This window comes from Stenella coeruleoalba (assembly GCF_951394435.1).
Source record: "Stenella coeruleoalba genome assembly, chromosome: 14".
NCBI lineage: Eukaryota > Metazoa > Chordata > Mammalia > Artiodactyla > Delphinidae > Stenella > Stenella coeruleoalba.
Window position 1 is genome coordinate 80,227,648 of NC_137160.1, and position 131,713 is coordinate 80,359,360.

General features: G+C 43.7%; 2 protein-coding genes and 1 long non-coding RNA gene across 6 annotated transcripts; 1 reads left to right on the top strand and 2 right to left on the bottom strand.

Annotated features, from left to right (window-relative positions):
- Nucleotides 1-15,671: 15,671 nt before the first annotated feature.
- On the bottom strand, nucleotides 15,672-65,245 carry ACAD10 (acyl-CoA dehydrogenase family member 10). Of its 3 annotated transcripts, XM_079942854.1 has the most exons (21): nucleotides 65,163-65,245; nucleotides 60,480-60,679; nucleotides 56,449-56,597; nucleotides 54,850-55,044; nucleotides 50,482-50,640; nucleotides 49,611-49,770; nucleotides 47,960-48,101; nucleotides 42,712-42,780; nucleotides 41,029-41,210; nucleotides 36,880-37,030; nucleotides 35,639-35,784; nucleotides 34,705-34,878; nucleotides 26,453-26,853; nucleotides 22,838-22,978; nucleotides 22,205-22,342; nucleotides 21,991-22,081; nucleotides 20,940-21,098; nucleotides 20,065-20,237; nucleotides 18,168-18,311; nucleotides 17,091-17,168; nucleotides 15,672-16,474 (listed from the first exon to the last, which is right to left on the bottom strand). In XM_079942854.1, the coding sequence occupies exons 2-21, from the start codon at nucleotides 60,664-60,666 to the stop codon at nucleotides 16,334-16,336; spliced, it is 3,180 nt and encodes a 1,059-aa protein (XP_079798980.1). In that variant the 5' UTR covers nucleotides 60,667-60,679; nucleotides 65,163-65,245; the 3' UTR covers nucleotides 15,672-16,333. The 3 variants fall into 3 exon arrangements, with proteins under 3 accessions (XP_079798980.1, XP_079798978.1, XP_079798979.1); XM_079942852.1 differs by having other exon boundaries at nucleotides 16,457-17,168; XM_079942853.1 differs by lacking the exon at nucleotides 65,163-65,245 and adding an exon at nucleotides 64,930-64,977 and having other exon boundaries at nucleotides 16,457-17,168.
- Nucleotides 65,246-65,316: 71 nt separating this feature from the next.
- On the top strand, nucleotides 65,317-104,614 carry BRAP (BRCA1 associated protein). Of its 2 annotated transcripts, XM_079942860.1 has the most exons (12): nucleotides 65,317-65,619; nucleotides 67,629-67,790; nucleotides 68,452-68,650; nucleotides 69,815-70,004; nucleotides 76,155-76,268; nucleotides 77,920-78,068; nucleotides 82,687-82,762; nucleotides 83,224-83,362; nucleotides 83,730-83,839; nucleotides 92,305-92,394; nucleotides 98,128-98,231; nucleotides 100,468-104,614. In XM_079942860.1, exons 1-12 carry the CDS (start codon nucleotides 65,538-65,540, stop codon nucleotides 100,829-100,831), a joined length of 1,779 nt encoding a protein of 592 aa, XP_079798986.1. In that variant the 5' UTR covers nucleotides 65,317-65,537; the 3' UTR covers nucleotides 100,832-104,614. The 2 variants fall into 2 exon arrangements, with proteins under 2 accessions (XP_079798986.1, XP_079798987.1); XM_079942861.1 differs by lacking the exon at nucleotides 92,305-92,394.
- Nucleotides 104,615-104,962: 348 nt separating this feature from the next.
- LOC307197150 lies at nucleotides 104,963-115,802 on the bottom strand. Its single transcript, XR_013831333.1, has 3 exons — nucleotides 115,680-115,802; nucleotides 114,430-114,659; nucleotides 104,963-105,462 (listed from the first exon to the last, which is right to left on the bottom strand). It is a non-coding gene; the product is annotated as an uncharacterized lncRNA (long non-coding RNA).
- Nucleotides 115,803-131,713: the final 15,911 nt, after the last annotated feature.

Consider the following 131,713-nt stretch of genomic DNA (forward strand, 5'->3'; position numbering starts at 1 on the left):
CCCTCTCCAGCATTTGTTGTTTGTAGATTTTCTGATGAAGCCCATTCTAACTGGTGTGAGGTGATACCTCACTGTAGTTTTGATTTGCATTTCTCTAATAACTAGCCATGTTGAGCAGCTTTTCGTGTGCTTCTTCGCCATTGTACATCTTCTTTGGAGAAATGTCTATTTAGGTCTTCTGCCCATTTTTGGATTGGGTTGTTTGTTTTTTTAATATCGAGCTGCATGAGCTGTTTATATATTTTGGAGATTAATCCTTTGTCCGTTGAGTCATTTGCAAATATTTTCTCCCATTCTGAGGGTTGTCTTTTTGTCTTGTTTATGGTTTCCTTTGCTGTGCAAAAGCTTTTAAGTTTCATTAGGTCCCATTTGTTTATTTTTGTTTTTATTTCCATTACTCTAGGAGGTGGATCAAAAAAGATCTTGCTATGATTTATGTCAAAGAGTGTTCTTCCTATGTTTTCCTCTAAGAGTTTTATAGTGTCCAGTCTTACCTTTAGGTCTCGAATCCATTTTGAGTTTATTTTTGTGTATGGTGTTAGGGAGTGTTCTAATTTCATTCTTTTACATGTAGCTGTCCAGTTTTCCCAGCACCATTTATTGAAGAGACTGTCTTTTCTCCATTGTATATCCTTGCCTCCTTTGTCATAGGTTAGTTGACCATAGGTGCGTGGGTTTACCTCTGGGCTTTCTATCTTGTTCCATTGATCTATGTTTCTGTTTTTGTCCCAGTATCATATTGTCTTGATTACTGTAGCTTTGTAGTATAGTCTGAAGTCAGGGAGTCTGATTCCTCCAGCACCATTTTTTTCCTCAAGACTGCTTTACTATTCGGGGTCTTTTGTGTTTCCATACAAATTTTAAGATTTTTTTGTTCTAGTTCTGTAAAAAATGCCATTGGTAATTTGATATGGATTGCATTGAATCTGTAGATTGCTTTGAGTAGTATGGACATTTAAACAGTATAGTTCTTCCAATCTACAATTATGAAATATCTTTCTGTTTATTTGTGTCTTCTTCAGTTTCTTTCATTAATATCTTATAGTTTTCAATGTACAGGTTTTTCACCTCCTTGGTTAAATTTATTCCTAGCTATTTTAGTCTTTTTTATGTAATCATAAATGGGATTGTTTGTTAAGTTTCTCTTTCTGATAATTCATTATTAGTATATAGAAATGCAACACATTTTTATATATTGATTTTATATCCTTCAATTTTACAGAACTAGTTTATTCTAATGGTTTTTTGGTGGAGTCTTTAGGGTTTTCTATATATAATATCATGTCATCTGCAAATAGTGACAGTACAACCGCCTTCTTCCAGAGGAACCACTATCCAGACTTTTATGGTAATCATTCCTTTCTTTTGCTTTCTAGTGAGTTTTACTTGCTAAGTATGTATCTGTAAATAATACTGTTTTTTGGCCTGTTTTGGAATTTTGCATCAATGGAATCATACAGTGTGAATTATTTTGTCTCACTTCTTTTGCTTAACATTTTGTTTTTATAGTTCATCCATGTTGATATTTGTAGCTTAGGTAATTCATTTGCTTTGGTGTATTGTATTCCATTGTGTGAATATATAACTTACCTATTTTTCTGGTAATGGTTGTTTATAGGTTTTAGCTATTAACAAATCATGCTGTTATAAACAATCTTGGACATCTATTCTGATAGACCTGAACACACATTTCTGTAGGATATACACATAGGGAATTGCTAGGTACATAAAGTTTTGACAGCTTCTCTGATGATTATTCCTAAAGATAGATTCCTAGCAGTAAAATTAATGGATCAGAAGGTCTAAGCATGGAAGATGATTCAGGACTTCTATGAATTTACTCCATAATCAGCATCATAGCCTTTATTCTAGTTTAACTTTTCTACAGTGTAAACTAGCTACACGTTGTTCAGTGTGGGAACAAACTATAGAATCAGTAAGCAATTTCCTTGTTTTTTTCTGAAGTTCGTCTGGAAATGTATTTCTTTCATGCTGCCTAATACCTATTCATGTGGGTTTATATAGTGATTATGGCCCATTGGCTGGAAAGCTTAGAAATGTTGAATCTCTTTGTATAGAAATATCAATTAAACATGATCAAATTAATAAATAAAGACATTGTTTCAGTATGCTTTATTTGAAGATTCACTTTCCAGAACTTAAATTCTGTCAACTGAATGTTTTAAAATATGTGCGCCTATGTTGTTGTTTTCACTTTAGCAAATGTGAAATCTGTTTGTTCATTTACCTGTTTCATGTCCTTCCTTGAATGCAGGGCTGCATCCTAATCAATGCCTAAAATCTTGCCTTGCCTGTGATGGATGTTCAGTAACTGTGTGTTGAAACAGTATTGGATTACCACATTATTTGGAATTGTTGCCTTTTTGCATTTTTGCTCTTCCTTAGTATGTTAGGTGTATTAATGAATGATCATTTTGACTTACACAGCACCTTCTTTTCCACCTAGGAGCTCTGAGGTGACAGGTTATTTGGATTCTTTTTGATTTGGAATAATTATTCTAAGATTTAAATTAGGCTCTGTCTGGATGTGCCCAAACTTTCATTTCTATCTTGTTAAGCTTCCCTGCTCCCGTGAATTTTCAGGCTTATAAGACTGCAGTTAATTAATAATCTCCATCATTGCATCCCAGATAGACATGGGGGTTGACAGAAAGGAAGCAGAAACAAGTTTAAATAGAATAGCGCTTAACAGTGAGATAACACTGTATACCTGAAATCCTTGGCAGACCTTAATCGATTTTCCAACCCACTGGAGAAGTAGGAAATGGGTTTTTATTACGTATTTAATGGCTGAGAAGGCGAGATATGTTTTTAATATCTTAACTCTTCCTGAGAAGTGGACATTCACTTGGAAACAACTTACTTTGTTTAAAATCATGAAGACATTTTTTGTTGCCAGGCTTACATAATAAATTTCTATTTTTTTAATCTGAATTTTTTAAGAGACTCATCCCTTGACCTTTCATTTTTCTCAGAAGGCGGAAACTGAGTCAGCTTCAAAATTTATGGGTTTTACTTTCACGAAGCCAACACACTAGACAGTTTCCAGAAGCAGTAAGCGCCTCTTGCTCCCTCGCCATCCTTGGAGAAACAGGAAAATAGAACAGATGCCAACTCAGAACACAAAGTAACGTCTGATTGCCCCTGAAGGGTGGTCTCGCCGTGGGTAGGGTTAGTTTGTCCCATGTGTTTGAAGCTTGAGGAGACAGAGGCCAGATTGCTTACATGAATTGCTTATGTTCACCCAGTTAGGAATGGAGTCCGGTGACAGGTTATCCCTGTCCCAATATTTTTTGGTAGTTAATCTTTTTTTTCATCGAGATACATGTTTAGTTTGCCCAGCGGGCTAGCTCTAACTATAATACAATACCTTTTCTCTTCTCGTCAAGAAAATATAGTGAGTGAACATCCTGAGTTTGTTACATTGAAATTTTTTGAAGAAATGAAATATTTATTAATACTTCATTACTTTATTAGTAATAACAAATGACTTGCCAGCATATCTCACAACTGATCATGAGCAAACAGTATGTTCATAGTTAAAGCTTTACATAAGATTTAATTAATTTTTTCCAAAATAGTAAATGGCCATTGTTACGTCTTTCAGTGCATTTGATTTCTTAAACAAAAACAAAACAAACAAAAACCCCAGCAGGCTCTGCCTCCCTGTCTGCTTATATCAAGTATAGTTCTTTTTATTTTTTTCACTGTTGGTTTTCTTTAAGTCATGTTTTTGTCAATTGATTGCCTGTTGTGAGCCAAGCCCTTTCTGAATCCTGGAGAAGTGGCAGAAGGCGAGCCACCCTTTCCTCCAGGAGCCTACAGTCAAACACCTGTGATTGCTTTGAGGAAACATTTAAGTTATTGTACTGGGAAAGTAACTTAACCTCTCCAACGTTCAATTTCCTCATCTAAATAGTGGGTTCATAATACCTGCCTAACAGGTATCATTATGAGGACTTCAGGGAATAATTCACGTGACAGCACTTAGCACCGGTGCCTGGTGCAGGGTAGGCACTCAAGGACTGTTCATTCAGTTTGCATCTGGAGAGCCGTGCAAGACACTATCATTAGATAATTAAAGTATGATATGAAGGCCATTTAAAAAATATGAATTGAGAGACAGAAGCAGGAACTGAGAGCTAGGGTTTATTAGGAAAGGCTCTGTGGAGGATGTAGGGTTTAAAGAGGCTCAGAACTTAGATGATGAAGCTGTAGGTATTATCAGGGTAAAGAATGGATCGCCTCTGATTTGGAGGAAGAGTTTGGGGTCCACTACTTAAGTCTCACCAGCTTTTTATCCCCACATAGTATCTGTATTGCTTCCCCAGTGACTTCACAGAAAATAATTCTGTACCCAGTGGTAAAACCCTATGGGGCTAACCCTTGTTAGCATTACTGCTATTTCCATGGCAACCATCAGATGATATAAAATCTTAGTGAGGCAAGACATGAGAAGTATTTTCATCAACAAATGCCCCAATTCTTGTTTTTTTAAACAAATGCCCAAATTTACTGGTAGAATGTCCCATGGGAGATTACCCGATCACTTAGCTGCTGTCACCAAAATCTAAACCCTGCTCTTCCACATTTCTGTGTTTGAACATTTAGTGGGAGATATTTTTTGAGAAAAAAAAGTCTTGGATGTAACCAGTAAGGTAAATTTGAGAGGGGAAAAAGTCTTTATATATCTCATTTATAGATATTTTTGTGACTATTGATAGAGTTTTGTGACTACTGATAAGTAATTAGGTACAAAGGTAAAACTGGCTTGACTCACCTTTTGTCAGTTTTACTCAAATGAAAGGAAAGATTTAAAAATAAAATTCTTAATATTTAAAAATAAAATTTTCCTGCTGAAAACTGAACTCATTCTGTAATACGGGGGATTTTATAGAATTTGTTTCATTCTCTGTGACATTTTAGGAATATGTTACAGACAACCGTAAGTTGAAAATGAGTGAATATATACATGTTTCCCCTGTATTCAACAAATTTGTCTACTGTGTGCCTGGCATAGTTCTGAGTACTGGGGTTATAGCGACAAATGAAACAAAGGCCCTGCCCTTTTAGAACTGACATCAGGGGCAGAGAGAGAAGCAATAGCTCAATTAACAAAGAGCTAAGTGTCAAGTGTGATAAGTGCTCTAGATTAAAATTAAACAGGGCGGTACTAGAGATTGACACATGTAAGGGTCGGGTGAACAAAGGAGGCCTCTCTGATGAGACGACATTTGGGAAGAAACCTGAGTGAGTGAGGGAGCAGGCCTTGTGAATATCTAAGGGAAGAGTGTTCCAGACAGCGGGATAGCAAATGCACAGATGGTGATGAAGAGTATGCTCGACAGGGCTGAGGACAGCAGGGAGTCCAGGATGAGTGGAACAGAGAGAACACAGTGGATAAAAGAGCAGATCAGAGGTGAGGGCAGGTGGGGGCAGGAATCTTGTAGATTAGCTATCAAGGCTATAAGCCGTGATAAGGACTTTGTTATATTTTATTCTGAGTAAGATGGAAAACTTCTGGACGGTTTAGAGCAGTGACACGATATGTCTTGGGTTTTGAAAGGATTGCTCTGCTGCTTGGAGAGTAGGCTCTAGGAGGATGAGGCTGGAAGCAGGGAGACCACTTAGGTGATGACTTACTGCAGTCAGTAGTCTAGGTGAGCGATGATGCTGGCCGGACCTGGGATGGGAGAGTGGGGACAGAGAGTAGCACTAGTATGCTGGATGTTCCTTTTGCTCAATAAATACTCATAGTGCTCATTATATATGCCAAACACTGTTCTAACAACTTTATAAACATCAACTCATTCCTGCTCATAACAACCCTCTGAGGTAAACTTCAAAGGTACAGCCCATGGGATTTGTAGATGGATTGGATGTGGGTAGAAGAGAGAAAAGAAGGAGTCTGGGATAATTCCTTTGTGTGGACCTAAAATTCCTAAGAATGGACTTGCCATCTCCTGAAAAAGGAAAGATGCAGGAGAAGCATGTTTGGGTGGAAGTCCAGAATCAGAAGTTTGGTTTTCATGCGCGTTGAGTTTGAGATGCACAGCAGCTAGCCAACTGGACGTGTTGAGTAGGCAGTTAGATAGAGGAGAGCCTGAAGTCAGGGAAGAGGTCAGGGCTGGAGATAACTTACAAAAGCGGTCTGAAAGCATTCAGGAAGAAGTGCCCACTGGAGGTCTGGTTGTTGCTGGTAGACCAAACCAGAGGTAGGTAGGAGGAGTCTTTTCCCGTGGGTGTGGTTGTAGAGTGGCATTTTCATTGGATTTGGATCAGATCTGCATTTGAATACTAGCTGTATCGTTTACTAATTAAGTGACCTCAACCATGTGATTTAATCTCATTTAGCTTCACTTTCTTCATCTATAAAACGGGTTAACAGGACACATCCCATAGCATTGTTAAGATAAAATGAAATAACGTATGTTACCTACAGCAGTGCTTGGACGTGGAAAGTGCTTAATAAATATTCATTATCTTCCTTTTCCTCAGATTTGGTTTGCTGCATTCGCCCCATACTAACAAAACATGAGCTTCTCTTCCAGGATAAAATAAATCTGAATTTAAAGCCTACTCCCACATATACTTTCGGGGGTGCCTACTTAATGACAAGCTCCAGAAAGGATTTCATTCAAATCTATTTCCTGTCAAACAGTAATGACCTTATAAAAGAAGGCACTTTTGTGAGGTTTATAGAAGGCACAGGGGAGGAAGTTGTGGCTTCTGAGTATTAAAATATTCCACACGCCAAAGCAGAGTGAAGGTATAGGTAGAAGCAGCAAGCAGCAAATCCGAAGATCAGTCATGGGTAGTTTACATGAAAGCGTAAGTAAATCCACCTGAGTCACGGTGATGACCTCTAGGAGAAAATAGTGGCCCTTCCTAGTGATGGGCTGTTTAAATCAAAGGGAATTTTATCTTATTAATTACCTGATGATCCTGCTGGAAATTTGCTAAAGGGACACTCCTGGGGTTAAACTTAATCCCACTTCTATTTTCTACAGTCTTAGCTTGAGAATCAGTACTCACTTAAGGTGCTCAGATTTTAGCTCATACAAATGTTTACATTTATGCACCTACTAGGTGCTGTGTACATTTTTAGGCAAATGATTCCTGTCCTTAGGTCCTTCACAGTGTACAAGAGAAAACAGACGTGTAAACAAATACACAGAACAGACTGTGGTAAACAAACAAAATAGAGTATATGATACTCAAAATAGAGTATTACTACAGGACTGCAAATAAGGTAGTCATTTTACCCTAGGAGATTATAAAAACAGTATAGTGGTCACCTCTGAACTGGGCTGTTAAGGTTAAGAATGTATCAGGTAAAAATTTTCAGGGAAAGATATTCTAAAAAAGGAGCACACCATAAGCAAAATCATAGAGTCATGTTCAGGGAAAAAAGAAAAAGGCACAATAGTTTGTTTTTAGGGTGGTGGGAAGAACAAAGTGTGACCACCGGTTTGGAAAGCAATTTTTCCTTAACCCTTCTTCAGCTCCAAACAGGAACATTTGAACTTTCTAACCTTCTTTTAAGGTCTAGATGAGTCCCCTGGTGAACTATATGACCAAGAGAAATTAAAAGCATTAAAAATACTAGAATTTTCTTTCTTTATTGGGATTAGACATGACAATTATTTTCTGAGGGAATCCTGAGTGTGTCCCTAGGACACCATTCGTCTTCCTGTGAAGGACTCCTAAGTGTTTACTTACCCCAGCCCATTCCCATCACTGACCTAAATTAAAATTTGTTAAGTAGAATGTCATTTCCCCCTTAGCCTTCCTGTTTTTTATGAAAAGGTTCTCAGTTTTCTTTTCTAAGTATCTCCGTGTAATCTTTTGAAAATATAAACATTTTCTGGGAAGTCTGCAGTGTTCATGGTATTTTCAACCCTGAGGGAACAGGGAGGCCTGTTCCAAGACAGACACGTTCTTGCAGACAATGCAGTTCCTCAGCTTAGCTGGATAGTAATTCTTTTAGCTTGGCGCTAATTCCATGTCCACTCCCCTTTTTACCCCTGAGACCTTCCAAGGTTCCTCTATGATCACCACACCACATCCACGGATAAAAGAGAGTGCCTAGATTCTCTGCAGCTCGGCCTCAGTGAGGGCTGTCATTCTCTCCAATCAATCTCTATACCAAATTTTCTTAGGCTCTTTAAGATCTGCCCTCTTTTGTATTTAATCTTTAGACTTTCTGTGCCAATGACTTGAACATCAGATCTTCAATCCAGTTAATCTTTGAGGTTATTAGAGCATTAATAGTGGCAGAGACAACAGTAGCAACAGACAGCTCACACAGTACTTACCAGATGCTCTTCTCAGCACTTTACATAGATTAATTTATTTCATCCTCACAGCGGCCTTTTGGGGTAGCTACCACTTTATCCTCATTTTACAAGTGAGGAAACTAAGGCACACAGAGTCTCGCAGTTTTGCCTGAGGTTACACAATGCTGTAACTGGTAGAGAAGAAAGACTGTTCTTTTCAGAGCTTGAGTTTGGAAGACAGTTTTCCCACAAGAGTTTTATTTACCTCTGTATTCTCAATTAAAAGCATACAAAGCAAGTGTTCCACCCATGTTGGAGTTAGTGCAGAGTGCCAGGCCATCAAGTGTACACAGAGGATTGTGTCATTGTGGTTTAAAAAAAAAAAAGGAAAAATAAAAGACTAAGTGAATCAAAAGCTCTGACTGTGAATACAGTATATTGGCAATATCTGGGGCCTATTTTATTATATGAGTCCTCATAGGACATTTAAAAATAAAAGTTTAAAAAATCTATTCTCTCTGACTTCTTCGGAAATATTTTTTTATTTAACTATTAGTAGGGATCTGACACTGAATAATGGCCCTCCTCCAGAAACAAAAACGGATTAACATTTGTCCTTTTTTCTTTTTCAGTTAAAAGCCTGTGCTGCCAGAGTTGCTGGTCTTTGATGCTGAGGGATTACGATTGGGACAATAATTTAAAAGATGATAATAAAACTGTTATTGTGCTCTGATTTTAAAGTTAGTTCAAATGAAACAAAATTAGACATGGCCCTTAAGAGCAGCTTTTCACATATCCCATATAAGCAGGCATTCCCAGGGGCTTCCCTGGTGGTGCAGTGGTTAAGAATCCACCTGCCAATGCAGTGGACATGGGTTCGAGCCCTGGTCTGGGAAGATCCCACATGCCACGGAGCAACTAAGCCCGTGCACCACAACTACTGAGCCTGCGCTCTAGAGCCAGCATGCCACAACTACTGAGCCCGCGTGCAACAACTAATGAAGCCCACATCCCTAGAGCCCGTGCTCCGCAACAACAGAAGCCACCACAATGAGAAGCCCGTACACCGCAATGAAGAGTAGCCCCCACTCGCAGCAACCAGAGAAAGCCCGCAATGAAGACCCAACACAGCCAAAAATAAATAAATAAATTTATTTAAAAAAAAAAAAAAAAAGCAGGCATTACCTTCCATGAGTAATAAGCATTGTTGGTGGCATCAGACTTTCCTCATTCCAGAGTATGAGTTTTTAGCATCCCTGAAAATCATCTAATATGTGGCTATTTGATTTTGTCTAAAAGAAGAAAAGTAGTATTAAAATGGAAAGAAACTGAAAATGGGAATCAAGTGCTAACCAGCCGTGTGATCTTAGGCAGGACCCTTACTTTCACTCACTCAAGTCATATCACAGGCTTGTGTGGCAACGTGCTTGGGTCCCCACTTGTGTGCACAGTTGTGTGTATCTGTTTAGCACACGTGTTGGTTCACAGGTTCATTTATTCTGGTTTGTTCATCTGTGGTGCTCACCATACCTCACCAGCAGCTTTCTCACCCCTGGTCCCCTAGTTTTGGGGGCCCCTCTTCCCCATGCCCATCCTACTGACTCTGCTTAAAGAAATCTTACCTACCAAGATTCAGCCCAAATTCCATCTTCTGGGGAAGTCTTCTGTAACCACACTAGCTTTCTTTAGCTGCTTTCACACAATTTTCAGTTCAAGGTCAACCAAACACTGCAGCACAAGATTAACTGCATGTGCTGAAATCCTAATATATTTGTGGCTCCACGTGGCTCAGTCTGCCCAAGGCATTAAGCACAATTTAACTCTCAACCTAGATTTCTCCCTGACAATCTGTATTGGCTCTTTCTTCCACATTTCTTTCAATCTGTTTTCTTGTTCTTATGTAAATCTTTGTTCTGATTTTTTTTTGTTGTTGTTTAATCTCTTTTTCTCTAGGTCCAACTTTCTCTCTTATTCTCTCCATTGCCCCTTGTCTGTGGACTCAGTGCCAGGAATGGAACTGACAAAAGCAAAGTATCCTTAGATGGAAGAAGAATGAAGCTGGGAGAGGAACTAAGCAAGCAAAATGTAATGTCTTTTCAGGATGCTGCAGAGGGAAGAGATGTGAACACTTCGACATGAATAAACATTGTCCTCCCACTGTGCTGAGATCATTGGGAGAAGCACCGAATTGGGTAAGAAACAGCCATTCACTTCCTCTAAGAAGTTATACAAAGTCTTAGCCTTGAAATATTCCAAAGCATTTCATTGTTAGGGCCCAACAGTGTGTTTTCGGGTCGAAAAAAATCTAGTTCCACCTGCTCTCTAAAAACAGTGGTAACTGAGGTGTCCTTTAGGGTCCCCAAACTGTGAGATTTTAAATATTTGGTTGTTTAGTCCCAGTGCTGGGACACTGACACTATCAAATGAAAGGTGTTTTTTGGTTTGTTTTTGCAAACAGTGTGTGGGGGTGGGGGGGTGTAATTCAAAGCAACATTTAAACGGAAAGACATTCTCTCTCAGAAGCAGGAGGGAAAAGTGCGGTCCAGCAAGGGCTGCCCTCCTTATTTGCACATGCAAAGAAACTCGTGACAGGCTCACCACGCCCCACCTGCAGCCTGGCCCCCTAAGGCAGTGAGTAGGTACCCTGGAGATTCCCCGGCTTTGGAAACACACTCACATACTTTCTTCATGGCAGGACATGCCTCTCCTTGGCTAGCTGGGACTTCTTTTTCTTCTTCCTCCTTTTCCAGGTGAGGCAGCCAGCACCTCTCAGGAAGCCCCTCAGAGATGGTAAAAATCCATGCTTCCGAGTGGAAAGAGCTCTACAGTCTCGTAGTTTAGGTCTGAATTCACTGACTAGCTGTGTGATCTTAGGCAAGTCATGAAACCTCTTTGAACCTCCGTCTCCTCACCTCTAAAATAGCTAGAAAAACTATCTGCCAGTTGTTTTAAGGGTTCAGAATAATACATGTGCAGTTCTTGGCACCTGGTAGGTACTAAATATCTAGGAGCTATTACTCCATCCAGGTGACGAAGTGAGGGGAGTCTAGCCATTCTCCTCACCCTCACTTCTCCAGATGGGGTCCCCAAACCAGCAGCATTAACTGTGAGCGCGTTAGGAAGGCAGACCTGCTGAGTCACGCTTGGCAGTGTAACCAGATCCCTGGGTTCATTCCTCTGCACGTCAGCCTGTGAGAGGCTGCAGCCTCAGCTGTGCCAGGCCCTGGTGGGGCCCCCGCAGGACTGTATCCCAACTGGAACACAGCCTCCTCTTTAGCCCCCTCCGGACTCCAGCCACGTGAAACACTGGCATGTACCGCAGGCTTCGTATTTAATCTTCGCGGGTCAGCTCATTTAATCTTCAAACAATCCTCGGAGGGAATGCTGTTCTCTCCATTTTCCAAATGAGAAAACTAACCCTACATGATGAAAAATCGCTTCCCTGTCGTCACCCAGCTCATCTGTCACAGAGGCAGGTTGAAACCCAGGGTCATTTGAATCCAGAAGTGTGGCTGACAAAGCCTCTCCTTGACTAGACCCTTGCTGGGCTCCTCTAAGCTCTCTTCCCGACTGGGCCTCAACCTCAGCCTATAAAAACAGCAGACTCTCAGCACGAATGACTTAGGGTCTCTGTGAGAGGCTAGGAGCCTCACTTCCTTAAGCGCCTTAAGTTAGATAACCCAGATAAGTTTCATGTGGAGCCCTCCACCTTCCCGCTTTTTGTACATTTAGCAGGAATTTCCACGTGTAAACCCCACCATCGCCCCTCCCTGCTCTCTCATTCTCCCTTTAAAATGCCCTCTGTACAAATGGAAGTTGAGGTCAGTTCATGCTGGGCCCTCTTTCCTACTGCAATAGCATATTACTGATTAATATTTGTCCTTAACACTTTAGTGTCTGTCTGTGTTTATCTGTGACACCTCTTTACCACTAGGTTATCTATCTAATGCTGATAAGATGGAGAATTCCCTGAAATCATTTCTCCATTCAGCCAACTCGATTAAAAGAACTCTGCTCCCAGAGTACTTGTCCAATAGGTGATCACAGGTTTGGACCCCGGGTCCAAACCTCTGTCTTTCCTCCGTCTTTCTGCTCTGACGCTTACACACATTAGTGAGGTCGATGGAGGGGAGAGGGCTGTAGCCGCAGGGCACCATGGAGGGCAGTATAAATACTGATCCAGATGTCCCAGAGATGCTCAACCAGTGCTTCGGCCCTGGACTTGCATCCAGTTTCCCTGTGACTGCAAAGAGGTGAGCTGCAGCACAGCCCTGGCATCCCCAAGGCATCCCTGGGGAACTCTAAGTCCCGGGCGGTGACAGACAGGAGCCGTCTCTTAGATGACCACTGGGGACTCTAGAAGGGGAATGCTGGTGGAGAACACTGGAGCCTGTTCTTTCAACATCACCGCCAGTGATGTCCTGAAGGCACCCCACCCAGGTGAATTACCTGGAATCCAGTCTCTTTCTTACAGCCTCTCTGGGATTATTCTGGAATGATCTGACAATATCTGAAATCAGGGCTTGGAGGAGCACAGGCAGCTGTGGATGCCAAGACCCCAAGTCGCTACAGGGAGCATGAGGTGGGGGAGAATGGGAAGGGAGGGCTGGAACCCTGAGGCCCAGGGACTGTCACGGGACCGCTGGGGAGGACTCAGCCCTACGGGAATCTAGCCCCTGATGTCAAGAGATGAGCAGAGGAATGTGTGTTCAATTGCTTTGGGATAGCAAATTACTGTGAGAAAAAACAATCACTAGTATGTTATGAGGACATTTTGTTCCCATTCCCAAGGCAGGCTGATAGGAAGGCAGGCCCAGCCACACAGGGCTGGTGGCAAGATGTTAAGTGTGCCACAGATAAAACTGGTCAGGCACGCTCATCACCATGCCAGGCCTGTCCACGCCCAGCGGGCACCCACACCACACGCTGACCCCACTCCAGAGGAGCACGGTGCTGGGCGTCACCACACTAGCTACTGCGTCGGCCCACCAGAAATGCCAACTGTCTGCTGAAGGTGGGGAAAAGCCGGATAAGGACCAGGTTCAACTTCCTTTATCCTTTGGATTTTTTGCTCATATCTTGTTAAGGCCCTGCCCCTCATCCCCCTGCCTTTCCTCCTCTTTTTTTTCTTTAATTTTAATTTTGTGGGTGGTTCTTTTGGAGCCCTCTACAGCTTTAGGGAACTTTGAACCCGCTCTAGTCTTCCTTTATTCCTTCTTCATCCTGGTGAACTCTGGAGGGCAGAAGGAGCTTTTAGAAACTCAAATCAAAGCATATCGCGCTGCCACCTAAACTCACCGTTTTGTCACATTTAGAACCAACACCAAACTCCTCACCAAGGCCCCTGAGGCCTAATATGATCCACCACCTCCTACTCTCTCTGCTCTGTACCCAGACATACTGGGCTGCCCCACAGGGCCTCTGCATCTGCTGCTCCTTCTTCTGAAGCACCCTTGCCCATTCTTGTCGTGCAGGTCTGGCTCAAATGCCTCTTCTGGAACAAGTCCTCCCTCCTGAGCCCCCAGCTCCGCACTCCCAGCAGTGCCTATCACATCACCCACCACAGCACTCACCACAGCACCCTCGTCACTCATCAGTCACCCAGCACAGCACCCACATCACTCATGAGTCACCCAGCACAGCATCCTCATCAATCACCCAGCACAGCACCCTCGTCACTCATCAATCATCCACCACAGCACCCTCGTCACTCATCAATCACCCAGCACAGCACCCTTGTCACTCATCAATCACCCAGCACAGCACCCTTGTCACTCATCACCCATCCCAACACCAATGTCATTCATCAGTCACCCAGCATAGTACCCACGTCACTCATCACCCAGCACAGCACCCACGTCACTCATCAGTCACCCACCACAGCCCCCTCGTCACTCAGCAGTCACCCAGCACAGCCCCCTTGTCACCCAGCAGTCGCCCAGCACAGCACCCTCGTCACTCATCAATCACCCAGCACAGCACCCTCATCACTCATCAGTGACCCAGCACAGCACCCATGTCACTCATCAGTCACCCAGCACAGCACCCACGTCACTCATCAGTCACCCAGCACAGCCCCCTCGTCACTCTTCAGTCACCCAGCACAGCACCCTCGTCACTCATCAGTCAGCCACCACAGCCCCCTCGTCACTCAGCAGTCACCCAGCACAGCACCCTCGTCACTCATCAGTCAGCCACCACAGCACCCTCGTCACTCATCAGTCACCCTCCACAGTCCCCTTGTCACTCATCAGTCACCCACCACAGCACCCACGTTACTCACCAATCACCCAGCACAGCACCCAAGTCACTCACCACGGTCTCAGACACTCACCACCATCCCCCACTTGAGATGTGGGCCCCTTTATAATGGCAACTTGACCTGTTTTTTTGCACATTCCCCAAGGCCGAGACCAGTGCCTGGCCCAGAATTCGGGTGCAGTTGACAGTGGGGAGTGGAATTATTTCACCGAATGGGAGACCCTGGATGAGGGGCTGCTGGAGGCCACATCTCTATGACTCGCATCCTTCAGGCAGTGTCCACTCTGCCGCCCCAGGGCCTCCCCACTTTGCAGCACAGTATCTGAGGGAGACGTGGGGTTGCTCCACTGCATGGCTTCTATTTTCATCCCTGCCGCTGCACTACTTAACAAGCAAGGTTGACAAAGCTGAGGGCCACGTGATACAGCAGGCCACCAGCCGAGCACTTCCTTTTTCAAACCTCCTCCTTCCTAAGGCTTGAAACAAGTCAGGATGCTAGAACCCTGCCCGAGTTTGCAAAAAGTTGTTTGCCCGTGTAGTTGGTGTGACAGCAATTCACTGGGGGGGTCTGAATTTAATGGGCGCTCTCTCCATTAAAGCAGTCCCCTCAAGGGGGTCAAGTCTGCAGTGCAGCAGACGCTGGGACGACGGTCCCTGCCCATCTGGTCTGACCTGAAATGGGCAGCTGACGGCCACATCATCCCAGATCATGACATTAGCAGTCCAGGTCCTAACAGCCAGTGGCTTATCTCTGACTGCCACCTGGGCTCATGGGACACCCATTCCTTGAAGAGCTCAGACCTCAAGTGAGTATGTCCACCTTTCTCTGCAGGGAGAGTACTGCCCTCTGAATTGTAATTGCATGTTGCCCACCACCTCCCCTCCCCGCAAACATTCTGACTATAGAGCAGAGGGAGGAGTGGGCCTCACACACCAGAAAGCCGTCGTCCTTTGCTGACCTTTACATGAGCAGCTGTGAGGTGGCTGATTCGGGACCGACCGGGGTCACCGTGTCTGTGTCCCCCATGCATTTGGGTGGGCCGATGCACTGGGCAGGATCTTGTGTAAACTCAAGTATGAGGAGGCACCTGACGTACTGAGACAGGGGAGCTAAGGTGTGAGCCTTCATTCTCCATTCTCTTTGTATGACATAGAACATTTGTGATGTCTCTGAGGTATATTTTCTTGTTCTTTCATGTTTCCAAAGTCCCTTTCCAAAATAACACCTCAGTGTTCTGTGTTTTGGACATTCAAAGGAAGAAAATCAGATGGCAGTGGCTTCATGGCTGGGGTTTCATTCCTTTTTCCCAGGAGCACTCCCGCCCTGGGTCTGTTGGCTGCAGCCATCAGCTGGGAGCGGGGGTACGGAGGCACAGAGCAGCGAGCGAGCACGGGCACCCCCCCCCCCCAGCAGGACTCCTAACGTTCGTGCGGAGTCCCACAGCCCTTATGCGCCACAGCCAGAGAGAAGGGGGCCTGGCTGCCCAGCCGGGTGCCTGGACTGAAGACCAGCTCTCCACCCTCTATCCTGAAACCCACTCAGCTCTCAGCTAATCCCCTCCCTCCTTGTCTGAAACAGGCAACTCCAGGCTTCTTACAGAAGTGTCTTCTGTGGGGACCCACCGAGGCTGAGTTCACAATAAGGATGGAAGGACAGAGCTGCCGGGCAGGGTGCAAGAATCACACATACCAGGTCTTTCAAAGCACATCATTTAAAGTTTTGGGCACCACAGGCCTGACAGGGATGATCTGGCTCCTGCAGTCCCACAGGTCTAACTGCAGCGCTTCAGCTCCATCTTGGCCACTGCCGCCCTGTGCACCTCATCAGGGCCGTCGGCAAAGCGCAGGGCTCGAGCCCTGGTGAAGAACTGAGCCAGCGGGTAGTCGCTGCTCGGCCCTGCTGCTCCGAAGGCCTGGCAGACACAGAGCGGGAGGGGAGGGAGCCCTGGGTGAGCCCTTGTCTCTGAGAGCCCCAGGAACAAGTGCCTGCTCCTAAGATCTCAGAACGGCTCATAACAGCCTCCTTCCCAAGCTTGTCCCCTGACACCTGTGTGATAACAAGGTTCTGGAAGACTTCAGGTGGGGCCATCCCAGGGATGCCAGACTTGCCATCCCAGGGATGCCAGACTCCCAGGTCTGCTCTGCTAGGTGACTTCTGCCATCGGGAAATCCCTCTGTTGGGGCCAGGGATTGAGATTTGGGAAGGAGGCATCCCTGCATGGTTAGGAGGCTGGGCCTGCTGAAAGAAGGACCTAGGTTCCCCAAATCTGAGCTCAGCTCCTTTCAAGCTGAGTGACCCTGGACAAGTCACTTCACTTCCCTCTGCTTCTGTTTCCACATATTCAAAATGAAGGTAGGAATAGAACCCCTCATAGGGTTGTTCTGAGGAGGAAAAGGAAAGTCACATGTGGTGAGTGTGCGACAAAGGGCGGCTATTAGTTTACAGAAGGTTGGGCAGCTGAAGGAGAGGGAGTTTTGCATCTGTTGTAAATGATTCAGACGAATCAGTGATCCATCATCTGTGCTCACCTGAATAGCACGATCAGTCACTCGGTAGGCCATGGGCGGGGCCCCCATTTTAATCATGGCAATATCCAAAGCTGCAGCCTGCAAGGAAGACGAGGTGTGGTTAGGAGGGCAGACCCGAGGGCTGAACACTTGGAAGGACGATCAGTTTCACAGGGAGGAGTAGAAACAATAGCTCAGAACAGAGAGCTGAGGTCCCGCTGGACCACAGGCCTTGCCTGGTGCGTGGTCCCTGCCCAGCACTGACGGGGGTGGAGGGGGCAGCGGGGTGACTAGGAAGGGCCTCGGGATGTTGTGCGGTGTGAGTGGCTGTCTGGTCAAGGAAAGACTCAGGGCGTCTTCCCAGGTGACGGGCAGCATCGCCAGCACACACACAGGGCAGGGTAGTGAGTGGCTTGTGCCTCATTCAGGGTCACGGCCAGCTCTGTTTCCAAAGGGTAAGTGGAACAAGGCCAGCCAGGACTCTGGGGAATTGAGCAGCAACGATCTGCCCTCGGTCTGGGATTTTAATCGAAGCCCCCGAGAGCCCTCATACCTGGCACTAGATTGCCAAGAAACAGGGAACTTGAGCCTGGGTCAACCCACTGCTACCGAGGCCTCTCGGCTAAGGGGTGGAGGCCCCATGGAGAGATGGAGAAGGCAGGGGTCAGCATGGCATTGTACCTGGCTGTTAGAGGCCCTCAAAAAGAGCCATTTAAAGAATGTCACACTTGAAAATAAAGCTGCTCCTCTGGCTAACTCCATGGCTTACTCTTAGTTTGCTGGATGCCCGGAAGTCCGGGTGGGGCCGTAGCTCAGGCTGGGGCCCTGGGGCCCTGTCAGGTCCACTGTCTTGAACCCAGAAGGTCACTGGGTCAGTAAGACAGAAAGTTCAGTCCTCTTTTATTGTACGTTTTCCATTTTTGAAAAGCTGCCCAAGTAGTCCCAAGGAGAGTTGAAGCAAACTTATTTATGTCAAGGAGCCAAGTGCTTTCTCCATGGTTTGCTGAGTGGGGAGGGAAGAGTCAGCATCTAGAGATTCCCGGGCCTGCGTCCCTCACTGCGACCTCAGGACCTCTGTGAGGCCCCTCGGACCTCTACCTTACTTCCCGCCACGTCCATGACATGGGCAGCTTTCAGCACCAGCAGCTGGGCCTGCTCGATCTCCACTTGGGACTGGGCAATGTCTGCCAGGACCGTGCCCTGCTCTACCAGGGGCTTCCCGAAGGCCATGCGGGACTTCGCCTGTGGACACAGGAGACAGGATGGGAGGCACGGGGCTGTGCCCTGCAGAAGAGGTGGGTGGAAGCACACAGGAGTGGGCTGGAGGGGAAGGGGGGCAGAAGCGGGACTGTGCAGTTCAGGTGCCACTTTGCCAGCTCTCCAGCCACTGGAAACTCCCAGGGAGAAAAGCCAGAAGCAGACAACGTTCGTGGGCACCGTGGAGCTAGTCAACGTGGTGGCTGCACAAATTACCTCCAGGAACCCCTTTACTCCATCCATTCCGCTCCTTCTGGGCAGGCTCGGCTGCCAGGCAGGGACAGTGCTTGATCTGAGCTGCCTCTGGCCCAGGGCTACTCTGGGAACTAGGCAGTGACTGTGGGCACCTCACACAGGCAGGGGAGGGCGCCCTCTGCTGACAGCAGGGCCTGCTTCATGTCCTGGGGTGTCCTCAGGAGCAAAGTCTGGGTGCCAGAACCCCCCTCAGGCAACTGTTATTGCAGTGGGGATTCTACAGTCTTTGAAAGTTACAAGCAATCAGAAAAACTTATAAGGTACCTATCCCCCACCCCCCCTTTTTTTTAACTAAAAACAGTTAATGACACAAATAATATTACTCATGGCAGAAAATGTATCCATTTTCAGACACACAAAAAAAAGAAAAAACATAAACACCTGGTATTCCATCATCTAGTCACACTTAATATTTGGTGGATACCTTTTTGTATGCATAAACATACATATGCAGTTTTTAAAAATATGGAGTCATACTCTTTATAATGCTTTGTAGCCTGCCTTTTTTTTTTTTCATTAAGAGTATCTCTCTATATATCAAGAAATAGATTTCTACAGCATCATTTTGGAATTTCACTGCATGCCCATAACCAGGATTATCTGACCAGGCCCCAGCTGTTAGCCTTATAGGTTGTTTCCAACGTATTATAGTCATGGCTGTGGTGAATCTCCTAGTATTAAATCTAATTACTCTCTTGAGACCAAGTCCTATGAGTGGAATGGCCACGTCAATACTATGGTACCTTCTAAGACTTCTGACACGTACAGTCAAACTGCTCTGCAGGATGGGACTGGAGACTATACCTGAGCTCTTAAGAAAGGAGCATTTTCTTTAAAAAAAAAAAAAAAAAAAACCCAAAACCCAAAAAACTAGTCAGTCTCAACTAAAAAGCTTGAATCTCAGGTTTGCTCAGTAATCTGTGCACACCGGACCATCTCTGTTCTTTGGACAGTGTTTTGTGAGATATTTTGGAGGCTTGGGTTTGCTTCATCTTTGTGAAATTGATATCACCAATCTGAATTACCACTGCCAGCAACAGCTTTCTTTTGTGTGGGCTTGCAACCCTTGAGGGGGTCAAAGAAGAATAAAGTTTTGGATGTGCTTGGGGAGGAGGATGGCGCAAGGCTGAACGCTAGAACCCTAGGTTCTCCCTGGTATCTGATTTTTAAAGATGACCTGGTAGCAGGAATGGTCATCAGTAGACCATGACCCTGTGGACCTTGGAACCTTGCCCACTGCTGCTACAGAGCCTGGCCTTTTCCTTCTGGTCACCTCGACAGAGTGAGGCCCATTCTGCTCTGAATTTGAAACTTTAGCAAAGTAGCAGATGCAAAGCAAAGACAGGGACACAGCTTCTTGTAAAGAATATCACCTTGCTTCACCTGCTAAGTCTGCTCTCAGAAAACAGTTAGGATTTGAAGTTTGATAGGAAAACAGATGGGTCGTTCTGGTACAGAGACAGTCGCAAAGGGAAGTACTCACTCGGGCCTTCGTGAGTGCCAGCGCTCTCTCGGAGTACCCGATCAGCCACATGCAGTGATGGATCCTGCCAGGACCCAGTCGGCCCTGGGCGATCTCGAAGCCCCTGCCAGGGCCCAGGACCATGTTCTCCTTGGGCACGCACACCTGCTCAAACAGGACTTCGCCGTGGCCACCTGAAAGACCCAAAGGGTACCCCCGAGCCATCTGCCTAACTTGTTTTCCTCAGATGTGTTTATCTCATCTGCTGGCAATGAGTTTATCTCATCTCCTGCCCTTTTGTAGCCTTCTAACTGGAACGTGGTTGAACATGTTGAACAGGGAGGGAAGGAAGGAGTCTATTAAAGATGGGAAATAAATCACTGATTTATAATATCAAATGAATAGTCTGGCATTCCTTTTATAAAACATGACTCTAACTGAAGCTGAATCTCCTTAGCGGTATGTGACTCTAACAATGTAGTGATCCTACAGAAACACCCAAGGCAGAACGTGAACATCATCAGCAGAGGGAAAGAGTCCCTGTGAGAGGACTTCCAGGCCTGGAGGTCGGCTGTCCACCCTGGGGTCTAGAAGAGAAGGTCTGGAGGGCACTTCCTGCCTCCTGCTCTGTCCTCTGTGGCCTCCTTACCTCACAGAGTCTGGCTTATCTTCTAAGGATGGAAGAGAAAAAAAATAAAGGGATAAATGCCTGTCTGAAATTTGCCTGCATGGTTGATACTCATGGATGGAATTGAAATGCAGGAGCACGTGGCCTTCCAAATGTCATCATACCCTTACAGGTGTTACTTCCTGCAGTGGAAGTGCTGCCCAAAGCCTTCTCCTCAGGCCCAGACCCAGACCCACACGGAGAGGCGAGCTGCTCCTGGGGGGCCAACCTGGTGCGTCCTCCAGCCCATATACCGTCAGAGGCCGGATGATTTTTATCCCCGGAGTATCCATGGGAACCGAGAGCATGGACTGCTGCTGGTGGCGTGGGGCATGTGGGTCTGTTTTTCCCATAAACACGCAGAGTTGGCAGCGAGGATCCAGGATGCCTGCCAGGAAAAGAGAGAGACCCCATCATCTGGCGCGAGGGCCATCAGATTTCCTTACACACGCAGTCCTGGCCCAGGGAAGCTGAAGCCAGTGAAGAGAGAGGGCCCTTTAAGACTTCACATGATCAGATGAGGACGTGCAGGCCCTTGACCAGCAGTAAAAGCAATTGGTTTCTGTCCCAGTGAGGAAGGAATCCAACATCCTAAGAGCGGTTTTTTTTTTAAAGCACCAAGTCAAGTTGAAAATATAGTTTGGAGACAAGAAGCTGAAAACTGCTACTTTATTACTGGCAGCCTGTTCTGCTTTGTTCCCACAGGCAGTGGAAACATGATGGCTTTGGACACAGGCTTCAGAATCAGGCCAGCCTTCCCTACTTGCTAGTGGGGGGCAAGTACCTTAGGCAAGTGACTCAAGTCACTTCTCCGTCCTAGTTTCCTTCTCTGTAACATGGGGATAATAACACGGACCTTCCGGGGAGGGGTGCGGACTCAGCACGTATGGAGAGCCCTGCAGAGTTAACGCCTGGTGAACAACAGGATTATGACCAGCCCTTCTGCTGAGGCACACCTGACCTCACAGCACGGAGAAGCCACCAAGGAAGTGACCTCCTGCCTTTCCAAAGGGAGATGCCCACAGCAGAACCAAGAGAGGGGAGTGAAGCAGAGGTTCCTGGAACTGTCACGTGGGGTCACCTGGTAACCCACGTAGAACCTCTGGTTCCCCCAGGGTTTGCTGCCTTTTCTGAGAACAGACACAGAATCTCCTTTGCATCAAATGGAAATGAAGCTAGTCCCTCCCACAGTTTCTCAGACAACAGCCAGGCAGAGAAGACATGCTTATCAATGCAGACCCACATAAGTGTGATTGAAAAATGAATTTCAGGCCAAATACCTGAGATCCACCACTTGTGACCATTTATGACATAGGAGCCATCCTCCTCTTGGATGGAAGACTCAATGTTGGTGGTATCTGAGGAGGCAACCTGAACGACAGCACATTCTGATTACAGCTGGTCCTGCAGTCCCTGATGGCAGAGTGCAGATGGGCTCGGGCGAGGGTCTGGCCTGATGAGAAGGGGTACCTGTGGGTGACCCAAGCAAGGTACCTGGGGCTCGGTCATAGCAAAACAGGAGCGGGCCTTTCCCTCCAGCAACGGAATCAGCCAGCGGGCCTTCTGCTCCTCGGTGCCGTATCGCACCAGAAGCTCCACGTTCCCTGTGTCTGGAGCAGAACAGTTAAAGATCTGGAAAGGAGAAAAAGCAGAAGGGTGACTCCCACATCCATATTCAAAACTTCAAACACCCCAGAAGCATGGACCCGGGCTCCTTCCAAGTCACAGGCCCTCTGACACCCTCGTGAAAGTCCTTCCTCTCCCCAAGGAAATGCAAAGACCCACGACATTCTGAATATAGTAGCTCAGAGCCCCTGAAGCTCAACCACGGAGCTCCTTGGGGGAGAGAAAGGAGACTGGAGCTGGTGGGCTGGGGCCCATGGAAGCCAGCCAGGCCGTGCTCACCTGGGCCCTAACTTCCCGGGTAGATGCCCACCCCAAGCTGCTTTCTTGCTGTGGCTCCAGCCACCTGCTCACAGTGTCCTCCCCCATAAGAAGTCTGAGTTTGCATCAGTGCTCCTGGGTCCAGTACAGCTGCAGGGAACCCCATCGGCCCAGGAGGGTGGCTGAACTCGTGTGGAAGATGAGGATTTCCTCCCACACTGAGAAGGACATTAAAGAAGGTACCTCAGGAGCATACAGAGATGTGCCCATGACCTCACACAAATGTGCGTACTCTACGTTGGTCAGCCCTGCTCCGTATTTTTTCTCGGGATCAGTCTCCACCGGTAGAAAAACGTTCCAAAGTCCTTCGGCCTTGGCTTTCTCCTATCACAGGAAAAAGAAGTCAGGGATCCACAGACGGTGATTTCATTTTATTTTGTCCCGCGGAAAATAACGAGGCCAGTCCAAACCATCGGGCTGGATACAAACCCTGCAGATCTGTGGGAGGAGAATATGAGGGCGCCTGGAGACAGCCCAGTCCTAACAGTGACCGTGGCAATCAGTTCACTTCCCTGGTACCCGCATCCCAGGCGCCCTACGTACACCACCTCCATCACTGTTAGCATCACTACTGTCGCCACGACGCAGCTTAGAACTCACTCCATGAGCACAAGAGAGTGAAGGGTCCTTTAGTGAGCCTGCGGGGAACCAGCCTAGGACAGTTGGCGGCAGCCTCAGCTGCTTTGATGAGGTGCCTAAGGACATCCCCTGATCCAGCTTCCTTTATGAGGCACAACTTTGTTCCTGGGAAAGTAACTCTGGGTTTCTGAACGTAGCTCCCAACATGGAAACTAGGAAGTCTAGCTTGGGGGTCGGGAGCCCAGGCCCTGAGTCATACTGCTTGGTTGAGACCCTGCCCCACCACAGCTGCTGGGAGACCTTGGGCAAGATACTGGAGAGCTCCACGTGGCAGTTTCCTCACCCGTGAAACGGGATGTCACCACCCTCGCTATCAGTCACGGCTACTGAGTGAGCAGTAGGAGTGGATGGTGACTAACTGATGGGAAAAAGGAACCGCATGGGAAGGTTATCAGGAGCTCAGATTAGAGGAGGCTCAGAAATGGACAGTAGCCCAGGCAGCACAGCTTAGGACAGACACTCTGCACTCCTGCTGTGCAATGAGTGAGGCCAGCTGTTTTCTCTCTTGAAAACACCGTTTACTCTTTCAGTTGCAGGAAGGGCCAGCCGGCTGGCCTAGCTGGCTCAACATGCCCACTTCCTGGCCGGCGGGGTTGGGTTGGCACCTGGACTGACAGCTCTGCCAGACTGTGTCCAAAGGTGGGGAGGGAGGCCCCCAAATGAAACTGGGGTGCTGCTACCCAAAGAAAGGGGAAGAGTCTCTAGGCAGCCAACCAGTGCCCACAACACCCACCTCACTAGGTGGCTGGGGAGATGAAATGAGGTAACACACATAATATAAAGTGCTGGACTCAGAAGCTGGGGGCTGTACTGAATATTAGTGATGATGGATAGTCTTCGCACTGGGAGGTGACCAGCTGGCTGACTTTTCCATTACATTGGGCCTGGGCTCTAGGACATGTACTTCTAGAATCAGCACATACACTCATTGCTGTGTTAAGCTAATTAGCTCAGAGTGCAGCAACCAAGGAGAAAAGAAGGACAGATTAACTGGAACAAATGAATCAGGAAGGGAAGGGAAAAGTAGGAAGGGAAGCAAGGGAGTTCTGAGAGGAGGAAGAATAAGGGAATAAATATAATCATCTCCTTGTGGGAGGGGAAAAACCCACAGATTTGGGCCCAGAAGATCTGGATTGAGTCCAGGTGCTATTATTTCTAGCTGTGTCCCTGGACAAATTCAATTCCTTATCTTTAAATTGAGGTTCTTAATGCTTACCTCACAGGATTTGTGAGGTGCTGAGTAAAAGTCAAATACTTCTCATTTATGGGTAGTAATGACACTTTGGATAAAAGCCACGAGACATAATTTCACCACACTCCCCCAAAATCTTAGTTGTCCTTATGATTCCCATTTAGGTACGACCACAAGTAGAATGTACCCTAATCTAGGTTTTTCCTATGCATTCATTTTAGAGACTAGAGATGTTTGCGACATGAGCGTCTGCTTTTCCGATGCTTCTGTGCACTCCATAGGTACATCATACAGGCGAGGATTAAGTGTGCAGGCCGGTAGGTGGGGGATAGGGCATTTCACGCAGTAACAATGGGAGCACAGATCGGTAAGCACCTTTCTGATGAAAATTTGGCAATATTTATTGAAACTCAAAATGGCCTCATTCTTAGACCAGTATTTTTACTTCAAATAAATGATGCTGTAGAAACAGTAAATGGACACAGAAGCATGTAAGAGCATTCAATGTACCTTCCTTGCACAGGATCCAAACCACTTTCTTTTTTTTTTTTTTTAAGATTTTTTTGATGTGGACCATTCTTAAAGTCTTTATTGAATTTGTTACAATATTGCTTCTGGTGTTTTCTTTATGTTTTGGTTTTTGGTCAGGAGGCATGTTGGATCCTAGCTCCCCGACCAGGGATCGAACTCACACCCCCTGCATTGGAAGGCAAAGTCTTAACCACTGGACCGCCAGGGAAGTCCCCCAACACCTTCTTATTCTGGGGTGCTCTCTCACTGTATAAATTTCGGTGGCATCAAGGCATGAGCATGGGACCTACACCCGACTGGCTGAAAATTCCCACCTCAATCCTGGAGTCCTGAGGAAGCATCCAGCAGAGACCTCCCGGTTGCTGCCCTAGTGACAGCCTTGGCCACGCTCCCTGCAGCCAGCCTTCCCTTGGCTTCTACTGTCTCCTTCAGGTGGCTCTTCAGCCTCCCTGTCCATGTTAGCAGCTAGCTGCTAACTCTGCTGCTTAAGTGACCCAGAGTGACCTAGACTGAGATCCCCACAGTGTCCTTCAGCCAGGGGCAGGGTAGACAAATTATGGTGCACCTGCAGTGTGGTCCTCTCGGGGGTCCATCTCCAGGAGCTGATGTGGGAAGGTGATACATCATCAAATAACATAAGCAAGTCGGAGATTCAAATGTATAAAACAATTTCATTACAATAGGAATAATAATAATATATATTAATATGTTATAGGAGAACAGAGCTGGGAGGCTAATAAACCAAATTGTTGACATTGATTAGCTCAGAGGGCAGGGAATTCTAGAGAACTCTTTCTATGTCATGAACTCTTTCTACTCTTGCCATGTTTGAGCTCTGGTTACTTTGCGATAGGTTTGTAACTAGGAAAAAAGAGATAACGCTATTTCTTTTTAAAGTAGGTGATGGTTGCATCACAGGCAGAATATGTGCTCCTGAAGACCTCAAATAACTTAAGAACTAACGCAAGCCAAGACTAATCCTGAAAAAGAACAGCAGGTATTTCCGTTATCAGCTAAAGTGGTGTCACTGTGTGTCAAGAGCATAAACACAGTTTATACTGGCCCTTTAACTTTGATGTTAGGGACTCTTTAAAGAGAGCCTTATTTAATTGATGCAATTTATATCATTTTGTTTCAAATTTACGAGATTCAGATATGCATAAAATGAGCCCACCTGCCTCAGAGTTATAAACCACAGACACGGCATTCCTCTGCCTGGCTGAGTATGAGGCCGAGACGCGGTCACACAGAAAGAGAAATGAAGTGAAACTGAGTGATCTAGAGCTGGCTCTTTCTAATGATGGTGGAAAGCAGAGATCATTCAACTCGGCCCCCCCATCTCTTCACTGACTGGGAGGGAACAGATGTGGCCGGCGTACGAGCTGAGGTTGGGCCTTGCTAACGAGGTCTCCCCACATCTCGAAACGCTGCTTTACCTTGAGATCTTCGAGCAGTGGGGAAGGGGTCCACTTCTCGGCTGAGGTCTGGTGAGGCTGCAGCTCTGGCTCAGCGGGGTACACGTGCGGCTCCATAACCTGCTTCAGCCATTGATACAGCTCCCTGACTGGTGGGGAAAGGCCTTCTGGAGAGAAGACCAGAGCTCCCTTTGAGATATGAGCTGGGGAAGAGTCTGTCGAGGTGACATAACTCCTCATGCCTGGGGTCCTCGGCAGGGACTGTGGCCTGGCCCGTGTGTGTTGGGACCTTGTTAACGGTTTGGTGGCTGGCATCTCCTTGAAAACCCGGAACCCTTCTTTGATTGCAAAATCCCACGCCAGGTTAGACGTAAATTCAGTCAGCTTTCCAGTTTGTTCCCCAGTAGCCGAGCTTGCATGCCCTAAGCAGAGGCAAAGAAAACCAGTGAGTACCCCCCAAATAACCCTTAATAGTGATGCTAACATGTGACAGTATTGTTCCATCAGCCGCTACTACCACTTGCGGAGCACTTGACCTGCACCAGACTCAGCGCTAAGTGCTTGACATGCATTATTATAGCTAATTGAATTCCTGGAGCTACACAACTGTTTTAATCCCCACTTTACAGACAAGGATCCAGGTTTTAAGGAGGAGACATGCCCAAGCTTACATCAGTGGGCTGGGAGCAGAAGTTGGACTCAGTTGGCCTGCTCCCTGCTCTTTATCTCTTCTTTTCCTACAGAAGCGAAATTAAATTGGGAATTCCCCAAATCACTTCTGCTGTCACCTTGGGCTATAGGAAGCCATGAAATTCATAATAATAGTCACAGGGGACTGGATTAATGGCTAGTTCCTGGGCACCATTTTGTCTAGATCAACACTGTCATCAGCATCACAGAAGTCACTCTACTCATGCTCTGTTTTTTTCTTTGCTTAATACACATATCAAGACTTTTTTAAGAAAAGATTTTTGAAAAAATTTAAATTAAGATGTAGCGTACATACATCCTCTTTAGAAAGTGTACAGTTCCGTGAGCTTAGCCAGGCAACCACTGCCACCATCAAGGTCAGTACACATATTCCTATCATCCCCAAACTTCCATGGGGTCCCTCTGTAGTCAGACCTTTCCCCTTGCCCCTGGGGAACAACACTGATCTATGTTCCTGTAGTTTGTCTTTTCCAGAACGTCACACAAATACATATGTCATATTCTTTTCAGTGTGGCTTCTTTCACTCAGTATATCTGGGATCCATCCATGTGTCTCCTTAGGCAATGTGAACATTGCCTTTTTATAGTGGGATTTTTCAGTCAGCTCACCTGGATTGTTTTTAGCATTTCCATGTTCTAAAGAGACTGTTTTCCTCATTTGCTTTGTATCAATAAATGGATCTTTGCCGAGGCCTATTTTACTTCTGGCTCCTGCCAATGGTCAAGGGCTAGTCCTCAAAAGAACCATTCTCATGCAGCTTTGGTTTTAAAGATATTATGCTATTCCTTACAAGTTGGGAACCAGATCCATCTGCTACACAGCAGAGAATGCAGCCCACTGGACTTCAGCAAGTCTTTGCTTGGCACCTTCTGGGTACTGGCTATGGACCCAGGCCCTGGGGGACCAGTTGGGAATCAGGTAACCCCCTTCCCTGAGTCACAGACTTACAGCGAGGGCCACTGAGCATGAGTGGGCTAGGCTACATTTTCCCCTCCTAACTCAGACTGTACAGGTCTCATCGAAGGGAAAGATATCCCCTCCTTAACATTCATTGTTATTCATAATGATTTTTTTCTATTGTTTTGTTTCCATTTCATTTATTTCTGCTCTCATCTTTATGATTTCTTTCCTTCTACTAACTTTGGGTTTTGTTTGTTCTTCTTTCTCTAGTTCCTTTAGGTGTAAGATTAGATTATTTGACATTTTTCTTGTTTCTTGAGGTAGGATTTTATTGCTATAAAATTCCCTCTTAGAACTGCTTTTGCTGCATCCCACAGGATTTGGATTGTCATCTTTTCATTGTCATTTGTCTCTAGGTATTTTTTTATTTCCCCTTTGATTTCTTCAGTGATCTCTTGGTTATTTAGTAACATACTGTTCAGCCTCCATGTGTTTGTGTTTTCTACGTTTTTCCCCCTGTAATTGATTTTTAATCTCATAGCATTGTAGTCAGAAAAGGTGCTTGATATGATTTCAATTTTCTTAAATTTACCAAGGCTTGATTTGTGACCCAAGATGTGATCTATCCTGGAGAATGTTCCGTGTGCACTTGAGAAGAAAGTGTATTCTGCCACTTTTAGGTGGAATGTTCTATAAATATCAATTAAATCTATCTGGTCTTTGTGTCATTTAAAGCTTGTGTTTCCTTATTAATTTTCTGTCTGGATGATCTGTCCATTGGTGTAAGTGAGGTGTTAAAGTCCCCTACTATTATTGTGTTACTGTCCATTTCCTCTTTTATAGCTGTTAGCATTTGCCTTATGAATTAAGGTGCTCCTATGTTGGGTGCATATGTATTTATAATTGTTATATCTTCTTGGATTGATCCCTTGATCATTATGTAGTGTCCTTCCTTGTCTCTTGTAACATTCTTTATTTTAAAGTCTATTTTGTCTGATATGAGTATTGCTACTCCAGCTTTCTTTTCATTTCCATTTGCATGGAATATCTTTTTCCATTCCCTCACTTTCAGTCTGTATGTGTCCCTAGGTCTGAAGTGGGTCTCTTATAGACAGCATAGATATTGGTCTTGTTTTTGTATCCATTCAGTGAGCCTGTGTCTTTTAGTTGGAGCATTTAATCCATTCACATTTAAGGTAATTATCGATATGTATGTTCCTGTTACCATTCTCTTAATTGTTTTGGGTTTGTTTTTGTAGGTCCTTTTCTTCTCTTATGTTTCCCACTTAGAGAAGTTCCTTTAGCATTTGTTGTAGAGCTGGTTTGGTGGTGCTGAATTCTCTTAGCTTTTGCTTGTCTGTAAAGCTTTTGATTTCTCCATCGAATCTGAATGAGATCCTTGCCAGGTAGAGTAACCTTGGTTGTAGGTTCTTCCCTTTCATCACTTTAAATATATTGTGTCACTCCCTTCTGGCTTGTAGAGTTTCTGCTGAGAAATCAATGGTTAACCTAATGGGAGTTCCCTTGTATGTTATTTGTCATTTTTCTCTTGTTGCTTTCAATAATTTTTCTTTGTCTTTAATTTTTGTCAATTTGATTACTATGTGTCTTGGTGTGTTTCTCCTTGGGTTTATCCTGCCTGGGACTCTCTGTGCTTCCTGGACTTGGTGGCTATTTCCTTTCCCATGTTAGGAAGGTTTTGACTATAATCTCTTCAAATATTTTCTAGGGTCCTTTCTCCCTCTCTTCTCCTTCTGGGACCCCTATAATGTGAATGTTGGTGTTTAATGTTGTTCCAGAGGTCTCTTAGGCTGCCTTCATTTCTTTGCATTCTTTTTTCTTTATTCTGTTCCATGACAGTGAATTCCACCATTCCATCTTCCAGATCACTTAACTGTTCTTCTGCCTCAGTTATTCTGCTATTGATCCCTTCTAGTGTATTTTTCATTTCAGTTATTGTATTGTTCATCTCTGTTTGTTTGTTCTTTAATTCTTCTGGGTCTTTGTTGAACATTTCTCACATCTTCTTGCTCTTTGCCTCCATTCTTTTTCCAAGGTCCTGTATCATCTTCACTATCATTATTCTGAATTCTTTTTCTGGAAGGTTGCCTATCTCCACTTCATTTAGTTGTTTTTCTGGGGTTTTATCTTATTCCTTCACCTGGTACATAGTCCTCTGCCTTTTCACTTTGTCTATTTTTCTGTGAATGTGGTTTTCGTTCCACAGGCTGCAGAATTATAGTTCTTGCTTCTGCTGTCTGCCCTCTGGTGGATGAGGCTATCGAAGAGGCTTGTGCCAGCTTCCTGATGGGAGAGAGTGGTGGTGGGTAGAGCTGGGTGTTGCTCTAGTGGGCAGAGCTCAGTAAAACTTTAATCCTGTTGTCTGCTGATGGGTGGGGCTGAGTTCCTTCCCTGTTGGTTGTTTGGCCTGAGGTGACCCAGCACTGGCGCCTACAGGCACTTTGGTGGGGCTAAGGGTGGACTCGGGGAGGGCTCAGCCAAGGAGTATTTCCCAGAACTTCTGCTGCCAGTGTCCTTGTCCCCATGGTGAGCCACAGCCGCCCCCCGCCTCTGCAGGGGACCCTCCAACCCTAGCAGGTAGATCTGGTTCAGTCTCCTATGGGGTCACTGCTCCTTCCCCTGGGTCCTGAGGCGCACACTACTTTGTGTGTGCCCTCCAAGAGTGCAGTCTCTGTTTCCCTCAGTCCTGTTGAAGTCCTGCAATCAAATCCCGCTAGCCTTCAAAGTCTGACTCTCTGGGAATTCCTCCTTCCGTTGCCAGACCCCCAGGTTGGGAAGCCTGACGTGGGGCTCAGAACCTTCACTCCAGTGGGTGGACTTCTGTGGTATAAATGTTCTCCGGTTTGTGAGTCACCCACCCAGCAGTTATGGGATTTGATTTTTTTGTGATTGCACCCCTCCTACCATCTCACTTCAGCTTCTCCTTTGTCTTTGGATGTGGGGTATCTTTTTTGGTGAGTTCCAATGTCTTCCAATCGATGATTGTTCAGCAGTTAGTTGTGATTTCGGTGCTCTCACAAGAGGGAGTGAGCGCGCGTCCTTCTCCGCCACCTTGAACCAATCCTCGATTTTTTTTTCTAACAGAGGGTACAAAGTGTTTCCTTAATTTTCATTTCCTTAGTAGGATCTTGCTCTCAGAGTACTGCTTTGTCTCTTTGAAGGTCACTTGTATGAGCTTGGGTTGATTTAAAACTATCACTTCCGATATATTTTCCCAAATGTAATCCCAGCAGAAAAGACCACATCCATGACTGACGTCTTCCTAAATTGCAGCCACCAGCACTTTTTCCTTTCTAGAATTTCAGCAGCCATCTACAAGAAACCGAAACTTCAGTAACCACTTCTTAATGAAGGAAAGTGATACTTGGGGTCAGCTGGTACAGACAGTAAATCAGCCCCCAGGCTCTGGTCACTGTTGTCCCTCTGCCAACCTAAGGATGAGCCCAAATCTCCTGTGATGACATCACAGAGAGAATGCCTTTGAAACACATTGTTCTTCTCCAAAACCCCCTTTCCCAGGGTGATACCAAGTATCTCAACTGTTTAAAAAAAAAAAAAAGACTTTAACAGCTAATTAAGAAGACAAATGCGCAGAAATAATACTTGTGTTCAGAGAGTTGAGTTTTTTGTTTCCCTAATCAAATGATTTTATCCTATTCTTTAAAAAAACTGACTTCACTGTTTTTACGTAAGAAAACTAAGGCACTTCCTCAGAATGTCTGCTGGCTTTCCAGGTAGGAGGGAAGGGAGAGCACAACCAAGATCAGAGGAACAGGCCTGAAAGGACAGCACATCTGTTTTTCCATGTGGTGGCAAACACTGGCGTGTTTTGCCTCTGAGGCCAAGACAAGCTTGAGGCCAAGCCAGCGGCTCAGAGGATCTTGGAAACTGTCAAAGGGCTTCCTGATAGGCAACTTGAGGACAACCTGGCGAAGTTTATTGGTGTAGAGATTCTAGAATGAATAATTCTGTTTTAAAAACTGAGAATATAATTGACATAATGGGCAAAATCTATCCAGCTATCCCCAGTCACTGGAGCAGAACCCAGTGAGAACTTGGCTGCCCACTAGAAAATGCCCACAGGCAATCAGGCCTACACATCACTGTTTGGACTTAGCAGCCATTCTGTTTAATTAAATGTTTCTGGTTACCTTTCACTGTAAAACCAAAACAAAAATTGGGAAATACTGGCTTAGAGCTGAGACTCTCCAAAAGAAGAGAAAATACCATTTCCAGGGATTACTGCTTGAGGTCACGGAGGGTTAAACTAGAAATTCTCTGGATGCTGATCCTTCTCTGGAAAAATCACAACCTTCTATTGCCACTAACACCTGGCACAGTACCTGGCCTAGGAGAGGCTCTTGTGAGTGAATGGATGACCAATTCCCCTATTGCAACTGCCTTTCTCGGAAGATTCTGGCACCCTGGCTGAGAGCGACATGCTGCCAGAAAGCCTCGGGTATTGATGACCACGAAGCTAAGGTGTCCCCACAGTACTAGCAAACCCACTGCTGGGCTTCCTTCTACGTGCCTTTTAAGTTTTCATCTCGGAAAATTTCAAAGACAAACAAAACTAGACAGAAGAATATAACGAACCTACAGGTTTCTACCACTCAGCTTCAACAATTGTCAAAGCATGGCCAATCCTATTTCACCCTCTGCCCTCCCCACCCCCACTGCCCTGGATTTTGCTAAAGTAAATCCCAAACACCACATCATTTTATTTATAAACATTTCATTTATGTCTAAAAACAAAGACTTAAAAACACCCACAACAATACCATTATCACACTTAAACAACAGTTAACTATGATGCCTTAATATCATCAACTCTCCAGTCAGAATTCATTTTTCACTGACTGTCTCAAATATTTTTTTTCAGAAAATTTCTTTTTTCAAACAGGGATCTGAATAAGGTCCAAATACTATTTTTGGCTAATGCATCTTTTAAGTCCCGTTCACTCTATAGGTTCCCTTTTCAACATCTGTTCCCCTTTTTTATCTGCTGAAGAAACTAAATTGTTTGCTCTGTGAAGTTTCCCAGAATCTGGATTTTTGTGAATGGCTCTGCCTCAACGGTGCTGTTGAATGTGCTCCGCTGAACCCTCTGTTCCCTGTAAGTTGGTGGTTGGCACTCGAGGCTTGGTCAGATCCAGGTTCGACTTTTGAGGGCAGCATCAGGAGGTATGTAATGTCTGGCTGCCTCTCTCGAGTTCAGCACCATTAATGCTTATTTTCCAGATGCATTCATGTAGTAGGGGTGGCAAATTGGTGACACGCTAATTCTATCATTGGGTCCAGGATGCTTCTCTAAAGAGAAACTTTCTCTCATCAATCATTTGGTTAGCCTGATACGTAATTTGTATAGGAAAGGCAGGATAAATGTTTGACTCTCTTCCCTTTATTTACCAATTTTCAGAGTAATGGGTTGCTTTCCTGCCAACCTCCAAAGTCACCAGTGAGACACTGTGTCTTTGTTTCAGTATCATTCTTTACTCATGGATTTAAATATATTTGATGTGTTTCATCCATTTCAGCTATCATCATACTGGTGCTCAAAGTTTCCTGTCATTAGCAAGTGGGAGCCTATTCAGGTTGACTCCTGAGACCTTTAGATATGACCCTCTTAATTTTCAACAACCTCCTTGCTTTCTGGTACGGCAAGATGTTCCAGGTTCATCTTGTGGATATTCTGCCCTAGACCTGAAATCAGCCACTTTCTCCAAGGAGTCCTGGTTCCTTTTGGTGAGAATGGAATTTATAGATTATAATGTGGGTAATTAGGGGTACTTAATGCTATTGGCTTAGTCACTACTTCTAGGTCTTTTGGGTAGATTCTAACTGCTTGCTTTCTACTTGCCTTCCTTCTACATAGGAAACAAACTTTAATCTGTCTTTCTACTTTCTTAAATAATTTAGGGTATAGATTATTTCCATTTCTACCCTGTAGAATTTAGAATTAAAACTAATAACATTGTGCCATCCTCGCATATATATATGAACACTCCATAGGTGACATATGTATATATCAAACCATCAGTTCTAAGTAGCCATACTTAACTTTTCTTCTCAAAAGTTCAAACTTAAAAGATACAGTCTAGAAAACACTGGTTAAATAAAGTATTTTATCATATGTGTATATATGTATATATATATATATATATTTTTTTTTTTTTTTTTTTTTTTTTGCGGTACACGGGCCTCTCACTGCTGTGGCCTCTCCCGTTGAGGAGCACAGGCTCCGGACGCGCAGGCTCAGTGGCCATGGCTCACGGGCCCAGCCACTCCGTGGCACATGGGATCTTCCCAGACCGTGGCACAAACCCGCGTCCCCCGCATTGGCAGGCAGACTCCCAACCACTGCGCCACCAGGGAAGCCCGGAAAATAATTTTATATTCTTCTATATGGTTGAATTCTTATCATGTATGTTTTTACTCTAAAAATTTTTGTGCCTTATTTTAATAACTTAAAAAATTTTAAATATTGATTTTAAAAATATATATATATATATGATATACACTTAATGACAAATGGTTGAATTAACTGAATCTTGTAGTTCGGTTACGAGAGGGTTTCAGGGATAGAAGCCCCTTGGCTGTGACTCACAGCCCGAGGCCAGCTCTCCCAGGCCCCCATTACCTGTGAGTGAGCGCTTGTAGACTCCCTGCAGGATTGCAGCAATGCGGAAAAAGGAGAAAGCCATGTAGAAGTTCCAGTTCTCAGTGGGACGGATCCCCATGTGAAGACAGTACATCCTGAAATACTCCTCTGCAGTAGGGATTCCCAGCTCAGACAGATCACTGTCACTCAAACCTGAAGTGACAGACAGACCCAGGACTAGGCAAAAACCCCATGCTGTCCTGTGGCTCCAAGTATTTGAATTCTGAAAATCACTTCGTCCCTTGGAAATCAGCTTCACAACTAGTTCAAAGGGTTATAGCTCATCATTTCAAGATGTCTGGAATCCAGGCATGAAGCTGTTATTCACAATTTGGCTCTTAAAAGTTTCAGACTAAATTGGCAGTAAAGGAAGGAATGAGGGGCCTCCAATTTCATCTGGGCCACAGTTCAGGGTGGATGCATATTATTTTCTACCAGTCATTTGATTAAAAAAATGGTATTCAAAGAAGATCTCGCCAAATTATGAAAAAGATAACTGCAACAAATAAAAAATCTTACCTATTTCCTTCATTTGTAACATTTTGATGGTTTAGAAGCATGTAATATGTTCTGTTCCAAGAATTTATCCTAGGAGTATAACTTATATACAGGCAAAGATATTACTACACAGATATTCACTGCCTTTTTTTGTGGAAGCACAGGGAAGGTAATACTTTCAAAAAAACAAAAAGTGGAAACAAATATCCAAATAGGAATCAAACCAAATGCCTTATTAAGTTAATTCTATAACAATGAAATCCTATACTGTCATTAAAAATGATGCTGTAGGAGAAATACTCAATACCTGAATTTCACGAAGCAGCCCAATCACAAACTGTTTCAGCAGAGTTTGCCCCAAAGCTTTGGGAAGAGCGCTGGCTCCATCCCTCACTCCCCCAGCGGCAGTTCCTACCTGGCTGAACGGGAAAGCTGGATGGCAGGTAGTGAGCCAGGCAGCTGTGGGCCACATCGGCAAGGGGGTCGCCTAAGGTAGAGAGTTCCCAGTCAAGGACGGCAAGCACCTCGGCCGTTTCCGGATGGAACAGCACGTTGTCCAGCCTGCAGGAGCCACAGAAGGGATGGAGACAGCGCTAAGAACACTGACCGCTAGGGTGTATTCTGTGCTGGGCGTCTTCTGCTGGCCCCTTCAGAAGCACTCCCCACCCCTCCCATGTGCCCGGGAGCCTGCATGGGCTGCATCCACCAGCTCCCTTGCCCTTTGGCTCAGCTGGGAGCAGCCAACGGGACACCAGCAGACAATGGGAAGGGGGCCTGCACATTAATTCCCCACCCCCCTCTCAGCAGATAGCTGAGGGACAGCTGTACTCCTCTCCTGAGGGCCACAGCTTTGGTCAGGTGGCCCTCGCCACATAGAGACCATGTCTGGGTTCTGGTAATTACTCCTTCCCGAGATGGTTTTAAAACAGGTCTGCAATTTTTTGACACTCCTACCACAAAAGAAAGAGTCTAATCCTTCACCCCTGGAAGCAGCTCACTTCTAACAATTATAATACAGGTGGAAGTGGTGCTGAGTGACTCCTGAGACAGGGACAGAAAAGGTGATCAGCTCCCCCCTGGCCCTCTCCCCTCGGAACACACACCTTTGCGACCGTGAGCCACTAGGTAGGAAGTCCAGCTGGAAGCTGCCATACTGGAAAGACCAGGTGGGAAACCACAGAGACACAGAGAGAGGCTCAGGGAGCCCAGCTCTCCTCTGCCCTGGTGCAGGTGTGAGTGAGCCTTCAGGTGATTCCAGTCCCCCGCCTGAGACCCACGTCAATGGCTCAAGCAAGCCATCCCGTCCCAGACTGCAGACTCATGAGTAAGATCATTGCTGTGGCTGTTGACAGCCACGCAGCTTTGGAGTTGTCGTTACAGCTGAAGCCCGTGCTTGTACCTTCAGACTCGGGGGGTGGTACTAACTCCTGCTGTTGCACAGGCCAGGCCCCCCATCACAGAGAATAATCTGGCCCCAAACGTCAATAGTGCCAAAGCTGAGAAACCCTGCCTTAAAGGCCACGCAGAGGGAGAGCCCATGTAGTGGATACTTGTCAACTGTAAACTGGGGCAAGACCAGCTGCTTAATTTCCCCTTCAAATACCCTTCCCATCACTTTCCACAACTAAGTATCAGCCCTCCTCATGCCCAGTCGACCTGAAGTCCCCATGCACCACTGTGGTCTGCTGCTGCCTGGGAAGGTGGAGGGGCAGCCACTCGATGAGCCTCTCCATTGGCGGGATGGTGCTGGTTTCCGAGGCTCGATACTGCTTGATCCATGTTTGTACCTGGCGTGCAACATAGTCCCCTGAGGGAAAGAGGATTAGAACATGGTGTGCCATCTCAGCAACCTCCAGAGGTTTCGAAAATCAAGCAGTGCGATGAAACCCTTTGTAACGTCTGAGGCATCTTCTTCCCATGACTAGAGAATTTCCCACATGATGTTCCTGCCCCCTCAACCTGGAAGCCACTGCTGTTTTATCTTGGCTGGATCTGTGTGATCTGGGCACTGTTCCCAGCCACATAGCCTCCGAGCCTGATCCCTGGCCCTCTCAGATCCTATGAGCTTCCTAACAGCCTTTACTAAATCCCTTCTTGGCTACAGGACAGTGATTGGCTAAGAGCATAGGCTCTGGGGTGGATGCATGGTCTGGGTTTGGTTCCCAGCTCTGCCATTCTCTGTGTGATCTCAGGCAGGTTACTTTACCTTTCTGTGCCTTTGTTTCCTCATTGATGAGATGGCCCTCAGAGAGTTGCTGGGAGGACACAATATGTAAAGCCCCTGCAAATGTTCCTGGCATGCCGTAAGTACTGCATGAGTATTTGCTATTATTCAGTTGTTTGCTACCAGAGTTACCACAGTTGAGGAACTTGCAAGTTATATCTGGGACCACAAACTGGAGGGAGCTCTGGAGTTGCCTGGCTCACAGTTAAGCTTTTCAACTAATTTAACCTCTCTAAGCCTCCATTGCTTCATCTGTACAATGAGTGTACTGCCACCTGTATTCCCTAGGACCACTGTGAAGGCCAAATGAAGTCCATATATAATATGCCAAACACAGAAGGCTGCTCAATGAATAATGACCATTATTACTGTCCCTGTTATTAGTTGACAATTATTGTCACTATTAAAACAATTCATAATTAATAACACATCACACCACTAGCTCTAAGTCAAGCCCTCACCCCTCATCTGAGAGAAAAATGTTCCCCAGAAGCTTGAAGACAAGGATAGAGAGATTGGGCTCCTTCTGTGGAGTCCACTGCACACTCAGAGCACCCAGACACCTGTCCTTGGGAGCATCCAGCAGGGCTGGATGAGAGGTGAGATCAAAATCCACAGGAATTTAACCCCAAACAAATCAAGCCTTTAGAACTAACTTCCAGTTTTCAGAATTACAGGAAGTAGCAGACAGCAGTAAATGAAATCATCAGGTAACAATCAAAACAAATCTATAATATACTTGCCTGGTCCCTTAAAAAATTCATTAAAAAAAAAAAAAACAGTGAGGGGACTGTTCTAGATTCTTTGATCGGATCCCGATTTGGAAAACCAACCAAAAAAACTCACTTATAAAAGATGTAAGGGGGGTAATGAGGAAATGTGAATATGGACTGGGTTTTATAGATTCTGGGAAGATGGTAAATTTCCTTGGATGTGATAATGGTGCTGGGAGATGTCCTTACTATTAGGAAATGTAGGAAATGCGTACTGAAGCTGTTAGGAGTCAAGCGCCAGGATCTCTACAACTTTGTTAGTTGTGCAGATAGAAACAGAAAGAGCTATATAAAGGAATATGGCAAAAGTTAACCATTGTTAAAATCAGTCGTGGGCATATATTATTCACTGTACTATTTCACATTTCTAGAGTTTTAAAATTATCATAATAAATTGAATACAAAGGCCACCAGGAACTGAGCCTTTGCAGAAGGAGCCCCTCAGGAAAATCTCCTATATGGATTTAGGATGTCGCCCTGCCCCCCACGCATACACACCACCCCAGTGCTGTACACACTCCCTTCTCATGGGAAGCAGATGCAGCTGTCCCTGCGGCTCTGGCTCTGTTGGCCACTGGTCCCGAGCAGGCCTGCCAAGGCACTAACACCCTTCCTCCCCAAAGCAGCCTCCCCTCTGGGATGAGAAAAGAGAATTACGGTTCCCTGCAGGTCCTTGATGGAAAGGTTCTTTGTGATAACTAGACTGGACCTAAAGGATCTGGTCAAAAGTCCCTTTTGATCAGAACTCATGTTGGTGTGCTGTTTCTCTTCCTTACAAATTTAAATTTGTTCTCTTCGATAAATCATATATTCACATGGCTCTAAATTAAAGTGGCAAAAAGGAGTGCAATAAAGATTTTCTCCCATCCCCCTGCCCAGCCACTCAGCCGTTATTCCCCAAAGGCAACCCATGTGACCAATTTCTTAGGCATCCTTTTGGAGATATCTTCACGTGTGCAAATAAACATTTAAATTTATTCAAATATACCAATTTTACACAAATGGTGTACTATCTATATATAGCCAATGCCCCACGCAGCAGCTGGGTTCCTGACATAACTTGAGAAGGAAAGGAAGATCTGATGCCCGGGTAAACTGGATCAGTGAATGTGAAATTTGAGGAAGCTGCTTCATGCGATAAGGCTCCACATACTGCCTGCGGCCCAGGAGGCTGACCCTGAGTCATATAAAATCACACCAGATTTCTGCTTTGTCTCTTTGTCAAACTAATAGGCCAGTGGAAAGTGCATCAAAACAGTCCACTTTAAAAATAAAAGGCAAAGGATCCACTCAGCACATGGGAGAGGCCTCCTTAGGCTGCTCTCTCTCCACTGCACGATGGGATGTCACATTGCCCGTTGCTTCATGTGACAGAGGCTTTATCTCCATTCAAAACACTAGGACAGGTGCCATCTCCTTTGCTTTTCACATCAGCTCTGTGAGGGGGGCAGGGAAGGGTTTTTTTGTTTTGTTTTGTTTTTTACTGAACCTTTACTGTTGAGAAAACTATAACAAAGTAATGGGACTTGCCCAAGGTCACCCCACAAATCAGCACCTGACTTCTGGTCTAGGGCTCTTTGCACTTTGAAACAATGGCTCAATATAGGCAACATCTATGGTCTTTGCCTGCTGACCCTTTTACTGGTAACTAGGGCTCCCAGATAAAATAGAGGATGCTCAGTTAAACTGGAATTTTGGATAAACAACAAACAAATTTTTACTGTAAGTGTTTCCCAATGAGACCACCAAGATGGAGGGGAACCCCACTAAGCTGGTAACTCTGGTCAACAGGTTAGTTAGTTAGTGTATGATAGGGATCAGGCTGCGTATGGAAGGGGTGAAGAACTCCCTCAGTTGGGGCTGTGAAGTCAGCAAGCCTGCTCTGTGGTAGCAAAGTTTCTCAAATGGTTAGTTTTGAGACCTCAGATCATGTGCCTACGGAATGACAGAATTTTAGGTAACTTGGTAGAAATGTGTCAGGAAGTTGATGTACTTTGGACACATACTGCAGCCTTTGATATGGTCCTAGACAAAACAGGCACATTTTGGTTAAAAGCAGAGAAAGAACAAAATACAGCTTATTTGAGAGATTCTTTTTGACCATGGTCAACAAGGCACACTGGTTGAGAGTCAGGTAGTCTTGAATGCTGCAGGGCAGACAAAATGAAACTCTTTGGCTCATGCTAGTTTCTGCATGCAAAAGCATGAAGACAATGGTGATGGTGGTTATAAAAGTGTGTGCATTTGTCAACATTCATAAAATGCTACATTTCAATACAACTGACTTCCAGAAAAAAAGAAAAGGGAAAACCTGACAATACCAAGTGCTTCCAAGGATGAGGACCAACTAGAACTCTCAGACATTTTTTAAAAAAAAGAAAGAAGAAAACAGAAACAAATTATACAAACAAATACCTTGGCATAATGGCATTTTAAAAATATATCCCTAAATCTTTCCTCTAAATATTGAAAAGAATATTTAGAGGAAATGGTGAAAAATGGAGAAGAAAATATGTATCTTAAGTACTTTTGGCCAGTATCGAAAAAAAAACAAGATTTAAATGATACAGTGAGATAGAAGTTTCAGGGAAGAGAGATTCTGTAGTCCATGAAGGGATTTATCTCAGGACAAAGCATCTAGGTAAGTGACACTTATACTAAAATGAAAGTGGATTTCCAAGTAGGAAGCTAACAAGCCCACCTCACATTTACCAGTGGTGCCTTAAAACCTTGGTACCATGGAAATCATGAAAGCAGAGGCACCAGTGAGGAAACAGCAGCACAGAAGACAAGCGGCCCCGTGCTCACCGTGTTTCCCATAGTCTTCTAGGCCTGCGGCCTTGAGGTCCACACTGTGAATCTTGCACAAGACTCTGTTCATGGCAGTGTAGATGGCCCGCCTCTGGCTGGGCTCCAAGCCTGGCAGAGAGGGGTCTTTGTAGATGAGGCCTGGGCAGTACTCCATCAGATAGAAGGGAGTGCCGATGACCCTAGCAGGGGCACAGACAGGGTGTTTCAGTGGCCCATGATGTGGCAGGCACTGCTCTGTCCTGTGTGTAAGCTTTGAGTGCTGGGTGGGAGTTTGGATCCAGAGTACTGGAAACTTCCTTTTTCCTTTGCACATAAGCACAGGGGTTAGCAGTACTCCCTCCCCAAAGCAATCCACACACACACATCCCTGTCTACACTTCCTTGCCAGCATGCCTCTCTTCTCTTTGGTCCACTTGTAGAAGCCATCGGAATGGGATTAAGTGTGATAATACAGGAAAGCAGCATGTTGAGAGGGGGATTTGGAGTCAGAGAACCAGGCTTAAGTGCCACCTCTGCCCTTCCTAGCAGTGTGATCCTGAGAAACATATTAAAGCTCTCTGAGCTTTGGTTTTTTTTAATCTATAACGCTTCAAAGGATAGTTATAAGAATTAAGGGAGCAAATACATAGGGAATGCCTGGCATATGTTTCTGGCTTCACTGAGGGTTGGATAAGTATCCCTTCTTGTTATTGATGTTATTTTCATCATTATCCAGTGGTATGAATGGCATATACAACACCCCAAAGTATTAAGGTGACACACCAAAATGTCATTAATCCATCTTTTGTCACTACTAGAAATCAGTTTAGTACTCCGAAAAGTTGTTTTGAAAATTCTACTATTATAACTATTCATCCTGACTTGAACATGGCCTAGATATTAAATTATATTATTAAATTATTTTTAATTATCTTAAATGTAATATTGCTGTGGTTATGATAGAAAATGTCTTTATTCTTAGAAGATGTAGGCTGCCTGAAACTTACTTCAAAAGTTTCAGTGAATAATAATTTATATACATACATATAAGATATACTTATTAACTTACAAAATAATTATATAATTATTTAATAAAACTTATTAAATTATGTTATAAAACATTTTTAGAAAAATGTTATATATAATTAACTATTTCTATAAAATTATTTTATCTATATAGTACACCTATTCACATATATACGCATACACATATATACATATACATAGAAAGCAAATGTGGCAAAATGTTAACAAATGTTTTCATCTAGATGAAGTGTAAATGGGTGCTCATCGTACTATTTTTTCTTCTTTCAACTTCTGTGTATGTTTCGAAATTTTCATAATTAAAAAATCGGGAAAAAAGAGACAGACTCAGAAAGCATATTATAAAGCAATTCAAAAACAGTTTAGAAAGCCCACAATAAAAAATTAATTAAAACAAGCAACATGAAGCTAGATGGACATACATTTTTTTAATGTTAGAAAAGATGTTTCCTACCAATTCTCATGAAAGCAGGCATTTATCTTTCAGGATAACTTAAAGATCTGTGAACTTCTAGGGGAGGTAACTATAAAATCTCTTTTCTCTTCTACCCAAATTTTACTTGTCTTTACTCTAGCAAACTGGAATGTGAGTTAGTATAAGAACTTTTCTCTTCTGTAGCTTGAATACACAATAGAAAAAATAAATCTGAACATTACCTTGGATCCTCACAGAGGTCAAGAACTTTGGGGACAGGGACTCCAGCACTCGCAAGGGCTTTCATTATCCTGCCAGAACAAAGAAAACTGAGAGACACTGCTGAATGAGATGACTGGATTTTCTTGAAATTATTATTATTTTTTTTTGTTTGTTTTTGTTTTTGTTTTTTTTTGCAATACGCGGGCCTCTCACTGTTGTGGCCTCTCCCGTTGCGGAGCACAGGCTCCGGATGCGCAGGCTCAGCGGCCATGGCTCACGGGCCCAGCCGCTCCGCGGCATGTGGGATCTTCCCGGACCGGGGCACGAACCCGTGTCCCCTGCATCGGCAGGCGGACTCTCAACCACTGTGCCACCAGGGAAGCCCTGAAATTATTTTTTGATTTAAAAATTTTACATGCAGAAATTAAAATGGAATGCTAAAATTTAAAAATTTCAATTGACCCAAGAAGGCAAAAAGGCAAGGAGAACAAAAGACAAATGGGACAAAGATCAAACAGCAAAATTATAGACCTGAGTCAAACATACTGATAATTACACTAAAGTTAATAGAGTAAACATTCCAATTAAAAGACAGAAGTTGTCCTACTGGGTTCAAAAGCAAGACTTAATATACTGTCTATAAGGGACATGCTTTAAATATAAAAACATAGATAGAAATAAATAAATAAAATAAAATATGAAAGGATGGAAAGGGAAGTTCCATGCAATTGGTAAGCATAAGAAAGCTGGTATAGCTATATCAATATTAGAAAAAGAGACCTTAAGGCAAAGAGGACTACCAGAGATAAAAAGGGACATTTCAAAACAATACAAGAGTTAATTCACCAGGGAGATATTACAATCATAAATGTGTATGTGCCTTAAACAACAAGGTCCTACTGTAGAGCACAGGGAAGTGTATTCAATATCCTGTGATAAACCATTATGGAAAAGAATATGAAAAAGAATATATATATAAAAAATACAGCATAAAAAAGAATATATATATTTATAACTGAGTCACTTTGCTGCATAGCAGAAATTAAAACACAACATTAAATCAACTATACTTCAAATTACAAAAGTAAATAAAAAATGTGTATGTGCCTAATAAAAGAGCTTCAAAAATACCTAAAGTAAAAATTATCAGAATGAAAGATAGAAACGGACAAACTCACAATCATAGCTGAGACTGTAAAATGCCTTTATCAGTAACTGACTTTATCAAAACTACACTAACTAGAAAAAGTAAGACACAGATCTGAACAACACCACCAGCCAACTTGACCTGATGGACATTTCTATAACACTCACACAGACACTGCAGGATACACATTCTTTTAGAGTGCACACAGTATATTCACCAAGATATATCACGTACTGGTCCATAATATAAGTCCTAATAAATTTCCAAGTATCAAAATCTTTTTTTAAAAATAAATTTATTTATTTATTTATTTTTGGCTGCATTGGGTCTTTGTTGCTGCGTGCGGCTTTCTCTAGTTGTGGCGAGCGGGGGCTACTCTTCGTCGTGGTGTGCAGGCTTCTCATTGCGGTGGCTTCTCTTGTTGCAGAGCTCGGGCTCTGGGTGCACGGGCTCAGTAGTTGTGGCTCACGGGCTCTAGGAACACAGGCTCAGTTGTTGTGGTGCATGGGCTTAGCTGCTCCGTGGCATGTGGGATCTTCCCAGACCAGGGCTTGAACCCATGTCTCCTGCATTAGGCAGGTAGATTCTTAACCACTGCACCACCAGGGAAGCCCCAAGTATCAAAATCTTACAGAGTATTTCTAAGACCTCAATAGAATTAAACAAGAACTTGTTGCTATGTGATAGCTAGAAAAAGCCCAAATATTTGGAAGTTAAATAACACATTTCCATATAAGCCATGGGTCAAAGAAGAAATCATAAGGGACATTAGAAAATATTTCAAACTGTAATAATAATAATAAAAACACATGTCAAAATTTGTGGGATGCATATGTGCTTACAAAGTAACATAACTTTGAAAGCTCATATTAGAAAAGGAAGATGTTAAATCAATGGCCTCAGGTTACACCTAAGAAGGTAAAAATACACCCACAGTAAGAAGATGGAAAGAAATAAAGCTCAGAGCAGAACTAAATGAAATAGAAAATAAACAACAGAAAAATTAACAAAACTAAACATTTGTTCTTTTAAATTATCAACACAATGATAAATCCCTAGGTAGACTGATGAAAGAAAGAGAGAGAAAATACTATCAATCCACAGCAGGAATGGCAAAGATGGGAAATCACTACAGATCCTACATACATTAAAAGGACAGTAAGGGAGGACTTCCCTGGTGGTGCAGTGGTTAAGAATCCGCCTGCCAATGCAGGGGACATGGGTTCAAGCCCTGGTCCGGGAAGATCCCACATGCCGTGGAGCAACTAAGTCCATGCGCCACAACTACTGAGCCTCTGCTCAAGAGCCCGCGAGCCACAACTATTGAGCCTGTGTGCCCAGAGCCCATGCTCCGCAACAAGAGAAGCCACCTCAATAAGAAGCATGCGCACTGCAACGAAGAGTAGTCCCCCCGCTCGCCGCAACTAGAGAAAGCCCACGCACAACAACGAAGACCCAACACAGCCAAAAATAAATTTAAAAAAAAACAAAACAGGGAATATTTTGAACAATAAATTCAACTGTTAACATGAAATGGACATATATAACTTTATATATTTTATAATATAATTTTATATATTTTAATAAATGTACAAATTCCTTGCAAATTACAATTTACCAAAACTAAGGCAAGACGAAATAAAATACCTGAATAACCCAATATCTATTACATCAAACCCATAATCCAAAAACTTTTCCTAAAAAACCTCCAGGCCCGATGGGTTTACTGATAAATTCTATGAAACATTAAGGAAGGAATTTTTTTAAATAGAAAAATAATGAGTCGGTCTTATCACCAATAACTGGCTCCTGCTTTTGGCTGCCTGCTGTCCTTTCCCCTTTTCATGTTCTGATAGTAATACCTAGACGTTCCTTTGGGAAACAGCTCTCCCCCACTGTAGGTTCACATGGTTTGGGTGAGAGTGACTCAATCCTGATTCCAGGGTTGAGCACAAGACCCAGATTTGGCCAATCTGAATAATGCATCCTCCTGACCACAGAGACTGGTTCAGGAACAAAGCTGTGACCCACATTGGGCCAACGAGTCAATCTCAGGAGATATGCTGGAATGTTCACTGTGGTTATCAAGGAGGGAAGTGTTGAGAGATGGAGACAGAGAATGAATGGGTCCTGGTGACATTATTTGGGCCCCTGGATCCAGCCATACCTGAAAGGTTTAGATAATGAAGCCAATACATTTTACCACTTCTCCTCCTTTCTTTTTTTTGAATGCTTAAGTCAGGCTAGGTGGGTTTCTGTCACTTACAATTTGTACTAACAAACTACCCAAACATGACCAGGGTAAACATTTTGGTGTGTTCCTTTCCAATATTTTTGTTTCAATGTACAAGTCTTTACAAAAAACATAGTTAAGATATATATAGTTTGTATCTGTTTTTGCTACATTAAAATTTTATTTTCGGCAGAGTCCCCTGGTGGTCCAGTGGTTAGGACTTGGCACTTTCACTGCCATGGCCTGGGTTCAGTCCCTTATTGGAGAACTAAGATCCCCCAAGGCACAATGGGTGGCCAAAAAGGAAAAAAATTTTATTATACACATTTTAATTTTATTATAGACATCCTTTTATTGGCTGCAATAACAACATAATCATTAAGACTGGGGTATGGAATCCTACCAGCCCTGGGTGTGAAGCCAGACTCCATCACTCACATACTAGATGTGTGTCACTAGGCATGTTGCTTAACTTCTTTAAGCTTCACTGTCCTCATCTATAAAATGGAGATCATATTAGGACCATATCAGGGAGTTGTGAGAATGGTTTGAATTAACAGTATATTCAAAGCATTTATTTAGTGCCTGACACATACTAAACACTCAGTAAATGTTAGCTATTATTGTTATTGTTCCAACAAGCAGAAATACCAAGGTTTGCATAATCATTACTCATTTATTGTACCTGTAGGTTTCCAATTTTTTTATTATAAACTACACTGCAGTGAGCATATTAATGCATAAAGCTTCTCTCCCTATTTAGAACTATTTTTTTAAAGAGAGATCCCCTATTGGAATTAATAGGTATAAAAGTATGACTACCCTGAGGTTTTTATAAATTATGTTATACTGTTTTCCCAGTTTTCCAAATTTGATTTGGCATTTTATAAGCAGATACCATACACATTTCATCTTCAAATGCACATTTTATTCCTTTACTAAAACGGAAATTCTGTGCATTCTTGGATTTTTCGATGTCCTTCTAACACTCCAGAATTCCTCAGTACGCTAGGAAGTTGGTGAGAGTTCACAAGCAGGAGGCACAGAGACAGTGGGAGTTTTGCATTTCAGGGTTTCTCTTCTACAAGCACACACTCACTATCACATGGGCACATTTAGGAATGCTCACAAATAGCTACAGGTTTCTTCCTGTAGGCTTCATAAACGAACCCTGAAGGCTTCATAAATGTCAGTCATCAGTCCCTGTAACACTTAAGTCAGATTCAAGGAACCAAAAAGTCAGAGGGGAGACAGTAAATGGTGAGAAAGAAGAGGCCAGGAGCCGCAATCACATTTTCCTTCTACTCCCTGCAACTTTCCTTCTGCAGAACATGATAGGCTGGAAGGAAGGCGGAAGAGGAAGAGAAAGCCGTCCAGGAGCGGAAGCCCCACTCTGGAGTCCAGTCATCGCATGGCCACTCACTGTCCAAGAGTCTGGAGCTAGTGTTTTTCAACCTACTATGTTTAAATTTTCCTATTCACAAAGCAAAAGATTTTATTTTGGATGGGTTGTAATACATTTATCGTTTTAAACATTTTATTATGAAAAATATCAAACATACATAAAAGTAGAGGGATTCATATAAGGAACCCCAGGTTTCAATAACTATCAACTCACGGCCATGCCTCCTTGGGCTATGACCGCACTTAATAGAGGCTCAAAAAAAGTCTAGTCTCCTAGAGGTTTAGGTAGAGAAAAGAGAAAACAAGCTCCCGAATAAAATTAGGTGACATGTTCTTATCAGAAATAATTTTGGAGAGTCACACTTGTAATTTTAAATGTCTCAAGGCACTTTAATGGAGTGCTGATTGGCCAGCTCAGGGGCTGGGCTGCGGAGGCCGGGGATGGCTGGGGATGGCAAGCACGCCCCCAGCTCTGAGAATTTACCTGAACTCTCTCTCTATTGCATGCGTGGACGGGAGCAGTGTCCCTGGCGGTTTCTTCCTCAGAACCAGCTGATGTTTAGCCAGCCTGATGTAGTAGGTGGGATTTGACTGCCCGTGATCAAACTGAAGGAGTTCCAATGGGCCTGCAAGTTTGAAAGCAAGGAAAACTCAGACCAGCTCTGGAGGACAAATGTGGACAGACATTCTTTCTTTCTAACGAGTACTGCATGTGGATGCGGAGCGCCCTGATTTGGAATGATCTGTCAGGAAAGCAGCTCCTCCCGGGGTACCAGACGTGACTGCGTCCCAGGCATACCCCCCACCTCCAGCTCGAGTCCAGAATATCACACTATGGTGTGGCAAAGGCCACTGGATTTACACCATGACAATTTTCACTTTGTGCAGGTGTCCAATTTTGTCCTTCTTGCCAACTCCTGCTCCGTAAAGAAAAGTCTTTTAGTTCTGTTTGTAAAACACAAGCACAGTCATGGAAACCCATCTTGCTAAATGGAATGCTTTAAGCCGAGGATGAAAAGTGCCCTCACTTGAAAAGTGTGCCCCTCACCCCATACCCGGCCACACCACGCCTGACAATGACGTGACAGCTGAAAGGAGCTATGCAGAGGCCTGCAGCTCGAGCCAAAGCTGCTTTCAGGAGATGCGTTTCCCACCCCAGCAGGCTAAACTCTGAGGCTCCCTTGCAGAAACAGCCTAGTTAACCCTAGTCTTCACAATGAGATGAACTCTACACACAGATTCGCAGGAAATGGGAGTTTGCCTGACTTAGCTGGTCTCATCAGAAAGGGTCCCTCAGCTTTGCAGAGGCTCTAAGAACAATCCCATCACTGGAAAAAAATCCTGATGCGAAGCTACATACAAAGAGTACTTTCAAATGGTACAGATGAACCGGTTTGCAGGGCAGAAATAGAGACACAGATGTAGAGAACAAACGTATGGACACCAAGGGGGGAAAGTGGCGGGGGGTGGTGGTGGTGGGATGAATTGGGAGATTGGGATGGACAAATATGTATAAAATGGATGACTAATAAGAACCTGCTGTATAAAAAAATAAATTAAATTAAAAAAAGTACTTTCAAGGATCAAACTTTATCACCAGGTAGAAATTTCTTCAAAAGTTCATGCAACTATACTTTAATAAAATAAATTTAAAAAGAAAAAGGTCATGAGGCACCTGTTTTTCTGAGGATGGAATGTGAAGAAGGAGCTAGAGGTTCCTTCTCTAGCTCCTTCTTTGAAGAGATAGAGACGGCTTGTCACATTTTAAATTCGTGCAACTTTTAAGTCACCTTCACAAAACAGGCTGTCATCTCAAAAATATTAGAAACACTCAAACACCCCTGGGCACATACTGCAAGTTCCTCTCCTCCGGGACAGCCCTTTGCAGGCGATTGCTGCCACACCACACTCTCACATGGAACAAGGGCCAAGTACACTTTGGGGATCCGTAAAAAAGGAAGTCAGTGCTTTTTCCCAAGCAAAACAGAGCAGCACTCAGGTCCATGGGCTCACTGAGCCCACTGGCTATTTGCTTCACCACATGGCGTCTTTGTCTCCAGCATATTCCACTAAGGACTGAAAGTGAGAACCAGACTGAAAGCCTAGCCTTTACCAAAATGCAGAAGCTTAACTACCTGTGGCTTGGGTCCCCAGTAAGTCTTTGAGGTGCTTCTCCAAGGAGTCCTTGGGAATTTCCATCGTCTTTCTCACAGGGCGAGTGTTTGGAACAGCCATTCTCAACGGAAAACCCAGAAGAGTTTCCAGTTCCTTTACTGCAGTCTCTGGGTCATGAACCTGGTTTCACAGAGAATACTGATCATGGACACCCAGTCAACCCTGCCCCACCCTCCTGCCTGTTCTCTGAGAGGGTACTTTCTTAGAGGGAAATATAGAAGAAGTCAGTTCTCTGAGCAAGGACTTTGCAGCCAGGGGAGTCAGCTCATGAGAAAGCCCCAGAATGAGTTTCCTCCTCCCATTTAATTCCTAACCACATTAAACTTTCTTATCTGCTGGGAAGAGTGCCGGTTAAGACTGAATGATACTCCCTTGTGCCAGGAGGGCAGAATATTGTGTGTAGTGTCCACTCTGTCCCTACGGGCCTGTCAGCTAATAACAAAAACCCAAATGCAGAAAGCTAAACAGAGACCCCCACCGCCAACGTGGCTTCTCCTGCTTCAAAGCATTGGGGTGGCCCGTGTGTCTGGTAGCTGCTGGGTCCCCACCCAGAGCAGCATCACCAGGCCAGCAGAGCTGTCACCCGAAATGTCTTAAGCCTGCCATTCACCTCCCTGTGTAACTCTTTTCTCATTCTGCCTTATTACTTCCTATTGAAAATACAAGTGGCTAGTCACCTAGATTTCATAATCAATAAAAACTAAAAAGACTATGGCAGCATGGGTGAAAACCACCAGAGGCAACTGCAACTATGAGTGTAAGAGGACTGCGTAGAGATGCTTACACTAGTGCCTGGGGCACAACAGGGGTTCAAAAAACAGTGACCTTTACCTTAATGATGTGAATACCAAGGCTGGCAGCTGCTTTTAGATTCGGCCCAAGATCATCCAGAAAGATGGACTCAGAAGGCTGCCGGCCTAGCCGCTCCAAGCACAGCTTGTACATCCTGGCGTCTGGCTTGCAGACACCTTCCAGGCAGGATTCCACAACCTGAGAGGGAGGGACAGGAAGGAGAGATGAATGTCCCTAAAAGTGGTGTTCCCACGCACACCCAGTATATTTTCTGAAAAGCAGAGCAGAAGGAAGGCAGTGGAGATTTGTTATAACAAGTAACTTAAGAGTGTCATGATATAAAATGATGTTGCTTTTTTAAGAGGAGTGATTTGGAAATACTGGGTTACAACCTGAGGGAAGATTCAGAAAACCAAAGTTCTGGTTCAGACACAGTGAGTGACCTTGTGCAAACAGCGAAGGCACTATGGGCTTCAGGTTCATAGTCAGGAAACACTAACAGTCATCTTACCTATCTTTTTTTTTTTTTTTTTTCTTTGCAGTACATGGGCCTCTCACTGTTGTGGCCTCTCCCGTTGCGGAGCACAGGTTCCGGACGCGCAGGCTCAGCGGCCATGGCTCACAGGCCCAGCCACTCCGCGGCATGTGGGATCTGCCCGGATCGGGGCATGAACCCGTGTCCCCTGCATTGGCAGGTGGACTCTCAACCACTGCGCCACCAGGGAAGCCCCATCTTACCTATCTTAACGGTAGCTGGGAAACTTAGTGAACTTCAGTGTGCTCCGAAATGACATAGCAGTTTGCTAATGTTAGGTATTGTGAATGCACAGAAAAGCTGCACGTTTCAGTTTTAGGGAAAGTATTTCACCATTTTCTCAGAAAGAAGGCACTGTTTACTGTTATAAAAGAAACATGACTTTAATGTCCATATTTCAGAAGTTAAAAAACAAACAGCTGTACTCAGCCTAGACAGATAAATCCCACAGGAGGGCTAACACCAAAGAGATCGTCAGTGGCAAAGACATGGTTCCCTTTCATGCAAAGAGCCTCCTGTATCCTGACAGCCTTGCTTCAACCTGTATCTGATCCAGAACTGGTGGGGTGCTGCTGAGTGTTCAGGAGAACCCTGAAACAGCTGTCTCAGTGTCAGGCTACCTCTGATCCAGCAACCCCAAGTCCTCTGACACTGTCCCCATGGCTTGATCTCCTGTGAGCAGGCCTAAAACGTCCATAGAGGCCTGTAACCAATACCCTCTGGTCTGCCCAAAGAATAGAACTAACTCCCTCAGTCACTCCTGAATTGACCCTCGCTCTCCAAGACCAAGGACAAACCTGAGGGCCCCTCCCTCTCCTCCAAACTCCCATTGTTCAAGGTTAGAGGAGAACTGCCTTTTCAGACAAATAAATGTTCTGAATAAGTTACTGACTCTTCCTGGTCTCCTAAGGACCTGAATGAGCTAAAAGACAAAGAAGCTCCTTCTAAAGAAAACGTCAACAGTGGGTAGCAGAGAAGCCAGGTGTTTCAGACACCAATAAAGGCATCATGCGACAGGAAGGCAGCACAGCTGTACCAGCCGAGACAAGAGGAGAGGGGGAGCAAACCCTGGGGGTCAGGGCCAAGTCTGCCAAGCAGACACCTCCTCTCAGAGGTGAGTACATTTGCAGACGTGAAAAAATTCCTGAGATTTAAACTGGATAAGATCCCTGGACTTCTTGTGTTCTATTTTGCCAGATGAAAAATTTCTGGGGTTGTGTTTCACAACAACGTGAATATACCTAAAATTACTGTCCTGTATAATTAAAAATGGCTAGGATGGTAAATCTTTTCTTTTTCATTGTACTACATTAGCATTTTTTATTTACTTTTTTAAAAAAATAAATTTATTTATTTATTTATTTTTGACTGTGTTGGGTCTTCGTTGCTGCACACGGGCGTTCTCTAGATGCGGTGAGCAGGGGCTACTCTTCGCTGTGGTGCACGGGCTTCTCACTGCAGTGGCTTCTCTTGTTGTGGAGCACGGGCTCTAGGTACGCAGGCTTCAGTAGTTGTGGTGCGCAGGCTCAGTAGTGTGGCTCACGGGCTTAGTTGCTCTGTGGCATGTGGGATCTGCCTGGACCAGAGCTCGAACCTGTGTCCCCCGCACTGGCAGGCAGATTCTTAACCACTGCGCCACCAGGGAAACCCCTAGGATGGTAAATCTTACATCATGTGTTCTTTACAAAAAAAAATAATAATAATGTAAAAGTTTTTACTTAAAAAACAAAGTAGATGGGGACTTCCCTGGTGGTCCAGTGGTTAAGAATCCGCCTCTCAATGCAGGGGACATGGGTTTGATTCCTGGTCGGGGAACTAAGATCCCACATGCCACGGGGCAACTAAGCCTGTGCGCCACAACTAGAGAGCCCGCGTGTGGCAGCTACTGAGCCCGTGCTCTCTGGAGTCCACGTGCCACAACTAGAGAGAAGCCCGCGTGCCACAATTAAGACCCAACACAGCCAAAAAAACCACAAAAAAAGACATTACCCATTGCTTACACCTGGACACAAGCAAAATTTCAGATATAAAACATCCATACTAAAAAAAAAAAAAAAACCAAAAACAAAGTAGATGAACAAAATTTAAAAGCCACATACACGTCAGAAGAAACAGATTTCTGTGACATTGAAAAGTTCAGGAACAGCCTCCAGGGATGATGGGGATCACAGGAATGGTTCCATTAGCTTTACTTCTACCAAAATAATTTTTTTCCTTACAGCTTTAGAGAACAAAAATGTAAACCCTTGCTCTTGAGGAAACAGATTTTCAAAACTCCAGGTCTCCTGCAGACATAGAATATGAAAATGGATCTGAAAAGCACACGCCAGAGAGCCTGTGAAGCCTGAATAAACAAGTCCATTGTTTTAAAGAAGCTCACAAGTCCCTACATAGTTGAAGGGCCCAATACGAGCCTGGCCAACTGATTTTGTCCAGATGAAGATATATCCCCATAGCCACACTGGAGGGAAGGAATTTCTGAAAATAATTACAATGTATTGCATACTTACCTATCTGCCAGGCACTCTGTAAAGTGCTTTGCATGCATTATACTCTGGGATCCACACAGCTACCCTAAACAAAGAAAATTCCTACTCCTGAACTACAGGTGAGGAAACCGAGGTTCAGAGAATCAACGCTACTGCTTATAGCAAGCTGCAAGACAGGATTCAAATCCGGCTGAGGTCCCTGAGCACCAGAAGGGGAGGATGCTTGGAGGAGGGCTGTGCTGTGGACAAGCGGGGAAACCAACAATTAAAGTGGGCAAGGAGCCAGGCAGCTGTGCAGAGGGAAGAGAACTCTATCTCTGACTGGCTTTGTACAGGAGGAATGAGGAGGTGGGAGGTGAAAAGAGCATTAGGTTGGGTCGTTAATTTCCCATATTTGTGCTCTGAATTTTCTGCCTGTCAATCCAACTAGATTTGACGTTCTAAAATAGCACTATCCAATAGGACTTTCTACAATGTTGGAAATGCTATACTGTCCTGTCCGACACAGTAGCCACTAGCCACATGTAGCGACTGACAACCTGAAATATGGCAAATGCATATTCCAGAGGGCAGGGCTTGTGTCCGTCACACTGAACACAGTATCCCCTCATGCCTAGCCAGTGCCTGGCACACAGTCACTGCTTAATGAGAAAGTGTTTTCCAACCGAATGAAGTTTAGGCAAGTCAATAATTCAGTAATTCATATCTGCCCCAGGATAATGATATACTTTCTCCTAGGGAAATGGGGAGTCTTTCACAGAAGTAACCTCCTGGCACAGAAGACCATCTCCTGACTCGGAATCTTCTCAGGTACTTTCATAGTCTAGCCCTTCATGTGCAGTCCCATACGGTAGCCACTAGCCATATGTGATTATTTACATTTAAGTTGAAATGAAATAGAATTCCTCAGAGCCATTAGCCACATTTCAAGTGTTTAATAGCTGTATGTGACTAGTAGCAACCATACTGGACATTTCCCTTACTGCAGTGGGTTTGTTTGCACAGCACTGGTCTAAGGATTAATGCCATAGAAATAGAGGGCAATGGGGTTGGTCTTTGAAGAGAAAAGGTCAAAGGGCCCGTTAAGAGGTGAGGGCTGACGAAAGTGCATGTGTTATCTGATGACTAAGGTTCAACTCCAGAATGAAAGGGAGTCTTGAAAGCTGAGGTTTCAATCAGTTATCAAAGCCCATAAATGACTGACCTTGCTGAGAGCTCAGTGATATTTTACAAGTCTTGTTTCCCACCTGTTATGTTTAGTCCTAACTGAGTCAAGTGTGTGAATAAAAAACCCATTCACTCCAGATCTACTGAGAGGCAGCACTAATGCTGCATCCTGAAGCAAGGACACAGACTTGATTCAGATTATTCCGGATCACTTACCACATCAAACTGTTTCCGGTCCAGGGGCAGAAAGCTCTTCCCATTGGGAAGATAAAAATTATTGCTCAAGACTGCAGTCTGAAGGCCTTTAGCCCGAATCTGAGTTATGGCCTCAGTCATCACTGGGAACGGCTTTGCCACTCGCTCACTGGTCAGCAGAGAGAAAAAGGAGTCCAGGGGCACGGAGGTCTTTGACTAAGAATGGGGGAGGGGAGAGGAGAACCAGCCATCATTAAGAGTAAGAACAGCTTGTCACCGACACAGAAAAACACATATTCCTGGCTTCCTACCACTACCTGGTGTAGGACCCCAGGCCTTTGGCTTGCTGCCAAAAGGAATTCCCTCCCTCAGCCCTTGTGCAGAACTTTGTATATAAGGTTGTAAAAAGTGGCTTAGAATTAGAGTTACAGTGGTTAGGGAATGGAGCTATTTATATCAGTATTCCAGTTAAATGAGTTCTTTATTTCACTCACTCATTGTCAATTTTAAAAAGATTCAGAAGACCCTAAGAGGTACATTAAACTCTATAAGTGTATTAAGCAGATGTAACTTAATTTTTAATGATCCAGAGACATTTGATGATTCTGCATTGCCTCAACTTCACCATTACGAACTGAGTGTCAGTTTCTGATCAATTTTTGTGTTTTTAAATTCAATCTCTGTGGGTTTTGAAAACTCTTATTTTATCATGTTTCAAAATCTGCAAGGCCAAGTCTGCTATTCTGATATACACGCATATTTTACAACAGCTTTATTGAAATACAATTCACATACCACCCAATTGACCCATTTAAACTGTAAAATTCAACGCTTTTTAATATATTCACAAAGTTGTGCAACTATCAACACAATCCGTTTTAGAACATTTTCGTCACCCTGAAAAGAAATCCCATACCCATTAGCAGTCGTTACCCATTCCCCCCCGACACCCCAATACTCCCAGTCCTAGAAAATAACAACTCTATTTTCTGTTTCTATAGATTTACCTGTTCTAGACATTTCAAATAAGTGGAATCATACAATATGTGGTCTTTTGGGTTGGCTTCTTTCTGTCACTTAGCAGAATGTTTTCTATACATATATTTAAATATTTATTCATTTATTTAAAATTGAGGTAAAAACACATAACATCAAATTTACTATTTTAACCACTTTGGGTGACATTAAGTACATTCACTGTTATGTAACCAAAACCACCATCTATCCACAGAACTTTATTATATCTTAAATTATATGTTAGCAGGGTTATTGTGAAGGTACATGAGTTAATACAAATAAAGAGCTTAGAATGCAGAGCCTTTCCAGAGAAAGGCTCAATGTTATTACTGCATTAAACAAGCTTTCTGATCAAAGCCATTATACAACTCCAGCTTCAGATGAACAGTAACTGATGGAGAGGCCTAGTATGTAATATTTTTACTTTTTCATTCGTGTAGTTAAAATTGAGTACCTGGGGATGGAAGAAATAGCTTAAAATCTTATAACAGGTAATTAGGTTTTCCCTTCTTTATTTTTAGTTTAACCAACTTAATGGATAAGTGTTGCATCCACTATTCTAGGCAAAAAGAATATGGAAATTCAAGTATGTTTATCACTCACAATTTCAGAGCAAAGTCTCCCAAATTCTTGTAGGAAATCCTCTGTTGTTATCTCTGCTCTCATAAATTTCATCCAGGGCCCATTTTCACCACCTGAGATCAAGGCCTTCAATATAGTTCCGGAAGGGATATGATTCTGTACCTCCCATTCTACCGGAAGTAAAACATATGGTAAGTGAAACAGTAATGTATGGACAAACAGCTGGGGTTTGGGGAGCAGGGGAAGTACCATACAAGTTCCTGTGGCATCACTGTGGTGCCAAGTGGGTTCCATTGGGAATTCAGACAAATTCAGGAAATGGAAAATCTCAGCTTGGACCTCCAAAGGAACAGCAATAATAATCTGTGTAACTGAGGGGACATTGGTGCCAAGCGTCAGGTCCGTACCACCACTTTGAGATGACTCTGGACACTGCAGTACGAATTTTCTTCCCTGGTCTCTCATTGGCTGGTTCATATATATTAGGTCACTCACACAGTCATGGCACATGGTAAGGAAGTGCATTAGGGAATAAAGCAGATTCTGACAGCACTCCAAGACAAGCCCTTCATTTTGTAAACCATAGTAATCCTTCAGAGCAGTGTAGCTGGCACACTGAGACATTCACCTGTGGGGGCGCTGTCTTTGAGAAATAAAGAACAAAATTCTGTCCATAAAGAGCTAAGGCAGTGGATGGATTATTATTGTGTATACTGGGAACACTGGGACAGGGGTTACTTTTTCTTGTACAAGGGTGTTTTCTCTTTGTATAATATACCTGCTATGGGGCAAAAATATATACAGCATTCATAATTATATCTAAGATATATCAATAATATACATTAGCACATATCTTTTGTTTAATGTAGTACCTGTGCATTGAAAATATTTCAGACAATATAGAAAGGTATAAAAAAGAAAGTTAAATGACAAAGCAATCCCATTCTTCAGAAATCGCCAATGTGACCAATTCAGTACGTCTTTTGAGAATAACAGGACTTCTAAAACTGAATCCAAATAATAATAATAATACATCTTTAATTTTAGAACTAAAGTTAGAGCATTTTTTAGGATCTTAGAGCTGGCAAGCATGCAAGGAAAGGGGCACTCTCCCATGCTGTTGATGGGGGTGTAAACAAATACAACCTCTATGGAGCGCAACATTTTAAATACACATTCACATTTGATGTAGTAATTCTGCTTCCAGGAATTTCTCCCACAGATATATTTATAAAAGTAAGCAAAGATTATGTACACGGCTGTTGTGCAGAACTGCTCACAATAAAAACTAGAAACTTACATGCACGTTACTAAAGGGCTTGTTAAATCAACCATGGTACATCCATATGATGGAACACCTCGTAGATGTTAAAATGTATAAACTAGGCCAACGGTTGGCAAATTATGGCCTGGGGGCCAAATCTGTCTCCCATCTGTTTTTGTAAATAAAGTTTTATTGGAACACAACCACACCTACTTGTTTACTATTGTCTATGGCTGTTGCTGGCTCCAATAGTAAAGTCATACAGAGACTGTATGGCTCGTGAAGCCCATCTAGTGCCCTTGACAGAAATAGTTTGCTAATCCCTTAACTAGACCTATGCCTACTGATGTGGAAAATTTGGCAAGATATTCTACTGGGTCAGAAAAAAGGAAAGGTACATAACAGTGTGTACAGTGTGGCCCAATCTGTGTAGACACAGTTTACACACACACACACACACACACACTCATGTATATATAGGCAATTTTTGGAAGGATAAACAAACTTTTCACAATGATAACCAATGAAGCCTAGGACTGACCAGGGAGGCGTGGAGGTGACAGTAAGAAATTTGTCTTTGTATTATTATTTTTTTTTAGGTGCACTTTTATTTATTTATTTATTTTTTATTGGGGTAAGTTGTTTTACAATGTTGTGTTAGTTTCTACTATACAGCAAAGTGAAGGAGAGTTCCCAGTTTTTACTATACAGCAAAGTGAAGGAGAGTTCCCTGTGCTATACAGCGTATCTTTGTATTTTTAAAAATATCCTTTCAGCACCAACTATTTAATAATGAGGTTGGCATAACTGAGTTTCTGTATAGAAAAAATTTAATTAAATCCCTGTTTCTCACCATCACAAAAATGAATTCCCAACAGACTAAATACCCAAATCAGAAAAAAAAAACCCTCTAAAAGTTAGAAAACAATATGCAATGTCTTTATGAATGTGAAGAAAACAAAGACTTCCTTAGCCTAGTCTCATAACATGCAAGCCATAAAGAAAAACACAGATGATTTTGATGACATCAAAAGTGAAAATTTTGGCATGGCAAAAACATTATAAATATAAAATAAAAACACAAGTCAATAATAAGTGCTCCAAAGATTCCAGGCACTGCTGAATAACATACCATTTAAAAGTATGAGCAGGATTTGAAAAGGCAGAGGAGGCAGGGAAGGGTAGCTCTGATCAGAGAGAACAGAACTTGCAAAGGCACAGGAGTATAAATACATTTGACAAGTTTAAAGAGCATCAGGTAGTCCAAGGTAGCTGAAATGTGGGCATACATAGGAAATGGTGTGACAAGAGGACATGAGAGCTGGTTGTGAGAGGCCCTGGAACCAGGTAAAGCTTCCGGTTTTAATCTAAGTGAAAAAATGCAGGCACTCAAGGATTTGAAGCAAGAGAGGGAAGGGATAAGATGTGTGTTTCAGAAGGGCAGTTCCAGGCACTGTGTGCAAAACCCAGAAGGCCAGAGGTAGAGTTAGGAGTTAGGAGGCTGATGTGCCAGTGCAGGCGGGAGAATTTAGGAATCTAATTTGTGTAGAGGCAGTGGCAGTGGGAAGGAGTGAATAGGTTCTCAAGATGTTCTGGAGAAAGCTGAGAAAATTCCTGCCAAGTAATCTTTATGTTCTCTGTAAAAGGAGACTTGGCTGTCTGCCAAGTATGAAGGTTTGGTCTGGGGAAGTATGATGGCTCCGGGGGGAGTTTGGAACAGCCCTGTAGTGAATGCAAGAGGAATATGAGTGGAGGAATAGAGAGGCTAAGGGCTCAACTGCAGCTGGAGCTAAAAAAAAAAAAAAAAAAAATAGCTCACCTAACCAGTTAGCAGAGCTGGGTAATTTTGCAACCAGGGGCACAGAAAACCTGAAGCTGGGTTGATTTAGCATAGAAAACTGCCCAGTCAGCAACCACAGTAAGTCAAAAGAACAGGGACAGCTGTTTGGTCCTTTTTCCTTCCTGCTGATTGGGAATGGGATGTGAAGGCAGAAAGTGAGGCAGCCAAGCCTGACCCATGCGGTGAAAGTGGAAATGAAGTGCACTCACAGCACAGCAACACAATGAAAAGAGCCCAGGGCGCTGACATCACAGAGCAACACACTGGCCCAGACCACATACCTGGACTTTCACGTGCAAAAGAAATTAACTTCAGTCTTGGTTCAGTCACTGTTTTGTTAGGTTTTCTAACACTTCAAGCCAAACAAATCACACTTAAGTCAGTTGAATTGAGTGGGTAAAAAGGTAATACCAGGAGGGGCTGAAAAAGGAAGGATCAGAGCCTAGCGATTTGATCTTGTAGTAGCAAAAGCAGGTTTAGAAGGGAGGTTGGTGGAAAAGGAAAGGCTATGATCAAAGCGGGGACGGGGTGGGGGTGGGGGGGCGGGCAGAGAGGATGTCAGGATTCAGAAGTAGTTCTCAGGGAAAGGTAGTTAAATTCCACCAATAACATTAACAACAATAGCAGCTCATCATTTATTGAGAATTTCAGATGAGCCAAGCACACACCCTGCTAATCAAGTGCCCTCCATGAATAATCTCATTTAACCCTCCTCCAACCCCAAAGATGTAGGTACTATCATCAGCCGTAATTTAATGATGAGGAAACTAAGACTCAGAGCAGTTAAATAATTTGCCCAAGATACTCAGCCACTAACTGTTGCTTGGAATTTGATGAAGAGCAAGTATAGCTCCCACTGGGACACACTGCCATCTCCCCTCACCACCCTCCTTTCCCCCACCCCTACCCACCGCAGTCTCCAAAGGTGAAGTAGAATGAAGAGCTCACCTGCAGCCACTCTCCCTGGAGAAGGAATGAGAACTCCGCCCATGTCAAAAATCACTGCTTTGTAGGTGCCGCCTCCAGAATGTGTCCATCGCCAGGCTCCCTGGTGCCTGCCCTGGCCATGTTTCACGAAGACTGCCCTCCAAGCCCGCTGGAGCTGTGCAGACTGCAAAAGCCGCCTTAGGCACATGTTGGGGCCGAGGCTGCGGAGAAGGCACAGGACATAGTTTGCCGTCACTGCCTCCAAGCAGACCTCCACCCTGGTGCTCAGGTGGCACCTGCACACCTCCTCTGACCTCCAACCAGCGCTTCAGACACCACCAGAGAGGAACGCAGGATCTCCGCCCTCCCTGACCACTCCTTGCCTAAGTTCCTTGGCTCAGGAAAGGGCTCCACCATTCTCCCAGCCGCCCACGCTGGAAAACTGGATTCACCCCGACTTCCCTCAGTCCTCCAGCCAGACACCTCTGCTCCGGGTGCTGTGCGCGGCCCATCCTTCCTCCCGAAGCTCTCCATCTACCTCTCTCCACTCTCACTGCGTGATCTCAACCACGGACCTTTGCAACGGCCCCTTAACTGGTCCCCCGCCTCTTCTCAAACCTCATTCTTTCTTCGCACTTCAACCAGTTATCATTCAAGATTGCAAATTTGATCATATCCTAACCCCATTTAAAACCTCCAGTGGCCCCCCACTGTCCTCAAGATAAACTCTCAGTTCCTTAACCTGCCTGAAAAGGCCCTCTGAGTTCTGCCTCTCCCCTTTCGGCTGCAGCTCTCCCTTGTATTTCACCTTAACCTGGGTGATCGGGACACTCAGGTCCAAGGCAGCTTCCTCAAACACATGATGCTCTCCTCCTGCTGCCAGGCCTTCGGGTATGGTGTTTCCTTGGCCTGAATGCTCCCTTCCATCTGTTACGTGGCTAATTGCAAATTGTCCTTTAGGCTGTAGTTTACCTGTCACTTCCTTCATGAAACCTCTTCTGGCTACCAGAAGAGACCAATGAGCAGGATGCCCTGTACCCACCTCCTCCTAGCGCTCGCGATGCCACCACACCATCACCCCTCCTACAGAGCAGGGCAATGTCCTCCTGATTGTTCTCCATTGCCTCTTTTCTAAACTTACTTTCAAAAAGTTCGGGAAAAAACCAAAATACACATAACAGGTACACGTGTATATAGATATATAAACATGTATAGACATAAATCAAATGTGGCAAAATGTTAATAATTAATCAATCTTGGTGAAGGGTACACGATGAAGGGTATATGAGAGATCACTGTACTATTCTTCAACTTTTCTGTAAGTCTGAAATAAAAACCTGGGGAAAAAAACAAAAGAATTAAACCAAATTCTATTTGCAGTCAGTTCCACTTGAAAATCTTGAAGCTTCTCATGCGATGTCTATGGTTAAAAAGCTTACTAAGAAGCAAATTAGAGCAAAACAGGTTGGTAAGACAGCCTGCCTGTTCATGGGAGTCACTTCAGTGCCACCATAAGGACTAAATAAACTCTGTAAGATTCTAAAGAAAGGATTCATTTTTAAAAAATATTTATTTATTTGGCTGCACTGCATGTGGGATCTTCGTTGCGACATGCAGAATTTTTAGCGCCGGCATGCGGGATCTAGTTCCCTGACCAGGGATCCAACACGGCCCCCTGTATTGGGAGCGCCGAGTCTTAACCACTGGACCATCAGGGAAGTCCCTAAAGAAAGGATTCTTTTTCTTTTTTTTAGAAGTATTTGTGACGCCATTCTTTATTAAGGTATCAAATAACTGTATCTGGCCAGACAGCCACCTAAAGAAAGGATTCTTAAGAAGCAAATGTTCAAGATAATATAATGTGCTTCTTATGTAATTGGAAATTTGCTGGATTGGGGCATGAATGCTGAAATTAAAAATGTAAAGACTGATTTGCATTTTGGGTTTTACCTACGTTCCTACGCCATGGCCAAAGTTAGTGGTGGAAGGAGAAATTTATTTATAGGCTCCTGAAAGTGTCAACACATTCTCTGTGAGGGCTTAACAGAGATGAAATCTGTCTCTGGACCTAAAAGGCTGACTTTCATCCTCATTGAGGACACTGTCCTCCTCATAATTCTGCTAATGGATAAGTGGGCAACGCTCCCACAACTACCTTGCTTCTTCCTTCCAACTAGAGATGATAGTTCTTTTCTAGCCACTTCCCAATGCTCTCTTTGGAGCAGTTAGCGCTGTGATTTCTCATACCTCCTGGTACCTCCGTGGTACATGCCCACTGACTGGAATGTCTTCACCTGTTTATCTGCTGGTAAATTTACACTCTTTTTTACATCACAGCCTCAGGTTTACCTCCTCTAGAGAGGCTAGTCTTTCTTTTTCCTGGAAGATTCTGAAACTACTTTTTTTTTTTTTCACTCTCATTGCTTCTTCTCCATACCTTCACTAGGGCACTTACCCCATCAGACAGTTCCTGTTTTCAACTCTATATGCTCCTCTACTTATCAGCTCCTTAAGGAAAGGCCTATCTTACTTCATCTTTGTATATCCATCCCCTAGGACCTAGCATGGTGTCTAGACACATAACACATGTTCAGTAGAAACATGAGTTGGAAGGATGAATAAACTGGATGATTCAGAAAGTAGGGGATAACCTTGCTTGGTGGCACAGTGGTTAAGAATCCGCCTGCCAATGCAGGGGACACAGGTTCAGCCCTGGTCCGGGAAGATCCCACACGGCGCAGAGCAACTAAGCCTGTGTGCCACAACTACTTAGCCTGCACTCTAGAGCCCGAGAGCCACAACTACTGAGCCCACGTACCACAACTACTGAAGCCCACGTGCCTAGAGCCCATGCTCCGCAAGAAGAGAAGCCACTGCAATGAGAAGCCCGTGCCCCACAAAGAAGAGTAGCCCCCGCTCGCCACAACTAGAGAAAGCCCGCGCGCAGCAACGAAGACCCAACGCAGCCAAAAATAAATAAATAAAATTTAAAGATTAAAAAAAAAGAAAATAGGGGAACATAGGGGGCAGGCATAGTGATTGGCAGCTACAAAGAAGTGTAACAAGCCCAATTTTCCCATCTCTAGAGAATAATTCTAGTTCTCTGCAACTGGCATTTTCCTCCTCTACCGTAAAGAATATGTCTTCTCTCTGTCTCTCAGAATGAGATCAGTATGACGATGCAGATTTGCTATCTAAATTATGCTTTCATAAATATGCACACATAGTGTATGTTTCCACATATTAAAGAGATAGTTTAGTAGAGATTGAGTGTTGGCTCTGCAATCAGATTGCCTGGGTTCAAAGTCTAGCTCTGCCACTTGCTAAGTGTGAGATCCTGAGCAAGTGGCTCTCTCTGAGCCTCAGGTTCCTCTTCCGTTAAAATGGGAACAATTATACTACCTGTCTCATGAAGTAGCTGTTACAATTACATAAGATAAAGTATGTAAAGCACTCAAGCTAGTACCTGGCACACCATTAAATGTTATCTACTACTGTAATATACTATTAAAAAGTTCACATAAGGGACTTCCCTGGAGGTCCAGTGGTTAAGACTCCACACTTCCACTGCAGGGGGCATGGGTTTGATCCCTGGTTGGGGAACTATGATCCCACATGCCAAGTGGCGTGGCCAAAAAAATTTTTAAATAATAATAATCTAAAAAAACTTCATGAGGTCTCATATATTATGTGCATATAGCAGGTACAAATGGCATATGCAGTTTCACAAAAATCAGACAGTCAGTGGGGGCAATTTTGGCTCCAACGGGACGTTTGGGAATGTCTGGAGACATTTTTGGTAGTCACCACTTGGGACATGCTACTGGTATCTAGTGGGTCAGGGCAGGGATACTGCTAAATATCCTATAAAGTATAGGACATACACACACCCCAAAGAATTATCGAGTCCAATAATGTTAATAGTGCAGAGGTTGAGAAACACTGATATAAACAGTGTATACTGAAACTAATTCATAGGGTGCAGTCACAAGCTATAAATATCATTTGGTCACATTATATGCATATACAGTCCACACACCTACACGTCCACGACGTGCTGTAACACACCTTACATGTAATGGTAGCATATACCTAGAACAGCGTTCTGTCACATATGTGCCATATATGTATTGACTGTGGCTCTCCATGTCTACATGCTAAAGGCAGTCTGAGGTACTGGAAAGAATGCTCTCAGAAAAACTGATGTAAATAGAGCCACAGGCTCTACTCATTTCATCATCACCGCTGTATAGGGATATTATCCCAATTTTACGCAAAATCTAACTCAAGGTCACAAAACAGGTGAACAGGGTCTACTCAATAATAACAGGAACTGCGTGTTCATCTCATTCACCCCCAGGTGTACCTCCAGCTCTGGGCGCTTAACCAGTCCACCGCCCTACCTTAACAGAATCAGAAACCCTGCAATCGAATCCCGACTCCCGATGGGTCCTCAGAGAAGCGTATTCACCTCTCTGAGCCTCAGCGCACATGTCTGTAAAGGGTGGCTGACACAAAGCAACCCTGCCTACAGCTAGAGCGAGAGATCAAACAGGACAAAAAGAGGCTAGAGCTCTCTGCAGGGCGCGGGTTCCGCGGACAATTCGGAGACCTCGGGGAGCCAAAGACCCCTCGCCGTCAGATGAGCTGGGATGAGGGCGAGGTCTCTCAGATAGGCTAACTCGGGTCTGGTCGCACACCCACCGATTCCCCTACTGGGGGCCCAGCTTCCGGTATCCCAGTGACGTGCCACCTCCACGAACTCTTTGAGATTCCGTCTCTCAGGGCGCAGGCGCACCTTCCCGCAGACCTGCCAGTCACGTGCCTGCCTCCGCACCCAATCAGAGCGCGCGCTGATTCGAGCATGCGTAACCTCACGGGTCAGGGACGGCGGCCGGGAGGCGGAAGCGGAGGGTGTTGTGGTTCTGAGGGTGGCACCCGGACCTGCTGCTGTTGAGGCGGTTGCGGCGGAGCTGAGGCGCGGCGGCGGCGCTGCCCGCCCCAGGCCGCTCGGCCTCAAGGCTCGTCTCCCAGCCTCGCCTGAGCCCGCCGGGGCTCGCGCCGACCAGCGCCTGCCCTATGAGTGTGTCACTGGTTGTCATCCGCCTGGAGCTCGCAGAACACTCGCCGGTCCCCGCCGGCTTCGGCTTCAGCGCCGCTGGTGAGTCCGCGGCCTTGCCGCCTCCCCCGTAGCCCGCGCCTGGGCCCCGGGGGCTCAGAGTCCGAGTCCGAGGAAGGGCCGCGACGAGGGCTTTCGCCTCAGGAGGAAGCCGAGAGGTGGTTGGAATCCCTCTCATTTCCTCCATCCTTAAGAGGTATTCCCAGATGTCACCTCTGGGAAGCCTTTCCCGGTCCCTCCTTCCTGGTGCCTCCTCATCGGGACTCTGTTTATATTTGGCGCGTCGCTTTCTCCGCCCTGGGTTGGGGCCGAGTTGTGCGAGTTGGTTTCCTCTACGTTTTGTGAAGGCAAAGACGGAATCCCCAGCTCGCTGATGGCCCGTGGTTTAATTAAATCGTTTCTCTTTGAAAGACTTTATTTAAGCGCCCTGTAGCAAGAGTTATACTTGTAATTAAAACGTGTACACTTCTGGTGTCCGAGCACTGTGCTAAACACTTCATGTGCACTGTTTCTAATTATCTTCATATAACTCTATTAGTTAGATGGGTGTATGACCCTTTTACAGAACTGGGAAGCTGAAGCCCAGGGATTAAGTGACTTGCCCACGATCATCTGTCAGTGGCAAAACGGGTATTCTACCTCGGAGAGCTGGACTTGAGAGTCTGAGCTCTTCATTCCCAGCCACACAGCCGCCTCAGTGGGGAATGCAGGTGTGGCTCTGCTCTTTGGACCTCCAACAATTACCTAACAACAACATTCGTTCAAGAAATAGTTTCTGAATGTTCACTCTCTGTTGGAGCTTTAGTTGTGTGCGGAAAGGGATGTGGTCCTTGCTTTAATGGCACCAGCAGTTCAGTTCATGGAGACAGATGAAGTAAATAATTACAAAATAAATGTAGGGACTTCCCTGGTGGCGCAGTGGTTAAGAATCCGCCTGCCAGTGCAGGGGACACGGGTTCGAGCTCTGGTCGTTAAAGATCCCACATGCCGTGGACCAGCTAAGCCTGTGCGCCACAACTACTGAGCCTGCGCCCTAGAGCCTGTGCGCCTCAGCAAGAGAAGCCACCGCGATGAGACACCCGCAGCACCCCCCGCCACAACTACAGAAAGCCTGCACGCAGCAACAAAGACCCAGTGCAGCCAAAAATTAATTAATTAACTAATTTAAAAAATAATAATAAATGTAGAATTATAGCTGTGACAAATGTGGTGAATGAAAAGAAAAAAGAGTTTGGAAAGCTCTACAAGAGTATGTGTTTGGTTTGGGGAAGGGGCCCAGGGCTGGTAGGGATGGTGTCATTGGAAACTTCCCTGAGTATGTGAGTTTTGAAGCTGCAAATTAAAGATTGAATGTGATTTAATAGGCTACTGAGTTCTGAAAGTCAACTAAATTGACATAGGCCACATATACACTTCTACATGGGTCAGTCATTGATTCATTAATTTATTCAACAGATCTTTAAAGAGCTTCCAATGTGTGGTAGGCACTGTAAGTGCAAGGGATACAGTGACGGGCAAAACAGGCCTGATCTCTGCTCTGATAGAGCCTATATTAAGGATATTCCAGTCGAGTTTCCAAATTCCTTTTCCATTTTTGTGTGTTTTAGTGATTTAAGACAATGATCATGGATTTCCAGGGCATGATAGCATAAGGGTGTTTAAGAAGACTACCCCCAAAAGTTTTTAAAAGTTTTATTAGTGGACTTGATGCCTTCATTTGGGGCTGAACACACAGTTTCACTCTACGAGTGTTACTAAAATGTTGGTTCATCTGAGCATAATCACTCTCAAAGCTTTTATCTCGTTCATTTGCTTTAAAGCGCATGGTTTTCACTAGAGCAGTCCTGCATTGCTGCGTTTATTGCACCGGGCATTAATTGACTGTCAGGCACTGCAGGAGCCCCGGAGGTGAGTGAGATGGCCACTGCAAAGGCATCTTACAGTCTTGGGGGAGGGCAGCAGAGAGAAAAGGAAAACCTATGGATGGATACATTGAGAGTAGAAAGGAGCTTGTTTCATTATCAGGTATTAATCATTCATGTGTTCTTTAGTCGGGGAAATGTCTGATGAGGAGATCAAAAAGAAGACACTAGCTTCAGCTGTAGCCTGTTTAGAAGGGAAATCACCAGGGGAGAAAGCAGCGATCATACATCAGCATCTTGGCCATCGAGAAATGACAGATATGATCATTGAGACCATGAAGGCCAACCCAGGTATGCTTCCTAAAACCTGAGAAGACTATCTTTTGTAACCTAAACCCACGGTTGCCTGTTTTATACGCAGTGTTCAATGAAACCTACTTTTATCTTTTACTGCCTTTGTGCCTTACATGAGGTCATTAGGCCGCATTTCAGCTTCTCTAAATATTTCTCCTAAATCAATCCTAACAAGCTAGGTTGACAGCTCTGCTCAGTGAGGAGAGCTACTTACCACATAGGTCAGGGGCAGATCATATTGAAATCAGGTAAACGTGTTGTGACTCTCCCTGCTCTGCCAGCTCATTCCATCCAGGGGAATGGAAGTGTATTGCATCTCCAGAGTGGAGAACTGGTAGGTTTGGTTTTTGAACTTCACAGCCCTGAATATTTATCCCACTTAGGAGTGCACGATGGAAGACACCTGCCTTATTATGGTACTTCTAAATGTAAAGGCTACCGTTGAGTCTCTGAGGGTGTTAATGACATTTGGGGCGGGTGAAGAGCACTTCCTAGCTGAGTTGCCACCACAGTTCTGCTGTTCTGTGAATGTAGTTCTTAGTGCAGTACATTACAATTTCTCTTCCAAAGTTTATTCTTCTACTCAAAGTTTTCATCTGATTAGAGTCCTTCAGCATATTTCCTATCAGTTTATAATCCAATTTTTGGTTTGTGAAAGATGAGCTGAAAGCTACAATGGAAGACAGGAAGTCTTCAGAAGCATCCCCCACTGCACAGAGAAGTAAAGATCAAAGTAAAGAAGGCGTAAACACTGCTCCTGATTCTCCATCCAAACAGCTTCCAGACCAGATTTCGTTCTTCAGTGGAAACCCCTCCGTTGAAATAGTTCACGGTATTATGCATCTATACAAGACAAAGTAAGAAAATCCTTTTCTCTTTTGAGTTTGTCTGTTTTTTTGCCACAGGGCAGAGAAAAATCTCTTGCCCTGAAGGGAAGTGGGTATTTTAAGCTTCAAAGGGATAGTACTTTCATATACTGTGTGTTAAAGAATTCTTAGATGTTTTATATATGGTTAAATCTCGTACATTGGGTCAAAGCTTCTTAGGAAAGAATTGTGTAGATTCACTTGAGAAAATACCTAGGAAAATATTCCCTGAGAAGGTAGGCATGCAGGTGATTGGAAAATTGAAAGGAAGGAAGATATAAAAGAAAAGAAAAGAAAAATTCTAAATGATCCATAACATCATTGTAGACTCATGTTCCCACCAAGTCTTTACTAAAGAAGCTGCTAAGAAGTCACATAATGGGTTGCAGTTTCATCACGTCATTTTACCCCTTTCTGTGGTCCAAACAAGGCTTGCTGGAGGCCAAAGGAAAGGAAGGGTTTTGCTAGTCTACAAGCTGGGCCACCAGCTCCTTGGATAATTGGTAGCTGATCTCTTTAAAGGCTGTCCTTGTCCTAACTTGTCTGCTAGGTTCCCACTGGGAAGCAGAATACTCGGGGAGCCATTTTAGATCACAGCTATTGAAGTGAGTTTGCAGCATTTCAAAAGCAAATAGCATTGTGGGAGGTTTTTCTTTCCCCTCTATTCCAGCTATTCCAACCCAGCAACACTTTCTGTAATCTTCAGAGTCACATTCTTATGGTTCAGAATTTTCCTTCCTATATTTTGAGCTCTTCTCTCTTTGAGACCCTTTGAGAGAAGACCGTAGTTTGAGTTGTGCTTCTACATTATCTAAGGATAGTTCTTACTAGAAGACTAATGAGAGCAAAACACAAACTGCAGATTTGCCTGATGGAGATTTATAACCATAACAAGCCTTTAACTGAAGATTAAAAATATCAGTGCTGGGTATAATGTAGAACATTTCACAGCTTACCTTAAACTCCACTGCAGGTATGTTTAAGGGATTCTGCATTTACCCATGTAGTGTGTATTTTCAGGTAAAATAACAAGCTGTTTAACTTGATTTATAAAGCATTACACTTTTTTTCTTGGACATAAAAGTTGTGTGCTTAGTGTTGTTTGCACTAACTATACCTCATCTATTCAAGACAGTCTAATTATTGTCTTATTAGTAAGATGACCTCCTTAAAAGAAGATGTGAGGCGCAGTGCCATGCTGTGTATTCTCACAGTCCCTGCTACAATGACCAGTCATGACCTTATGAAGTTTGTCGCCCCATTTAATGAAGTAATTGAACAAATGAAAATCATCAGAGACTCTACTCCAAATCAGTATATGGTGCTGATAAAGTTTAGTGCACAGGTAAAAGTTAAGATATTAAAAGTCTCTTTGCCACAGAAACTGTGTTTTTGAAACTGTTTGATACTAGCCGTGTGTGATTTACTGCATTTTGCACTTCAGAGTCTTGATATGTTCTAGAGTATTGTTGTAATTCTAGAAATATTTCTAAATTCATCAGCAGACACGCTGTTCTAATTCATACCTGCTATTTTTTATAAACCGGATTGAGTATGAAATCTAGGGTTGTGTGTGTTTGTTTATCCAGTAGTAACCATTCCAGTAGAACAAGAGTTCCCAAACTTTCTGAAGTTAATCCTGTATTATTATTTGCCTTTATAAAACTGTGCCCCTGCTTGTATCATCCTCTTTTTAGTAGATATTCTTTGGAACATTTTAGAAAATAAAATCAATTAAAAAAAAATTTGGGTGACAGGAGGGGTTTTGTGACACTCCTTGCATCGTTAAAGATGCTTTAGAGATCTTTTTTTTAAAATGTATTTTATCTATTTATTTATTTTTGGTGCGTAAGGTGTAAGGTCTTTGTAGCTGCACACGTGCTTTCTCTAGTTGCAGCAAACTGGGGCTACTCTCCTTTGTGGTGCGCAGACTTCTCGTTGCAGTGGCTTCTCTTGTTGCGGAGCACGGGCTCTAGGTGCGCAGGCTTCATTAGTTGTGGCACGTGGGCTCAGTAGTTGTGGCTCACAGGCTCTAGAGTGCAGGCTCAGTAGTTGTGGCTCGTGGGCTTAGTTGCTCCTCGGCATGTGGGATCTTCCTGGACCAGGGCTTGAATCTGTGTCCGCTGCATTGGCAGGTGGATTCTGAACCACTGCACCACCAGGGAAGTCGCAAAAGATGCTTTAGAGTTCTAATTGGAAATCACTGCGATAGAGAGACAAACACTGAAAGAATGGTGATATTTTCAGCTTTTAAAAGTATTTGCACGTTATAACAGAGTTTTTGACTTAGGAAGGTTTTGCCATCCAGTCCGTTTCACTTGTTGCATTAAGCATCATTTTGCATGCGCCTCAGTTCTAAAGATGTTAGAAAGATATTCTCTTGGTTTTTATTCTTAGGAGTATTCATGTTTCTATGTGAATAGAAAAATGAGGTAAGCTTTAGGTGTTATCCAGGTTATTAAAGGGCTGGCTACCTTATCCATAGGTTTCATTCAATTTGGTTTTATTTTTTTTTTTATAATAGTGTTTATTTTTACTTGTTGACAGTTGGCTTTATTTGTTTATTTATGGCTGTGTTGGGTCTTTGTTTCTGTGCGAGGGCTTTCTCTAGTTGTGGCAAGCGGGGGCCACTCTTCATCACAGTGCGCGGACCTCTCACTATCGCGGCCTCTCTCGTTGCGGAGCACAGGCTCCAGACACGCAGGCTCAGTAAATGTGGCTCACAGGCCCAGCCGCTCCGCGGCATGTGGGATCTTCCCAAACCGGGGCACGAACCCGTGTCCCCTGCATCGGCAGGCGGACTCTCAACCACTGCGCCACCAGGGAAGCCCTCATTAGGTTTTGAAATGCAGCTCTGTCCAAGTTACTTCTTTCTCACCTCATTGATAAACAGTCTTCCTGAATTTGCCCCAGATAGACAGTTCCAACTTGCAGATTGGCAAAGAAATGAGTGTGCCTGTAGGGTCACTTGCCATTGCCTCTGACCAATCACCAAGATTTATGGGTAATAGGAAGCCCATGACACAAGGCCCACTTGTCATCTCCTCATTTCAAAAACGCAGAGTTGACAGCAGTAGCAGCCATTCATTGGCCGTGGGAACAGAATTAAGAGAAATAAGAGTTCGGGGCTTCCCTGACGGTCCAGTAGTTAAGCCTCCACACTTCCACTACAGGGGGTGCAGGTTCAATCCCTGGTTGGGGAACTAAGATCCCGCATGCCACATGGACACACACACAAAAAAGAGAGAAATGAGTTGGATTATATTTGTACCTGTTCAGCAGGCCACCGAGAAAGAACGCTTAGTGTGGAATTCCGTGTACAAGAGGGTACACAGTTGTTATCTTTAACCTTTACAAAGCACCACACATTTGAGAGAGACATTTAAAACGTGTTTCAATGGTTCTGTAAGCTTAGAGTTCACAAGTTGACATTGAGAACTGAAAAGCACCTCACAGCTGTTTTCACTGACTGTCAGAAGACCTTCCAAGGTTGCTGAAGAACTTTCCAAATAATGGGCAAGTGGTATTTTAAATCTTTTTGAATCTAATAATAAGGGTATTGATGATAACATGCAACCTTTACTGACTGCTTATTCTGTACCGTTCACTCTGCTAAGTGCTTGATGTGCACTAGCTGATGTAATCCTCACTACAGCCCTGCTGTTGTTATCCTAGTTTTACAAGTGAGGAAACTGACTACGGAGAGAGGTTAGTGATTTGGCCAGGGTTATACAGCTAGAAATAAGTGACTGAGCTGGGATTTGAGCCCTCACTTTTAATCCCTAGGGTGTAGTCCTCTTCCAGCAGGAGTGGGATGAAAGTGTGGGGAAGGGAAGATATTCACTGTTTGCCAAAAAAATTGTGTAATGGCAGTATTTTACTTATAGCTTCTATCGAACAAGCAAGGGTGATAAGTAACACAGGGAAAGTCACAGAAAGAGACTGGGGAAAAATGTTTAAGAACATATTAGACTTTTTATTTAGTCTGAAGTGTAATTAAGCCCACAGCACTAACTTGTCTAATAAACCCACAAACTTCCCTGTAGCACATGCTGCCCTTCACAGTCTGCAGTTAGTGCTGTGGAAATTTTCTGCTACTGTTAATGGATTTTCTTTGTACTTCTGCATTGTCTCTCCACCTCTGTCTTTGGACCAAGTGCAGGTTGCTTAAGTTGACACATGTTTTCTGAGACTGTGGTACAGCTTTCTGAGTGCTCTGTGAGGATAGAACCCTTGACCTTGGTATCGTGAGTTGTATTGTTTATCTGTAATGCTAGATCTTAGGGTCTAAGGCTCATCCTATCAGGGATTTTCTAATGCCTAAAATTACCCTCCTGGTATAAGACTTGAAGTTGTTAAATTAATACTGGGCCCTAATGAGAATAGACTCAATATCACCAACTCCTGAGTAACTTACTAGATGTCAAGCCTGTGCTAATTGCTTTTCATGCATTAGCTCCTCGAGTCCTCTCAGTTATGCCATAAGGTAGGTGTCATTATTTTCATATTTTATAATTGAGGAAACAGACATGGGTGAGACACTTGCCCAAGGCTACATAGCTAGTAAGTGTCCAAGTTATGATTCAAACACAGGCACCCTGACTCCATGGCCTGGGCACGTAACTATATTCTTACTCCTTTCTTTTTCTCATCATAGAATTTTATTAAGAACTAATAGGCCTTCTCTATGTCTTTTATCATTTCTTGAGTTTCTGTTGGCCTCATCTTTCTTTATTGCTGGAGGTGTTAGATGTGCCTACAGAGTTGTACTGTGCCCCTTAGGAAATTTAGTCTTTGGGTAAGGAATTTGTAGTTCAGGATACAGGGAAATAGAAGGGGATTCAGTTTTGTAGTTCCTTGGGACAAAAAAGAACAGATAACCTCTCAATGGAGTATGTTGACTCATTTTCACTTAATATGCTTGGGCCAGCGCAGGAGATAGCTCTTTTGAAAAGTAAAAATGTGTTCTCAGAAGTAAAAATGTGATCACTGTGACAGTAAAGGAACCTTGATCATAATAGGTTTTTCTTTTTCTGAGTTTATGGTGAGAAAAGAACAGTAAAATCAAAGGACTAGGAAAAAACCAAAAGCTGGGTTTCTTGAAATTTGGGGCTCTAGGGCTTCCCTGCTGGTGCGGTGGTTAAGAATCTGCCTGCCAGTGCAGCGGACACGGGTTCAAACCCTGGTCCGAGAAGATCCCACATGCTGCGGAGCAACTAAGCCCGGCACCACAACTACTGAAGCCCGCACACCTAGAGCCTATGCTCCGCAACAGGAGAAGCCACCGCAATGAGAAGCCCGTGCACCGCAACAAAGAGCAGCCCCCGCTCGCCACAATTAGAGAAAGCCTGTGCTCGGCAACGAAGACCCAACACAGCCAAAAATAAATAAATAAATTTATAAATAAATAAATAAATAAATTGGGGGCTCTATACAGTGCAGGCAGGCATTTTAAACAAGAGTTGTTTCTTCTGTGGTTTTTTTTGGCAGTTAGCTTCAGGCTTTTGTGCATTTCAGTGCTGAGTTGAAGCAGGAACCACATGGATTTTGTTCCCTGCTCTTGTCCTTTGCATAGCACAGTGCCCAGCATGTGCTTGGTACTCAGTAAATATTCCAGCCAGTGAAGCGACATTTCCAATACCAAGATTTTAAAGAAGATCACAATGTGTTCAAAAAGTATACTTCTTTGGTATAGATAATTCCCCCAAGAAAGAAATAATTTATCTCATGTTGAGTAGATTTTGTCACATCCCCAGTATCACAAACCTTGTCCCTTCCTCTGAGGAGGCTTGGGCACTTAGGGAGCATCTACAGAGCTGGAGGTCTTTGGTTGGGTCTGCTGTTCTCAGCAGCCACATCTGCAGCAGTTCCTGGTGGTGCCGGGGGCCCTGAAGAGCCAGCCGTGGCCCTCATTTCCCTCGGTGCGTGAGTCCAGTTGCTCACTGTGCTGCTTACTCATCCAGAAGCCTTTCAAGACACATCTACTGCTCTTGAAAAATGGGAGAAGCCATTTGGGGCTGCTACTTCTTAGCGTTAAAGAGACTTATTGTCCAAGAACTGGCTTTTAACATTTTGAAGTTCAAATACACAGGTGGTTTCCTGAAGGAAAGCCTCCCCACCCCACCCCCAAAAAAGTCCCTGCAAAATCTGTGTTCAGAATTGGTCATCCTTCCTTAGTGGCTTAGCTTGCTTGGTCAGATTAAGAAAGCATAGGTAATTAAGAATCCACACTTGAATTACATCATCAGAGTGCAGTGAAAAGCTGCTGAAAAGCTTAAAAGTGGCTGTAAGGTTCGGACCCTATCAGGGTAGACAGCCAGGACTGGTTTTGCCTGGTACAGCTTGAATCTCGTCCTTGAGGTTGATAGTGCGGCATTTCCTTTCGCAGAACACCCTTCCTCTCTTCAGGCAGCTTGTCTACACTGGTGAGGCCAAAGCACACAACTTCCTATCTTTGGGCTAATGCCTGTGTGAGAGTGAAACCCAGATAAGCCTTGGCCTCTCAGCTGCCTCTAAAACTTAATGAGTTTTAAAAGCTGGAATTGTCTCTTTGTTACTTTCTACTAAGGCTAGCCTGGAAGATTTGATTTACTTGTGTCCATATTCACAAATGCACGTTTGCCTTTGCAGCTTTACCTACAGGGGACTGTTTCCCCTGATTTTATCTGTCTTCCACTCCAAGGGAACAAGTTGTTGGTATTTTAAAGGCTGGTTCATCTTGGACCTCTTGACCTTGGCCAGAAGTTTTGCTTTTGGTGTTACACACTAGTTGCTTAAAACCTCCTGATAGGATTCTTATCTATCGTGTATTATTATTATTATTATTGGGTTTATTGAAAAGAAGGAATTGGCTTTTCACTCCATACCAGTTCCACTGGTCCTCTATTTTTCCTCACATAGATGCTGACATTTGTTTTAAAAAGCTCTTCTGTAGGGAATTCCCTGGCAGTCCAGTGGTTAAGACTCAGCGCTTTCACTCCCAGGGGCCCGGGTTCAATCCCTGGGTGGGGAACTAAGGTCCCGCAGGCCATGTGGTGTGGCTGGGGAAAAGAAAAAAGCTCTTCTGTAACAATCATTGCTTATGATTTGGTTCCAAATAGGCTTGACTTCAGTGGCTGTGAAAGTGCTGACTAGAGGCAAAAAAAAAAAGAAGAAAGAAGAAAAATGATATCACGGGAAACGTTGACCATTGTTGGCTGAATATGTATTAAAATTGTAGTAGCTGTCAGTTTATTGCACTTCAGTAGCTTCTGCTAGTTCCAGTAAGACTATCACGTATCAGGAAAAATTGTAGAGATGTAGGATATTGACCTGCAGGGTTCAGTTAGCCTGTGAACCTGCTGCCATAGATGTTACTTTTGGCAGTTGCTTTCTCTCCTAAGTATAACTTTTAAAAGCTGAAGAACAGAATAATTGAAGCCATGCATCTTGAATAGAAAGCACGTTTTCAGGATCTCTCTCTTAACTTTTTCCTTTTCCCCACTGGTTCACCTAGGCCGATGCAGATAGTTTTTACATGGCATGCAATGGCCGCCAGTTCAACTCAATAGAAGATGATGTTTGCCAGCTGGTCTATGTGGAGAGGGCTGAAGTACTGAAATCTGAAGATGTAAGTGTGAATAATTCTTATATTTGATATAAACATATCAGAATGGTATAAAGTTGGAAGTTAAGATATCTGCAGAAATGTCCAGAATAGGCCAGTCCATAGAGACAGAAAATAGATTAGTTGCTAGAGGCTGGGGGAGAGAGAAGTGAGGAGTGACTGCTAACAAGAACAAAGTTTCTTTTGGGGGTGATAGAAATGTTCTAGAATTAGGTGGTGGTGTGATGGGTGCACAGCCTTGTGAATATACTAAAAACCACTTTAAAATGGCAAATTTTACATATGTGAATTTTATCTCAAGTTTTAAAAATTGTCCAAAGTATTTTTTAAAAAAAAGGGTATTATCTGTGTTGTTGAAAATGAGTATGTATCTATTCCAGATGGATGAAACGTTGCCTAGAGCCTAAAAGAAATGTTTTTGTTTGAAATGTTAACCCTTAATCCTCGTCCTGATTTTTGATTCTGTTTTGATAGCAATTTATGATTCCCCTGACCTCCCACCCTCCATGGGAAGCTTTCCTATAATACGTGCTGTTTGAATCATTTTATAAAGTAGTAGGTCTAGCTCAGTTATGCTTTTAATATTTCCTTTGTTTTAAAGTAGCCCTAAAGGTCTTTTTACCTTGAATTCAGCTTGATAGGAATAAGTTCTGATTAGATTGCTCTGTCATTAGATTAGGTAAGATAAAAATTGGCAAAGGATAAAATCAGTCTTCCCTTTTGCCAGTTGCTGGGCAAGGCCTCAGTTTTAGAAATTCCTTTCTCTAAATGAACACGGCTTCTTGAGAGATTTCCTGTAAATATCTTCTCTTCAGGGACCACAGATTAATGTGAGTTTTCTCAGTGTGTCCTCATTTGTACGCCTTACCTTTGCCTCAATAGTCCCACAGTTGGCAGGGCTTGGGTCAGACACCGCTGTGTTAGAGGTGCCTTTCTTGACCACCTAGATTGTTATGCCCCCTATTTCACACCCTGTTCTTTCATAGCATTTATAACCATAGGTAATTATACTTTTTAAAATTTTGAATTTCGTATGTCTCTCTACTAGAGTCTAAGCTGTGTGAGGACAGGGACAGACTTTGTTTTCTGGGACTTACTGAATCTGTTTTTGCTCACCATTGCCCCACACCTAGAACAGTGTCTGGCACACATAGCAGAGAATTAATAAGTATGTGCTAAATGAATAAATAAATAAAATCACTGTGGTTGATACTGTTATCACTTAGTGGAAAGTGTCAAGTTTTAATTTACTCTGTGGAAAAATCATTCAGATACACTCCTGTTCTCCTGCTTTTATTCCTTTGTGTTCCAGTATAGTCATGGCCATTCAGAGTTAGAGCAAGGAGTCTGGTAACAGAAGATTCTGGCAGCAGTTTCCCCTCCTAGAATGTCAGCTCTGTGAGGGCAGGCATCCTTGTCTGCTTTGTTTGCCACTGTATCCATAGTGCCTAGCACAGTGCTGGGACTGTAGGAGGTGCTTAATTAATATTTGTTGCATGGATGAAAATCTTACCAATTTATTTTCACAAATCAATAATACTGAGAACATCCTGCGAGGAGTCAAAAAGTAACAGGAAAACTGTTGCTTTAAAAGAAAAAAAAAATTAGAACCCGTGGATGACAAGTGAGGCTTATTCGAGGTGTTTCCCTGTAGGGGGCCAGCCTCCCTGTGATGGACCTAACGGAGCTCCCCAAGTGCACAGTGTGTCTGGAGCGCATGGACGAGTCCGTGAACGGCATTCTCACCACCTTATGTAACCACAGCTTCCACAGCCAGTGTCTGCAGCGCTGGGATGACACAACGTGAGTGCAGGAGGTTACCCCCCTACCCTGTCAAAGCTCATTATTACCCTTTCCCAGAATTAAGAACAGCCGCCCCCCCAAAATGAATCACTCCAAGTATTTGACTTTATAAACCTGGGTACCACGATGGTGAAGAGGTCACATAGAAGGGCCTTCCGTGTTTCTTCTTTGCTTTCCTCAGTTCACGTGAGGATCAGCATTCCTAGACCAAGTGCCCTTTAGTGTGCCAGTTCTGAATGCTTATGGAATGTCCCAAAGCAGCATGAATTGTTCTTTCCTTCGAAGAGCCAGAAAATGAGGGGGTGGGGGGAAGTTTAGCTTTGAGGCTCTCATGCTAAAATGACATCCAGGTCTAAAATCTTGTTTATCACCTGCACTTTATGTCTACTCTTTACTTTGGCTTTCTTATCTTTACTGGGCTTTCTTATCAAAGCCCAGATTGCTGGGCTACAGCAATCTGACATTTTGGATTTACCATGTTGTTGATGGCTTGGTGGCCAGTAGTAACAGTAGTCACTAAGTATGAGGCACACACACACCTATGTTCTCCTGTTTCCCAGTGCAACAGAGGCCCTATTTGTAGGGTGGCATTGTGCAAAGAACTGAGGTGTAACCTGTACCTTTTTTTTTTTTTCAGTCAGAGGTTGCTGCTCCCTTTGCAAACTGCATTGTGGGTCTTAGCTAGAAAGGCCTTGTGGCCTTCAGACGCTGGCCTCATGGGTTTCCCAGTACAGAGAGGAAGGTGCAGAATCAAATAATCGCACGAATAAATGTGAAATTACGGCCATTGCAAGTGTTACAAAGGAGCAGCGTTGCAGCATTGTGACTCGAGAATAGGGCCCTGAGACAGCCAGGGCTGTCTGAGAGGCAGCCTCTCAGGGAGGATGAACAGGAGTTAGCCAGCTGAACAGTGGAACCGGCGAGAAGGCAGTGTAGGGGAGGGGGTGTGCACGGGAAGGGGGAAATCACGTTCCAAAGCCCAGGAATAAGGAGGGGCGAAAGTCCACAGGAGTCTCTGTTCTCTGCCCCCACGTGGTCAGCTTTACAGAGCAGGGACCCTGTCTGGCTGTTCTCTGCTATGCCGCTCACACTTAGCAGGAGACGTGGTGCGTAGGAGCTCAGTAAATATCTTTGAGCAAATAGACCCGGGCTTTTCCGTGGCTTGTTTACCTGGAGAAGAATCTTGCCCCAGTTCTGTAGAGTCCTTGGTCAATTCTGGGGTATCATTTGAGGGTTCTTCAGAGAATTGTCCAGGTTTAAATTTGCCTTGAATAAAGCCACGCTGAGATGTTTGTGTTCCATAAAGGGTCTGTCTGTATCTTGTGTCCATCTGCTATACCATTAAAGTTCTGGATGCTTCTTTGTTTCCTGCCACTCCAATTTTACTTTCAGTACAAGTTAAGTTTTGTAAAACCATAGCATTTTCAAGTTGGAAGTTTCCCCAGGGACCATCTAGTCCAACCTCCTCATTTTATAGAAGAGGAGACAGAGGCCCAGAGGTGAAAATTAGCATGCTCAAAGTGTCATGACAGAGAACGAATGCCAGAACTGGGTCCAGAATTCAACCCACCGGGCAGCTGCCCTCAAAACCATGCCGTGCCTTCAGCAAGTGGGTTTTGAGCCTCTCTGTGTGCAACTACAGTGCTGTGTGCCGAGGGGGAGAGAAACAAACACAGACCCTCCTCGGGAACATTGATCTGCTAAGGGAGAGTCACACATACATGTATGCTTACAATTCGAGGTAGATATGAGAGAGAGCCAGCTGCCCCGCTGGGGTGGTCTGGAAGGGTTGCTTACAGAAGGCGGTATTGGTACCAGGTCACGAAGGGTGGTTTTTTGTCAGGGAAGGACATTCTGAGAGGATTTCCCCAAATATCTCCTCAGGAAAATAAGATTACAACTCAAAATTATTTTTGAAGGGAAGGCAGGAAGAATTGAATGAACTGTTATTTTTTAATAGACAGATGAGATGGTATATCATAGAGGGCTAATTGTATAATACAGATAAGTTTATTTTTATAATTTTCCCCCCTTTTTCCTTTTTATTCTCAGGATCATACATTTCGGAAAGATCATTTTGGCACAGTGTAGAAAATTAGATTTCAGAATTCGTTTGCTGTTTTCTTATCCCACCACTACCACAGCTGCCACAAAGACTGAAGTGATGACACAGAGCTAGTTCCTACGTTTGACAAGACTGCTTGTGGAGTCCTAGCTGCCACTTCTTTTTTTTTTAATAAATTTATTTATTATTTATTTTTGGCCGCATTGGGTCTTCGTTGCTGTGCGCGGGCTTTCTCTAGTTGTGGTGAGTGGGGGCTACTCTTTGTTATGGTGCGTGGGCTTCTCATTGCAGTGGCTTCTCTTGTTGCGGAGCACGGGCTCTAGGCACGTGGGCTTCAGTAGTTGTGGCACACGGGCTTCAGTAGTTGTAGCTTGTGGGCTCTAGAGCACAGGCTCAGTAGTTGTGGTGCACGGGCTTAGTTGCTCTGCGGCATGTGGAATCTTCCCCGGCCAGGGCTCAAACCCGTGTCCCTTGCATTGGCAGGTGGATTCTTAACCACTGGGCCACCCGGGAAGTCCCTAGCTGCCACTTTTGTTACTTCTTCAAGTTTGTCCTGTCTTCTCTTTTGGTACTAAAGAAAGAGACAGACTAAATCCTTTAGCTTTCTCTTGGGAAACATAGTCCTTATCTGTGATAAGAACTTAGTGTTCTTCCTGCTTATTTCCATTCCTTGGTTTTATCTATTCAGTAGGGTAACAAACTGATACTAGTTATATCTTGAGCATTCTTTCTTCTTGGTGCCAGTTCACTTAGCCTCAACTATCACCTACTTTCTATCATTTTTGCCAATTGGACACAAATATTCGTGACTGGTACTTAGCATTACTTTGTCTTGAGTATAAGGGTTAATGGATTTTTTCAATTTTTTTTCATTTTTATTGAAGTATAATTGACAATCAAAAATTGTATATATTTAAGGTGTACAACTAGATGACCCGATATACATCAACACTGTAAAATGCTCACCACAGCCAAGCAAGTCAGCATATCCATCACTTCACACTTTTACTGTTTTCCCTTTTTGTTTTTACTTTTCTTTTTTTTTGTTGTGAGAACAACGAAGCTCCACCCTCTTAGTAAATTTTAAGAACACAGTACAATATTGTCAATTATAGTCAACATTGATGTGTACCAGTTCTCTAGAACTTACTCATCTTGCATAACTGAAAGTTTGTACCTCTTGACCAACATCTCCCTGTTTCCCCCTTTTCCCAGCCCCTGGAAGAACACAGTACAATATTGTCAATTATAGTCAACATTGATGTGTACCAGTTCTCTAGAACTTACTCATCTTGCGTAACTGAAAGTTTGTACCTCTCGACCAACATCTCCGTTTCCCCCTTTTCCCAGCCCCTGGTAGCCACCTTTCTGCTCTATGTATCTATGAGTTTGGCTTCTGTGCCATTTTTATTGGCTTTTTGTAAATTGAAACTTTAGTACTCACCGAGCACTGGTGTCTTTTTCCAGATGAAATTCATTGTATGACAAAATGTTGTATGTGTTTCATGAAGGCCATTAACTTTTTTTTTTAGTGAAGTTTACTACAGAATTTAGTTTCAACTCTTAGGAGCAACCTTGAGAGGACAGGGTACATTTTGGATGATTTAAAACCTTGAGAAGTGGGGATAAGGTAGATTGAAGTAAAAATACATTGTGGGTAGCCAGACATGAAACAAAATTAACAACTCATCTCAAGTCTCTAATTCTAACCTATAAATATTTAGTTCTTTGATTACCTAAGCTTTAGACAGAAGAGTGGAGAAAGATATGAGGCAGATCAAGATTTTTCCCTTATCCTCAGCTTTATCAATATTTTGTGGGACTTCCCTGGTAGTGCAGTGGTGAAGAATATGCCTGCCATTGCAGGGGACACGCGTTCAAGCCCTGGTCTGGGAAGATCCCACATGCCACAGAGCAACTAAGCCCGTGAGCCATAACTACTGAGCCCGCGTGCCACAACTACTGAAGCCCACGTGCCTAGAGCCCATGCTCCGCAACAAGAGAAGCCACTGCGATGAGAAGCCCGTGCACTGTAACAAAGAGTAGCCCCCGGGCTTCCCTGGTGGTGCAGTGGTTGAGAGTCTGCCTGCCGATGCAGGGGACATGGGTTCGTGCCCCGGTCTGGGAAGATCCCACATGCCATGGAGCGGCTGGGCCCGTGAGCCATGGCTGCTGAGCCTGCGCGTCCGGAGCCTGTGCTCCGCAACGGGAGAGGCCACAGCAGTGAGAGGCCCGCGTACCACAAAAAAATAAACAAACAAAAAAAAGAGTAGCCCCCACTTGTAGCAACTAGAGAAAGCCCTCATGCAGCAACGAAGACCCAATGCAGCCAAAAATAAATAAATAAATTAATTTTTAAAAATTTTGTGGTTTTCATTTCATTTGAGAATAGCTTGAAAGCATTTGTCTTTTGAATGATGTCCTTAATTACGATAAACTTAAAACTATTATATAAGAGAGGGAGGATATACAATTACATTTTTGACTTTTGGGTTCTGTGACAGCTGTCTTTTATATTTAATCTGTATTATTATTTTTTGGTGTCCTTTATAGGTGCCCTGTTTGCCGATATTGTCAAACACCAGAGCCAGTAGAAGAAAATAAGTGTTTCGAGTGTGGCGTTCAGGAAGTAAGTAACGAGTGGTGGGGAAGAGTAACGCACGCGGCTTTAATCATCTGGGATTTTCTTCTACCCAGTGTGGTGTAAATTCTTTTCAATTCTTTTTGAGACTGATTTTTTTTTTTCTTTTTGTCCAGGGTCAGGCAAAAAATAAAAATACACAAACTATTTTACTCATACACAGAATACTTTATGGTTTCATTCTTTGTCCTTTAAAAACACCTAGACTTTTGTTGATAATTGTGATTATTTTTTCTTGCTATTTACATAGAGTTCCATAGAATCCAGAGCGAAAAACTAATTGACCCCTAAAAGCATCCTTGCTTGTTGGGTTTTAAACATATTTATTCAGAACTCCTGTAGAAACAACTCTAAACCTCATCCTGTGTCAGGCTCTCCTCTTTCCACCCCAGTGGACCAGGTCATGTGTTATTATGTAACTAATTAAGATCTTACCTCCTTCTCGGCAGAACCTGTGGATTTGTTTAATATGTGGCCACATAGGATGTGGACGGTATGTGAGTCGACATGCCTATAAGCACTTCGAGGAGACCCAGCACACATATGCCATGCAGCTCACCAACCATCGAGTCTGGGACTATGCTGGAGGTGAACACCGCTCCCATTTTCTAATTTGGATTCATTCTTTCTGAAAACGTCTCCGTCAGAACCTCTCCCCTTGCTCTCACAGCTTGAAGTCTTCCTGACAGCTGTGGCAAACTCCAGTTCTCATGGTGCCCCATAGGGCACTATTTCCTGTGAATGGCCTGCACTGCAGAGGATAAAGAGAGTTAATACTTACACTCTGCCCTCTCTTTTTTTTTTTTAATTCAAATGATTTAACCCACTTTTAAAGAAATATTGCAAGGCATTTAATTTGGATCTGTAAAAACATAATTTTGTCAAAGTTAAAGGCTTATGGAGACCCTTTTCATTCTGAAGAAACATGCCTTAGTTGACTCATTCTTTTCTTTAGATAATTATGTCCATCGACTGGTCGCAAGTAAAACAGATGGAAAGATAGTACAGTATGAATGTGAGGGTGATACTTGCCAGGAGGAGAAAATAGATGCCTTACAGTTAGAGGTAAGATATTTTATTAATAATTACTGAATACCTATGTCTACTGCTTTTTACTACTCTAACTTGAAAGGTTGTTTGGGCTTTTAATTTTGCCATATGCCCTGCATGTTAGCTTTTGTTTTAAAGATCTGTATTGCTCTGAAGGATTATAAAAATATTTTTATTCCATCTTATTTTCTTCTTTGAAAATCTAATAAGTTTCACTGAGCCTTATTACCTTCAGTGTCATGTTCCTGGTTGTCTCAAGTTCAGTATTAGTGTTGTCCTCTATAGCTGTGATAAAGGTGGAAGTTAAGAATTTTCCTGGGCTTCCCTGGTGGTGCAGTGGTTGAGAGTCTGCCTGCCGATGCAGGGGACACGGGTTCGTGTCCCGGTCTGGGAAGATCCCACATGCCGCGGAGCGGCTGGGCCCGTGAGCCATGGCCACTGAGCCTACGCATCTGGAGCCTGTGCTCCGCAACGGGAGAGGCCACAACAGTGAGAGGCCCACGTACAGCAAAAAAAAAAAAAAAAATGTTTAAGAATCTTCCTGTTGGGGGGGATTCCCTGGTGGTCCAGTGGTTAGGACTCCATGCTTCCACTGCAGGGGGCACGGGTTCGATCCCTCGTCGGGGAACTAAGATCCCACATGCTGCACGGTGTGGCCAAAAAATAAAATATATTCTTGGAAAAAAAAGTTATAAAAAAAAAATTCTTCCTGTTGGCATCACAGTAGCTGTTGGAAATTGAGCAAACTTGGTCAGGATAAGTTAACCCCAATAGCATCTTTCCATGCTGAGAAGCTTTTTCCCATATATTGGGCTGGCTTTTATAATTGGACCCTTATATAGATAAAGCCATTTTTAGGGTTTTCAATATAATTAAGGAAGCAATAAAATTACCACAGTCTTATTTTTCTCATAGCAGTAAACCCCATCTACTATAAAATTGATGTGTAAATTTTATATTAAGGAAGGAAAAGTTTAACATGAGTCCTATTTTATAAATTTCAAAATGATTAATTTTAAAACAAATACCTTAACCTTGGGAGGAGGTGGACATTTGAAAACTTGCTTATCTCTAGACTCTTAAGGTCAGTGGGATGGCCTAAAATAGAGCTGATGTTACCATTAATAAATTGTATTGATGTGAAAAAAATACAAATCTTTTTTTTTTAATATTTATTTATTTATTTTTATTTTTGGCTGCATCAGGTCTCAGTTGTGGCATGCAGGATCTTTCGTCACGGCGGGAGGGCTTCTCTCCGGTTGTGGTGCTTGGGCTCCAGAGTGCGCGGGCTCAGTAGTTGCAGCACTTGTGGGCTTAGTTGCTCTGCGGCATGTGGGATCTTAGTTCCCCGACCAGGGATCGAACCCGCGTCCCCGGCATTGGGAGGCGGACTCTTAACCACTGGACCACCAGGGAAGTCCCCCCCAAAAATTCAAATTTTTAATGTTAAGTTTGTAGTAACTCTTCCAAATTAAGTATGTTCACTCAGTGAATACTTATTGAGGGTTGCCATCTGTTAGCCACTCTTCCATGTGCTGCTGGGAGCTCAGCATTAAATAGACTCCCTGCCCTCATGGAGCATACATTCTAGTGACACACACACATACAGTCTTCCAATTGTCCTTTCTTTCTGTTGCTCTTTCATTCTCTTCTCTGGCCTGCAAACATGATTAGATCTCTTCCAGTCTCCTGGAATGGTCTTTCCAGAATGCAGATGTGATCTTGCCACTCCTTGGCTCTTATTTCTCAATATCATACCCCAGAGCCTTCCATAGGCCCCATCTCTCCATACCCTACACCCCAGCCTCATTGGTCTCACTTCATCTCTGAAGCAATTCTAAACATCCGCAGCTCACATCTTGTTAGTTCTCTGGAATCTGTCTCCTCCTCCTGTCTGTCTGTCAAGAGTCCTCTCAAATCTCACCTTCTCTCAGAAGTCCTACCGGATCCTCTCCTTTCTCTGTAGTTGCACAGCACTGTTCATTCATTCATGCATTCAGGCAGCAAACATTTCTTGACATCCAGAATGTGCCAGGCACTGGGGGTACAAAAATGAAGATATAATCCTTGCTTTCAAAGAGTTCAGTCCAGTCAAGGAGAGAGGCAGGCAAACCGGTGATTAAGTGCTCATGTCATAAATGCTGGTAATGATAGGCACAGTGTCGTGGGAGCCGAGAGAGGCAATTAACCCAGGGCTGGGAGTGACAGGGACAGCTTCCTGTAGGGGGCAGATGGATGAGCTGATTTGAGTTACACTTTGATTTAAAACCATGTAGGGAACTCCCGGCGGCTTGGGGTCTATTCCCTCCACCGTCACGGAACTGCCCCGGAGCCCGAGGGGAGAGCGGCCTCACTGAGGCTGCTGGCTCCGGAGGGGCCCTGGCGGCCAAAGCCGCGACAGTCGTGAGGACGGCGGGCCGTTGTTTCAACAAGTAACTTAAAGACAAAATGGAAAAACAAGGAGGTTTGTGCCTGAGATCATGTTGATGTGAAACCGGGGATGGCCACCTTGTGCCAGCCGTGTGGATGAAAGGCTCTTGGTGCTGCAGCCAGGAGTCAGTGCTGTGCCTCTGAGATGGGAGAGCCAACTTCAGGACACTGATCAACAAGAGACCTCCCAGCTCCACATAATATCAAACGGCGAAAATCTCCCAGAGATCTCCATCTCAACGCCAGCACCCAGCTTCACTCAACGACCACCAAGCTGATCCAGCCTCATCCACCAGAACACAGGCAATAGTCCCCTCCACCAGGAAGCCTACACAACCCACTAAACCAACCTTAGCCACTGGGGACAGACACCAAAAACAACGGGAACTACGAACCTGCAGCCTGCAAAAAGGAGACCCAAAACACAGTAAGATAAGCAAAATGAGAAGACGGAGAAATACACAGCAGATGAAGGAGCAAGGTGAAAACCCACCAGACCAAACAAATGAAGAGGAAATAGGCAGTCTACCTGAAAAAGAATTCAGAATAATGATAGTAAAGATGATCCAAAATCTTGGAAATAGAATAGACAAAATGCAAGAAACATTTAACAAGGACCTAGAAGAACTAAAGATGAAACAAACAATGATGAACAACACAACAAATGAAATTAAAAATACTCTAGATGGGATCAATAGCAGAATAACTGAGGCAGAAGAACGGATAAGTGACCTGGAAGATAAAATAGTGGAAATAACTACTGCAGAGCAGAATAAAGAGAAAAGAATGAAAAGAACTGAGGACAGTCTCAGAGACCTCTGGGACAACATTAAATGCACCAACATTCGAATTATAGGGGTTCCAAAAGAAGAAGAGAAAAAGAAAGGGACTGAGAAAATATTTGAAGAGATTATAGTTGAAAACTTCCCTAATATGGGAAAGGAAATAGTTAATCAAGTCCAGGAAGCACAGAGAGTCCCATACAGGATATTTCCAAGGAGAAATATGCCAAGACACATATTAATCAAACTGTCAAAAATTAAATACAAAGAAAACATATTAAAAGCAGCAAGGGAGGGCTTCCCTGGTGGCGCAGTGGTTGAGAGTCCACCTGCCGATGCAGGGGACAGGGGTTCGTGCCCCGGTCCGGGAGGATCCCACATGCCACAGAGCGGCTGGGCCCGTGAGCCATGGCTGCTGAGCCTGTGCGTCCGGAGCCTGTGCTCCGCAATGGGAGAGGCCACACAGTGAAAGGCCCCTGTAGCGCAAACAAAACAAAACAAACAAAAAAAAAACCAGCAAATAACACATAAGGGAATACCCATAAGGTTAACAGCTGATCTTTCAGCAGAAACTCTGCAAGCCAGAAGGGAGTGGCAGGACATATTTAAAGTGATGAAGGAGAAAAACTTGCAACCAAGATTACTCTACCCAGCAAGGATCTCATTCAGATTTGATGGAGAAATTAAAACCTTTACAGATAAGCAAAAGCTGAGAGAGTTCAGCACCACCAAACTAGCTTTACAACAAATGCTAAAGGAACTTCTCTAGGCAAGAAACACAAGACAGGGAAAAGACCTACAATAACGAACCCAAAACAATTTACAAAATGGGAATAGGAACATACATATCGATAATTACCTTAAATGTAAATGGACTAAATGCTCCCACCAAAAGACACAGATTGGCTGAATGGATACAAAAACAAGACCCATATATATGCTGTCTACAAGAGACCCACTTCAGACCTAGAGACGCATACAGACTGAAAGTAAGGGGATGGAAAAAGATATTTCATGCAAATGGAAACCAAAAGAAAGCTGGAGTAGCAATTCTCATATCAGACAAAATAGACTTTAAAATAAAGACTATTAGAAGAGACAAAGAAGGACACTACATAATGATCAAGCGATCGATCCAAGAAGAAGATATAACAATTGTAAATATTTATGCACCCAACATAGGAGCACCTCAATACATAAGGCAAATACTAAGAGCCATAAAAGGGGAAATCGACAGTAACACATTCATAGTAGGGGACTTTAACACCCCACTTTCACCAATGAACAGATCATCCAAAATGAAAATAAAAAAGAAAACACAAGCTTTAAGTGATGCATTAAACAAGACGGACTTAATTGATATTTATAGGACATTCCATCCAAAAACAGCAGAATAAACATTTTTCTCAAGTGCTCATGGAACATTCTCCAGGATAGATCATATCTTGGGTCACAAATCAAGCCTGGGTAAATTTAAGAAAATTGAAATTGTATCAAGTATCTTTTCCGACCACAATGCTATGAGACTAGATATCAATTACAGGAAAAGATCTGTAAAAAATACAAACACATGGAGGCTAAACAATACACTACTTAATAACGAAGTGATAACTGAAGAAATCAAAGAGGAAATCAAAAAATACCTGGAAACAAATGACAATGGAGACACGACAACCCAAAACCTATGGGATGCAGCAAAAGCAGTTCTAAGAGGGAAGTTTATAGCAATACAAGCCCACCTTAAGAAACAGGAAACATCTCGAATAAACAACCTAACCTTGCACCTAAAGCAATTAGAGAAAGAAGAACAAAAAAACCCCAAAGTTAGCAGAAGGAAAGAAATCATAAAAATCGGATCAGAAATAAATGAAAAAGAAATGAAGGAAATGATAAAAAAGATCAATAAAACTAAAAGCTGGTTCTTTGAGAAGATAAACAAAATTGATAAACCATTAGCCAGACTCATCAAGAAAAAAAGGGAGAAGACTCAAATCAATAGAATTAGAAATGAAAAAGGAGAAGTAACAACTGACACTGCAGAAATACAAAGGATCATGAGAGATTACTACAAGCAACTCTATGCTAATAAAATGGACAACCTGGAAGAAATGGACAAATTCTTAGAAATGCACAACCTGCCAAGACTGAATCAGGAAGAAATACAAAATATGAACAGGCCAATCAGAAGCACTGAAATTGAAACTGTGGTTAAAAATCTTCCAACAAACAAAAGTCCAGGACCAGATGGCTTCACAGGTGAATTCTATCAGACATTTAGAGAAGAGCTAACACCTATCCTTCTCAGACTCTTCCAAAATATAGCAGAGGGAGGAACACTTCCAAATTCATTCTACAAAGCCACCATCACCTTGATACCAAAACCAGACAAGGATGTCACAAAGAAAGAAAACTACAGGCCAATATCACTGATGAACATAGATGCAAAAATCCTCAACAAAATACTAGCAAACAGAATCCAACAGCACATTAAAAGGATCATACACCATGAACAAGCGGGGTTTATTCCAGGAATGCAAGGATTCTTCAGTATACTCAAATCAATCAATGTGATAAACCATATTAACAAGTTGAAGGAGAAAAACCATATGATCATCTCAGTAGATGCAGAGAAAGCTTTCGACAAAATTCAGCACCCATTTATGATAAAAACCCTGCAGAAAGTAGGCATAGAGGGAACTTGCCTCAACATAATGAAGGCCACATATGACAAACCCACAGCCAACATCGTCCTCAATGGTGAAAAACTGAAAGCATTTCCACTAAGATCAGGAAAAAGACAAGGTTGCCCACTCTCACCACTCTTATTCAGCATAGTTTTGGAAGTTTTAGCTACAGCAATCAGAGAAGAAAAGGAAATAAAAGGAATCCAAATCGGAAAAGAAGAAGTAAAGCTGTCACTGTTTGCAGATGACATGATACTATACATAAAGAATCCTAAAGATGCTACCAGAAAACTACTAGAGCTAATCAATGAATTTGGTAAAGTAGCAGGATACAAAATTAATGCACAGAAATCTCTGGCATTCCTATACACTAATGATGAAAAATCTGAAAGTGAAATCAAGAAAACACTCCCATTTACCATTGCAACAAAAAGAATAAAATATCTAGGAATAAACCTACCTAAGGAGACAAAAGACCTATATGCAGAAAATTATAACACACTGATGAAAGAAATTAAAGATGATACAAATAGATGGAGAGATATACCATGTTCTTGGATTGAAAGAATCAACATTGTGAAAATGACTCTACTACCCAAAGCAATCTACAGATTCAATGCAATCCCTATGAAACCACCACTGGCATTTTTCACAGAACTAGAACAAAAAATTTCACAATTTGTATGGAAACACAAAAGACCCCAAATAGCCAAAGCAATTTTGAGAACGAAAAACGGAGCTGGAGGGATCAGGCTCCCTGACTTCAGACTATACTACAAAACTACAGTAATCAAGACAGTATGGTACTGGCACAAAAACAGAAAGATAGATCAGCGGAACAGGATAGAAAGCCCAGAGATAAACCCACACACATATGGTCACCTTATCTTTCATAAAGGAGGCAGGAATGTACAGTGGAGAAAGGACAGCCTCTTCAATAAGTGGTGCTAGGAAAACTGGACGGGTACATGTAAAAGTATGAGATTAGGTCACTCCCTAACACCATACACCAAAATAAGCTCAAAATGGATTAAAGACCTAAATGTAAGGCCAGAAACTGTCAAACTCTTAGAGGAAAACATAGGCAGAACACTCTATGACATAAATCACAGCAAGATCCTTTTTGACCCACCTCCTAGAGAAATGGAAATAAAAACAAAAATAAACAAATGGGACCTAATGAAACTTAAAAGCCTTTGCACAGCAAAGGAAACCATAAACAAGACCAAAAGACAGCCCTCAGAATGGGAGAATATATTTGAAAATGAAGCAACTGACAAAGGATTAATTTCCAAAATTTACAAGCAGCTCATGCAGCTCAATAACAAAAAAACAAACAACCCAATCCAAAAATGGGCAGAAGACCTAAATAGACATTTCTCCAAAGAAGATATACAGACTGCCAACAAACACATGAAAGAATGCTCAGCATTATTAATCATTAGAGAAATGCAAATCAAAACTACAATGAGATATCATCTCACACCAGTCAGAATGGCCATCATCAAAAAATATAGAAACAAATGCTGGAGAGGGTGTGGAGAAAAGGGAACACTCTTGCACTGCTGGTGGGAATGTGAATTGGTACAGCCACTATGGAGAACAGTATGGAGGTTCCTTAAAAGACTACAAATAGAACTACCATATGACCCAGCAATCCCACTACTGGGCATATACCCTGAGAAAACCATAATTCAAAAAGAGTCATGTACCAAAATGTTCATTGCAGCTCTATTTACAATAGCCCAGAGATGGAAACAACCTACGTGTCCATCATCGGATGAGTGGATAAAGAAGATGTGGCACATATATACAATGGAATATTACTCAGCCATAAAAAGAAACGAAATTGAGCTATTTGTAATGAGGTGGATAGACCTAGAGTCTGTAATACAGAGTGAAGTAAGTCAGAAAGAGAAAGACAAATACCGTATGCTAACACATATATATGGAATTTAAGAAAAAAAAATGTCATGAAGAACCTAGGGGTAAGACAGGAATAAAGACACAGACCTACTACAGAATGGACTTGAGGATATGGGGAGGGGGAAGGGTGAGCTGTGACAAAGCGAGAGAGAGGCATGGACATATATACACTACGAAACCGCCTGGAGGGGTAGGATAGGGAGGGTGGGAGGGAGGGAGACACAAGAGGGAAGAGATATGGGAACATATGTATATGTATAACTGATTCACTTTGTTACAAAGCAGAAACTAACACCCCATTGTAAAGCAATTATACCCCAATAAAGATGTAAAAAAAAAAAAAAAGAAAGAAATGAAGGGGAAAAAAACCCCAAAACCATGTAGTTCTTCTTGAAGTCAGCTTAAACAGAAATCTAAGGGTTTTTTAAATTGTACATTTCTCTGTTTGTCCCTATAGATTGTAAGCCCCCAGAGGACCAAAGTGTAATTGTCATCTCTGTGTTCCCCTAGTTTATTGAGTAGAGTGGAACCAAGGTGTAATATGCATTCTGTATGTTCTTCTTAATCTTCTGCAGGTCACTAAAAGTCAGGTTTTAATTGAATTTCAGAGACTGACAACTGTGACTTACGTTTTGGTGTTCATTCTCTGTTTTTGTAGTATTCATATTTACTAACAAGCCAGCTGGAGTCTCAACGAATCTACTGGGAAAACAAGATAGTTCGGATAGAGAAGGACACAGCAGAGGAAGTAAGTTTCTGGTCTGGTGACTGCTGAAATGCCACATGCCAGGATAGCCTGATGTTGGGGGGAGAAGGAAGAGTACAGGGAAAAAGGGGTCTCAGAGTCTTCCTTCTCAGTCTCATCTATAGGTAGAGAACTGGTTTACCTCTAAAAAGAAACCTTTGTTACATGTCAGTTAAATCTCAACAAAGCTGGGGGCTAGTAAGGGGTAGGAAAAAGAAAAGATTTGGAATCAGTTGGCTCACCCCAGTAACCTAACTCTACATCAAGTTTCCAGGGAGAAGTAGTAAACACCTGACTTGTCATTATGCTAGAGACTTAGCCCCAGAAAGTCGTATCAGGGAACAAGAAATTGTAGACCACAATGAGAATGAAGTTAGTCAAAAAGAGGAAAAGAAAGAGACAGAAATACGCTATTGCAAATGTAATCAACTAAGCATAATTTAAAAGGAGAAGGGAAGCAGACATATATTCTCACCTAGGATTAGTAAATCAAGAAGATTTTATTGTGTGCTGAGCCCTATACACAGTTTTATTTTGTGCTGAGCCCTATACTAAGTTAAGGAAGAAATAAAATACTTGCTACATACCTGAAACCAAAGAAACCTTGGACTTAAAGGCTTGGTATTTTGGGGTTCGGATGTTGTTTGTTTTTAACTTCAATCAGGTTTTCTAGTGCCTTGTGCAATTCCATTTAAAAAATAGAAGTATGTGCATGAGGGTTTGTACTTCCAGTCAGCCAGTTGGTTTGTCACCTTGGGAACAGCTGCTTTGGGGAGCTGAATATGCGCTCCTGAGGCAACAAGATGGTGCTTTGAAAATGAAGGGAATAAAATTAGGCAGAGATGCTGAAGTGGTCACCATGGCACCTTATTAGTCTAGGGCAGTAGTCTTGAAAATTTAACAAAATAATGCTTTAAAGAAAAGGCCATTCACTACTCGGATGGATAGAAGAGAAAAGTGATGTGATTTTGGTGGAAACCCGGCCCAGAGTGGCCCAGAGCTCCACCTGCTTGGTTTGCCCTTTGGCTCCAGCATATACAAGGAACCCTGAGGGTTCCAGACCAGGGACTTTGAAAACCAGTGAGCGCCTGAGTGTTCGTGTATAACTAGGGCTCTGGGAACCGTTATCAGGACCTAGAGACTGTTCATAATTCAGTCATTCTCTTAGTGTTAAGTAAAGGCTTTTAAATGTTTTTAAATGATTGACTTAAATGATTATTTTTAAAGTGATTATTTTAATAACTTTGCGAATCCTCACCAGCAACTGGGCCCTCAGATGGGGGGACTGCAGAGCTGGGTTTGGGGCTCACCTCAGTGGTAGCTGGTGTTATCGTGGAGCTTAGCAGGCAGGGCCAAGCTTTCACTTTATGCCAGGCCCATGGGCCCAAGTTTCTGAGTATGCCTACAAATGAGGAGAAATCAGGTTTTTTCATTAAGGCTTAACACCAGCTTTAAAATGATCTTTGGTGAAAAGTTCATGATGAAATTCTTACAGAAACCTTCTAAGCAATGGAAGTGCCTTTCCAGAGGGGCTTCAGGTCACTTGACATACTGTTCTGAATAGGGCTTGATTGGAGTCCACGTGGGAAGGAGGTGCGTCTGATGGCACTCACAAGGCAGAGCAGAGGTCGCTGCCACTTGGTGTCAGGTTTGGGGCTCCCAGGGAGGAGCACTGGCAACTCCATGCAGCCTCACTAATGGGTTTTTCTATGGGCTATACCAGCGTGAGCACCTAAAGTGCTTTGTGCAGACCCTTGAGAGCTAAGCTCCGGATTCTCTCTGCCCTTTAAGACTCTTTAGAATTAACTGCATTCCCTAACACATGCCCATGGAAAGCAAGTCAAGGGGCAGGGAAGCTAAAAATGTGAAACTTGTGTCTACTTTTAGGTAGGGATAAGGTAGAGGCAAGGGCAGCCCTAAATAAAGAGCTCGAAAAGGATATTTTGTTTTCTAGTAAAAAATGTCACTTATCCGTAAGTTAATTGGTGATGCAAGCCTTTTGTTCCTGCTGCTGTCCTCCTTTTGACCAGTCCTCTGTCCGTTGGCACCTTCAGCAGTAGAGCACATGCAGGGAGAAAACAGTAACCGTGCATTTCACTGGCAGAGATTCTTGGTCATGGGCCTCATATAAAGGTAATGTGGGGGAGGAGAGGAGCTGCAGATTGAAATTCACTGCGGACTTCAATTATAATACTATTCCAGTCCCCCGATGCCTTAGGTAGTACAATTGCTGTAGTACGTGAGCAGAGTCTGTTCTGGAAAATGAAGCTCATACCCACTTGAAGGTTCATAGTTTTAGTGGGGCCATGTATAAGAGCATAGAGTAGGCCATCAGTACAGGTGCATTCCCCTAAAGATACCTCTTTTCTTTTTAAACCTCTAGCTCCATAGAGAAATTGCTCTTTCTCCAGGTGTGGATTGTGAACTGAGTTTGGTGGCTACAACTGGCATTTTTATTAGCATAGGGTACATGTCAGAGTGTATCACATTTAATATTGTTTTGTGAAACTTTTGTATCGGGGGGTGTGTGTGTGTGCGTGTGTGCGTGTGTGTGTGTGTGTGTGTGTGTGTGTGTACGTACTAAGTGTTTCTTACTGAGGGCTAATGGTCAGAAGTGCTTTTAAAACCACTAATTTAGGACTTCCCTGGTGGCGCAGTAGTTAAGAACCCGCCTGCCAATGCAGGGGACACGGGTTCAAGCCCTGGTCCGAGAAGATCCCACATACTGCGGAGCAACTAAGCTTGTGTACCACAACTGCTGAGCCTGCGCTCTAGAGCTTGCGAGCCACAACTACTGAGCCTGTGTGCCACAACTACTGAAGCCTGCGTGCCTAGAGCCCATGCTTCGCAACGAGAGAAGCCACCGCAATGAGAAGCTCGCACACCGCAACGAAGACTAGCCCCCGCTCGCCACAACTAGAGAAGCCCGCACGCAGCAAAAGACCCAGTGCAGCCAAAAATAAATTTTAAAAAAACAAACACTAATTTAAGCCATTGTAACATTTGTCTCTAGCAATATCAGAAACCTTTTTGAGGTTACTAGATATTTTTTATCTTGATTTAAATGTGTTTAGCTTATTGTCTTTAGTGACCAAAACAGACAGTTTGGTTCCTTTTGATGGTCATTTCTGTCCTTTCCAATTTCCCTAAACTGACAGGAGTCAGTTTAAGAGAAAATGTCAGAAGGATCTAGTGGTCTTATTTTAAAACAATATTGAGGAGAAAATTAATACCAAATAGAATGAGAGCAATTTGAAAGCTATTTTTATTTTTATGACATAGAGGAACTTTTAGAAATCTCTCTTTAATTGCATGTTCTTCCAACTTAATGACGTTGGCTCTAAAGTTAATTTCTACAAAACAGTTAATTTCTTATTTAAAAAAAGAGGGAGCAGTGCTGTTAGAGACCTGCTAGGCGAGCCGTAGCAAATGTTTAAAAAGAAAGCGTTAAGGGCTTACCTGGTGGCGCAGTGGTTGAGAGTCCGCCTGCCGATGCAGGGGACGCGGGTTCGTGCCCCGGTCTGGGAAGATCCCACATGCCGCGGAGCGGCTGGGCCCGTGAGCCATGGGCGCTGAGCCTGCGCGTCCAGAGCCTGTGCTCCGCAATGGGAGAGGCCACAACAGTGAGAGGCCCACATACCGCAAAAAAAAAAAAAAAAGAAAGCGTTAAAAGTAGTGGCCCTTTTTCTGGCGTGATGGATGTTGCATGCATCACGGATCTCTGCTAAGAGTTTAAATCTTGCCAAGAGGTCAGTTTTCCTTTGCTGTAGAGCTTTGGCCTCCCGTATAGTGCAGAGAGAGTTTTAGAAATTGGCTTTGGACCCAGACTTGGGGGTCCAATCTTGAACCCATGTCACTCGAGCTGGGTGACCTTGGAGTGTATTGCCTCACCTTTCTCTAAGCCTCAGTTTCCGTAAAAAGTTTACATGCCTAAGTCATAGGCTTGTTATAAACAATAAATGAGATACTACCTATAAAACACCTAGCCAGGACCTGGGCCATAGGATTTAAATCCTCAGTCACTTCTGTTCCTATTATTATTATTATTACCTCACGATCCACCTGTCTTCCTGTGTCCTTAGACAAGTGGAGTGGAGGTGTTTCCCAAGTCTGTAGATCTTAACACCTGTGTGAATCCAGTGTCTACATAACTAGACTTCCACAGACTCCTTGCTAGGATTGCTGCCATCTGACACATAATACACCAGAATTTTTAATTTCTCTTAAGTTTTTAAGACAATGTAATTTGAATTCTCTCTGTAAATTGCCTTTATATAAACTCAAAATAAGAACTGCTTATGTTCCATATGGCTTCACAGTACATGAGTAAATTAATAGTGAAATTGGATGGATAAAAGCACCAAACTGAATCACCTGTTACAAGTAACTTCAGATTATTTGGATAATACAATTGTCACTTAAAAGCATGGATTTGAACTGCACAGATCCACTTATATGTGGATTGTTTTCAGTGGATACCTGCTACAGTACTGCAGGATCCGCAAATGGTTGAATCCGCAGATGCAGAACCATGGATATGGAGGGCCGACAATAAAGTTATACTCAGATTTTCGACTTCAAGGAGGGTTGAGACCACACATTTTTCAAGGGTCAAGTGTAACTTTTAGAATATGATCTCAAGAGTTAAAAAACTGGTCAGTTAAGAATTGGAGATTCTGCCCTCATACACTGTTGATGGGAATGTAAATTGGTGCAGTCACTACAGAGAACAGTATGGAGGTTCCTTAAAAAACTAAAAACAGACCTGTCATATGATCCTGCAATCCCACTCCTGGGCATATATTCAGAAAAGATGAAAACTAATTTGAAAAGAAAAATGCACCCCGGTGTTCATAGCAGCACTGTTTACAGTAGCTAAGACATGGAAGAAACCTAAATGTCCATCCACAGATAAATGGGTAAAGAAGATGTGGTATATATATGCAATGGAATATTACTCAGCCGTAAAAAAGAATGAAATAATGCCATTTGCAGCAACACGGGTGGACCTAGAGATTATCAAACTAAATGAAGTAAGTCAGACAGAAAGACAAATATTACATGATATCACTTATATCCAAATCTAAAAAATAATACAAATGAATCTATTTACAAAACAGAAACAGACTCACAGACATAGAAAACAAACTTATGTTTACCAAAGGGGAAAGGAAGGGCAGTATGAGATTAACAGATATTACTATATATGAAATAGAAAGCAACAAGGATTTACTGTATAACACAGGGAACAATATTTACTGTATAACACAGGGAACAATACTCAATGTCTTGTAATAACCTATAATGGAAATAATCTGAAATATATATATATATGAATCACTTTGCTGTACACCTGAAACTAACACAATATTACACAATATCATCAACTACGCTTCAATTTAAAAACAAAGAATGGGGGGTTCTGGTCTGGCCTCTGATAAATCATCTCATGCTCTACAGCCTGAAGCTCTTTCTTTACCTTCTGGCAGTTTCACTCAACATTCAGTAGCTCTTGACCCTCTTGATCCTGGTTTAGAGAAATGGTAAGAAAAAAAGGATTTCTCAAAATTTTTATTCCTATTGCAGAAATTCTTTCAGATAATGGTCTCACCTTTTCCAAATTTGGTTTATCAAAGTTAAAGACAGGTAATTGGGAAAAAAAATTGTGATGTTAGCCCCAAAGGCCACACAGCTTTGTCTTTGTGAAGTGAAACTGATCTCTGTTTGCTCTTTCAGATTAACAACATGAAGACCAAATTTAAAGAAACAATTGAGAAATGTGATAATTTGGAGCACAGACTAAATGATCTCCTGAAAGAAAAGCAGTCTGTGGAAAGAAAGTAGGTATAACTGGCCTGTTCTTTTAATTAGCTTTTTTATTCTAACAGGTTCCATAAACAGATAATCTCCTTTATACCCATGGACACACTCTCATTGTCAAGTGTGTATCACCAGGTTTTCAGGGCTCTCCCCATATATGGAGCAAACCTACAGTGACTTCCTGTTTACTAAAAAATTCAGTGTTTCATGCCAGATGGATGCCATGTGGAATGCAGGACGCTCTCCTGATGTCTGTGCTCATGCTACATGCAAGTATCTTCCATTTTGGCCTGTAGAAAGCAACTTCCTTGTGCCCAGAGCATCTCTGAGCCATGGTGGCTGAGAAATGGCAGTTAGGAAAGAGATTTACATTTAAGCTGAAGATGGCATGTGTTCTGGCCTTGGTCGGGAATTACAGGCCAAAGATGTTGAACATGGAGCAAAAAACTCATCAACAACATGGCAAGAACAGACTCTACTAGTGTTATTTGGGAAGATAATTGCTACTGATTGAAACTACCTTTCTAGTTTAAGTTATACTCACAAAAATAATTGGATTTTTTTACTCCAGACAAATGGATAAAAAATAAATTTAAGGGGGATAATTGTCCCTTAAGTTTTTTTTTTTTAATCTTGGGATAAATTTAGTTTTACAAAAAGGTTGCAAAGATAGTGCAAAGAATTCCTGTATACCTTTCACCTGTTCTCCTTCATTGCAAATAGGTGGATATTTTTAGTCATTTGTGTGGGGGGATTGGGGGGTAAAATCCATGTAACGTAGATTCTGCCGTTTTAAGTATGCAGCTCACAGTGTTGTGCAGCTATGACCACTGTGTGGTTCCAGAATTTTTTATCACCCCAAAAGAAACTCTTCAGCAAAGGTGTTTTTTTGTTTGTTTTTGGGTTTTTTTTTTTGCGTTGTGCGGGCCTCTCACTGTTGTGGCCTCTCCCATTGCGGAGCACAGGCTCCAGACTCGCAGGCTCAGAGGCCATGGCTCACGGGCCTAGCCGCTCCGCGGCATGTGGGATCTTCCCGGACCGGGGCACAAACCCATGTCCCCTGCATCGGTAGGCGGACTCTCAACCACTGCGCCACCAGGGGAGCCCCCTGCAAAGGTGTTTTTTAACTGCTGTGAAAACAACACTACATTAATAGAAATACAAATCAAAAATTCTCCTATGCTTTCAGCACCCTAACAAATTGAACTGTTCCAAAGAATTTAAAAGTTAAAACTGGAAGTTTTCTTTCATCCCCAAATCCGGCTATCTAGAGGTAACCATTATTAATGGTACCAGTGAATCTTTGTTGTTCTCGGTCTTTTGCAGTACCTGTGTAAACCTCTCATATACATCTTTTTTCTACAAAACTTGAATAATATTAGGTATTCTATTTGGTAAAATATTCTGTTTTGGAGTTTTTTGTTTTTTGGGTTTTTTTGTACTGGCATATCTAGATCTATTCTGATGTTTGTAACATCATATGAAGGTCCCATAACAATTTTAACCAGTCCCCCTTGAAGGACATGTAAGTTGTTTCAAGTCTCACACTACTATGAACAATGTTGCAATAAGCATCTTTCTGCATTTGTCATTTAGTGCAGTCCTGAAGTAGAATAGCTATGTGAAAGGGCAGGTGAAATTTTGATTTTCATAGATGGTGTCAAGTTGACTTCCAAGGAGTTTGTGCCAGTTCACACTGTAGGAGCAGCGTGTGGGAGTACCCCCTTTTCCCACATCTGAGCTCTTTGGCATTCTGATACATAAAAATGGTATCTCAAGTGGTGTTTTGTCATTCTTTACTTGTGAGTAAGATTGAGCATCAGTAAGGCACTCCCTATTCTTGCAAACTCTTCTCCAGCAAATGCAGTTGAGATCAGAATACTTGACTCTTTAAGAATGTCACTTTTCTTCATAACTTCTTTATCATAGCTATCATCTCTTAAGCCACCCATGTAAACAAAACAGAGAAGCAGTAGAAATTTTACCATGAATCACAGAATAGTTTCTGCTATTGAAAATTTTCTGATCCTTTAAAAAAAAAAAAATGTCCTGAGGCTACACTTTAGTTAACTAGAGCAAAATTCTTGTTTTAGGTAGCTGTTGCAATGGCAGCAAACCAGTCCCCCTGGCCATGGGAGGGCGGGGTCTGCCCTAAATGGCTTCTGAGGTCATGGCTCCTCTGTTCAATCCCAGAGCAGAAAGGGGACTGTGTCAGCAAATGAAAAACGTGCTTTGTTTTCCTTTGTTTTGTAAAAGGTGCACTCAGCTAAACACGAAAGTGGCCAAACTCACCACAGAGCTCAAAGAGGAGCAGGAAATGAACAAGTGTTTGCGAGCCAACCAAGTCCTCCTGCAGAACAAGCTGAAGGAAGAGGAGAGGGTGTTAAAGGAGACCTGCGACCAGAAGGACCTGCAGATCACTGAGATCCAGGAGCAGCTGCGGGACGTCATGTTCTACCTGGAGACGCAGCAGAAGATCAACCACCTGCCCGCTGAGACCCGGCAGGAAATCCAGGAGGGACAGATCAACATTGCCATGGCCTCGGCCTCAAGCCCCCCGTCTTCGGGGGGCAGCGGGAAGCTGTCCTCCAGGAAGGGCCGCAGCAAGAGGGGCAAGTGACCTTCAGAAAAACACATGTCCTTGAGACTGTTCTCCCTGGCACAGCAAGGGTGTGCTGGGGCCTTCAGCTAAATGTAGGGTGGACCCTGAATAAGTATAAGTGAAGATCAAGCCGCAGTTGTTCGGATCTTTCATTTGCTACCGTGTGGTGTAACGAACGTTAGAGGGCTGACAGCTAGTAGAGCTGAGGGAAACGGGCAGTGTTTTCAAAGGTGGCTGCTTTTTTCAACCGTAATAGTTCACTGACCTCAGACGTTCTAATGACCATTTTGCCTTCCTACTTGATAGATGCCCCAACTCTGCTGTGCATATTTCTGTTGTATTTATTGAGTTGGTGTATTAGACGTTCAGTTCTGGAATCACTTTAAGAGGTAGAATTTTTTTGTGTCCCCTCAAAGGTAACTATCCTTAAAGCACCAAACCTGCCTGAGGTCATCGCAGCTGCTTGAGAGAGAGGTTCTCCATGGCCACTGAGGATTTATGAAAATTCCCTAGCATTAGCATTGGCATCCCTCCCTGCCTCCAGGGAATTGAATAATTGGTCAAATGTTACATGAAAAGAGGCTGGGTCTGTAAACCTGGCACTGGCTTGTCACCAGCACCCATCTCTTGCTCCAGGCCTAGCCAGGAAAAACAAACAGCCCCGAGCAGACTGAGTGGACCCAGTGTAGGAAAATGGTGATGTCCCCACTTTGTTTATTTTTGATGCCTCCACAGCTCATTATGTACCTCAGAGAAGGAGGCTAAATGTTTGCTCTGAGACTCAAATCTCAGAATGGATTTCCTAGCATCCAGCAAGAATAAGCAGGCAGGTCTATCATCCATGTGAAAAGGCGGAGTGAGGCCTCTGACTGGCTGACTGTATTTTGCTGGGATCAGTATTTTCTGAGTGTTTACAAAAGATTGGGCTGCGTGTTCAGGTTGCGGCTAAAGGGAGCTTGGGCAGATTTTCAATTATGCCTTCAAGGCATATCCAAAAGGCTGCGGCTAAATCCAAAAATTAGAATTTTAACAGAGGCCCCTTTAAAACAGTCATGTAATGCTTGTGTGGGCCAACAAGAGGGGCTGTGTACTTTTTCTAGAAACAGAAATGTCAAAAAAAAATCGTAATGTGTGGAAATTAAGCAAAATTAAAGTAAGACCCGTGTTGGAATTTCGCTTCCAAAAGAGGTAGCTGGGTAGGTTAACAAGACATAGTGTTAAATGATGGGTTTTCTTTCCTGTGTTTATAATTAGCCAAGGTTTTCAAATTATCACACTTCAGAATTGGTTCTTAGCCTACGATTAGGCCTCATCATCTTTGACCTAAACATTTTGCACGTTATTTGTTCGCACACCAACTGTCTCGCTGATCACCATCCACTTCCGTGGGATGTGCCGCAGCATTTCCCAAAGAACCTTCCCTGTAACTTTGCAACATGAATGTACTCAGACATTCTCAATTTTTTCTTAGGGCAAACCAACTCCGTAAGTCCCCCTTGCACTTATATATACAGATATCCTAAAGCAAGAGTGGGAATGGGAAGCTAACTTAATTCTCTTTCCTATAGAGATTCTATTTTATTTAAAATCTATTTTTACACTAGTTAGAATCCTGCTTTTTTTGGCCAAGTACTCGTCTTGCATGTCTGACCTTGCAGAAGCTGGGGTGGATCGCAGCATACTAATTAAGAGAATTAGAAGTAGTTGACAAAGCTTGCTTGCTCATTTCTCTGCGATCACCTCCACCAAGCAGCCTACCACCAGCTGGGAGAACAGAGATTTTCAGTATAGATGGGATAAATGCTCTGAAAGGCTGTGCCCAGAGGAATGAGCAAATAGGTAAATGTTTCCAAACTACTTGAAGGTTTAAAAGAATGTTCCAGAAAAACTTGTCAAGCTATGTAAAGAAAATGTTTTATTAAACCGGTCAACGAGTCATGTTTGAATTTGACAAAATTACATAAGGTAGAAGCTGTTAGTGTTTCCTACAGGATGGAAATGAACCACTTAACGTATCCATACTACCTTGAACAATGAAATTGCATTAAAATAACCCAACTTTGAAATGATTCTGCCCCGTGTGAAATCTGTGTCTCTCTGGTTGACATTTGCTTGGAGCTTGTACCTGAATAATCTAAGAAAAAGTAGCTGAACCAGGTACAGAATAGGGAAAATCCTCTGAATTTGGAAGCTTGGGTTAGGAGAAGACCCAGGCACACGATTCTTTAGCAAACTAAAAGCAGTCAATTTCTACGCCTAAGACTTTTTTCCAGGCCCTACACCGAGCTGAGGTTGTCTTATTTTTGGAAACTGTCATAAATGTGACTTGTTAAGGATCCACCATGTAAGAAAAAGCACTGAAGCAACTCCCCGCTCCTGCTTGCGCAGTGAAGTTGTCCTCATCAGAAGGGCTGAGAAAGTGATTTAAACAGTCAGCCAGTAGAATATGGAGAACTTGGCAAATCACAAATGAACAACCTTCTGTCATCACTTGGAAACTCCTCTCCTAGTGCAGTCGGGATACACAAGCTACAAATACTATCCATAAGATTTGGCTGCTCTGCACGATGCCACGTTGCTTGGGCTGGTGGCAGATTTTAGTTTGTTGTGATAAAGTCCATGGGCTTATCTAAAAATGGAAAGTCACTTTTAAAACATTTGAGGAAAGCTATTTTGTTTTCTCCAAGATAAAGCTGATTTATGCCGTGGTCATTCTGCTGTGTTACTTGTTGGCAGTAGAAGGGAAATTTCTCAGGAATTTCTTAAGACCCAGCTCCTGCTCTTCAGTGGTGCTGGGGGACATCTCAACTACCCAGAGACCTGGCCAACACCTGAAGCTAGTTTAGGAAGGCACCAAGTGTTCTCTGGCAGGCCTCTGCTGCTGGCCAGTCTTCATTCTTGCTCGTGAAAATTCCTGAAACGGGAGTCCTAGAATTCTGTGCAGTGGCTACACCAACAGATGTGGCTTTTAAAGTTAAAATTTTTAAATGACAGGGTGAAGTCATAATAGGGAGAAAAGGCTTTCCCTTTAGGAACCCTGAGTTTTACCCCAGAGCCAAAGCCGAGTGTCTCTGTGATGTGAAGTTGATTTCCTCCCCGCAAATGCAGTACTGCGGTCAGCCTGCGGCATGCAAAAAACATTCTTTGCATTTGTGCATTAGGAGACTTCAGGGAAGTTATATAAGTCTTATCTTTTACTTTTTTTGTGGGGGACGGGGCGTGTGGCCTCTTTATCCTGATCAATGTCATAATCAACTCCTTTACATCCTCTTTGTATTTTTTAAAGGTAGTGGTAACCATTTACCACTTGATGGTAACCCTTCTTGCATCCCTGAAACTCACGTGCCCTCCCCGGAATGCTGTCATTTACGATAGCAGTTTCTATCAGACATGAATTTTGAAAGCTGTACTTCCAGAGGCCAAAACTATTTTAGCATCATTTTAGCTAGTATGCTCTTCATGAACATTGAGTGTTCTCTCACTGTGATTCTGAAAGCTTACAAGAGCCCGAAAGGGGCTCTGCAGTTGGTTTTTTAATCTGGATTTTGAATTCTTACTGCATTAAAGAGGCCCAGGAAGAGATGAACAATCCGTTGTCTTATACAGGATGACTGTGGTCTTTGGGGCCTAACATTGAACTGCTTCGGGTCAGAAACTTCTCACTGGAATCAGCTGCAAAATGTAGTTCTGGTACTTGGCACGGAGCTGCACTGGTGCAGATAACAGTTGTTACTCCAAGGCTAATTACCAAGCACACGATGTGAACTAAAGAAGCTTTGCTTCTTTTCAGACCCTGTTCTAAATCCCCTGACCCAAAACTCCTTTCGGATGCAGCCTCTCGAAGTAAATGCAGAGAAGTTTGTCCAGTAGGGAGTGGGAGGAGGGGTCCATCCAAGAGTGCAATCACCTGCAAGGTCTTGGACCATGAAGGTGTACGACACCCAGAATGAATCTACGCTAGTACAACACTACTGACGGTGCGATTCTTTCCAAAAGATCAAAGTGAGCCTATGGCACACTAAGCATAAATGGTTGAATAGGAAAAACAGTTCTGACTTGGCCTCTCTGGAGATGTCTTTTGCCATCTTCTGCCTGGAAGAAGCAGCAAGTCCCAGACCAAACTTCCTTGTTCAGTTGTTTCCTCACTTAAAAAGAAAGAGCGGGCTTCCCTGGTGGCGCAGTGGTTGAGAGTCCGCCTGCCGATGCAGGGGACACGGGTTCGTGCCCCGGTCCGGGAAGATCCGACGCGCCGCGGAGCGGCTGGGCCCGTGAGCCATAGCTGCTGAGCCTGCGCGTCCGGAGCCTGTGCTCTGCAACGGGAGAGGCCACAGCAGTGAGAGGCCCGCGTACCGCAAAAAAAAAAAAAAAAAAAAAAAGCAACTGAGATCCCTCCAGCTATATCGATTTTTAATTCTAAATTCTCAGTCCCTTGGTTATGGCCTGATGGGCCCAAAATTCAGACTTTCGCTAGAGGGCTGGGAGAAGGCGAGTGCCATTAAAAGAAGGAGGCGTTTCCACCACTTGAGATACGTGCTTGTACCACTTTACATCATTACCATCGTGCTTCACACCAAAAGGCTGCGGCGCTAACTGAAAAAGAGAGAACGCAAACTAATTTCTGGGCAGAAGAACAAATCACGGAGAAAGACCTATAACAGAAGAAGAAATGGAAAATTTCAGAAGGAATCAGGAGAGTTGCTCGCTTGGAAACACTCCAGTGGAGAGTGAATTGGAACTTATTACACACAGCCAGCGGGTCCTCCAGCAGCATTTTCCAGGAACTATCTTTTGTGAAGGACCTAGCCCTCAACGTAGCTGTGCCCACTCACACATTCTGATGAGTTTATGCGCACTCGGAAACTATGAGCCCAAAACCGTTTGCCAAAGGGACTGCAACAGAAGAGCCATGTCACAACTTCCCCCCTCCCTGCTCCACCTGTCCTTGGGGAAACAAATGAAAAGCCTCCTTTCAAAACGCACACCTCAGGAAAACAGCCTTCGTTTCATTTGTTTCCAGGCTGCGCAAAATCAACACTGACTGGCTTTGATCCCAAACAGGGCCAACTGCGGACGCCGAGATTCTGCAGCCTCCGGCGCCCTCCCCCCAGCACATTCAACTTCAATTACGTGGGAACAGGCCCAGGCTGGGGGCTGCCGCCAGATTCTCCTGGCCCGGTTGAGGAGGCCCCGTGCTGTGGCCCAGAATCTTTCCTAAAAGTCTATACAGGACCTCTTGGTTGCTGCCAATGCTGCACTTTCTCTTTGGCGAGATTCCTGGCTCTGCTTGGCCACAGTCAGGCTAAAGCTCTCTCCTGTTCCTTTTTTTTCCTGTATGCCGGGATCTCCTCTCCCTGGGGCCCCACTGCCCCTCACAGTTGTAAATAAGGATGTTCTGCTGCTTTTCAGAACCAGAATAATCCCAGAAAGATAAGCCCCACTAAGCAGCGTCTCTCTTCTCCGTTAGCCTGCAGGAAAGGGCTGCCTTTTTGGTGAACTCTTAAAAACACTTTTCTTTCACCTTCTGAGAGAACATTCTTGTGGGAAGGGAGGTAACTGATGCCAGAGAACTCTGATTGGATTATTGTTTGCTTGTGTGAGCCCAAGTAGACTAGAAAAAACCTAAAAGAACATCCCCTTGAGAGACCTCTTTTCCAGCCCTGGTTACCTCAAGTACACAGTCCAGAGGGGCAGACCCCAGATCTCTGTTTTCTTTGGTAGGACCCAGAGCTGATAGAGTCACCTTGCTCTTGCCAAGAATTAGAAGCGGAAGCAAGTCCTGTCTTTGTTGAGGCGTTTGATTCCAAGGCAAGCTGGCATTTGTTGAATTCCCAACCACGTACCAAACTACAGTTACTGCGTTGAGTGTGCTTTCCTTGTACTCAACACCAGTCTGTAAGGTAGGTAGAGTTATCCCATTTTACAAATCAGGAAACCAAGGCTCAGTGGGGGATATTTCAGCATTGACTTGAGGTCACATAGCTGAAACGTGTGAAAAGGGTAGCGCCCCATCTCAGCATTGTCTGACACCAAAATCTGGTCTCCTCACCACTCTGCTCCCCTAACATTGGAACTTGGGAACAAAGGACACAGCCCCCAGTTCCTGTTCTGTGATCGCTTTGGGAAAAGAGCAGAGTACTGAGTTGAGATTACTTTTGTGTGAGGACAGCAGTTCTGCACGCCCACCCCCTGCAAGCCTTCCCCTCTCCTCATGGAACTTTCTGACTTCTCCCTGGCTCTCTCCCACTTTAGCGGGGCCTGAGCCAGAGCTAATAAAGAAGGACGAAGAAAACAATGCCACTGCTTCCCCTGCTACACCTGAGGGCTGGCTCTGGGAAATTGCCTGTCACGGCCCTTCACCCTGGGGGACTCGGGGTCCAGGCCACACCAAGTAAGTAACCTGACATCTCAGTTCTTTTATATGGAGCTTCATGGGAGCCGAGGTGCTCCCCCGGCTGGAAAAGTTGCTTCTGGAACAAAACTATCTAGACCCTAAAGAGTCCTTTCTTTGAGCGTGTAGACTCAGTAACTGCCCCCAAAGGCACAGTCAAACAGGCATAAACAGGCTAACTGGAAACTTTAGATTCTGGAGGGATCAGCTTAATTTGTGGCTTCAATTTATTACAGAATAAATAGGGGAAAGAGAAAGCCTAGAACAAGATTTTTATAAACTACTGAGGGATATTATAAAGCAGTGTTAATTTGGCAGGTATAGACTGGTATATGTGTCTGTGCACAAATATTTCCAAGAGTTTTTTCTGTTTTGTTTTAATTGAAGTATAGTTGATTTACAATGTTGTGTTAATTTCTGGTGTACAGCAAAGTGATTCAGTTATACACATATATACATTTTAAAAATATTCTTTTCCATTATGTTTTTTTTAATAAATTTATTTATTTTATTTATTTATTTTTGGCTGTGTTGGGTCTTCATTGCTGCGTGAGGGCTTTCTCTTGTTGTGGCGAGCGGGGGCTACTCTTCATCATGATGCGCGGGCTTCTTATTGTGGTGGCTTCTCGTTGCAGAGCACGGGCTCTAGGCACGTGGGTTTCGGTAGTTGCAGCACGTGGGCTCAGTAGTTGTGGCTCGCAGGCTCTAGAGCACAGGCTCAGTAGTTGTGGTGCGTGGGCTTAGTTGCTCCACAGCATGTGGGATCTTCCTGGACCAGGGATTGAACCCATGTCCCCTGCATTGGCAGGCAGATTCTTAACCACTGCGTCACCAAGCGAGTCCCTCCATTATGGTTTATCTCAGGATATTGAATATAGTTCCATGTGCTATACAATAGAACCTTGTTTATCCATTCTATATTCTTTTTTTTTTTTTTTTTTTTTTTTGCAGTATGCGGGCCTCTCACTGTTGTGGCTTCTCCCACTGCGGAGCACAGGTTCCCGACGCGCAGGCTCAGCGGCCGTGACTCACGGGCCCAGCCGCTCCGCAGCACGTGGGATCTTCCCGCACCGGGGCACGAACCCGTGTCCCCTGCATCGGTAGGTGGACTCTCAACCACTGCGCCACCAGGGAAGTCCCATTCTATATTCTTATATTCTATAAGAGCTTTTTCTTTATTTCTTCTTTTATCACAAGTCAAACTTAGTTTATTTATTTATTTATTTATTTATTTTGGCTGTACCGGGTCTTAGTTGTGGCACGTGGGATCTTTGTTGCGGGTTGCAGGATCTTTAGTTGTGGCACATGGGCTCCTTAGTTGTGGCATGTGAACTCTTAGTTGCAGCATGTATGTGGGATCTAGTTCCCTGACCAGGGATCAAACCCGGGCCCCCTGCATTGGGAGTGCAGAGTCTTACCCACTGGACCACCAGGGAAGTCCCCAAACTTAATTTATGATAGAGATTCAATACCAATTTTTGTTATGTAACTCACATCTCCACTTATTTCTACTTATCCTATTTACAATTATATATTCTAACTGCTGTACAATAATAGTAGGAGCTTTCTCTTCTAAAACACATGAGTAGGGGACTTCCCTGGTGGCACAGTGGTTAAGAATGCGCCTGCCAATGCAGGGGACACGGGTTCGAGCCCTGGTCTAGGAAGATCCCACATGCCACGGAGCAACTAAGCCCGTGCACCACAACTACTGAGACTGTGCTCTAGAGCCCGAGAGCCACAACTACTGAGCCTGCGTGCCGCAACTACTGAAGCTTGTGTGCCTAGAGCCCGTGCTCCGCAACAAGAGAAGCCACCGCAATAAGAAGCCTGCGCACTGCAACAAAAAGTAGCCTTGTTCACCGCAACTAGAGAAAGCCCGTGCACAGCAATGAAGACCCAATGCAGCCAAAAATAAACAAAATAAAAATAAATAAATTTATTAAAATACATGAGTATATTGTTTGTATGTTTATTTTTTATTGAGATGTAATTAACATATAACAGAATGCAGCCTTTAAGCATTCAGTTGGATGAGTTTTGACAATTGTATACATCTGTGTAACTGCCACCCAAATCAACATGTAGAACATTTCCATCTACCCCCAAATAGGATGTTTTACTTTTAAAGCAGAAAAATAGAAAGAGGAAAATTAAAAGTACCCTTATCTCAACACAGGAAGTCATTGTTTCTTCCAAGATTTTCTATACATATTCTTTTTTTATGGTTTATTTGTTCTTTCAGTAATTAGAGGGCCTACTAAGTGCCCGATACTGTCTAGGTTCTGAGGATATGACGGTGAATACAACAGTCCCAGGCATTGCCACCCTAAAAACAAACAAAGTTGGGCAAAGTTTCAGGTAACAGTAAGTGCTAGGATGGGAGTTCCCTGGTGGTCTAGTGGTTTGGACTCCACGCTTTCACTGCGAAGGGCCCGGGTTCAATCCCTGGTTGGGGAACTAAGATCCCACAGCTGTGCAGAGTGGCCAAAACAAAACAAAACAGTAAGTGCTAGGATAAAAAATGAAAGCGTATAAGGAGATAGGAGGGAAGGGCCGTTTTAGGTTGGATCACTGGAGAATGCCTCATGATTTACTGTGTGCCAAAAATGCTTGATTCAGACCTCTGGCCTCCAGAGCCATGCGAGAATCAACTTCTGTTGTTTCAAGCCCCTCAGTCTGTGATACTTCATGAAACTAACCCCCTGCTCTGTGCTTCTGTTTCCTCCAGCAGCTACACCTTCCCCCGGCCAGCCCCTATGTGTGCAGTCAACCGACTTTAACTGCCGCCTCCTCAGGAAGGCCCTCCCTGGTCTCCTGGGCTGGCCTGGCAGCCCCAGGCCTTAATTTCTCCCTCACATCAGCAATCAGGCCTCCTCCTCAGTCACACCAGCCCCCCGAAGTAGGGGATTCTCAGGGCTCAATCCTGGCCTTCCTATTCTTTCTCCTCTCTCTCTAGGTGAGTTCACCAACTCCTGTGATGTGAAAGACTACCTTGATGCAGTCAAATCCCCAAATTTCTACCCCCGGCCTAGACCCTGCTCTGAGCTCAGAACTCACAGATCCACCTGCTTGCTTTATATCTCTGTTGGGATGTTGCATCCGTTATCTCAAACTTCACTTGTTTGAAAGGAATTCATTCTCCTCCACAAATCTCCCCCCGACTCCCACATCTGGTCTTTGACTCAGAATAGGAACCATCCCCGGGAATTCCCTGGCGGTCCAGTGGTTAGGACTCCACACTCTCTGCCAAGGGCCTGGGTTTGATCCCTGATCCGGAACAAAGATCCCGCAAGCCATGAGGCGTGGCCCAAACAAGCAAACAAAAAACCATCTTCATCCATCCAGCCGTCGCCATTGATTCCTCCCTTCTCTTTCCCCCTCACTAACCGTCCAGATGGACCTGGCCCTCGGATGTCTCTTCTTTTTTTTTTGGCTGTGCCGCACAGCCTATGGGATCCCAGTTCCCCGACCAGGGATCGAACTCGGGCCCTCGGCAATGAAAGCACGGAGTCCTAACCACTGGACCACCAGGGAAGTCCCTATGGAACCTCTTCTGTCTTCTCCACCCCTGTGGCCACCACCTGATCCAAGCCACCATCCTCTCTCACTGGGATAATTGCAGTGGCTTCCTTTCTGGTCTTTCTGCTGTTATTTTGCTCCCTTCCAAATCATTCTCTACACAGCATCACTTCTCTGCTTATGACAGTTTGAAAACCAATCCATGGTTTTCCTGGATCTTAGAGTAAAATCCGAAGTCTTACCCGAGCCTGAAAGGCCTTGTGTGATCTGGCCCTGACCTGCCTTTCCCATCTCACCTTCTACCACATTCCCTCTCCTTTCTGTCGTCCCAGCTACTGTGAGACGTACATGGTGTATTGCTTTGCTGGGGCCACAGCAACAAAGTGCCACAAAATGAATGGCTTAGACAACAGAAATGTATTGGCTCACAGTCTGGAAGCAAAAGTCTGAGATCAAGGTGTCTACAGGGTCGGTTCCTTCTGCAGGCTGTGAGGGAAGGCTCGGTTCCAGGATTCCCTCCTATCTTGGTTTTGCTGCCAGTCTTGGGCGTTCATGGCTGATAGAAGCATCATCCTGCTCTTGCCCTACCCCCCATCTTCTGGGTGCTTCTCTGTTTGCAAATTTCCCTTTTTAAGGACACTAGTCATGGGACTTTCCTGGTGGTGAAGTGGTTAAGAATCCCCCTACCAATGCAGGGGACATGGGTTCGATCCCTGGTCCAGGAAGATCCCACATGTCGTGGAGCAACTAAGTACGTGCGCCACAACTACTGAAGCCTGCGCACCTAGAACCCGTGCTCCTCAATAAGAGAAACGACTGCAAGGAGAAGCCTGCACACCGCAATGAAGAGTAGCCCCCACTCACTGCAAGTAGAGAAAGCCTGCGTGCAGCAACAAAGACCCAATGCAGCCTAGGAAAAAAAAAGACACTAGTCATAAATCGGTTTAGGATCCACCCTAATGAGCTGATTTTAACTTGACCACCTCAGGCTTCCCTGGTGGCACAGTGGTTAAGAATCCGCCTGCCAATGCAGGGGACATGGGTTCGAACCCTGGTTCAGGAAGATCCCACATGCTGCAGAGCAACTAAGCCCGTGCGCCACAACTACTGAGCCTGCGCTCCAGAGCCCACGAGCCACAACTCCTGAACCCTGCGCGCCTAGAGCACGTGCTCCGCAACAAGAGAAGCCACCGCAATGAGAAGCCCGCGCACTGCAATGAAGAGTAGCCCTCATTCACCACAACAAGAGAAGGCCTGTGCGCAGCAACAAAGACCCAATGCAGCCAATAAATAAAATAATTAATTAATTAATTTTTTAAAAAAACCTTTAAAAAAATAATAACTTGATCACCTCTATAGAAACCTTATGTCAAACCAGGCTACATTTTGAGGTACTGGGGGTTAGAATTTCAACATATGAGTTTGAAAGGGACACACTTCAACCCATAGCGCGTGGTTTTGACTTGCCCAGCATTTTCCCACCTCTGCATGTGCTGTTCTCACTGTGCAGAAGGCCCTCCCCACACCTTTGAAGGACTGGGGCCATCCCTTCCTGTCCCCCTCCTCGGAGAGGCCATCCCCGACCCTTGCCTCCCTCTAGATAACGAGTGCTCCCGAGCTACCCTGGGCCCAGCCATTTGCTTTATTCTTTGTCTCAACTCTGTTTCCTTCATAACATGTAAGACAACCTGCCATAGTTCTTTTTCTCTGTCTGTATATACATTTTTCCTGTCTCTTTCCAGTGACTGGAAACTCCCTGAAGCCAGGCTTCATGCTCTCTCCTCACTATGTCCCTAGTTTTCTGGAGAAAATGACTGAATAAAAGTAAACTTTACCTCATCACACCACAGAGCTAGAATCAGAACCCAGATCTCTCACCTCCAAATTTCCATGGCTTCCCACATTCCCTGCCTAAGAAAGTCCCTTTCCAATTGAGCATTACTATGAAGTGAGCCTCCAAAGAAGCTGTTTTGCATAATCATTACAAATAAGTTACTAAGCATCTGTGCTACCTGGGTTCAAATCCCAGCTTCTCCCCTTACCAGCTGTGTGGTAAGGAATTGGTTCAATTCCTTACCCTCTCTGTGCTTCACTTCCATCTCTGTAAAAGGCAGGTAATAATACACACCTGTTAGGGCCAGTATGAAGATTGAGTTAAAGTTTGTAAAGTCCCTAGTGTGAGTTCAGTAAATGTCAGAAGAAACAGGAGATCTCTTGAGTCAATATTAACATTCAGGAAATAATATTATCTCCTTGAATATTCAGCTAGTGCTCTCTAAGTGCAAGGTGCTCTGGGGGACACAGACGAGCAGCACGGGGTCCCTGTCTTCAAGGAGCTCATTGTAGATAAGCAGAGATCTGGGAAGTAGGCCACCGAGCCTGAACAGGTGGTGTGGTGCAGAGCTTATGTGCATGGGCCTGGAGTTAGCCTGTCTGGGTTCAAGTCCTAGCTCAGCTACTGTCTAGCTGTGTGATCTAGGGGAAGTTACTTGACATCTCTGAACAGTGATTTCATCCCCTGCAAAATGGATAATAGTGTCTGCCCCTTACATGACTTTTGGGAGGATTAAAGGAAGTAGGTCTTAGCTCAGTGGGCACTTTTTTTTTCTTTTTTGGCTGCGTTGGGTCTTCGTTGCTGCGTGCGAGCTTTCTCTAGTTGCGGTGAGCGGGGGCTACTCTTCGTTTCAGTGCACGGGCTTCTCATTGCGGTGGCTTCTCTTGTTGCAGAGCATGGGCCCTAGAGCATGTGGGCTTCACTAGTTGCAGTGTGTGGGCTCAGTAGTTGTGGCTCATGGGCTGTAGAGTACAGGCTCAGTAGTTGTGGCGCACAGGCTTAGTTGCTCCTCAGCATGTGGGATCTTCCTGGACCAGGGATCGAACCCGTGTTCCCTGCATTGGCAGGCGGATTCTTAACCACTGCACCACCAGGGAAGTTCTCAGTGGGCACTTTCTGTGGTCTCTGTGTTAGAGCTTTCCCCACCCCTATTCTCCTGAAGGCTGTGTTAGGGGCCCCTATCCTGCTCCCTGGTGGCCGGGCTAGACAGCATGCATTTTGCAGGTGGGGACCATTTTCCTTCATCTGCACAAGGCCTGGCCCAGAGAAGCCCCTCAACACAGGACTGTTGGGAGCAATAAATGAAGGAGTGAATGACCAAAGGCCAGGCAGAGTAAACCCAAGCAGACTTCGCACAGCTGAAGGCAGGCACCGGGCATGTTCACCCATATGATGCTGGCACCTAGCTCCTCCCCAGGAAGGTACAGTGCTTTAAGAATCCGGGACGGGCAATGAGAAGAAGGCACAAAAATGCCGTGGGATTTAGAAGACGGCAGGATGACTGTGACTGGGCATGCCAGGAAAGTCTCTAGGGACAAGGCTGCAGTTGAGATGGACCTTGGAAGGACAGAACCGGCTGGCCCGCCATGTGCCCTCTGTCTTTGGAGCCCTAAGGCAAGTGTGCAAAGTATTGCCTCGAGCAAATTCTGCCTGAGTTAGAGGATAGTGAGGATGCCTCCAGCTGCAAGTAATAGAATCCCAACTCAAAATGACTCATACAATAAGGGGATTGATTATTTCACAAAACAAGAATGGAGTTAGGTCAGGTTCTGGACTGGTTAAATGAGCAGCTCAACAACCTCACCAAAGACCAGGTACAGAAGCCCTCCCAGAGACTTTCCCCCACATTCCATGAGGGTGATCATGACTCACCTCCCAAGACTGGGGATGGGACTCACCAGCCCAGAAACTCAGAGAGGGTGAATATCTGGACAGCTGTGCTGCTCTCTCAGCAAAGAGGTGAATCATGATTGGTCATAGTTGATCATGTCAATCCTATTCCCCTGTGCAAGAGATCGGTCAGAGATGGTCAGGTGACTTTATTTTGTCCAATGAGATGGAGAAGGAAGTCTGCTGGGGATTTCTGGAAAAGGTTTTACCCCCTGAAATGAAAAACACGAAAATGAGAAAGCTGTTTTTGCTCCTGGCCCCTTCCTTCCTTCTTTCCTTCCTTCCTTCTCAGAATGCCTCTAGGCATTGTGAGGATATGATGCTTGGTGTCACAGCAGCTACTTTGTGATCCAGAGGGACAATGCTGCTGACAATGCTAAGGATGGCAGAGAAGAAAGAGAAAAAGAACTTGGGCCCCTGGCATGCAGGGAGAGCCAAGCTTGGAATTACTTATCTCCAGACAACTAATATATGCAATAAATAAACCTTTATCATTTAAGTCCCATCAGTAGGGTGTTCTATTACTTACACCCTAAAGCATTTCTATGTTTTTTTTCTTTCTTTTTCTTTTTTTTTTTTTGATGTGGACCATTTTTAAAGTCTTTATTGAATTTGTTATAATATTGCTTCTGTTTTATGTTTTGGTTTATTTGGCCACGAGACATGTGGGATCTTAGCTCTCTGACCAGGGATTGAACCCGCACCCCCTGCATTGGAAGGCAAAGTCCCAACCACTGGACCGCCAGGGAAGTCCTAAAGCATTTCTCATTGATAGGGTCTCCAACTCTCTATCTAACCTTACTGCTCTCTACATACCACACATTCCTTCTTTGCTGGTATTTGGGGCTGCTGGTGACCATCTTTTCTCCTATGTGGGAAGAGACCACCCGAGAATAAAATCAATGCAGAAAAATGCAGAGGAGAGAGATAGAAAGGGGCCAATCCCTCATGTCATTGTCTGAGCTTCTGGATCCAGCTATGCCTGAAGTCAGACCTACTCCTGGACTTTGCAGTTACATAAGCCAATACATTCCATTCCCTTATTTATTTATTCTCTTAATCCAGGTTCTCTTGATTTTCTGTTACTGAAAGAGTCTTGATTAATATACTGTGCCCCAAAGTGCCACTTCAGGGCCTTCCCTCACATCACAGATCATCATAAAGTATTTGTATAGGAGATGAACTCACTACTTTCCCTCCTCATTCCTGCTTCCCAGACTTTTGAATGCTACCTCTATCAGTGTCGTCAGTATCACTCCCTCAAGAGAAGGGCAGGAGAGGTGAAAGGAGGAGACACCTGGCACTTCAGGGCAGTGGGAAGGCACCGTTGCTGGGTTTCCATAGCGTGCAGAGCGTTACACCATGAATCCTTACAAAGGTAAAAGCTGTATTAGTCAAGATTCATTCAGGTACAGGTATCAGAAATCCAACCCCAACCGATAGAAGCAGAAAAGAGAATTGCTTAGCTCTTACCAAGGCCAACTTCAGGGGTGGAGCTGGCCTTCAGGACTGTTGTCCCACATCTACCATCTCACTCACTGCCCAGAGCTCTCTGACTGCTGGAGAGCTTCCTCCAGGTGGAGGGGGAAGGGAGCCGCAGGGCCCTAGAGAGCCCCAGGCGCTGCTCACACGAGCTGGGGGGCTCCTTCTCTCTCCAGCATCTGTGGAATATCCCAGGACTTCATTCTCTTTAGCCCGGTCTGGGCTACACACCCCTATCTGGGATGATCACTCTGGCTCTGACTCACCAGGCCTATGCCATGTCCCAGAGCACTGTGGCCTATAGGGCCGCGTAGCCACCTTGTGTGGGGAAGGGGAGTCCCCAGAGGAAGGATGGACAGGAGCTGTTATGCAAACAAGGGGGTCAGGAATGTCCACCGGGCAAGGTGACACAGCTGACATCCACCGTAAAGCCATCCCTGTACAAACTGGAACTTAAGAAATCTTAATGCATTTCACTAACAGTTGTTGGATTCAGCAAATATTTTTTTGCACTCTATTAAATGCCACGAGCTATGTGTTGGGAGCCTGGGGCAATAAAGATGATCAAACAAAAAAGCCCCTACTCTAAAGACTTCAAGTGATCAGATCAAGTGATCAAACAAATGATCAGATAATGTAAACCAGCTACTGTGATTCAGTGTCATAAAATGCTAGGCTCTGGGAACAGGAGAAAGGGTGTGCTTCATTCTACCTGATTTGGGGGTTAAGGGAAGCTACAAAAGAGAAGTGCAATTTGAGCTAAGCCTTGAGGAAGTGCCTCGTGGATCCTGAGAGTGGCAGGGGATGCCCAGCTGCCTAGAGCAGCGGTGTCACCTGTTTGAGTGACATGTAGGGTGATGGGCCCTCAAAGATGTCCACGGCCTAACCCTCTGAACCTGTGTGAATTACCTTATTTGCTAGGTACTGTTATCAACTCCATTTTATAGATGAGGAAACTGAGACAGAAAGAAAAGTGAGGACTTCCCTGGTGGTCCAGTGGTTAAGACTCCATGCTTCCAATGCAGGAGGCACGGGCTTGATCCCTGGTCAGGGAACTAAGATCCCACATGCTGCATGGTGTGACCAAAAAAAAAAAGAAAAGAAAAAGAAAAGTGAGATAACTTGCCCATGATCGCCCAGCTAGCAAAGAGTAGAACTGGCGTTCAACCCAGGCAACCTAGACTTGGGAGTGAAGTGATGCTGGCCAGCAGGAAGGGTAATGCCTGTGCTCTTGGACATGCAGGTCTGAAGGTTCTGCAGGACTTCTAGGTGGACATGAATAGCAGGCAACTGATGGGATGGGTCCAGAGCTCAGAGCAGGAAAGATTGGGGGATTCATCATTGTACATGTGTGGCCAAGGCTATAGGTGTAAGAAAGAATGCCTGGAAGAGAGTGTAGATGTAAGACGACAATGAAGGCTTAAGACAGAGCCTGGAGAACAATGGCAGTTGGGCAGGAGTGAAAGAAACAGAAAAAGAGCATCCTGAGAGGTCAGAGGAGGGCCAGTTGGGAAGATGTCCAGAAACCACTCTTATCAGGGGAACAGGAAATGGTGGTTAGTGGTTTAGCATGTAGACAAGAGGCCAAGCAGGATAGGGACAGAAGGAAGGCCACTGCACTGGGTGTTGGGTCACTGATGGCCACTGCTGGAGCACTTTGAGTGGACTGGTGGGGCTGGAAGCCTGGTTATCCAGGACTGAGGAGGGCACAAAAAGTTGGGAAATGGAGTAGCCTGTGTAGACTAGAAGTTTGGCAGCAAAAGGAAGGAGAGCGATCTGTAGAAGCTCAGGGGAGATGCTATTGTTCTGTTGTATTTGTAGGTTGGAGGAGACTTGGACATGTTTACAGGGAGCAGTAAACAATGTTGTTTTCACTTTCTCGTTCTTCTAAGCACAGTTTTCCTTTGGGAAACTGTCTTTCCCCCAGTCCTTGATCTATAGCCTGCCTCTGCTCTGGAAGTAGTCATGTGACTCAGGCCTGGCCAATTGGGACATTGACTCCCCAGCCACAGTGATAGGTTCACGAAACAACATGGGACAGTTCTGCCCAAAGAGCACTGGCCCCAGGACTTACTAAAAATTATTTATTGACTTATTTGGCTGCGCCGCGTCTCAGTTGCAGCACACAGGATCTTCGTTGCCTCGTGCAGGATCTTTTATTTGTGGCATGCGGGCTCTTAGTTGCAGCATGTGGGCTCTAGTTCCATGACCAGGGATCAAACCCGGGTCCCCTGCATTGGGAGCGCCCACTGGACCAACAGGGAAGTCCCGGCCCCAGGACTTTTTTTTTTTAATTTAATTTTATTTATTTTTTATACAGCAGGCTCTTATTAGTTATCTATTTTATACATATTCGTGTATATATGTCAATCCCAATCTCCTAATTCATCCCACCACCACCACCGCCACCCCCGCCGCTTTCCCCCATTGGTGTCCATACATTTGTTCTCTACATGTGTGTCTCTATTTCTGCCCTGCAAACGGGTTCATCTGTACCATTTTTCTAGGTTCCACATATATGCGTTAATATACGATATTTGTTTTTCTCTTTCTGACTTACTTCACTCTGTATGACAGTGTCTAGATCCATCCACGTCTCTACAAATGACCCAATTTCGTTCCTTTTTATGGCTGAGTAATATTCCATTGTATATATGTATCACATATTCTTTATCCATTCGTCTGTCAATGGGCATTTAGGTTGCTTCCATGACCTAGCTATTGTAAATAGTGCTGCAATGAACAATGAGGTGCATGTGTATTTTTGAATTGTGGTTTTCTCTGGGTATATGCCCAGTAGTGGGATTGCCGGGTCATATGGTAATTCTATTTTTAGTTTTTTAAGGACCCTCCATGCTGTTCTCCATAGTGGCTGTATAAATTTAAATTCCCTCCAACAGTGCAAGAGGGTTCCCTTTTCTCCACACCCTCTCCAGCATTTGTTGTTTGTAGATTTTCTGATGGTGCCCATGCTAACTGGTGTGAGGTGATACCTCACTGTAGTTTTGATTTGCATTTCTCTAATAATTAGTGATGTTGAGCAGCTTTTCATGTGCCTCTTGGCCATCTGTATGTCTTCTTTGGAGAAATGTCTATTTAGGTCTTCTGCCCATTTTTGGATTGGGTTGTTTGTTTTTTTAATATTGAGCTGCATGAGCTGTTTATATATTTTCGAGATTTGTCTGAGGGTTGTCTTTTCGTCTAGTTTGTAGTTTCCTTTGCTTTGCAAAAGCTTTTAAGTTTCATTAGGCCCCATTTGTCTATTTTTGGTTTTATTTCCATTACTCTAGGAGGTGGATCAAAAAAGATCTTGCTGTGATTTATGTCAAAGGGTATTCTTCCTATGTTTTCCCCTAAGAGTTTTATAGTGTCTGGTCTTACATTTAAGGTCTCGAATCCATTTTGAGTTTATTTTTGTGTATGGTGTTAGGGAGTGTTCTAATTTCATTCTTTTACCTGTAGCTGTCCAGTTTTCCCAGCACCACTTATTGAAGAGGCTGTCTTTTCTCCATTGTATATTCTTGCCTCCTTTATCAAAGATAAGGTGACCATAGGTGTGTGGGTTTATCTCTGGGCTTTCTATCCTGTTCCATTGATCTATATTTCTGTTTTTGTGCCAGTACCATATTGTCTTGATTACTGTAGCTTTATAGTATAGTCTGAAATCAGGGAGTCTGATTCCACCAGCTCCGTTTTTTTCCCTCAAGACTGCTTTGGCTATTTGTGGTCTTTTGTGTCTCCATATAAATTTTAAGACTTTTTTGTTCTAGTTCTGTAAAAAATGCCACTGGTAATTTGATAGGGATTGCATTGAATCTGTAGATTGCTTTGGGTAGTATAGTCATTTTCATAATATTGATTCTTCCAATCCAAGAACATGGTATATCTCTCCATCTGTGTGTGTCATCTTTGATTTCTTTCATCAGTGTCTTATAGTTTTCTGAGTACAGGTCTTTTACCTCCTTAGGTAGGTTTATTCCTAGGTATTTTATTCTTTTTGTTGCAATGGTGCATGGGATTGTTTCCTTAATTTCTCTTTCTGATGTTTCATTGTTAGTATATAGGAATGCAAGAGATTTCTGTGCATTAATTTTGTATCCTGCAACTTTACCAAATTCATTGATCAGCTCTAGTAGTTTTCTGGTGGCATCTTTAGGATTCTCTATGTATAGTATCATGTCATCTGCAGACAATGACAGTTTTACTTCTTCTTTTCCAATCTGTATTCCTTTTATTTCTTTTTCTTCTCTGATTGCCATTGCTAGGACTTCCAAAACTATGTTGAATAATAGTGGCGAGAGTGGACATCCTTGTCTTGCTCCTGATCTTAGAGGAAATGCTTTCAGTTTTTCACCATTGAGAATGATGTTGGCTGTGGCTTTGTCGTATATGGTCTTTATTATGTTGAGGTAGGTTCCCTCTATGCCCACTTTCTGGAGAGTTTTTATCATAAATCGGTGTTGAATGTTGTCAAAAGATTTTTCTGCATCTTTTGAGATGATCATATGGTTTTTATTCTTCAATTTGTTAATATGGTGTATGACATTGGTTGATTTGCACATATTGAAGAATCTTTGCATCCCTGGGATAAGTCCCACTTGATCGTGGTGTATGATCCTTTTAATGTGTTGTTGGATTGTTTGCTTAGTATTTTGTTGAGGATTTTTGCATCTATATTCGTCAGTGATATTGGTCTGTAATTTTCTTTTTTTGTAGTATCCTTGTCTGGTTTTGGTATCAGAGTGATGGTGCCGGCCCCAGGACTTTTGCTGGAATCTTGTCTTCTGGGATTGCCAAGCTGGTCAGAATGGAAGCCTGGATCTTTAAGGGGCCATCTTTGCTACCACGGAAGGAGGACCTACCTGGGAATGAAGTCAACAAAGACAATAACAGAGCTGAGAAATGGAGAGGAACTTAAGTCCCAATGACATCGTTTGAGTCCCCAAGTCTAAAACGTTCCTCAACCAGTTTGTGCTAGGTTTTTGTGCCACTTAAAACAGAGAGTCCTGGCTTAAATTCGGGAAGAGGGGTATGAGTTGTACTGGATAGGGGTGACACCTGTTCTCAAGCTCACATGTTTGTTGGTCTCATTTCCTCACTGGCTGTCGCAGGCGGCTTTGGCTCCTTGCCATGTGGGTATGTCCACAAGTTGTCTGAGTGCCCTCATGACACGGCAGCTGGCTTTCCCCTGAGTGAGTTTTCTGAGGAAGAGACAACCCAAGATGGAAGCCACAGTCTTTTTAATAACCTAATCTAGGAAGTAACATACCATCACTTCCATCATATCCAATTTGTTTGAAGCTAGTCACTAAGTCCAGCCCAGTCACAAGAGGAGTAGAATTAAGCTCCACTTCTTAAAGGGAGACATATCGGAGAATCTGTGGGCATATTTTTTAAACCACCATACCACTGGTCAAGCTTTCCCCTAACATATCATTCATGAGATTTGGGTCACATGGTTATACTTGAATCAGTCACTGGTAAGGGGAATAGAGTATTCTAAGATTAGTCACTTCTGGGGCTGGGGACAGCTTCCTGGAAGTGTAGAGCTGTGTGGGGGAAGGGAGATGCCTGAATGAAATCTGGGAGAAAGAAAAGAATAGATGCTGGTGAGGAACCAACAGTGAGTGTTGCAGGCAGTCTGCTGGGAGTGAGTAACTGTGATAGGGAAGATGTTTCAAAGAAAGAGGAGCTAAATTTAATACTTAATTAAGTCCCAGATTCTTTAGTAGTATATATTTACCAGAAGGAGAATAAGATGAATGGAGTTTCCTTTCTGACTTGGAACTCTGTTTTGTCCCCTCTGCCCTAGAAATTTTGTAATTTGTGTTCTCTACAGAGACACACAATCCTTTTTATCACTGGGTCGTTGCAAAAATGCTAACTATTTCATAATGGAAGTCAAGGTTATGCAAATTAAAGGATCTAACATGAAGCAAAGACAGGGTTTTTTTCTTTTAATTGAAGTGAAATTCACATAACATAAAATTAACCATTTTAAAGTGAACAGTTCAGAGGCATTTAGTACATTTACAATGTTGTGCAACTACCACCTCTGTCTAGTTCCAAACCATTTTCATCACCTCAAAAGGAAACCCCGTACCCACTAGCTGTCACTCCCCAACCTCCCCTTCCCCCAGCCCCTGACAACCACCAATCTGCTTTCTGCCTCTATGGATCTGCCTATTCTGTATATTTCCTAGAAATGGAATCATATAATATGTGGCCTCTTTTTTTTTTTTTTTTTTTTTTTGGCCGTGCTGAGTGGCTTGTGGGATCTTAGTTCCCCAAACAGGGATCGAACCCAGGCCCTCAGCAGTTAAAGCTAGGAGTCCTAACCACTGGACCGCAAGGGAATTCCCAATACGTGGCCTCTTGTGTCTCGATTCTTTCACATAGCATACTGTTTTTTTTTTTTAAAGGAAGGCATTTTATCTATCTATCTATCTATCTATTTATTTATTTATGGCTGTGTTGGGTCTTTGTTGCTGTGCGTGGGCTTTCTCTAATTGTGTTGAGCAGGGGCTACTCTTCGTTGCAGTGCACGGGCTTCTCATTGCGGTGGCTTCTCTTGAATTGTGGCTCAAGGGTTCTAGAGCACAGACTCAGCAGTTGTGGCGCACGGGCTTAGTTGCTCCACAGCATGTGGGATCTTCCTGGACCAGGGCTCGAACCTGTGTCCCCTGTGTTGGCAGGCGGATTCTTAACCACTGAGCCACCAAGGAAGCCCCGCATAATGTTTTTGAGGTTCATTCATGGTGGTATGTTTCAGAACTTCATTCTTTTTTATGATAGAATAATATTCCATGGTATGGAATATTACATTTTGTTTATCCATTAAGCCAGTTATGAACATTTGAGATGTTTCCACATTTTGGTTATTGTGAATAGTGCTGTTATGAACATGCGTGTACATATATTACTTTGAATACCTGCTTTCAATGTTGGGGGTTTATACCTAGGAATGAAATTGTTGGGTCATATGGTACTTCTATGTTTAACTTTTTGAGGAACTGCCTAACTGTCTTCTAAAACATCTCCACCATTTTACATTCCCACCAGCAATGTACAAGGGTCCCAATTTCTCTACATCCTTGCCAACACTTGTTATTTTCCATTGTTTTCAATGTGGCCACCCTAGTGAGTGCAAAGTGACAAGACAGATTTTAGAGGTGCCCATCAATTTCCTAAATATTTATTTCAACAGGGTCAAAATCTTGCATTTGATTTTTCTAAAAAGAAAAAAATATGCAAGGAAAAAAAACTAGGCTTCTACCTTTCATCCATTCCAATAAGGCTTGGATTTTGAACAATTTGAGGTTGGAAATACCCTCATAAATGCCCTTATGAGGTTAAATTCACTGAGATGTGCTTAAAAACAAAAACCAACAAAAGAAGAACAGTGGAAACCTATACTGACAACTTTGAACCCGGCTCCTAAATAACTATCAGAATAGTGGAAAGAATTGTGATATACTTGTTACAACTGAACAAAGCAGAAAAGAAAAGAAAAAATCCAGAAGCCAACCTGCTACATATATTTGTATTAATTTGACCACGATCAGAAGAATTTAATGGAAATGGACTCAAATATTTATCTAAAGCGTATATTTATCTGCCTATCTATATAAATATGGATACATACAAATATAGATGCAGATACAGATATAGCTATATCTGGGTCCATTTCCATTAATCCCTGTGTGTTGTCTGTATTTATACAGATAGATATAGATAAATGAATATATCTTTTTTACCTTGTCAATCATTTTCCTGGTTCTCTAGGAGTGCATTCAAAAAGCACAACCCACAAACACACACACAGAACTTCATTTAAAATCCATTAATTTAAGTATTCATTAACTCAGTAAAATATTTGTTGAGGGGACTTCCCTGGTGGCACGGTGGTTAAGAATCCGCCTGCCAATGCAGGGGACATGGGTTCAATCCCTGGTCCAGGTAGATCCCACATGCCGCAGACCAGGTAAGCCTGTGCGCCACAACTACTGAGCCTGCGTTCTAGAGCCTGCGACCCACAACTACTGAGTCCACGTGGCACAACTACTGAAGCCCGCGTGCCTAGAGCCTGTGCTCCGCAACAAGAGAAGCCACTGCAATGAGAAGCCCACACACCGCAATGAAGAGTGGCCACCACTCGCCGCAACTAGAAAAAAACCCGCATGCAGCCATGAAGACCCAACGCAGCCAAAAATAAATAAATAAAATAAATTTATTTTTTAAAAAATTTGTTGAGCATCTATTAAGTGTCAGGCAGTGTTCCAGGCACTACAAGCAGTAAAGTTCCTGCTTTCTAGTGGGAGGCAGCAAATGATAAAGAAAAGACCTAATATATATTTAGTAGTGATAAGTGGTATGAAGAAAAATGTAGCAGGTTAAGCGGGTACAGAGTGATGAGATGGGTGCAATTGTATATAATAGGGTGCTCAGGGAAGACTCTTCCAGTAAGAAGAACCCAAAATGAGGTCAAAGATCTGAATGAAGGGCATGGCCATATGTATACCCGAGGGAAGGACATTTCAGCCAGAGGGAGCGGAGCATGCACAGGCCCTGAGGCGGGGGTGGCCTTGGCAGGTTGGAAGACACTCAAGGAGGCCAGTGTGTCTGGGCTTGGGTGAGCAAGAGGAAGAGTGGAAGGAGCGGAAGATCGAGGAGGTAGTGAATGTTCAGATATTTAAGACCTTGGAAGTCAAGGTGAGGCATGCGGCATTTACTGTGACACGGGAGCCATCTGAAGATTTTTAGCAGGGGAGCCACGCGCCATGGCTTGTGCTTTTAAAGGATTGCTCTGGACATTATTTGGAAAAGAGACTTAATGAGGGTAGGAGTGGAAGCAAGGAAACACGTCAGGAGACCCCAGCAACCATAAGGTTGGGAGATAATGGTGGCTTGGACTAGGGTGTGAGTGATGGAGGTGGGAGAAATGGCAGATCCTGGGCATGTGTGAAGGTGGAGCCAGCAGGATCTGCTGAGGCACTGGGGCTGGGGAGTGAGCAAAAGAGGGGCCAAGGACAGTCCATTGGTGGTGGTGGTGGTGGTGCACCTGAGCGGCTGAAGAGTGGTGGTAGAGCTTCCTGAGGTGGGGGAACCGGGACGTGCAGAGTTGAGCTCTGGAGACATGCTGAGTATGAGAAGTCTGTGAGAAATCTCAGTGGGAGATGTCAAGGAAGCAGCCTGGAGTTCATGAGGGGTCGGGGCTGGAAGAAACAACGCGGGAATGTTCGGGGACTTTGTGGTACTTGAGGCCTTAAGTGTGATTGGATGAGAAACCATCTAGGGTGTGTGGAGGGGCTGACCCGAGGGTGTGTCCATGCTGAGAGGTCAGGGAGGTGAGGAGGGACTAGTGAAGGAGCCACCAGTGGGGGAATGGGGAGAACCATGGGAGAGTCAAGGCCAGGGAGCCAGGTGACCGAAGTGTCTCCAGAATGAGGAGTGATCCATAAACTAAAAAAAAAATTTCATCCATGTTGTGGCCTGTGTCAGAATAGCCTTCCTTTTTAAGGCTGAATGCTATTCCATTGCATGGGTAGACCATGTTGTGTCTATCCATTCATCCACTGATGGACATTTGGGTTGTTATTGCTACTTTTTTCACTTAAAAAAAAATCAATACTTGGGCTGTGGGATGGATTACAAAAGGGCACAAGGAAACTTTAGAGGGTGATGAATATGTTCATATCTGGATTGTGGCAATGTTTTATAGATGTATATATGTCAGAGGTCATCAAAGGAAACACTTTAAATATATGCAGTCTGTTGTATGTCAGTTATACCTCAATAAAGCTGTAAGAAAAGGCAGTATTTAATTAATTCAAATGGTGCCAAAAGGTACCCAGTAAATGACAGGTCTCCTTTTTTCTAATCTCCAATCCTCCTTCCCAGGGAGCAACCAATGTTCGCAGTTTGTGGCCTTCCAAAGGTAGCCTAGGCACACGTGACCTTATGTTTATGTTATTTCCTGCCCTACCTTTTCGAAAACCTTAACGTTAGCAGCCCACACTCACTGTTTTGTACCTTGTGTTTTCCTCTTGATAACATCCTAGAGACCCTTCCTTATTTATCTAAATACAGCTGCTGCATTATTTGCCATATCCTATTCGGCTGTTTGGGTGTCTTACACTGTGTCTAACTGGTCCCCTGCTGATGGGCACTGAGGTAGTTCCTGGTTTTGGTTATTGCAGTGCTGCAGGGAATATCTTGGTGCAAATGTCTCTCTGTCCATGGGTACAGAGGAGTTCAGATCTGACACTCAGCATCCCATAACCTTTCTGCGACTGAGTTTTCTCCTCTGAAATACAGGGAAATAGTGGGTTGTGATATTATACACAATGGAATTTTATTCAGCCTTAAAAAGGAATGAAATTCTGACACATGCTACAACATGGAAGAACCTTGAAGACATCATGCTAAGTGAAAGAAGCATGAAGGTCACATACTGTATGATTCCACTTATATGAGGTCCCTAAAGTAGTCAAATTCATAGAGACAGAAAGTAGAATGATGGGTGTTAGGAGCTTGGGGGAGGGGGAAATGGGTACCAGGTGTCAGTTTGGGATGATGAAAAAGTCCTGGAAACAGATAGTATTGATGGTTGCACAACAATGTGAATGTACTTAATGTCACTGAACTGGACACTTAAATATGGTTAAAATGGTCATTTTTGGGGACTTCCTGGCAGACCAGTGGTTAAGACTCTGCGCTTCCACTGCAGGGGGCGCGGGTTTGATCCCTGGTCCAGGAAGATCCCACATGCCACGGAGCAACTAAGTCCATGCGCCACAACTACTGAGCCCACGTGCCACAACTACTGAAGCTCGCGTACCTAGAGCCCGTGCTCCGCAACAAGAGAAGCCACTGCAGTGAGAAGCCGGCGCGCAGCGATGAAGAGTAGCCCCCGCTCGCCGCAACTAGAGAAAGCCCGCGTGCAGTAGCGAAGACCCATTGCAGCGAAAAATAAAGAAACGAATAAATCAATAAAAATAAATAAATGACATCATCTATCTGAAGTACTTAGAAGAGAGCTTGGCAGAGCATATCAATATAGATCAAAAGATCAACGCTTGTTATTTGTTGGATGAATTCCTAGTGGACGATGGTTGTGTTATTTTGTGCTCCCTTATCCTTTGCAATGAAAAAGGCCGGTTCCAATTTCTGTATATTTTTGGTCATTCTACTCCAACATTAGTGCAGAATAGATAAAGGGGGTAGAGGTGGTAGTGGGGAGCACCCAGTGGAAGCGAATGAGGGTGTCACTATTACAAAGAACAACCGACAATATGTGAACCTCCTTGCACAATGCTCAGGTCAGCCTATTCAAAAGCAGTCCACAGAGGCTGCTCCCCAAGCTGGAGCAGCTCTCGAACACCAGGCTTTGGATGGGGGTTGAGATTTTTGAACCCGCCTCCTCAGTCCTGGCTATGTGGGGCTTTCCCAACAGGTCAGTTTCACCTGAGTCACTCCTGTCTGCCTGCAGAACATGGAACAGAACACTCAGCGCTCTGAATGCCAGGATACCCAAAGCCTCCTTAGGCCTGAGGTGGGTAAGGTCAGAAGGGCTTGGCCCTGAGGGAGACATGCAGGCACAGGCCGCTCCCCCCCCCCCCACCGTCATCTCTCCCTTCCCCACAGCCTCTCCTGTGTTACTCTCTCCCCGGGCCGTGTAGGATACAGAGGCGTAAGCTCAGCCTAACTCTTAGTTTTCGTTTGGAAGGAGATGGAGATGAGTGTGAATGAGTCCATTACTCAATTACTAGAGGTCAATCTAGAAAAAAATCACTCTCAAACCTTGGTATAACTCCAAAGGGTTACATACTATATGATTTACAGTATGTATGTATGAAATGACAGGCTTGTAGACATGGGGAACAGACTAGTAGCTGTCAGGGGTAAGGGGACCATGGGTGAGATAAAAGGAGGTGTGGCTAAAAAGGGCAGCATTAGGCATCATTGTGGTGACGGTAAAGTTCTGTATCTCGACTGTATCAATGCCAACATCCTAGTTGTGATTTCGTACTATAGTTTTACAAGATGTTACCATTGGGGAAAATGAGCAAAGGTACATGAGATCTCTGTATTCTTTCTTACAACTGCATGTGAATTTACAATTGCCTCAAAATAAAAAAAGCAAAGAAACAAAACAAACAAAGAAAACCTTGGCATAATATAGCCCGAGTTAAAATGTAGTTTATCCACACTTTGGGGAATGATTCAGCCTCAAAAGAGAAGGAAATTCTGACACCTGCTACAACACAGATGAACCTTGAAGACGTTATAGTAACTGAAAGAAACCAGACACAAAAGGACAAATACTGTATGATTCCATCTATATGCGGTATTAAAGCAGTTGAAGTCAGAGACGGAAAGTAGACTGCTGGTTACCAAGGGCCGGGGGAGGGGGAAATGGGGAGTTAGTGTTTAATGGGCAGAGAGTTCAGTTTGGGATGATGAAAAAGTCCTGGAGGTAAATGGCAGTGATGGTTGCACAATAATGTGAATGTACTTGATGCCACTGAACTGTACACTTAAAAATGGTTAAAATGGTAAATTTTATGCTATGTATATTTTACCACAATAAAAAGAAATAGCCCAAATGTCAGAAAGTAGATTAGTGGTCGCTAGGGGCTGGGGAAAGGAGGTAATGGGGAGAGATTGCTAATGGGTATTGGATTTCTTTGGGGGACAATGAAATGTTCTAAAATTATACTCTGGTGATAGTTGCACAACTCTATATATGCTAAAAACCAGTGAATTGTACACATTTATTTATTTATCTGTATGATTCCACTTTTTTTTTAATTGGAGTATAGTTGCTTTACAATGTTGTGTTAGTTTCTGCTGTACAGCACAGTTAAGCAGCCATATGTATACATATAGCCCCTCTTTTTTGGATTTCCTTACCATTTAGGTCACCACAGAGCACCAAGTAGAGTTCTCTGTGCTATACAGTCTGTTCTCATTAGTTATCTATTTTATACGTAGTAGTGTATATATGTCAATCCCAATCTCCCAGTCAATCCCACCCCCTCCTCCCCTCTTGGTATCCATGTTTGTTCTCTACTTCTGTGTCTGTCTCTATTTCTGCTTTGTAAATAAGTTCATCTATACCACTTTTCTAGATTCCACATACATGTGTTAATATACGATATTTGTTTTTCTCTTTCTGACTTACTTCACTCTGTATAACAGTCTCTAGGTCCACCTACGACTCTGCAAATGGCGCACTTTCATTTTTTTATAGCTGAGTAATATTCCATTGTAGATATGTACCACATCATCTTTATCCATTCCTCTGTTGACGGACATTTAGGTTGCTTCCATGTCCTGGCTATTGTAAATAGTGCTGCAATGAACATTGAGGTGCATGTATCTTTTTGAATTATGGTTTTCTCTGGGTATACACCCAGGAGTGGGATTGCTGGGTTATATGGTAGTTCTATTTTTCTTTTTTTAAGGAACCTCCATACTGTTCTCCATAGTGACTGTACCAATCTGTATTCCCACCAACAGTGTAAGAGGGTTCCCTTTTCTCCACATCCTCTCCAGCATTTATTGTTTGTAGATTTTTTGATGATGGCCTTTTGGACCGATGTGAGGTGATACCTCATGTAGTTTTGATTTGCATTTCTCACTTCTCTTTTTTAAATTGGAGTACAGTTGATAGACATGTGGCCAAGTTGTCCTTACCATCTGCAATTGACATAGAGCCAACTGCCAGACATGTCAATGAGACCATCCTAGACCATCCAACCCCAGTCGAGCCAGCCCAGAATGGAAGAATTATTCAGTCAACCCACACAATTTTAAGAAATTTTAAAAAGTTAATTGTTTTAAGCCACTATGTTGGGGGTGGTTTGTTACACAGGGAATGCTGATACACAAATACTCAGAATGTTCTTTAAAAGGCTCGTGTAACTTAAAAAAAAAATCATGTGTCTAGATCATTAGAAATTGCAGTAATAGGATTTCTGAGTCATTTCCAGGATACTAGAAGCCTGTCAATTGCTTACTGCTGCATGAAGACTTGTCCTGCATTGACCCTCTGAGGACAGAAATGAGCCACATGTGAAATGGAAGAGAACCCTGATCAAAGGAGAGTGAAACCAACTCTCATAGGGACTCAGCTGCGACCTCCTTCAGGCCTGCAGAAGGCTGGTGACTTAGAATAGTTCCCCAAAATGCCCCTCGTGGTTTCTTGGCTCCAATGCCTACAAGACCGCATCACAAGCTATTAACTGTAAGAGAAGGAAGCTTTATCCAGTGGGTGAATGCAAACTGGGCAAATCACATATGATGGAGACATGTGCGTAAGGAAGGCTAGCTGTTCAACCGTCCCCATCACTGCCTGGAAATGCTTGGGTCATTAGGGGGTGACCTTGATGTCGGCCCCATCATTGTGGCCCATGGCTGGTAGTCATCAGCAGGTCTGAATAGGAAGCATATGCCATTTCAAGCTCAAAGAAGCAAATGTGTATAAACTGAGAATTAGTCTCTGTCAAATCAAATCTACTGAAGTTTATTAAGTGCTTACCACATACAGATGGACTCTGTTTGGGTGGTGGGAGTGAAGGGTTCTACCTGTTTCTGCAGCTCCTATATTTGACCAATATGGCATTTCAGCAGAAAACAATACAAATGTGGCAGAAAGGGATGCAGGGGTGAAAAGTTCCTGAAACAAGCCTTTCTTTTCCATTTCTATGTGACCCAGGATTGACTGCTTAGAGTTTGAGAATGGCAGTTTGTGGCTGAATAAAACAAAATTCAAGTGGTAGAGATAGTAATTGATCTTACTTTGGGAAATGAGAAAGGGCAGGTTAGCAGCGAGTGACCTTGGATAGCTCATGCCACTTTTCTGTTCTGGTGTTGCCATCCCTATAACGGGGTCAGTGCCAAAGGAAACAATGCAAATAAAAGGGCTTTGTGGGAGTTCCCTGGTGGTCCAGTGGTTAGGACTCAGTGCTTTCACTGCTATGGCCCTGGGTTCAATCCCATAGGCCTCCCACAAGCCACGAGGCATGGCAAAAAAAAAAAAAAAAAAAAAGTGCTTTGTAAACCACAAGGTGCTATACAAATATTAGTTATTCCTACTGATGTCCTAACATGTTTTGTTTTGTTTTGTTTGGAAAAGGTAATATACAAGGTATAAAAGGCATGGTAAAATAAGTTTTCAAACAGTGTAAGGGGTCCCTAGTCCCCTAGTGTCAATTTTTAGTGCCTCATTTAGAGATATTCTAGATGTATGCATATATACACAGTAAAAAAAAAAAACCCCACACAAACACACACACACGCGCTCACACATACTTCCCTGTTGTTTAACACAAGCGCGTGTAGACCATACAAAATATTCTACACATTGTTGTTTTGTTGTTTTGTTTCATTTTTTAATTTTCTGCTTTTTGGCTTACCAACAGGTCTTTCTTCTCCTCAGCTTTTTTGAGGTACAATTGACAAATAAAATTGCATATATTTAAAGTGTACAACGTGATGGTTTGATATTTGTAGACTTTCCAAAGTGATTACTGCAATCCAGTGAATTAACACATCCGTCACCTCACATAGTTACCTTTTTTCTTTTTTTTAACAACAGGTTTTAAAGATCCTTTCAGATCAGTGTAAAGATCTACGTCTTTCTCACTGAACAGCTGAGAATATTCCATATTCCATTGTATTTGGGACACCCTACAAGGCATTTATCTGTCTGCCGCTGATGGAGTTTCTATTCTTTGTTCCAAACAACACTGCAGTGATTATCCTTGTACATTCATCT

What these genes read in the sequence shown, in the direction of transcription:
- BRAP (XM_079942860.1), top strand. Translation starts at nt 65,538, where the DNA reads ATGAGTGTGTCACTGGTTGTCATCCGCCTGGAGCTCGCAGAACACTCG. An exon ending in TCGAGTGTGGCGTTCAGGAA is followed by an intron (nt 82,763 to 83,223) that starts GTAAGTAACGAG and finishes CCTTCTCGGCAG; the next exon opens with AACCTGTGGATTTGTTTAAT. An exon ending in AGTCTGGGACTATGCTGGAG is followed by an intron (nt 83,363 to 83,729) that starts GTGAACACCGCT and finishes TCTTTTCTTTAG; the next exon opens with ATAATTATGTCCATCGACTG.
- ACAD10 (XM_079942852.1), bottom strand. Translation starts at nt 60,666, where the DNA reads ATGTGCCTAAGGCGGCTTTTGCAGTCTGCACAGCTCCAGCGGGCTTGG. An exon ending in GTGGTGCATGGGGACTTCAG is followed by an intron (nt 35,785 to 36,879) that starts GTCGACTGGGCA and finishes TGGCTCCTGCAG; the next exon opens with GCTGGACAACGTGCTGTTCC. An exon ending in TTGCTATGACCGAGCCCCAG is followed by an intron (nt 22,082 to 22,204) that starts GTACCTTGCTTG and finishes GCTGTCGTTCAG; the next exon opens with GTTGCCTCCTCAGATACCAC.